This window comes from Salmo salar, chromosome ssa19 (assembly GCF_905237065.1).
Source record: "Salmo salar chromosome ssa19, Ssal_v3.1, whole genome shotgun sequence".
NCBI lineage: Eukaryota > Metazoa > Chordata > Actinopteri > Salmoniformes > Salmonidae > Salmo > Salmo salar.
The window spans coordinates 36892577-37036755 of record NC_059460.1 but is presented as its reverse complement, the minus strand read 5'-3'; the positions used below and the strand labels follow the sequence as shown (position 1 = coordinate 37036755).

General features: G+C 44.0%; 4 protein-coding genes, 3 long non-coding RNA genes and 1 other non-coding gene across 10 annotated transcripts in view; 3 read left to right on the top strand and 5 right to left on the bottom strand.

Annotated features, from left to right (window-relative positions):
* Positions 1–30390, bottom strand: part of LOC106590888 (3-oxo-5-alpha-steroid 4-dehydrogenase 2) — a 65295-nt gene extending 34905 nt beyond the window's left edge. Inside the window, exons 1-3 of the mRNA XM_045702276.1 lie at positions 30042–30390; positions 14395–14558; positions 13648–13749 (exon numbers count right to left, since the gene is read on the bottom strand). Coding sequence (XP_045558232.1) covers positions 13648–13749; positions 14395–14558; positions 30042–30334 — 559 coding nt within the window. The 5' untranslated portion in view covers positions 30335–30390. The remainder of the gene's footprint in view (positions 1–13647; positions 13750–14394; positions 14559–30041) is intronic.
* A 9426-nt stretch (positions 30391–39816) lies between these two features.
* Positions 39817–41557, bottom strand: LOC106595208 (uncharacterized). The gene is made up of 2 exons (XR_001326350.2): positions 40154–41557; positions 39817–40030 (listed from the first exon to the last, which is right to left on the bottom strand). It is a non-coding gene; the product is annotated as an uncharacterized lncRNA (long non-coding RNA).
* Positions 41558–48855: 7298 nt separating this feature from the next.
* Positions 48856–77291, bottom strand: memo1 (mediator of cell motility 1). Its single transcript, XM_014157936.2, has 9 exons — positions 76647–77291; positions 58830–58911; positions 58519–58587; positions 57967–58079; positions 55092–55203; positions 51258–51400; positions 50883–50959; positions 49976–50080; positions 48856–49445 (listed from the first exon to the last, which is right to left on the bottom strand). The coding sequence occupies exons 1-9, from the start codon at positions 76705–76707 to the stop codon at positions 49314–49316; spliced, it is 894 nt and encodes a 297-aa protein (XP_014013411.1). The 5' UTR covers positions 76708–77291; the 3' UTR covers positions 48856–49313.
* LOC106578781 (uncharacterized) lies at positions 74328–74904 on the top strand. Its single transcript, XR_001322517.2, has 2 exons — positions 74328–74454; positions 74642–74904. It is a non-coding gene; the product is annotated as an uncharacterized lncRNA (long non-coding RNA).
* Positions 77292–77462: 171 nt separating the features above from the next.
* trnah-gug (transfer RNA histidin (anticodon GUG)) lies at positions 77463–77534 on the bottom strand. Its single transcript has one exon. It is a non-coding gene; the product is annotated as a tRNA-His (tRNA).
* A 2852-nt stretch (positions 77535–80386) lies between these two features.
* On the bottom strand, positions 80387–84989 carry LOC106578780 (protein dpy-30 homolog). Of its 2 annotated transcripts, none has more exons than XM_014157938.2 (4): positions 84812–84989; positions 82955–82995; positions 81500–81642; positions 80387–80695 (listed from the first exon to the last, which is right to left on the bottom strand). In XM_014157938.2, the coding sequence occupies exons 1-4, from the start codon at positions 84819–84821 to the stop codon at positions 80623–80625; spliced, it is 267 nt and encodes an 88-aa protein (XP_014013413.1). In that variant the 5' UTR covers positions 84822–84989; the 3' UTR covers positions 80387–80622. The 2 variants fall into 2 exon arrangements, with proteins under 2 accessions (XP_014013413.1, XP_045558231.1); XM_045702275.1 differs by having other exon boundaries at positions 81500–81639; positions 84812–84943.
* A 793-nt stretch (positions 84990–85782) lies between these two features.
* On the top strand, positions 85783–107380 carry LOC106578778 (spastin). Of its 2 annotated transcripts, none has more exons than XM_045702274.1 (16): positions 85783–86156; positions 86393–86476; positions 86580–86663; positions 88749–88924; positions 89359–89495; positions 90046–90139; positions 97654–97728; positions 98186–98257; positions 99426–99501; positions 100274–100365; positions 101878–101957; positions 103664–103706; positions 103837–103916; positions 104200–104270; positions 105299–105339; positions 106451–107380. In XM_045702274.1, exons 1-16 carry the CDS (start codon positions 86039–86041, stop codon positions 106574–106576), a joined length of 1449 nt encoding a protein of 482 aa, XP_045558230.1. In that variant the 5' UTR covers positions 85783–86038; the 3' UTR covers positions 106577–107380. The 2 variants fall into 2 exon arrangements, with proteins under 2 accessions (XP_045558230.1, XP_045558229.1); XM_045702273.1 differs by having other exon boundaries at positions 90028–90139.
* LOC123729001 (uncharacterized) lies at positions 101968–102634 on the top strand. The gene is made up of 2 exons (XR_006760710.1): positions 101968–102468; positions 102511–102634. It is a non-coding gene; the product is annotated as an uncharacterized lncRNA (long non-coding RNA).
* Positions 107381–144179: the final 36799 nt, after the last annotated feature.

The following is a 144179-nucleotide window of genomic DNA, read 5'->3' as shown; positions in this document are numbered from 1 at the left end:
GTGGACACATCCTGAAACAGACCACCTGGGGGAGAGGACACATACTGAAACATACCTCCTGTGGTGGGGGAGAGAACACGTACTGAAACAGACCACCTGTGGGAGAGGACACCTACCGAAAAAGACCACCCGTTGGAGAGAACACATACTGAAACAGACACCCTGGGGGAGATGACACAAACTGAAACATACCCTTGGGGGAGAGGACACATCCTGAAACATATCCTTGGTGGAGAGGACACAAACTGAACCAGACCATCTTGGGGAGAGGACACCTACTGAAACAGACCTCCTGGGAGAGATGACACACACTGAAACAGGCTACCTGGGGGATAGCACACACTCTGAAACAGAACTCCTGTGGTGGGAGAGAGGACACATACTGAAACAGACCACCTGAGGGAGAGTTCACCTACCAAAACTGACTACCTGGGGGATAAAACACATACTGAAACAGACCCCCTGGGGGAGAGGACACAAAGAAACAGACCACCTGGGGGAGAGGACACATACTGAAACAGACCACCTGGGGAGAGGTTACATACTGAAACAGACCACCTGGGGAGGGGACACATACTGAGACAGACCTCCTGTGGTGGGGGAGAGAACACATACTGAAACAGACCACCTGTGGGAGAGGACACCTTCCGAAATAGACCACCCGTAGGAGAGAACACATACTGAAACAGACACCCTGGGGGAGAAGACACATCCTGAAACATACCCTGGTGGAGAGGACACACACTGAATAAGACCACCTGGGCGAGAGGACTCGTTCTGAAACAGACCACGTTGGCGAGAGGACACTTACTGAAACAGACCACTTGGGGGAGAGGACACCTATGAAACACAACACCTGGGGGAGAGGACACATACTGAAACATACCCCTGGTGGAGAGGACACCTATGAAACACACCACCTGGGGGAGAGGACATCTACTGAACAGACCCCCTGGGGGAGAGGACACCTACTGAAACAGACCTAATGGGAGAGATGACACACACTGAAACAGGCAACCTGGGGGAGAGGACACATTCTGAAACAGACCTCTTGTGGTGGAGGAGAGGACACACACAGAAACAGACCACCTGAGGGAGAGTTCACCTACCAAAACTGACTACCTGGGGGAGAGGACACACACTGAAACAGACCCCCTGGTGGAGAGGACACATAAAGAAACAGACCACCTGGGGTAGAGGACACATTCTGAAACAGACCACCTGGGGAGGGGACTCACACTGAAACAGACCTCCTGGGAGAGATGATACACACTGAAACAGACCCACTGGTGGAGAGGACACATAAAGAAACAGACCATCTGGGGGAGAGGACACATACTGAAACAGACCACCTGGGGAGGGGACACATACTGAATCAGACCACCTGGGGGAGAGGACACATACTGAAACAGACCACCTGGGGAGGGGAAAGATAGTGAAACAGACCACCTGGGGGAGAGTTCACCTACCAATACAGACTACCTGGGGGAGTGGACACATACTGAAACAGACCCCCTGGGAGAGAGGACAAACACTAAAACAGACCACCTGGGGGAGATGACACAAACTGAATCAGACCACACTCCCGAGAGGACACATTCTGAAACAGATCACCTGGGGAGAGGACAGCTACTGAACAGACCACCTGGGGGAGAGGACTCACACTGAAACAGACCTCCTGGGAGAGATGATACACACTGAAACAGACAACCGGTGGGAGAGGACACATACTGAAACAGACCACCTGGGTGAGAGGACACATACTGAAACAGACCACCTGGGGAGAGGACACATACTGAAACATACCCCTGGGGGAGAGGACACATATGGAAACAGACCCCCTGGGGGATAGGACACATACGGAAACAGACCCCCTGAGGGAGAGGACACATATTGAAACATACTACCTGGGGGAGAAGACACATACTGAAACAGGCCACCTGGGGGAGGACACATACTGAAACAGACAGCCTGGCGGAGAGGACACATAATGAAAAAGACCGCCTGGGGAGGGGACACATACTGAAACAGACCACTTGGGGGAGAGGACACATACTGAAATAGACCACCTGGGGAAGGGACACACACTGAAACAGACCACCTGGGGGAGAGGACACATACTGAAACAGACTACCTGGGGGAGAGGACACATACTGAAACAGACCACCTGGGGGAGAGGACACCTATGAAACACACTACCTGGGGAAGAGGACACCTACTGAAACAGACCACGTGGTAGAGAGTACACATACTGAAATATACCCATAGTGGAGAGGACACATACTGAAACAGACCACCTGGGGAGATGACACAAACTGAATCAGACCACACTCCCGAGAGGACACATTCTGAAACAGATCACCTGGGGAGAGGACAGCTACTGAACAGACCACCTAGGGAGTGGACACGTACTAAAAACAGACCACTTGGGGGAGAGGATGCCTACTGAAACAGAGGACCTGGGGTGAGAGGACATATGCTGAAGCTGACCCCTTGGGGGAGAGGACACATACTGAAACAGACCCACTGGGAGAGAGCACAGATTCTGAAACAGACCTCCTGTGGTGGGGGAGAGGACATATACTGAGAAAGACCACCTGAGGGAGAGTTCACCTACCAAAACTGACTACCTGGGGAAGAGGACACCTACTGAAACAGACCACCTGGTAGAGAGTACACATACTGAAATATACCCATGGTGGAGAGGACACATACTGAAACAGACCACCTGGGGGAGATGACACAAATTGAATCAGACCACACTCCCGAGAGGACACATTCTGAAACAGATCACCTGGGGAGAGGACAGCTACTGAACAGACCACCTAGGGAGTGGACACGTACTAAAAACAGACCACTTGGGGAAGAGGATGCCTACTGAAACAGAGGACCTGGGGTGAGAGGACACATGCTGAAGCTGACCCCTTGGGGGAGAGGACACATACTGAAACAGACCCACTGGGAGAGAGCACACATTCTGAAACAGACCTCCTGTGGTGGGGGAGAGGCCATATACTGAAAAAGACCACCTGAGGGAGAGTTCACCTACCAAAACTGACTACCTGGGGGAGAGGACACAAACTGAAACAGACCCCCTGTGGGAGAGGACAAACACTAAAACAGACCACCTGGGGGAAAGGACACCTATGAAACACACTACCTGGGGAAGAGGACACCTACTGAAACAGACCACCTGGTGGAGAGTACACATACTGAAATATACGCATGGTGGAGAGGACACATACTGAAACAGACCACCTGGGGGAGATGACACAAACTGAATCAGACCACACTCCCGAGAGGACACATTCTGAAACAGATCACCTGGGGAGAGGACAGCTACTGAACAGACCACCTGGGGGAGAGGACTCACACTGAAACAGACCTCCTGGGAGAGATGATACACACTGAAACAGACAACCGGTGGGAGAGGACATATACTGAAACAGACCACCTGGGTGAGAGGACACATACTGAAACAGACCACCTGGGGTAGAGGACACATACTGAAACAGACCACCTGGGGAGAGGACACATACTGAAAGAGACCCCATGGGGAGAGGACACATACTGAAACAGACCACCTGGGGAGAGGACACATACTGAAACATACCCCTGGGGGAGAGGACACATATGGAAACAGACCCCCTGAGGGAGAGGACACATATTGAAACATACTACCTGGGGGAGAAGACACATACTGAAACAGGCCACCTGGGGGAGGACACATACTGAAACAGACAGCCTGGTGGAGAGGACACATAATGAAAAAGACCGCCTGGGGAGGGGACACATACTGGAACAGACCACTTGGGGGAGAGGACACATACTGAAAAAGACCGCCTGGGGAGGGGACACATACTGAAACAGACAGCCTGGCGGAGAGGACACATACTGAAACAGACTACCTGGAGGACAGGACAACAACTAAAACAGACCACCTGGGGTAGAGGACACATACTGAAACAGACCACCTGGGGGAGAGGACACATACTGAAACAGACTACCTGAGGGAGAGGACACATACTGAAACAGACCACCTGGGGAGAGAATACACATACTGAAACAGACCACCTGGGGAGAGGACACATTCTGAAACAGACCACCTGGGGAGAGAATACACATACTGAAACAGTCAACCTGGGGGAGAGGACACATATTGAAACAGGTCACCTGGGGGAGAGGACACATACTGAAACAGACCACCTGGTGGAGAGGACACAAACTGAAACAGACCCCCTTAGGGAGAGGACAGCTACTGAACAGACCCCCTGGGGGAGAGGACACATACTGAAACAGACCTCCTGGTGGAGAGGACACGTACTGAAACAGACCTATTGGGGGAGAGGACACATACTGAAACAGACCACCTGGGGTAGAGGACACATACTGAAACAGACCACCTGGGGAGAGGACACATACTGAAAGAGACCCCATGGGGAGAGGACACATACTGAAACAGACCACCTGGGGAGAGGACACATACTGAAACATACCCCTGGGGGAGAGGACACATATGGAAACAGACCCCCTGAGGGAGAGGACACATATTGAAACATACTACCTGGGGGAGAAGACACATACTGAAACAGGCCACCTGGGGGAGGACACATACTGAAACAGACAGCCTGGCGGAGAGGACACATAATGAAAAAGACCGCCTGGGGAGGGGACACATACTGGAACAGACCACTTGGGGGAGAGGACACATACTGAAAAAGACCGCCTGGAGAGGGGACACATACTGAAACAGACAGCCTGGCGGAGAGGACACATACTGAAACAGACTACCTGGAGGACAGGACAACAACTAAAACAGACCACCTGGGGTAGAGGACACATACTGAAACAGACCACCTGGGGGAGAGGACACATACTGAAACAGACTACCTGAGGGAGAGGACACATACTGAAACAGACCACCTGGGGAGAGAATACACATACTGAAACAGACCACCTGGGGAGAGGACACATTCTGAAACAGACCACCTGGGGAGAGAATACACATACTGAAACAGTCAACCTGGGGGAGAGGACACATATTGAAACAGGTCACCTGGGGGAGAGGACACATACTGAAACAGACCACCTGGTGGAGAGGACACAAACTGAAACAGACCCCCTTAGGGAGAGGACAGCTACTGAACAGACCCCCTGGGGGAGAGGACACATACTGAAACAGACCTCCTGGTGGAGAGGACACGTACTGAAACAGACCTATTGGGGGAGAGGACACATACTGAAACAGACCACCTGGGGTAGAGGACACATACTGAAACAGACCACCTGGGGAGAGGACACATACTGAAAGAGATCCCATGGGGAGAGGACACATACTGAAACAGACCACCTGGGGAGAGGACACATACTGAAACATACCCCTGGGGGAGAGGACACATATGGAAACAGACCCCCTGAGGGAGAGGACACATACTGAAACAGGCCACCTGGGGGAGGACACATACTGAAACAGACCACTTGGAGGAGAGGACACTTACTGAAACAAACCACCTGGGGGAGACGACACATACTGAAACAAACCATCTTGGAGAGAGGACTCTTACTGAAACAGAGCACTTGGGGGAGAGGACATCTATGAAACAGACCACCTGGGGGAGAGGACACATACTGAAACAGACCTCCTGGGGGAGAGGACACATACTGAAACAGACCTATTGGGGGAGAGGACAAATGCTGAAACAGTCCACCTGGTGGAGAGGACACATACTGAAACAGACCTCCTGTGGTGGTGGAAAGGACACATACTGAAACAGATGCCCTTTGGGAGAGGACTCCTACCGAAACAGACCACCCGTAGGAGAGAACACATACTGAAACAGACACCCTGGGGGAGATGACACAAATTGAAACATACCCCTGGTGGAGAGGACACAAACTGAACCACACCATCTTGGGGAGAGGACACGTTCTGAAACAGACCTCGTTGGCGAGAGGACACTTACTGAAACAGACCACTTGGGGGAGAGGACACCTATGAAACACACCACCTGGGGGAGTGGACACATCCTGAAACATACCCCTGGAGGAGAGGACACCTATGAAACACACCACTTGGGGGAGAGGACAGCTACTGAACAGACCCCCTGGGGGAGAGGACACCTACTGAAACAGACCTCCTGGGAGAGTTGACACACACTGAAACAGGCAACCTGGGGGATAGCACACATTCTGAATCAGAACTCTTGTGGTGGAGAGGACACATACTGAAACAGACCACCTGAGGGAGAGGACACAAAGAAACAGACCACCTGGGGGAGAGGACACATACTGAAACAGACCACCTGGGGAGAGGGCACATACTGAAACAGAACACCTGGGGGAGAGGACACATACTGAAACAGACTACCTGGGGGAGAGGACACCTACTGAAACAGACCCCGTGAGGGAGAGCACACATTCTGAAACAGACCAAATGGGGAGAGGAAATCTACTGAAACAGACCCCCTGGGGAGAAGACACATACTGAAACCGACCACCTGGGGGAGAGGACACATACTGAAACAGACCACCTGGGGTAGAGGACACATACTGAAACAGACCACCTGGGGAGAGGACACATACTGAAACAGACCATCTTGGAGAGAGGACTCTTACTGAAACAGAGCACTTGGGGGAGAGGACATCTATGAAACAGACCACCTGGGGGAGAGGACACATACTGAAACAGACCTCCTGGGGGAGAGGACACATACTGAAACAGACCTATTGGGGGAGAGGACAAATGCTGAAACAGTCCACCTGGTGGAGAGGACACATACTGAAACAGACCTCCTGTGGTGGTGGAAAGGACACATACTGAAACAGATGCCCTGTGGGAGAGGACTCCTACCGAAACAGACCACCCGTAGGAGAGAACACATACTGAAACAGACACCCTGGGGGAGATGACACAAATTGAAACATACCCCTGGTGGAGAGGACACAAACTGAACCACACCATCTTGGGGAGAGGACACGTTCTGAAACAGACCTCGTTGGCGAGAGGACACTTACTGAAACAGACCACTTGGGGGAGAGGACACCTATGAAACACACCACCTGGGGGAGTGGACACATCCTGAAACATACCCCTGGAGGAGAGGACACCTATGAAACACACCACTTGGGGGAGAGGACAGCTACTGAACAGACCCCCTGGGGGAGAGGACACCTACTGAAACAGACCTCCTGGGAGAGTTGACACACACTGAAACAGGCAACCTGGGGGATAGCACACATTCTGAATCAGAACTCTTGTGGTGGAGAGGACACATACTGAAACAGACCACCTGAGGGAGAGGACACAAAGAAACAGACCACCTGGGGGAGAGGACACATACTGAAACAGACCACCTGGGGAGAGGGCACATACTGAATCAGACCACCCTCGCGAGAGGACAAATTCTGAAACAGAACACCTGGGGGAGAGGACACATACTGAAACAGACTACCTGGGGGAGAGGACACCTACTGAAACAGACCCCGTGACGGAGAGCACACATTCTGAAACAGACCAAATGGGGAGAGGAAATCTACTGAAACAGACCCCCTGGGGAGAGGACACATACTGAAACCGACCACCTGGGGGAGAGAACACATACTGAAACAGACCACCTGGGGTAGAGGACACATACTGAAACAGACCACCTGGGGAGAGGACACATACTGAAACAGACCCCCTGTTGTAGGGGAGAGGACACCTACTGAAACAGACCCCCTGGGGGAGAGGACACATACTGAAACAGACCCCTGGTGGAGAGGACACAAACTGAACCACACCATCTTGGGGAGAGGACACGTTCTGAAACAGACCTCGTTGGCGAGAGGACACTTACTGAAACAGACCACTTGGGGGAGAGGACACCTATGAAACACACCACCTGGGGGAGTGGACACATCCTGAAACATACCCCTGGAGGAGAGGACACCTATGAAACACACCACTTGGGGGAGAGGACAGCTACTGAACAGACCCCCTGGGGGAGAGGACACCTACTGAAACAGACCTCCTGGGAGAGTTGACACACACTGAAACAGGCAACCTGGGGGATAGCACACATTCTGAATCAGAACTCTTGTGGTGGAGAGGACACATACTGAAACAGACCACCTGAGGGAGAGGACACAAAGAAACAGACCACCTGGGGGAGAGGACACATACTGAAACAGACCACCTGGGGAGAGGGCACATACTGAATCAGACCACCCTCGCGAGAGGACAAATTCTGAAACAGAACACCTGGGGGAGAGGACACATACTGAAACAGACTACCTGGGGGAGAGGACACCTACTGAAACAGACCCCGTGACGGAGAGCACACATTCTGAAACAGACCAAATGGGGAGAGGAAATCTACTGAAACAGACCCCCTGGGGAGAGGACACATACTGAAACCGACCACCTGGGGGAGAGAACACATACTGAAACAGACCACCTGGGGTAGAGGACACATACTGAAACAGACCACCTGGGGAGAGGACACATACTGAAACAGACCCCCTGTTGTAGGGGAGAGGACACCTACTGAAACAGACCCCCTGGGGGAGAGGACACATACTGAAACAGACCCCCTGTGGTAGGAGAGAGGACACATACTGAAACAGACCCCTGGGGGAGAGGACACCTACTGAAGCAGACCCTCTGGGGGAGAGGACACCTACTGAAGAAGACCCCCTGGGGGAGAGGATACATACTGAAACAGACCCCCTGTGGTAGGGGAGAGGACACCTACTGAAACAGACCACCTGGGGGAGAGGACACATACTGAAACAGACCCCCTGTGGTTCGTTTTCAGACGGGATTTACTTGTTTTTGTTTAGTTTCAGTTAGTTTTCAGACTTTATTTAATCGTTTTAATTTCGTTTTAGTGTTAGGGACAATAAGTAGCCTTATGCATGGGAGGTTAGGATACAGCTGGTGTGCATTCGGAAAGTATTCAGACCCCTTGACTTTTTCCACATTTTGTTACGTTTCAGCTTTTTTCCCCTCATCAATCTTCACACAATACCCCATGGTGACAAAGAAAAACAGATTTTTAGGAAATGTTGCAAATTGATAAATAAATAAAAAACAGATATCATATTGTATTCAGACCATTTACTCAGTACTTTGTTCAAGCAACTAATGGCAGAGATTGTAGCTTTGAGTATTCTTGGGTGTGACGCTATAAGCTCGGCACACCTGTATTTGGGGAGTTTCTCCAAGTCTTCCTTGCAGATCCTCTCAAGCTCTGTCAGGTTTAATGAGGAGCGTCGCTGCACAGCTATTTTCAGGTCTCTCTAGAGATGTTCGATCGGCTTCAAGTCCGGTCTCTGGCCGGGCCAATCAAGGACATTCAGAGACTTGTCCCGAAGCCACACCTGCGTTGTCTTGGCTGCGTTGTCCTGTTGGAAGGTGAACATTCGCCCCAGTCTGAGGTCCTGAGCACTCTGGAGCAGGTTTTCATCAAGGATCTCTCTGTACTTTGCTCTGTTCACCTTCCCTCGATCCTGACTAGTCTCCCAGTCCCTGCAACTGAGAAACCTCCCCACAGCATGATGCTGCCACCATTATGCTTCACTGTAGGGATGGTGCAAGGTTTCCTCCAGATGTAACGCATGGCATTCAGGCCAAATGGTGCCATCTTGGTTTCATCAGAGTGAGAATCTTGTTTCTCATGGTCTCGCTCTTTGGAGCTCTGTCAGAGTGACCATCGGAGTCTTGGTCCCCTCCCTGATCAAGGCCCTTCTCCTCCAATTGCTCAGTTTGGCCAGGCGGCCAGCTCTAGGAAGAGTATTGGTGGTTCCAAACTTCTTCCATCTAAGAATGATGGAGGCCACTGTTTTCTTGGGGACCTTCAATGCTGCAGACATTTTTGTATCCTTGCCTCGATCTGTGCCTCGACACAATCCTGTCTCGGAGCTCTACGGAAAATTCCTTCGACCTCATGGCTTAGTTTTTGCTCAGACATGCACTGTCAACTGTGGGATCTTATATAAACAGCTGTGTGCCTTTCCAAATCATGTCCAATGAATTGAATTTACCACAGGTGGACTCCAATCAAGTTGTAGAAACATCTCAAGGATGATCAATGGAAACAGGATGCACCTGAGCTTAATTTCGAGTCTCATAGCAAAGGGTCTGAATACTTATGTAAATAAAGTATTTTCGTTTTTTATTTCTAATAAATTTGAAAAATTTCTCAACCTGTTTTTTCTTTGTCATTATATGGTATTGTGTGTAGATTAATTAGGAAAAAATGTAATTTGATCAGGCTGTAACGCAACAAAATGTGGAAAAAGTAAAGTGGTCTGATGCTTTCCCAATGCACTATATTCCAGTACTGTTTATTAATGTGTTGTAGACCTATAGCAGGGGTACAGCAGTACTATTTATTAATGTGTTGTAGTCCTATAGCAGGGGTACAGCAGTATTATTTATTAATGTGTTGTAGACCTATAGATGGGGTATTCCAGTACTATTTATTAATGTGTTGTAGACCTATAGCAGGGGTACAGCAGTACTATTTATTAATGTGTTGTAGACCTATAGCAGGGGTATTCCAGTACTATTTATGAATGTGTTGTAGACCTATAGCAGGGGTATTCCAGTACTATTTATTAATGTGTTGTAGACCTATAGCAGGGGTTTTCCAGTACTATTTATTAATGTGTTGTAGACCTATAGCAGGGGTATTCCAGTACTATTTATTAATGTGTTGTAGTCCTATAGCAGGGGTACTAGAGTACTATTTATTAATGTGTTGTAGACCTATAGCAGGGGTATTCCAGTGCTATTTATTAATGTGTTGTAGTCCTATAGCAGGGGTATTCCAGTACTATTTATTAATGTGTTGTAGACCTATAGCAGGGGTATTCCAGTACTATTTATTAATGTGTTGTAGTCCTATAGCAGGGGTATTCCAGTACTATTTATTAATGTGTTGTAGACCTATAGCAGGGGTATTCCAGTACTATTTATTAATGTGTTGTAGTCCTATAGCAGGTGTACTAGAGTACTATTTATTAATGTGTTGTAGTCCTATAGCAGGGGTATTCCAGTACTATTTATTAATGTGTTGTAGACCTATAGCAGGGGTACTGCAGTACTATTTATTAATGTGTTGTAGTCCTATAGCAGGGGTACTAGAGTACTATTTATTAATGTGTTGTAGTCCTATAGCAGGGGTATTCCAGTACTATTTATTAATGTGTTGTAGACCTATAGCAGGGGTACTGCAGTATTATTTGAGATGGTGTGGTCACACACATTTCCGAGGTGGCAAAGGTCTGGATGGATGTTGTCATTTATCGCCGTAGTAACAAACCCCCCACCTCGCAACCCATGCAGCCCCAAACTGTTCACACCCTTCTTGTTTGCAATGAGAAACATTTGCAGGTTTAAAGCTCATTTTCTGCAATTCTAAACATTTTCCACATCTTATGTGTGTTCATATGATACCAGGAGTCAAATCCTGACAAAATTCCCCAAAATAAAATGTCTCACCATCACTTTATTCTGAAATTGTTTGTGGGTTCTGTTCAGATTAACGTTGAGGTTGGTTGGGTTTTTCCCCCTTTTATCTCTGTTCCACACATTCTGCCATCTTCTGACACTAAAATACATTTGCTTTTGTCCTTTCCAGCAATGTACTCAAAATAATCCCAAATTGTTTTTTGCCTTTTGTGGTGTTTTTTTTTTACTCCTATGGTCTGTGCTGATGTCTTCCCTGTTAGCTAGTGTTAGCTAGTGTTAGCTAGTGTTAGCTAGTGTTAGCTAGTGTTAGCTAGTGTTAGCTAGTGTTAGCTAGTGTTAGCTAGTGTTAGCTAGTGTTAGCTAGTGTTAGTGATGCACCGACCAGGCCTATTTGAAACTATCTACTAGCAGCATTTACCCGCAAGATTCAGACACATCTGTCAGGTGGATGGATTATCTTGGCAAAGGAGAAATGCTCACTAACAGGGATTTAAACAAATTTGTGTGCGTATGGAACTTTCCTGGGATCTTTTATTTCAGCTTATTAAACATGGGACCAACACTTTACATGTTGCGTTTATATTTTTGTTCAGTGTATAATAACTTTAGTGGGAAGACATGACACTTTGTCATTATAGTGTAAACAAGTAGTAGTTTGGGTTTTAGATATTACAATAGGGTTAAAAGTCACTAGATGTCACGCCCTGACCTGAGAGAGCTGTTTTTCTCTGTTTAGTTGGGTCAGGGTGTGATATGGGGTGGGCATTCTATGTATTTTATTTCTATGTTTTGGCCGGGTATGGTTTCCAATCAGAGGCAGCTGTCTATCGTTGTCTCTGATTGGGAGCCATACTTAGGCAGCCTTTTCCCACCTGGGGTTTTGTGGGTAGTTATTTTCTGTTTTGTTATTCTGTGACCTGACGGAACTGTTTGGCTGTTTTCGGTTTGTTTCTTTGTTAGTGTTTTCATTGTCTAAATAAATAGAATGAACACTCACCACGCTGCGCTTTGGTCCCCTCCTTTTGACAGCCGTAACAGAACTACCCACTAGAGGTACAAAGCTAGTAGCCTGGATCCATTCCCTTTTGTACTGTCTTGCTATGGCAATTATCAGAATCTAAACGTCCACACAGCCACATTCTAGATTATTGGACCATTGGTTTTTATAGTTTTTGAATTCTTGCCAAGTGAGAATAACTTGAAAAAAAGGAGTTGGCAAGACAGTACACAACCAATTACCTTCAGAAGTCACATAATTAGTTAAATAAAGTCCACCTGTATGCAATCTAAGTGTCACATGATCTGTCACATGATCTCAGTATATATACACCTGTTCTGAAAGGCCCCAGAGTCTGCAACACCACTAAGCAAGGGGCCCCACCATGAAGACCAAGGAGCTCTCCAAACAGGTCAGGGACAGAGTTGTGGAGAAGTACAGATCAGGGTTGGGTTATAAAAAAATATATCCGAAACTTTGAACATCCCACAGAGCACCATTAAATCCATTATAAAAAAATGGAAAGAATATGGCACCACAACAAACCTAGCAGGAGAGGGCTGCCCACCAAAACTCATGGACCAGGCAAGGAGGGCATTAATCAGAGAGGCAATAAAGAGACCAAAGATAACCCTGAAGGAGCTGCAAAGCTGCACAACAGAGATTGGAGTATCTGTCCATAGGACCACTTTAAGCCGTACATTCCACAGATCTGGGCTTTACGGAAGAGTGCCCAGAAAAAACCCATTGCTTAAAGAAAAAAAGAAGCAAACACATTTGGTGTTCACCAAAAGGCATGGGAGGAGACTCCCCAAACATATGGAAGAAGGTACTCTGGTCAGATGAGACTAAAATTGAAGGACTTGAAGGAGCTGGATCAGTTTTGCCTTGAAGAATGGGCAACAATCCAGTGGCTAGATGTGCCAAACTTATAGATACATACCCCAAGAGACTTGCAGCTGTAATTGCTGTAAAAGGTGGCTCTACAAAGTATTGACATTGGGGGGTGAATAGTTATGCGCGCTCAAGTTTTCCGTTTTTTGTCTTATTTCTTGTTTGCATCTTCATAGTGGTAGGTATGTTGTCTAAATCAAATGATACAACCCCCCCAAAATCCATTTTAATTCCAGGTTGTAAGGCAACAAAATAGGAAAAATGCCAAGGGGGATGAATACTTTCGCAAGCCACTGTATACCTTTAGGGATCTTGTAGATGACTTCTCCAGGCTGTCTCAGGTTTCGTAGAAGATAGTCACTGTGGACGTTGATAGCCATGCCCAGGAGAAACAGGGTTGAACCTGGTAAAATAAACACTTGGTTTTTATTTGAATCAATGGTAGAAAGCTGCGGTGAAGAATTTGTCAACTATCTGCAAGTCCATCGATTTAAGGGATGCGCTCACCAAAATGACATAATGGTTTCCTTACCCTGTAAGCAGTCTATGGCCAAGGTATGACTGCAAATCCATGCTTGGTTTAGTTTGCCTGGCACTGTTTCGACATGCTAACGTTTTACCATTCGTGACACAAATCCCATTCATGTCATGGGACCGATATTAGCATTGTTGATGCATCATATTCAAATCATCTATAAGTGACTTTGTTAAACTTCTCAATCAATTTTAGATACTTTTGGATGATTTGGACATGATGCCCCCCAAAAAAAGGTCATATCGGTCCCATGACCTGAATGGGATTTGTGTCACAAATGGTAAAACATTAGCATGTGAATGCAGCGCCAGGCAAACTAAACCAAAGCATGTAATTTGGGTGAACTATCTATTTAAGTTCTAATCACTTTTTGAGGAGAATCATTGTAGTGTGAAAACATTGTTTGCTATAACAACAACTACAACACCAAGACTTTTAAGTGTTGATTAAAAGAAACATCTTGATCAATTAGTAAACTCAGGTTTATCTCTTGACCCTCAGAAATGTTTGTACCAATGAGGAAGCGTGTGTCAGAGGTCCATGTGGGGTGGTAGTGGGCACAGTGGACCAGGTAGTGACTCTGTGTGAACCCGTTCAGACTGCAGAACACCCCCGCCTCTATCATGACATGGAGGGGAAACGGTCGTCCTCGCATCAGCACCGAGTACACAAACGTCCTGGCAGCATGGGAGGGAAAAAGAAGAAGGAGTGAAAATAAGTACATGACAGGGTAGAAACTACACTGAGTGACAGGTTAGGAACTACACTGAATGACAGGGTAGAAACTACACTGAGTGACAGGTTAGGAACTACACTGAATGACAGGGTAGAAACTTCACTGAGTGACAGGTTAGGAACTACACTGAATGACAGGGTAGAAACAACACTGAGTGACAGGGTAGAAACTACACTAAGTGACAGGTAAGGAACTACACTGAGTGACAGGGTAGGAACTACACTGAGTGACAGGTTAGGAACTACACTGAGTGACAGGTTAGGAACTACACTGAATGACAGTGTAGAAACTACACTGAGTGACAGGTTAGGAACTACACTGAATGACAGCGTAGAAACTACACTGAGTGACAGGGTAGACTCTACACTGAGTGACAGGGTACAAACTACACTGAATGACAAGGGTAGAAACTACACTGAGTGACAGGGTAGAAACTACACTGAATGACAGGGTAGAAACTTCACTGAGTGACAGGGTAGAACTACACAGAGTGTACAAACATTAGGAACACATGTTCTTTCCATATCATAGACTGACCAGGTGAATCCAGGTGTAAGCTATGATCCCTTTTTCATGTCACATGTTAAATCAACTTCAATCAGTGTAGATGAAGGGAAGGAGACAGGTTAAAGAAGTATTTTTAGGTCTTGAGACAACTGAGACATAGATTGTGTATTTGTGTCATTCCGTGGATGAATGGGCAAGACAATAGTGCCTTTGAATGTGGTATGGTAGTAGGTGCCAGGCGTAACGGTTAGAGTGTGTCAAGAACTGCAACGCTGCTGGGTTTTTTCACGTTGGACAGTTTAGCCTGTGTGTATCAAGAAGGGTCCACCACCCAAAGGATATTCAGCCATCTTGACAGAACTGTGGGAAGCATTGGACTCAACATGGACAAGCATCCCTGTGAAACTCTTTCCACACCTTGTGGAGTCCATTCCCTGACCCATACATAATGCATTCATAAGCAGTACATAATGCATTCATAACCTATACATAATGGATTCATAACCCATACATAATGCATTCATAACCTATATATAATGCATTCATAACCTATACATAATGCATTCATAATCCATACATAATGCATTCATAAACCATACATAATGCATTCATAAGCAGTACATAATGCATTCATAACATATACATAATGAATTCATAACCCATACATAATGCATTCATAACCCATACATAATGCATTCATAACCCATACATAATGCATTCATAAGCAGTACATAATGCATTCCACAAGTTTACATTTTTTGTTGTCACAGTGATGTCATGTGTTTAAGGTCCTAGCTCAGTCGATAGAGCATGACGCTTGAAACGGCAGGATAGTGAGTTTGATTCCTGGGAAATGAATGCACGTGTGACCATGTTGATTTGGATAAAATCGTATACTAAATGGCATGTAATATTGTTAAAGTCACTTGTACTTAAATGATCAATGTGCAGTTGTTGATACTGTTGTGTCACCACATGGATAGAATAGAATGGAAACAGTTCATCTGTTTCTTGTATGTGTTGGGGGCAGTGCTTGACCTGAGTTTATTCCATGTATACCAAATCAAATTGTATTTGTCTCATGCGCCGAATACAACAGGTGTTGACCGTGAAATGCTGACTTACGAGCCCTTAACCCATCTTCCTCGACTTTCTTCACTGCCTCAACGTATGACAACTTCTACACTACTCTGACCCTGGAAACCTCAACCTGCCTCTCTCGCACGGGACATTTCTGATCCCCAGCCCCATGGGCACCCCTACAATTAATACATACCACTACTTTCCCCAATACTACACATTTCTTTGTCTCATGCCCTTCTGCACACTTCTAAAAACCTTGGACCATCCCTCCTACACACTGCTGCCACATGCCCATAAGCTTGACACCTGTAACATCTTAATTTTATTCGGGAACATACGCTTGTAGAGTATAACTTATATAGCCTAACTTCACTTTGACGGGTAAAGACTCAACATCAAAACTCAAAAGAACAGACAACGACTCTTCTGTTTCACCACCCTGTGTGCGTCGCATCAAACGACGAGCATCATATACACCGGGAATTGTTCCTCTCAGCTGGTCAACTTTAAAATTTACTGCCCTTTTCTTGAGAGGGAAACAATTCACTTCTCTTGCCCCCATTTGTTTTACTCCGAGCGCATTCTCCCTCTGACCAATAGAAAAACAAACAATTATCACTAGACCACTTCTAGTTACCCTCACCGATTCCACATGACTCAACTCTTTTTTTCAACCACCATGAAACCACAAAAGGATCAGCCAACAGGCAAGAGTCCACTTTTTCCAAAACCTTCACTTCTACTGTCACAGACTCATCTTTTTCCTGATCCTTGGTGCATACCTCTGTCTCCGATAACTTCACCACACCTACCACCTCCGATATTTCACCCTCATTCACTTCCATTTCTCCTCCTCTGTCTTCAGCTCCCTCTGTTTACATTTTCTACCGTTCTTCTTTAACAAACCATCTCCCTTTTGTCCACCATTTTTATCCGACTCAAGCTCACCCTCTTCTTCCCTCTCTCGCTCTTAGACCTCCTCTCTCTCTCTTTTTCCCTCTATTCCTCCTCCGTTTCCAAGTATTCGTCTCCTTATGATAATACTGCACTACTCCTGCCAACCATCTTGTTCTTGCTTTCTCTCGGGACTCCATTTTCCGCCGAGGCGCCTGCCCTCCTCCCTCTCCTTGTCTCTCTCCCCCAACCCTCGATATTTCAACCTGCGTGTCCTGATCGCTTATGGTGTGGGTGAACAAAATCAACGTGCGCTCGATGGCGTGCACTCGATGGCGTGCGGAAGCGTGCGTCCGGTTTGGTCAGCATGTTATAAAAATATGACCCAGGATGACAGCCTCACCCAAACCTCCTCGCCCTCCTGACCGACGTGTTCAATGCTTCCTTCAGTACTCCCCACTTGGTAAACAGTTTGACCACATCATTAAAAAACAAGTACATCTTGATCACTGATTCACAATTGGAAAAGACGTTTAAAGTACTCCCACGGGTAGTCTTCAGACCCGCCCCCAACATCAGTCACATGGTGGTGAGGTCTGATCTTCCACCAGTGCCACGTAGAAGCTTTCTAGACAAAGTGCAGGATGGTAACTATAGATGTGGCCGATGTACCCAGTGTAACTTCACTAACAAATGCACAATGTTCAATCAACCGATTACGGGCCAGACCATTAAGATCAAGGGCATCATTACATGTTCCACAAAAAAATTGATTTAAACTCAGCAAAAAAAGAAACGTCCCTTATTCAGGACCCTGTCTTTCAAAGATAATTTGTAAAACTCCAAATAACTAAACAGATCTTCATTGTAAAGGGTTTAAGCACTGTTTCCCATGTTTGTTCAACGAACCATTAACAATTAATGAACATGCACCTGTGGAACGGTCGTTAAGGCAATAACAGCTTACATACGGTAGGCAACTAAAGTCACAGTTATGAAAACTTAGGACACTAAAGAGGCCTTTCTACTGACTCTGAAAAACACCAAAAGAACGATGCCCAGGGTCCCTGCTCATCTGCATGAACGTGGCTTAGGCATGCTGCAAGGAGGCATGAGGATTGCAGATGTGGCCAGGGCAATAAATTGCAATGTCCATGCTGTGAGATATCTAAGACAGCGCTACAGGGAGACAGGACGGACAGCTGACCGTCCTCGCAGTGGCAGACCACGTGTAACAACACCGGCACAGGATCGGTACATCTGAACATCACACAAGAGCCCGGGTCTCAATCCCATTGAGCACATCTGGGACCTGTTGGATCGGAGGGTGAGGGCTAGGGCCATTCCCCCCAGAAATGGCCGGGAACATGCATGTGCCTTGGTGGAAGAGTGGGGTAACATCTCACAGCAAGAACTGGAAAAGCTGGTGCAGTCCATGAGGAGGAGATGCACTGCAGTACTTAATGCAGTTGGTGGCCACACCAGATACTGACTGTTACTTTTGATTTTGACCCCCACCTTTGTTCAGGGACACGTTATTCCATTTCTGTTAGTCACATGTCTGTGGAACTTGTTCAGTTTATGTCTCAGTTGTTGAATCTTGTTATGTTGATACAAATATTTACACATGTTCATTTTGCTGAAAATAAACGCAGTTGACAGTGAGGACTTTTTTTTTTTGCTGAGCTTGCCTGATCAAATGTATTTGTGATCTATGCTATGTAGGAAAAACAAAACGAGCTCTGTAAACAAGGATAGCAGAACACAGGAGTAAGAATATTAAGTCTCTACCTTTATCCAATGTAAATAACAGAAATTCACATTTTACTACATAAGTCCGAATCCAGGTGGTGAGTCACATATCAGGACCCTGTGGCTGCGCATGTCATGGAGGCTCGTCACAATATTAGCTCTTTGAGATACGTTGGTATCGAACATGTTAAGGCTCCTAGGAGGGGGGGAGATACTGATAATCTATTATTGAGAAGAGAATTGTATTGGATTCCCTGTTTGTGTACCATGTCTCCTAGAGGTCTGAACCATGAGTTTGATATCAGACCATTTCTAACCTGAAAATGTTACTTTACTTTGATTTCCCTTGCCTTCCAGGTTACCCACTTGGTCATTTTGTAGATATATATTATTTTCTGGAACCATTACATGTACCCATCTCATTGTTATTTAATTATTAGAGATATACAAATGTTTTTTACACCCACATGCGTCATGTCCGTAATGGTTATGTGAGGTGAAATGAGTATATTTGGGGATGTGAACACACAGTGTGGTTGACCAGAGTGTGTTTCACCCACTGTGAAACCACAAATGGATCAGCCAACAGGCAAGAGTCCACTTTTTCCATAACCTTCACTCCTACTGTCACAGACTCATCTTTTTCCTGATCCTCGGTGCATACCTCGGTCTCCGATAACCACCACACCTACCACCTCCGATATTTCACCCTCATTCACTTCCATTTCTCCTCCTCTGTCTTCAGCTCCCTCTGTTTACATTTTCTACCGTTCTTCTTTAACAAACCATCTCCCTTTTGTCCACCATTTTTATCCGACTCAAGCTCACCCTCTTTTTCCCTCTCTCGCTCTTAGACCTCCTCTCCCTCTCTATTCCCTCCATTCCTCCTCCGTTTTCCAAGTATTCGTCTCCTTATGATAATACTGCACTACTCCTGCCAACCATCTTGTTCTTGCTTTCTCTCGGGACTCCATATTCCGCCAAAGCGCCTGCCCTCCTCCCTCTCCTTGTCTCTCTCCCCCAACCCTCGATATTTCAACCTGCGTGTCCTGATCGCTTATGGTGTGGGTGAACAAAATCAATGTGTGCTCGATGGCGTGTGCTCGATGGCGTGCGCAAGCGTGCGTCCGGTTTGGTCAGCATGTTATAAAAATATGACCCAGGATGACAGCCTCACCCAAACCTCCTCGCCCTCCTGACCGACGCGTTCAATGCTTCCTTCAGTACTCCCCACTTGGTAAACAGTTTGACCACATCATTAAAAAACAAGTACATCTTCATCACTGATTCACAATTGGAAAAGACGTTTAAAGTACTCCCACGGGTAGTCTTCAGACCCGCCCCCAACATCAGTCACATGGTGGTGAGGTCTGATCTTCCACCAGTGCCACGTGGAAGCTTTCTAGACAAAGTGCAGGATGGTAACTATAGATGTGGCCGATGTACCCAGTGTAACTTCACTAACAAATGCACAATGTTCAGTCACCCGATTACGGGCCAGACCATTAAGATCAAGGGCATCATTACATGTTCCACAAATTTTTTTATTTAAACTCAGCAAAAAAAGAAACGTCCCTTATTCAGGACCCTGTCTTTCAAAGATAATTTGTAAAAATCCAAATAACTTCACAGATCTTCATTGTAAAGGGTTTAAGCACTGTTTCCCATGCTTGTTCAATGAACCATTAACAATTAATGAACATGCACCTGTGGAACGGTCGTTAAGACACTAACAGCTTACATACGGTAGGCAACTAAGGTCACAGTTATGAAAACTTAGGACACTAAAGAGGCCTTTCTACTGACTCTGAAAAACACCAAAAGAACGATGCCCAGGGTCCCTGCTCATCTGCATGAACGTGGCTTAGGCATGCTGCAAGGAGGCATGAGGATTGCAGATGTGGCCAGGGCAATAAATTGCAATGTCCATGCTGTGAGATATCTAAGACAGCTCTACAGGGAGACAGGACGGACAGCTGACCATCCTCGCAGTGGCAGACCACGTGTAACAACACCGGCACAGGATCGGTACATCTGAACATCACACAAGAGCCCGGGTCTCAATCCCATTGAGCACATCTGGGACCTGTTGGATCGGAGGGTGAGGGCTAGGGCCATTCCCCCCAGAAATGGCCGGGAACATGCATGTGCCTTGGTGGAAGAGTGGGGTAACATCTCACAGCAAGAACTGGAAAAGCTGGTGCAGTCCATGAGGAGGAGATGCACTGCAGTACTTAATGCAGCTGGTGGCCACACCAGATACTGACTGTTACTTTTGATTTTGACCCCCACCTTTGTTCAGGGACACGTTATTCCATTTCTGTTAGTCACATGTCTGTGGAACTTGTTCAGTTTATGTCTCAGTTGTTGAATCTTGTTATGTTCATACAAATATTTACACATGTTCATTTTGCTGAAAATAAACGCAGTTGACAGTGAGAATACTTTTTTTTTTTTGCTGAGCTTGCCTGATCAAATGTATTTGTGATCTATGCTATGTAGGAAAAACAAAACGAGCTCTGAAAACAAGGATAGCAGAACACAGGAGTAACAATATTAAGTCTCTACTTTTATCCTTTTATCCATAACAGAAATTCACATTTTACTACATAAGTCCGAATCCAGGTGGTGAGTCACATATATGGACCCTGTGGCTGCGCATGTCATGGAGGCTCGTCACAATATTAGCTCTTTGAGATACGTTGGTATCGAACATGTTAAGGCTCCTAGGAGGGGGGGAGATACTGATAATCTATCATTGAGAAGAGAATTGCATTGGATTCCCTGTTTGTGTATCATGTCTCCTAGAGGTCTGAACCAAGAGTTTGATATCAGACCATTTCTAACCTGAAAATGTTACTTTACTTTGATTTCCCTTGCCTTCCAGGTGACCCACTTGGTCATTTTGTAGATATATATTATTTTCTGGAACCATTACATGTACCCATCTCATTGTTATTTAATTATTAGAGATATACAAATGTTTTTTACACCCGCATGCGTCATGTCCGTAATGGTCATGTGAGGTGAAATGAGTATATTTGGGGATGTGAACACTCAGTGTGGTTGACCTGTGTGTTTCACCCACTGTGAAACCACAAATGGATCAGCCAAAAGGCAAGAGTCCACTTTTTCCAAAAACTTCATTGCTAATGTCACAGACTCATCTTTTTCCTGATCCTCGGTGCATACCTCGGTCTCCGATAACTTCACCACACCTACCACCTCCGATATTTCACCCTCATTCACTTCCATTTCTCCTCCTCTGTCTTCAGCTCCCTCTGTTACATTTTCTACCGTTCTTCTTTAACAAACCATCTCCCTTTTGTCCACCATTTTTATCCGACTCAAGCTCACCCTCTTCTTCCCTCTCTCTCTCTTAGACCTCCTCCTCCCTCTATTTTTCCCTCCATTCCTCCTCCGTTTTCCAAGTATTCGTCTCCTTATGATAATACTGCACTACTCCTGCCAACCATCTTGCTCTTGCTTTCTCTCGGGACTCCATACTCCGCTGAGGCGCCTGCCCTCCTCCCTCTCCTTGTCTCTCTCCCCCAACCCTCGATATTTCAACCTGCGTGTCCTGATCGCTTATGGTGTAGGTGAACAAAATCAACGTGCGCTCGATGGCGTGCCCTCGATGGTGTGCGCTCGATGGCGTGCGCAAGCGTGCGTCCGGTTTGGTCAACATGTTATAAAAATATGACCCAGGATGACAGCCTCACCCAAACCTCCTCGCCCTCCTGACCGACGCGTTCAATGCTTCCTTCAGTACTCCCCACTTGGTAAACAGTTTGTTCACATCATTACAAAAACACTGGTACATCTTGATCACTGATTCACAATTGGAAAAGACGTTTAAAGTACTCCCACGGGTAGTCTTCAGACCCGCCCCCAACATCAGTCACATGGTGATGAGGTCTGATCTTCCACCAGTGCCACGTAGAAGCTTTCTAGACAAAGTGCAGGATGGTAACTATTGATGTGGCCGATGTACCCAGTGTAACTTCACTAACAAATGCACAATGTTCAATCAACCGATTACGGGCCAGACCATTAAGATCAAGGGCATCATTACATGTTCCACAAAAAAATTGATTTAAACTCAGCAAAAAAAGAAACGTCCCTTATTCAGGACCCTGTCTTTCAAAGATAATTTGTAAAAATCCAAATAACTTCACAGATCTTCATTGTAAAGGGTTTAAGCACTGTTTCCCATGCTTGTTCAATGAACCATTAACAATTAATGAACATGCACCTGTGGAACGGTCGTTAAGACACTAACAGCTTACATACGGTAGGCAATTAAGGTCGCAGTTATGAAAACTTAGGACACTAAAGAGGCCTTTCTACTGACTCTGAAAAACACCAAAAGAAAGATGCCCAGGGTCCCTGCTCATCTGCATGAACATGCCTTAGGCATGCTGCAAGGAGGCATGTGGACTGCAGATGTGGCCAGGGCAATAAATTGCAATGTCCATGCTGTGAGATATCTAAGACAGCGCTACAGGGAGACTGGACGGACAGCTGACCGTCCTCACAGTGGCAGACCACGTGTAACAACACCTGCACAGGATCGGTACATCCGAACATCACACAAGAGCCCAGATCTCAATCCCATTGAGCACGTCTGGGACCTGTTGGATCGGAGGGTGAGGGCTAGGGCCATTCCCCCCAGAAATGTCTGGGAACATGCATGTGCCTTGGTGGAAGAGTGGGGTAACATCTCACAGCAAGAACTGGCAAATCTGGTGCAGTCCATGAGGAGGAGATGCACTGCAGTACTTAATGCAGTTGGTGGCCACACCAGATACTGAATGTTACTTTTGATTTTGACCCCCACCTTTGTTCAGGGACACATTATTCAATTTCTGTTAGTCACATGTCTGTGGAACTTGTTCAGTTTATGTCTCAGTTGTTGAATCTTGTTATGTTCATACAAATATTTACACATATTAAGTTTGCTGAAAATAAACAAAGTTGACAGTGAGAGGACGTTTCTGTTTTTGCTGAGTTTACCTGATCAAATGTATTTGTGATCTATGCTATGTAGGAAAAACAAAACGCGCTCTGAAAACAAGGATAGCAGAACACAGGAGTAACAATATTAAATCTCTACTTTTATCCAATGTAAATAACAGAAATTCACATTTTGCTACATACAGGTTGATGGAGCATCAACATCAACCCGTACCTGATCCACTAGAGTCTCTTTTGTAGTGATTCTGTTGTTTCAACTGGATGAACATGATTGTCAAACAAATAGTCTCTTGGCATAATACGGGAATAAGGATTTCATTATCAAATAAATGCCTAGCTTTAGCAAAATCCTCATTAAACATGTCAAGTAGTTTATTCTTGTTAGTCACATCCATTGAATTTGAGGTCAATTTCAGCAGAAGACCAAAGGAGTTTGTGTTAGCATTCATGGATTTAATGGTTTTCCATCATTTCGTGGGGTTATTGAGGTTTGCCTTGGTAGATTCATAATAGAAACTAGATTTGCATTTTTGTATTAACAAAGTGCACTTATTTCTCAGTGCCCTGAATAACTGCCATTCAGCCCGAGAATGACCCTTTCCGGCTTTGGCCCATTGTGTACTTCGTTTATGGATCCAATCAGATAATTCCCCTGTAAACCAGGGATTGTCTCTACCTTTTACCTGGTACTTTTTGAGAGGGGCGTGTTTATCACAGATAGTAGAAATAATAGAATGAAAATAGAAGAATGCCTCTTCGATATCTGGAATAAGCACAATCCTATCCCAGTTGCATGCATAAAGTTCATGCAGGAATGTCTGCACACAGAACTGCCTAAAATTTCATTTGACTATGAACCGACAGGGCACTTTGGGGATGTTGGTGTCTCTAATACAAGCAACTGCACAATGATCACTTAAATCATTAGCGAAAATACCAACAGGCCGAGTATTTATGCCGGATTGATTTGATTGTTTGTTAGAGTAACACCAATAAGTGTTGACTTGGAGATGTCTTTTGGATTGATTGAGTCTTGTGACTTGCATTTATAATTTGAGTAAAATGTAGTATATTGCACAGTCCTCTTCTGGCCTCGGAGTTTGGAGATAACCAATCCCAGTTTAAATCGCCCATAAGAACCATTTCACCCCCCCCAACCACGCGTCAGTTCAGCCAGAGAATCCAGGGATTCTACTTTTGCAGATGGAAATCTAAGTTCACAGCTTTGAATAATTGCAGCTTCAATGCTAAAAACTCAAACTGTTTTGGTTTAGATAAAAACCTCAGTAATCACATATCTGTCTTTAATATAGATGGCTATACCTCCCCCCTTACTTTGTCTGTCACATCTATAAACATTATAACCATCCCAAGCCTACAGACTGATTTAGAACAGATTTCTTAAGCCAGGTCTCGGACAGCACTAAGACATCTGGGTCAGCAGTGTGTACCCAGACTTGTATCATGTCCAATTTTGGCATTAAACTCTTCACATTAATATGCATCAGTCCCAACCCTGATCTAGTTTTTAAATCATTTGGAGTGGGAAGTTCATCCATAGCCAATGGGTCTGGGTTTGGGTGAATGTTTCCTGATCCATAGCCAATGGGTCTGGGTTTGGGTGAATGTTTCCTGATCCATAGCCAATGGGCCTGGGTTTGGGTGAATGTTTCCTGATCCGTAGCCAATGGGCCTGGGTTTGGGTGAATGTTTCCTGATCCATAGCCAATGGGCCTAGGTTTAGGTGAATGTTTCCTGATCCATAGCCAATGGGTCTGGGTTTGGGTGAATGTTTCCTGATCCATAGCCAATGGGCCTGGGTTTGGGTGAATGTTTCCTGATCCGTAGCCAATGGGCCTGGGTTTGGGTGAACGTTTCCTAATCTGTAGCCAATTGGCCTGGGTTTGGGTGAATGTTTCCTGATCCATAGCCAATGGGCCTGGGTTTGGGTGAATGTTTCCTGACACCAAAAAGCAGCAGAATAATAAAACACCTCGATTTGTTTCTTCCTAAAAATCTTTCTGCACTTAGATGATTTAAAATAAATCAAAACTACAGTCATCTGATACAACAAACACAGTTTTTAGCCAGACCAAACCCTGTTGATGAGAAAGTTTTATGACCATGTCACAGTAGGAGTCAAATGGTAACACAATCAGATCCCTCTGAAAGATGATAATTACTATACCATCAGTCAAAGTAGGGTTTAGCGGTATCTCTGGTGTAAGGAGATGAGATTGTTTTTTTATTGTTTAGACTACACAATGAGCCATAACCCATGTAGGCAGCAATTAAAACCATTTGTACAAAAACACCAATTTTAACCACTGAATCTCTAACAATTCACTAAAACAAAAATAAAACAATATTAAAATATACTGAGTCACTCTTTCGAAACCTTAAATTCCCTAAAAGCATTTCAGCTGTAGCCTACAGGTCTAGTAGACTTAGAAACCAAGTGAGTGCCCAAGTATTGTTGTGACAGGGATTTCACCAAGTGTGTGGTTCTGGTCAATGCACCCAGTCGCCTTGCAGTAGGCTGCCGCACAGTGAGGCAGCAGCGGGCCCAGTAGACTGGCCAATCACCGGTGGCGAGTCCACACAGCAGGGGTATCCTGGGCTAGTTAGCCCAGCGCATCTAGACGTTATGTCACAGCGCAGATACCGACCTCCGGCTTCCACCACACAGCACAACAAGGCAGCAGAGGAGGCAGAAGTCTACAGTAGAATGGCGAAACACAGTTGAAAAACCTGACCGGTGAGGATTATCCAAAGCTAGTCGGCCCAACGTGTCTAGACCGTCAGTCACAGCGCAAATGTATCATCTCTTGGCTTTCAGGGAGGGCACCACACCGGCTGTATCTCCTCCTGTAGAAACCAGCAGATGTCACTGCTTGGTTTACTAGCGAATTTAACCCTTTGATCCTGTAGGATTTTAGATTTTACCTGATATTTAATGACAACTTTCGCAGCCTATAACGGTTTTGCTAAGTAATAAATTATTTGAACATTTAACCAAACAAACAGTTTGACACAACATGCTCAGCGAAACTGCCCTGCCGCCATCTTGATCTGTCATGAATAGATTAGAGACCAGTCTATCATCACCATGATGAATAGATTAGAGACCAGTCTATCATCAACATGATGAATAGATTAGAGCCCAGTCTATCATCAACATGAATAGATTAGAGACCAGTCTATCATCAACATTAATAGATTAGAGTTCAGTCTATCATCAACATGATGAATAGATTAGAGGCCAGTCTATCAACAACATGAATAGATTAGAGGCCAGTCTATCATCAACATGAATAGATTAGAGACCAGTCTATCATCAACATGATGAATAGATTAGAGGCCAGTCTATCAACAACATGAATAGATTAGAGACCAGTCTATCATCAACATAATGAATAGATTAGAGACCAGTCTATCATCAACATGAATAGATTAGAGACCAGTCTATCATCAACATAATGAATAGATTAGAGACCAGTCTATCATCAACATAATGAATAGATTAGAGGCCAGTCTATCATCAACATAATGAATAGATTAGAGACCAGTCTATCATTAACATGAATAGATTAGAGTCCAGTCTATCATCAACATGAATAGATTAGAGACCAGTCAAACATCATCATGATGAATAGATTAGAGGCCAGTCTATCATCAACATGATGAATAGATTAGAGACCAGTCTATCATCAACATGAATAGATTAGAGGACAGTCTATCAACATAATGAATAGATTAGAGTCCAGTCTATCATCAACATGAATAGATTAGAGGCCAGTCTATCATCAACATGAATAGATTAGAGGCCAGTCTATCATCAACATGAATAGATTAGAGACCAGTCTATCATTAACATGAATAGATTAGAGACCAGTCTATCATTAACATGAATAGATTAGAGCCCAGTCTATCATCAACATGAATAGATTAGAGACCAGTCTATCATCAACATGAATAGATTAGAGCCCAGTCTATCATCAACATGAATAGATTAGAGACCAGTCTATCATCAACATGAATAGATTAGAGGCCAGTCTATCATCAACATGAATAGATTAGAGGCCAGTCTATCATCAACATGATGAATAGATTAGAGGCCAGTCTATCATCAACATGATGAATAGATTAGAGGCCAGTCTATCATCAACATGAATAGATTAGAGACCAGTCTATCATCAACATTAATAGATTAGAGACCAGTCTATCATTAACATGAATAGATTAGAGCCCAGTCTATCATCAACATAATGAATAGATTAGAGGCCAGTCTATCATCAACATGAATAGATTAGAGACCAGTCTATCATCAACATGAATAGATTAGAGATCAGTCTATCATTAACATGAATAGATTAGAGCCCAGTCTATCATCAACATAATGAATAGATTAGAGGCCAGTCTATCAACAACATGAATAGATTAGAGGCCAGTCTATCATCAACATGAATAGATTAGAGACCAGTCTATCATCAACATGAATAGATTAGAGCCCAGTCTATCATCAACATGAATAGATTAGAGACCAGTCTATCATCAACATGAATAGATTAGAGGCCAGTCTATCATCAACATGAATAGATTAGAGGCCAGTCTATCATCAACATGATGAATAGATTAGAGGCCAGTCTATCATCAACATGATGAATAGATTAGAGGCCAGTCTATCATCAATATAATGAATAGATTAGAGGCCAGTCTATCAACATAATGAATAGATTAGAGTCCAGTCTATCATTAACATGAATAGATTAGAGACCAGTCTATCATCAACATGAATAGATTAGAGACCAGTCTATCATTAACATGAATAGATTAGAGCCCAGTCTATCATCAACATAATGAATAGATTAGAGGCCAGTCTATCATCAACATGAATAGATTAGAGACCAGTCTATCATCAACATGAATAGATTAGAGATCAGTCTATCATTAACATGAATAGATTAGAGCCCAGTCTATCATCAACATAATGAATAGATTAGAGGCCAGTCTATCAACAACATGAATAGATTAGAGGCCAGTCTATCATCAACATAATGAATAGATTAGAGACCAGTCTATCATCAACATGAATAGATTAGAGACCAGTCTATCATCAACATGATGAATAGATTAGAGACGAGTCTATCATCAACATGAATAGATTAGAGACCAGTCTATCAACAACATGAATAGATTAGAGCCAGTGTAACATATCACCATGATGCGTACAGACATGTTTCACAGGTTAATTTGAAAATAATGTTTTTTTATACTGTTATAGCATCACATTTTGACCCCACAGTTTATTGTTCATCTCTGACTATGTTGAAGAACTGTGCACACAAAAATGTGTGTGTGTGTGTGTGTGTGTGTGTGTGTGTGTAGCTGAAGTCATACTGCACTGAGCTAACATTTGATCTGTCCTTCTTCCAAGCTCCTTTAAACAGTACGGAGCAGGAATACTATATCTCACACACACACACGCACACACACACCTGCACACACACACACACACACACGCCTGCACACACACACACACACACACACACACACACACACACACACACACACACACACACACACACACACACACACACACACACACACACACACACACAGGTTGATGTTAATTATCATGAGTCTTCCCCTTAACCAGGCCAGCTGTAAAGTCAACATTTTCTATATTGTAAAAATTAATGAATAGAAAAAAAGTGCTTTTTGGTCTTAATTTAAAGTTAGGGTTAGGATTAGGGGTTAGGGTTAGGATTCGGCATTAGGGTTAGTGTTAGGGTTAGGATTAGACGTTAGGGTTAGGCATTAGGGTTAGGCGTTAGGGTTAGGCATTAGGGTTAGTGTTAGGGTTAGGATTAGGCGTTAGGGTTAGGCATCAGGGTTAGGGTTAGGGTTAGGCGTTAGGCGTTAGGGTTAGGCATTAGAGTTAGGGTTAGGGTTAGGCATTAGGGTTAGGCGTTAGGGTTAGGGGTTAGGGGTTAGGGTTAGTGTTAGGGGTTAGGCGTTAGGGTTAGTTATTAGAGTTAGGGTTAGGCATTAGGGTTATGCTTTAGGGTTAGGGGTTAGGAGTTAGGGTTAGGGTTAGGGGTTAGGAGTTAGGGTTAGGGTTAGGGGTTAGGGTTAATTTGCCACAGTCAGTCAGTAACACTCTTTCTCTCTTTACTGCACAGACAGTACAGGGCTGGCAGTACAGTACCTCTGAAAGTAGTGCAGACAAAAGGTCCCCAGTAGCAGGCTGGTCCCCAGGCTGGACTCCGTGTGGTTGGCTGTGGTAGTCATCATCATCAGTGGCACCAGGAGAGAGGGGAGCTCCTGGAGGAACCAGGCCAGTCTAGCAGGCACCATCCTGGGCATGGAGGAGTAGGAGGAGGACAGCCCCAAGTCCAGGTAGCGTCCGTAGGGGGCCTGGGTCAGACGCACCAGGTGGCTCACTCCCACCAGGAATAGCACACAGCTCAGGGTGTTGATTAGGTTGTCCCAACACTGCATCGTCAGGGTCAGAGCTCTGCCTTTCGTCTCAGTGCCGACAAGGTCCTAAAAATGACGAGTGGTTCGCACACAAAATGTTTTTTGTTTTTTTTGTATATTCTTTCTTGCTTTTTACAGCAGGAAAATAACACAGATGTGTCGGTGTGTTTGTCACCTCCTTCGGTGTGTCAGGGTTAACGAGGATCACAGGCAGTGAGGCAGATCAATCTCCCTCTCTCAGGGTTAACCAGTCTGCCCAACTCCTCCCCAGAGGAAGCAGCACCACACCAGTCCTCTTTCTGCTGAACTGAAACACCACAATATTTCCAGATCCTTCCTCTGTGTGTGTCTGTTGACTCATGTCATGTTGAGGTCTTGTGAAGGTGTTCATTGTGGGGGGGGGGGTCATAGAGTCATAGAGTACCAGTCAAAAGCTTGGACACACCTACTCATTCAAGGGTTTTTCTTTATTTTTACTATTTTCTACATTGTAGAATAATAGTGAAGACATCAAAACTAGGAAATAACACATATTGAATCATGTAGTAAGCAAAAAAGTTTTAAACAAATACAAATATATTTTAAACTTAAGATTCTTCAAATAGCCTTGATGACAGCTTTGCACACTCTTGGCATTCTCTCAACCAGCTTCATGAGGTAGTCACGTGGAATGCATTTCAATTAACAGGTGTGCATTCTTAAAAGTTAATTTGTGGAATTTCTTTCCTTCTTAATGCGTTTGAGTCAGTCAGTTGTGTTGTAAGAAGGTAAGGGGGTATACAGAAGATAGCCCTATTTGGTAAAATACCAAGTCCATATTATGACAAGAACAGCTCAAATAAGCAAAGATAATTGACAGTCCATCATTACTTTAAGACATGAAGGTCAGTCAATCCATACAATTTTAAGAACTTTGAAAGTTTCTTCAAGTGCAGTCGCAAAAACCATCAAACGCTATGATGAAACTGGCTCTCATGAGAACCGCAGCACGAAAGGAAGACCCAGAGTTACCTCTGCTGCAGAGGATAAGTTCATTACAGTTAACTGCACCTCAGAAATTGCAGCCCAAATAAATGCTTCACAGAGGTCAAGTAACAGACACATCTCAACATCATCTGTTCAGAGGAGACTGTGTGAATCAGGTCTTCATGGTCGAATTGCTGCAAAGAAACCACTATTAATGGACACCAATAAGAAGAAGAGACTTGCTTGGGACAAGAAACCCGAGAAATGGACATTAGACCGGTGGAAATTTGTCCAAATTGGAGATTTTTGGTGTCTTTGTGAGACGCGGTGTGGGTGAACGGATGATCTCTGCATGTGTATTTCCCACTGTAAAGCATGGAGGAGGAGGTGTTATGGTGTGTGGGTGCTTTGCTGGTGACACTGTCTGTGATTTATTTAGAAGGCAAGGCACACTTAACCAGCATGGCTACCATAGCATTCTGCAGCGATATGCCATCCCATCTGGTTTTGGCTTAGTGAGCCACAGGGAAGACAATGTCTTCCCTGTGGCTGTGGCTGTGGCTCTGTGGCTCAGTTGGTAGAGCATGGTGTTTGCAACGCCAGCATGGTGTGTGCAATGCCAGGGTTGTGGGTTCGATTCCCACAGGGGGCCAGTACAAAAACAAAATGCATTAAATGAAATGTATGTATTCACTACTGTAAGTCGCTCTGGATAAGAGCGTCTGCTAAATGACTAAAATGTAAAATGACTCAACACACCTCCAGGATGTGTAAGGGCTATTTTACCAAGAAGGAGTGTTATGGAGTGCTGCATCAGATGACCTGGCCTCCACAATCCCCCGACCTCAAAAATGTTTAGATGATTTGGGATGAGTCGGACTGCAGAGTGAAGGAAAATCAGCCAACAAGTGCTGACACATATGTGGGAACTCCTTCAAGACAGTTGGAAAAGCATTCCAGGTAAAGCTGGTTGAGAGAATGCCAATATTGTGCAAAGCTGTCATCAAGGCAAAGGGTGGCTACTTTGAAGAAACTCAAATATAAAATACATTTTGATTTGTTTAACCATTTTTGGTTACTGCATGATTCCATATGTGCTATTTCAAAGTTTTGATGTCTTCACTATTATTCTACAATGTAAAACATAGTAAAAATAAAGAAAAAGCCTTGAATGAGTAGGTGTTCTAAAACGTTTGGTAGTGTATAGATCAGTTTGGAGTACAGTCATATGAAAAAGTTTGGGCACCCCTCTGAGGCTGCATAATAATTTACTCTGTCGTCACAGAAAATGATCACAGTGGCATGCCATTCATTTTCTAATAAAAGCTGAGTACTGGGGTATTGTCCAGACAAAGATGTTTAGTGTAGCAATATTAAGTTGTATGAAATTAAATCAGATGTGAAAAATAGGCTATGCAAAAATGTGGGCACCCTTGTCATTCTGTTGATTTGAATACCTGTAACTACTTAGCACTGATTAATTGGAACACACAATTGGTTTGGTGAGCTCATTAAGCCTTGGACTTCATAGACAAGTGCATCCAATCATGAGAAAAGGTATTTAAGTTGGCCAATTGCATGTTGTTGTTCTCTTTGACTCTCCTCTGAAGAGTGGCAACATCGGGGCCTCAAAACAACTCTCAAATGACCTGAAAACAAAGATTGTTCAACATTATGGTTTAGAGGAAGGCTACAAAAAGCTATCGCAGAGATGTAAGCTGTCAGTGTCCACTGTGAGGAACATAGTGAGGAAATGGAAGACCACAGGCACAGTTCTTGTTAAGGCCAGAAGTGGCAGGCCAAGTAAAATATCGGTGAGGCAAAGACGAAGGATGGTGAGAACGGTCAAAACAGCCCACAGACCACCTCCAAAGACCTACAACATCATCTTGCTGCAGATGGTGTCACTGTGCATCGTTCAACAATTCAGCGCACATTGCACAAGGAGAAGCTGTATGGGAGAGTGATGCGGAAGAAGCCTTTTCTGCACACACGCCACAAACAGAGTCGCTTGAGGTATGCAAACGCACATTTGGACAAGCCAGCTTCATTTTGGAATAAGGTGCTGTGGATTGATGAAACAAAGATTGAGTTATTTGGTCATAACACGGGACGTTATGCATGGCGGCAAAAGAACACAGCGTTCCAAGAAAAACACTTGCTACCCACAGTATAATTTGGTGGGGGTTCCATCATGCTGTGGGGCTGTGTGGTCAGTGCCGGTACTGGGAATCTTGTTCAAGTTGAGGGTCGCATGGATTCCACTCAATATCAGCAGATTCTTGGGAATAATGTTGAAGAATCAGTCACAAAGTTGAAGTTACGCTGGGGCTGGATATTTCAACAAGACAACGACCCAAAACACTGCTCAAAATCTACCCAGGCATTTATGCAGAGGAACAAGTACAATGTTCTGGAATGGCCATCCCAGTCCCCAGACCTGAATATCATTGAGAATCTGTGGGATGATTTGAAGCGGGCTGTCCATGCTCGGCAACCATCAAACCTAACTGAACTGGAGATGTTTTGTTAGGAGGAATGGTCCAAAATACCTTCATCCAGAATCCACACACTCATTAGAGGCTATAGGAAGCGTCTAGAGGCTGTTATTTTAGCAAAAGGAGGCTCTACTAAATATTGATGTGATTTTTCTATTGGGGTGCCCAAATTTATGCACCTGTCTAATTTTGTTTTGATGCATATTGCACATTTTCTGTTAAATCAATAAACCTCATTTCACTAGTGAAATATTACTGTGTCCATCAGTTATTTTATAGATCAAAATGAAATTGCTGATCCAAACACCCAATTATTTATAAATGGAAATCATGGAAATTGTCAGGGGTGCCCAAACTTTTTCATACGACTGTATATGCTATAAATGTGAATGTGTACCTTGTGAAAGTGTAGCTTTATTAAAAGGGCAGTCTGCACTTTCTACATTCATTTTTGGGAATAGGGTGCCATTTGGGACTCACACAGAGTGATTGTAGTACAGAGCCCCTAATAAAACTAAATGATCCTTCCCCAATGGAGTTCCATATTGACTGGGACTTGTTAATGGCAGGTGTCCCTTTCCATCCAGAAAGCTTTATGTATGTCGTGAAAACAGTGCTAATGTAGCTGACATCCAGAAAGCTTTATGTATGTCGTGAAAACAATGCTAATGTTGCTGACATCCAGAAAGCTTTATGTATGTCGTGAAAACAATGCTAATGTTGCTGACATCCAGAAAGCTTTATGTATGTCCTGAAAACAATGCTAATGTTGCTGACATCCAGAACGCTTTATGTATGTCCTGAAAACAGTACTAATGTAGCTGACATCCAGAAAGCTTTATGTATGTCGTGAAAACAGTGCTAATGTTGCTGACATCCAGAAAGCTTTATGTATGTCCTGAAAACAGTACTAATGTTGCTGACATCCAGAAAGCTTTATGTATGTCGTGAAAACAATGCTAATGTAGCTGACATCCAGAAAGCTTTATGTATGTCGTGAAAACAATGCTAATGTAGCTGACATCCAGAAAGCTTTATGTATGTCGTGAAAACAATGCTAATGTTGCTGACATCCAGAAAGCTTTATGTATGTCCTGAAAACAGTACTAATGTAGCTGACATCCAGAAAGCTTTATGTATGTCGTGAAAACAGTGCTAATGTTGCTGACATCCAGAAAGCTTTATGTATGTCCTGAAAAAAGAGCTAATGTAGCTGACGTCACAGTGCTTGCTTAGCCGTTCCACTTCCTTCCTCTCCAGCTCACAGTAAGACTAGATCCCGGGACCTCTGCCTCACAAACACAGGGGACCGTCCTTACTAAAACGTTCTAACCAGTTGCGGTACCGAAGAGGATTGGACTCGGCAGCCTAAGTGGAGACATTTCAGGCTGAGGAGTGAGTTTCACAAAGTCCCATCTGCTATATTAACATCATTCTCTGTCTGGATATGTAGAATGGATGGAATATGTAAGAGTTTCAACAGTCTGCCAAACAGAATTCACATCCCAAATGGCACCCTATTCCCTATAGGGGTAAAATATAGGGATAGTGTAGTGCACTATATAGGGTGCCATTTGGGATGCATGCACAGGACAAAATGACAGGAACCGTCCTCTATCTCTACCAGCATCTCTAAATGGGGTCATTATCTCTCTCACTCTACCAGATTTTTTAAATGGGGTCAGTCTCTCTATAAATATACAAGCTTCTCTAAATGGGGTCAGTCTCTCTATAAATATACAAGCTTCTCTAAATGGGGTCAGTCTCTCTATAAATATACAAGCTTCTCTAAATGGGGTCAGTCTCTCTATAAATATACAAGCTTCTCTAAATGGGGTCAGTCTCTCTCTAAATGTACCAGCTTCTCTAAATGGGGCCAGCCTCTCTCTAACCATACCAGCTTCTCTAAATGGGGCCAGCCTCTCTCTAACAATACCAGCTTTTCTAAATGGGGTCAGTCTCTCTCTATAACTCTACCAGCTTCTCTAAATGGGGTCAGTCTCTCTATAACTCTACCAGCTTCTCTAAATGGGGTCAGTCTCTCTCTAACTCTACCAGCTTCTCTAAATGGGGTCAGTCTCTCTCTAAATGTACCAGCTTCTCTAAATGGGGCCAGCCTCTCTCTAACCATACCAGCTTCTCTAAATGGGGCCAGCCTCTCTCTAACCATACCAGCTTCTCTAAATGGGGTCAGTCTCTCTCTAACTCTACCAGCTTCTCTAAATGGGGTCAGTCTCTCTATAACTCTACCAGCTTCTCTAAATGGGGTCAGTCTCTCTCTAACTCTACCAGCTTCTCTTAATGGGGTCAGTCTCTCTCTAAATATACCATCTTCTCTAAATGGGGTCAGTCTCTCTCTAACTCTACCAGCTTTTCTAAATGGGGTCAGTCTCTCTCTAACTCTACCAGCTTCTCTAAATGGGGTCAGTCTCTCTCTAACCATACCAGCTTCTCTAAATGGGGTCAGTCTCCCTCTAACTCTACCAGCTTCTCTAAATGGGATCAGTCTCTCTCTAAATATACCAGCTTCTCTAAAAGGGGTCAGTCTCTCTCTAACCCTACCAGCTTCTCTAAATGGGGTCAGTCTCCCTCTAACTCTACCAGCTTCTCTAAATGGGTCAGTCTCTCTCTAAATATACCAGCTTTTCTAAATGGGTCAGTCTCTATACAACTATACCAACTTCTCTAAAAGTAGTCAGTCTCTCTCTAACTCTACCAGCTTCTCTAAATGGGTCAGTCTCTCTCTAAATATACCAGCTTTTCTAAATGGGTCAGTCTCTATACAACTATACCAAGTTCTCTAAAAGTAGTCAGTCTCTCTCTAACCATACCAGCTTGACCCATTACTATCCAGACGAGCCCAAAGGCTAGCCAATACCATTGACCCATTACTATCCAGACTAGCCCAAAGGCTAGCCAATACCAATGACCCATTACAATCCAGACGAGCCCAAAGGCTAGCCAATACCATTGACCCATTACTATCCAGACAAGCCACAAAGGCTAGCCAATACCATTGACCCATTACTATCCAGACTAGCCCAAAGGCTAGCCAATACCATTGACCCATTACTATCCAGACTAGCCCAAAGGCTAACCAATACCATTGACCCATTACAATCCAGACTAGCCCAAAGGCTAGCCAATACCACTGACCCATTATAATCCAGAGTTGCCCAACTAGCCAATACCACTGACCTATTAGGCCTACAATCCAGAATACTTAGCGCTGTGAGGATGTTGATTAAATAAACTCTAAACATATTCTCCTTATTGATTACATAAAAAATTCACTATATACCGCTGTTATAGCATGTTACCATCTCTCCCATCCATATACCACTGTTATAGCATGTTACCATCTCTCCCATCCATATACCACTGTTATACCATGTTACCATCTCTCCCATCCATATACCACTGTTATACCATGTTACCATCTCTCCCATCCATATACCACTGTTATAGCATGTTACAATCTCTCCCATCCATATACCACTGTTATAGCATGTTACCATCTCTCCCATCCATATACCACTGTTATACCATGTTACCATCTCTCCCATCCATATACCACTGTTATACCATGTTACCATCTCTCCCATCCATATACCACTGTTATACCATGTTACCATCTCTCCCATCCATATACCAGTGTTATACCATGTTACCATCTCTCCCATCCATATACCACTGTCATACCATGTTACCATCGCATAGCATGGTATAGTGGGAAAATAACAGTGTGTTAGCTGTGACATAATACATCTAATTCATATTCTCCAGGCGAGTGAGTAGCTGCAGACAGAAAGGCAGACAGGCAAATGGGCAGTCAGAGAGGCAAACGGGCAGGCAGACAGGCAAACGGGCAGGCAGACAGGCAAACGGGCAGGCAGACAGGCTTAGGGCACACAGGCAAACGGTCAGGCAGACAAAAAAGGCAGACAGACAGGCAGGCAAGCAGATGTGTTTTCCTCTAAACGACAACCATCCTGTCTCTCTGCTTACAACTCACTTTATTCCTGAGCAGCTGTGCTGTTCTGATAGAGTCCAGGCTGTGCTGTTCTGATGGAGTCCAGGCTGTGCTGTTCTGATGGAGTCCAGGTCCAGCGTTTTGAATCAATCCTTTAGTTTCCCACCCCTAGGTCCCCCTGGACTGGTCCCCATAATCCCCTTCATAGAATCCCATTCAGGGAAAGTAACCCAGAAACCAACCCTCCAGCCTTCCTGACCTAACCTGCCCTCTGCAGTCCACACTGTCAAGCTGCTATGATTAAAACATTACATTACAGAGGAGTGCACTAGTCTGGTCCCCTTGATTCCATACAGAGAGCCTCAAATAAGTTGTCTTCAAGGGATCAACAATAAAATTACATTCTATTCTATTCCAAGTCCAGCCTGACTTTCCTAACATGTGCTCTATCCTCCAGTCCTCAATCTCTTTCATTATATTACATCAAATGAAATCCAATTTTATTTATCACATACACGTGTTTATCAGATGTTATTGTGGGTGTAGAGAAACGCTTATGTTTCTAGCTCTAACAGTACAGTAATATCTAACAATGCACACAAATCTAAAGTAAAGGAATGGAATATATAAATATTGGGCGAGCAATGTCAGAGCAGCATAGACTAAGATACAGTAGAATAGGATAGAATACAGTATATACATGTGAGATGAGTAATGCAAAATATGTAAACGTTATTAAAGTGACTAGTGTTCCATTATTAAAGTGACCAGTGATTTAAAGTCTATGTATGTAGGGCAGCAGCCTCTAATGTGCTAGTGATGGCTATTTAACAGTCTGATGGCCTTGAGAAAGAAGCTGTTTTTCAGTCTCTCAGTCCCAGCTTTGAAGAACCTGTACTGACCTCACCTTCTGGATGATAGTGGGGTGAACAGGCAGGTGGCTCGGGTGGTTGTTATCCTTGATGATCTTGTTGGCCTTCCTGTGATATTGGGTGCTGTAGGTGTCCTGGAGGGCTGGTAGTTTTCCCCCGGTGATGTGTTGGGCAGACCGCACCACCCTCTGGAGAGCCCTGCGGTTGTGGGCGGTGCAGTTGCCGTACCAGGCGTTGATACAGCTCAACAGGATGCTCTCAATTGTGCATCTATAAAAGTTTGTCAGGGTTTTAGGTACCAAGTGAAATTACTTCAGCCTCCTGAGGTTGAAGAGGCGCTGTTGCGCCTTCTTCACCACACTGTCGGTGTGGGTGGACCATTTTAGTTTGTCGTAGATATGTACGCCGAGGAACTTGAAGCTTTCCACCGACTCCACTGCGGTCCCGTCAATGTGGATAGGACTATTTGGGAGGTATCCAGGGTTTTCACTTTTGTTTTTGTGGCTAATCCTGACTTTGAGAAGTAAACATGAATAGAACTGGGACAGAACATCCTGTCTTACCGATGTTTGGCCCATAGGAAGTAGCTGCTCTTTCTTACCGATGTTTGGCCCATAGGAAGTAGCTGCTCTTTCTTACCGATGTTTGGCCCATAGGAAGTAGCTGCTCTTTCTTACCGATGTTTGGCCCACAGGAAGTAGCTGCTCTTTCTTAACGATGTTTGGCCCACAGGAAGTAGCTGCTCTTTCTTACCGATGTTTGGCCCACAGGAAGTAGCTGCTCTTGTTGACTTTGATGTGCTTATCAATGCTCAAACATATTTTTCCCCACCTATCAATAAAATAATTTTAGAAAGTAATTTGAAAGTTTTACTGTGTGTGAACTTTCAAATGCATCCTGTTATTATTTAATGTATAATGTGATAGGTATTTTATGACCGGTTATCCTGATTTGAACTCAGAGTTGGCAAAAGTTACCTCGCTAACCATACGTTTGCAATATAATTTAGTCAGCGTTTCAAATGATGCCCTATATAGTGCATTACTTATGAGCCCTGGTCAATAGTGCACTATATAGGGAATAGGGTGCCGTTTGGAATGCACCCTTAAAGAAGAGAGGAGGGCCAGGGAATGCTCATGTCATGTGGAGTGGAACAGGTGAACCCAACAGCAGACTCAGACGAGGACACTGGGATGAAGTAACCAAGGTATTTATTAAAACACGAGGGGAAGGTTGAATGCAGGTCAGGGGAAGCTCGGGCGGGTTGCTGGAAACCAGGTGCGGAGGCTGAGGCTGGAGCGAGAGGTGTGTGGGCGCAGGGTAAGCAGGTCCGGAGGGGAATCCAGGACAGAGTAGCAGGATGATGAGACGTGGAACTGGAGACGGACCAGAGTCAGAGCGGGCAGAACTGTAGCGGACAGGAGAGGAAAACAGTGTCAGGCAAGGTAAAACTGGCACCAAAGGCACACCCGGCTAGAACCATGGACTGACTGGGCAGAGATTATCATCTGGCAGTGTGGAAGTGGTAGACCTGAGTATATGTAGAAGTCTTGATTAAGGAACAGGTTGCAGCTGGTGGGGATCTGCTCTGACTCCAGCATACCTGGCAGGAGCAGATGTGACAGCTCAGATGAAAACAAAAACACACAAGCAGTGTTGAGAGAAGTTACTCTGAACATATAGTTGACCAAAGCTACCAATTTACTTCACACTGGTGGAAGTTAAGCTACACTAAAGCCGTCCTTAAGAATATATCTAACTGAAGTTACTTTGAAAAAAAAAAACAGTTCACCTCATCAAACTACTTTGTAATGAATCTGAAATGTCATAGACTCTCTTCACTTTGGAGTCAGATGTTAAAAGAATGTGCAATGTAGCCTATTAGACAAAAAATGGGAATGAACTACTGAAAACACTACAAAGATTTGAGTTTAGTTCAACTACTGCCAAGCTACTGTAGTTAAATTACTAGTTGAACTACAGCGTAGTTCACTACTCCATAACACTGCATACAAATGAACAAATAGTCGAGAGGGAGAGAAACAGAACACATCATCTGGTAAAGGACAGCCTTTGGGTGGTGGAATGTATCACCATGGCACAGATTGTTTCCCTTCACGCCAGAAAAACAGTTTTCCCAGCCCTGCACAGCCTTTAGGTGGTGGAATGTCTCACCATGGTACAGATTGTTTCCCTTCACGCCAGAGAAACAGTTTTCCCAGCCCTGCACAGCCTTTAGGTGGTGGAATGTCTCACCATGGCACAGATTGTTTCTCTTCACACTAGAGAAACAGTTTTCCCAGCCCTGCACAGCCTTTAGGTGGTGGAATGTCTCACCATGGCACAGATTGTTTCCCTTCACTCCAGAGCACCAGTTTTCCCAGCCCTGCACAGCCTTTAGGTGGTGGAATGTCTCACCATGGCACAGATTGTTTCCCTTCACTCCAGAGCACCAGTTTTCCCAGCCCTGCATGATCCTTCATACTCCCATCAGAGTACCAAGACAGAGACTATTTTCCAGGCAGTACTGGTCCCAGGAAGACCAAGAACCAGCACAGAATGCTACTCTATCAACAAGCCTGCGTACTGAATAGCACCCTATATAGTGTCCTATTGGCCCTTATACTGCACTAAATAGGAAATAGGTTGCCGTTTCAGACACTACAGGAGAGTGATCTTCAGCCACCCCTACATTTGACCTGACTGTACTTTTTAGCGAGGTAACTTTGGCCAACTCTTGAGTTCAAATCAGGATAACCGGCCATACGAAAGTGTCTCACCTTTCAGCCAGGTACGTTTCTATGGCAACAAATCGTTCAGAACTAACCTGCTCCGTGGCAGACTGACTCAGGGCTAACTCCACTTACCCTGACTGAAATGACTCAGCTGCGAGTTGAGGACCAATGAAAAATCAGATTCCCTCCATCTCGCAATGATTGCATCATCGTCCCTTTCATTTGAGGAAGTTAACTAATAATATTTTATTAATCAAATGTTTTTAAAATAATGTTTTTAAAAATAGTCATATTAAAATACCCATCACATTATACATTAAGTAATAACAGAATGCATTTGAAAGTTCACACACAGTAAAACTTTTTAATTACTTTATAAAATGATTTTATTGATAGGTGGGGGAAAAAGGTGTTTGTGCATTGATAAGCGCATCAAAGACGTCATTCACGATACGTAATAAAAGAAAAACGCCACTTCTAACAGCCTGTTTCACAGCATAGCCTGCTGAATTTTTTATTTATTTAGCCTTTATTTAACCAGGTAAAACCCATTGAAGTTAAAAAACCTTTTTTTTTGCGAGGGCGACCTGGCAAAAAGGCAAAACAGGGGAATAGAAGCCGTGTCCATAAAACATTACAGAAAAATACCAAATAAACACAAAAGACAAAGTGGCACAAGTTAAAGATACAATAGAAGATTAGAAAAAACTGTAGTTATCACAAACAGTGTTGTAGGTCAGAGTGTTACAAACAGACAAGGACACTAACTCCCCTAACTTTATAATCTTCTGAAGCATGTTCGAGGATGAGGGGGCATTATGGGAAAAAATGTTTTCCCCCCCATCTCAGTTCTAACCTTAGGAACAGAGATACAAAGGGAGTTGTCTCATCAATGCTTTGTACACCAAAGTGTACCAGTGCTTTAACCTCCTGGTGGAGAGAGAGGTCCGTTGTACCATAGCATACAAATCACAGTGATCAAATCAAATCAAATGTTATTACTCCCATGCGCCGAATACAACAGGTGTAGACAGACCTGACAGTGAAATGCCGAATACAACAGGTGTAGACAGACCTGACAGTGAAATGCCGAATACAACAGGTGTAGACAGACCTGACAGTGAAATGCCGAATACAACAGGTGTAGACAGACCTTACAGTGAAATGCCGAATACAACAGGTGTAGACAGACCTGACAGTGAAATGCCGAATACAACAGGTGTAGACAGACCTTACAGTGAAATGCCGAATACAACAGGTGTAGGTAGACCTTACAGTGAAACGCTTACTTACGAGCCCCTAACTAACAATGCAGTTTAAAACAAATATGGATAAGAATAAGAAATAACAAGTAATTAAAGAGCAGCAGTAAAATAACAATAGCGAGACTATAAACAGGGGAGTAACGGTACAGAGTCAATGTGCGGGGGCACCAGTTAGTTGAGGTGTGACTATGCATAGATGATAACAACAGAGTGTAGCAGCGGTGTAAGAAAATGTGAGGGGGGCAATGCAAATAGTCTGGGTAGCCATTTGATTATCTGTTCGGGAGTCTTATGGCTTGGGGGTAGAAGTTGTTTAGAAGCCTCTTGGACCTAGACTTTGCGCTCCGGTACCACTTGCCATGCGATAGCAGAGAGAACAGTCTATGACTAGGATGGCTGGAGTCTTTGACAGTTTTTAGGTACTTCCTCTGACAGCGCCTGTTATAGAGGTCCTGGATGGCAGGAAGCTTGGCCCCAGTAATGTACTGGGCCGTTCGCACTGCCCTCTGTAGTGCCTTGCGGTCAGAGGCAGAGCAGTTGCCATACCAGGCAGTGATGCAACCAGTCAGGATGCTCTCGATGGTGCAGCTGTAAAACCTTTTGAGGATCTGAGGACCCATGCCAAATCTTTTCAGTCTCGAGAGGGAATAGGTTTTGTCGTGCCCTCTTCACGACTGTCTTGGTGTGCTTGGACCATGTTAGTTTGTTGGTGATGTGGACACCAAGGAACTTGAAGCTCTCAACCTGCTCCACTGCAGCCCCGTCGATGAGAATGGGGGCTGTGGGTAAGTGGTCTAGCATTGGTAATAGATCTTAAAGCACCATGATACACTGCATCCAGAGTTTAAGGTACTTGCTGAGGCCTGCATATAGACAATATCACCATAATCCAGCACTGATTAAAAAGTGCTTTGAACAAGATCCTTTCTGACTAACATTGAAAAGCAGGATTTGTTCCTGAAATAGAAACCCAATTTCAACTTCAGTTTCTTGGTCAAGTTATCAATGTGAGTTTAAATTTAAACTTTTCATCTAACCAAATCCCAAGATACTTATAGGAGGTGAACCTATCAATTTGCTGGCCTGTTATAGTTAAAATCTACAAGTGACTCCATCTGTTTACTTTCAGGGAAGCACAAGCACAAGTTTCAATTGCAAAAGCTGCCTTTGAGTAACATCAAAGGCCAACAGTAAGTCCTGAAAAGCCTTCTCAATATTAGACGCGCTAGAATAAATAATTGTGTCACCAGCATACAGCATACTTTTCTTTCATGTTGATTTCGGGCAAAAAAATGAAATTGTAGGACTGACTCGCCCATGTATTGATGTTTCAGCATTGTCTCAATAAAGTTCGGCATTCGACTAGCCTTGTTCGATATGCACTTGCAGTTACAAGCCTGCTAGAGTTAGCAGCAGGTGGAAGAGCAATATCCACCATTGTAGTACGGATGGAATGTGAAGCTAACTGAAGCTGGCTAACTTTAGCAAAGCCCGACTAGATCTAGCTTGCTTCGTAGTATACCGTTCTGGCACCTACTAGATTAATTTGAACTCCCCATCTTTTGGTCTTGGTCTCTCATGACAGACTGTTAAAGTATGAAGCACCTGCGTCAACATAGCATGGACTTTCCTATTTTTTGCAGCCGTGTAAAATTACATGTAATCCTGCATGAATACCGATTCTGTTAATCTGATTGACATACCCTTTGTAAACAATAAAGGGGTAAAGGTTGGCCAAACAGAAGGATTAAAAACACTATGAGGGAGAAAGCTGGTCTCCCATGGTGAAAATATGTTTTTGGATTTAATTCAACCAACACGTTCTGTTCCACACAACGTGATCCAGTTTCCCAGATCAGACCATCAGATATCCTATAGTATAGGATATCTATATATAGCTATAGTAACCTGGGCCAAAAACAAGCTTCCTTTTGCCTGGATCCTAAACCAATAACACCGAACAACAACATAAACGCAACATGTAAAGTGTTGGTCCCATGTATCATGTGCTGAAATAAAAGAGCCCAGAAATGTTCCATACACACAAAAAGCTTATTTCTCTCAAATTTTGTGCACAAATTTGTTTACATCCCTGTTAGTGATCATTTCTCCTTTGCCAAGATAATCCATCCACCTGACAGTTGTGGCATATCAAGAAGCTGATTAAACAGCATGATCATTACACAGGTGGACCTTGTACTGGTGACAATTAAAGGCCACTCTAAAATGTGCAGTTCTGTCACACAACACAATGCTACAGATGTCTCAAGTTTTGATGAAGCGTGCAATTGGCATGCAGGAATGTCCACCAGAGCTGTTGCCAAAGAATGCAACGTTCATTTCTCTACCATAAGGCGCCTCCAACGTCATTTTAGAGAAATTGGCAGTAAGTCCAACCGGCCTCACAACCATATGTAACCACACCAGCCCAGGACCTCCACACCCGGCTTCTTCACCTGTGGGATTGTCTGAGACCAGCCACCTGGACAGCTGTTGAAACTGAGGAGTATTTCTGTCTGTAATAAAGCTATTTTGTTGGGGGGGAAACTAATTATGATTGTCTGGTCCTGGCTCCACAGTGGGTGGGCCTATGCCCGCCCATGGCTGCGCCCCTGGCTAGTCATGTGAAATCCATAAATTAGGGCCTAACGAATAAAAAAAAATAATAATAATAATAATAATAATAAAAAAAACCAAAAAAAAAATTAAAAAATATAAATAAAAAAAAAAATCGGCTGATTTACTTATATGAATTGTAACTCGGTAAAACTTGCGTTTTATATTTTTTGTTCAGTATAGTTCAGTTTCACGTCATTATTTCAGAACAAGTTGGGATCCATGCTAGCTAGGCTTCCTTATATGTAGCCAACTTTCCAGAACTTCATCACACTGTATCATCAATTTGAATGTTTCACAAATATAATCCAACATTAGAAAATGTACTTTTCTATTATTTTCTGTTCTAATCTACTACACACACAAAAAAGTGATCCTGTCCTGGGAGCTTTGTGTCAGGACATCCACTCCTGTCCATTGACCATCTTCCATCCCCAGACTCCCTCAGCTGGCAACATATAGAAGTTCATCTAATATTTACAATTAAGCAATAAGGCACGGGGGGGTGTATATGGCCAATATATCACAGCTTAGCACTGTTCTTATGCCCAACGCCGACTGCCTGGACACAGCCCTTAGCCGTGGTATAGTGGCCATATACCACAATCCCCTGCGGTGCCTTATTGCTATTATAAACTGGTTACCAACGTAATTAAAAGCAATAAAAATAAATGTTTTGTCATACAGTAGTATACAGTCTGATATACCACAGCTGACATATGCAATGTTTACCGTAAATGCGGTCTCTGCCCGACGCTGAGACATTGCCTTTAAAAGGCAAATTGCTGACAGTGTGATGGGATTGAATCCTGGCCTTAATAATGTTGAATTACTCTAATTTAGAGAAAACATTTTCTAAAGTTGACAATGAACAAGTATGATAAATGCTTTAAGAAACAGACAAAACATTTGATTTTCAATCAATTTTACTGTTTTTTTTTTGGTAACATGAATCCTACCTACATATTGTCTTAGAGATGCTTTAAATCAGTTTAACCTGAGATTAAAAAACTCCTTCTGAGGAGATATACTTCAATATATTTATTAATGGAGGTTTAATGTGAATCTGTGGAGTAACTTTCATTCTCTCTACGCAACAGAATACAAAAAGAAAAAACAATAACAATTAAACATAAGGGGAAAAAAAGATGAATCCTCCTGAACAGGAACAATAAATTGAGTATCCTTCTGAACAGGGACAGTAAGATAAAGATCCTCCTGAACAGGGACAGTAAATTGAGTGGACAGTAAATTGAGAATCCCCCTGAACAGGGACAGTAAATTGAGGATCCCCCTGAACAGGGACAGTAAATTGAGGATCCCCCTGAACAGGGACAGTAAATTGAGGATCCCCCTGAACAGGGACAGTAAATTGAGGATCCCCCTGAACAGGGACAGTAAATTGAGGATCCCCCTGAACAGGGACAGTAAATTGAGGATCCCCCTGAACAGGGACAGTAAATTGAGGATCCCCCTGAACAAGGACAGTAAATTGAGAATCCCCCTGAACAGGGACAGTATATTGAGGATCCCCCTGAACAGGGACAGTAAATTGAGTATCCCCCTGAACAGGGACAGTAAATTGAGTATCCCCCTGAACAGGGACAGTAAATTGAGTATCCCCCTGAACAGGGACAGCAAATTGAGGGCCAGTTCCAATTCACTCCCTAGCATTTCCATTTGGCCATATACATTCAATGTTGGTAGATCTGCAAGGTGTTAGCAAAGTGTTAGCCAAGGGGAAGGGGTGGGGAGAGAATTGGTACTGACTGATTGAATACACTTCTCCCCTGCTGAAGTAAGGATAACGGGCGATACCATCTCAGAAAAAGGTAGAGGGGGACAACAGGCGATACCATCTCCAGAAAAAGGTAGAGGGGGACAACAGGCGATACCATCTCAGACAAGCGATCAGAACAGGTCATATACTCTACAGTGGACTGTAGGGCATATTAGGAGATATTTCTGGCCACTAGGTGAGAGCAGACCTACATGAGTAGAATTACATGTCAGGAGGTAAACAGTCTCAAATTAAAAAGCAAACATACTATATGTCTAATAAAAAAATAATAAAACATTTTTGTTAGTATTTTACAGCAGGGGTTAGTTAGTGAACTGGTTGTCTATATCCCACATGGCACCCTAATCCCTTTTATACGGCACTACTTCAGACCAGGACCCTATAGGGCAGTAACCTGATCCTCCATCCTGATCGCTGCCCTCTCGTTTCACTTCGACTTCAATCCTTCAGAAGTCCGTATATAGCAGAATGTAAGCTTACGAGATCCGGATGGCCGAACGACGCCAATAGGAAAGTGCACTAGATAAGCTATAGGGTGCGATTTGGGACACAAATATTGTGTGCAGCCCTTTGTTAGCAACTACAATGGTAGAACTTAATATGTTAAACAACGGTGGTAGGTAGTAGCTACCTAGGATGCTATTCTCAGTATGTCCCAAATTTCACCCTAAGGAGGCTGGTCAAAAGTAGTGCACTACATAGGGAATAGGGTGCCATTTGTGACTATGACAGGGTATTACTGCAGAGACATTATAATAGCTTGTTAAGCAGTCAGTCAAAATGTATTTCCTTCTTATCATCAGGGATCACTTTTCCATTTCCATTTGCAGTCAGATTACATGAGTACAGGTGTGTAAATCAGATTACATGAGTACAGGTTTGCAAAGAGTGCAAATGTAAAGATTCATGAATGATTATACATTATTTAAAATTGTAATATTCATTTTACTTTTCTCATTCAGGAAAATAGGGTCATATGGAACAAGTCGAGTCCCCTACAAGACCCCCAAATACACCTCCCCTTAACCCCCTACAAGACCCCCAAATACACCTCCCCTTAACACCCTACAAGACCCCCAAATACACCATCCCCTTAACCCCCTACAAGACCCCCAAATACACCAACCCTTAACCCCCTACAAGACCACCAAATACACCTCCCCTTAACCCCCTACAAGACTCCCAAATACACCCCCCCTTAACCCCCTACAAGACTCCCAAATACACCCTCCCCTTAACCCCCTACAAGACCCCCAAATACACCCTCCCCTTAACCCCCTACAAGACCCCCAAATACACCCTCCCCTTAACCCCCTACAAGACCCCCAAATACACCCTCCTTAACCCCCTACAAGACCCCCAAATACACCTCCCCTTAACCCCCTACAAGACCCCCAAATACACCCTCCTTAACCCCCTACAAGACCCCCCAAATACACCTCCCCTTAACCCCCTACAAGACCTCCAAATACACCTCCCCTATACCCCCAAATACACCTCCCTTAACCCCCTACAAGACCCCCAAATACACCCTCCCCTATAACCCCTAAAAGACCCCCAAATACACCCTCCCCTTAACCCCCTACAAGACCCCCAAATACACCCTCCTTAACCCCCTACAAGACCCTAAATACACCCTCCCCTTAACCCCCTACAAGACCCTAAATACACCCTCCCCTTAACCCCAAATACACCTCCCTTAACCCCCTACAAGACCCCCAAACACATCCTCAATAACCCCCTACAAGACCCCCAAATACAACCCCCCTTTACCCCCTACAAGAGCCCCAAATACACCCCCTTACAAGCCCCCCCCCCCCACCATCCCTGCTCCATGCCAACACAACACTCCATCCCTCCCCACCAATCTCAAAAACTCCAACTGCACTTCAAGCAAAAGTTTTAAGACAGAAAGAAAAACTCTCCGACTCACAACTGGGGAGAGGGGGAGGCAGGAAGGGGTGCTGTGGATATAATATCTCTTCTCATTGGCTAGTCCAGGTCGTCGTTATGGCGATAGAAGTTCAGGTGGTTCCGAACTGCAGTGGCACCCTATTCCCTATATAGTGCACTACTTTTGACCCGAGTCCTATGGACCCTGCGATAGACTAGCGTCCTGTCCAGGGGTTGTACTTGTATATCAAGCTGCCTCACGCTACAGAAACAGGAGATACGCTCCTGATCTACGGGCCATTCCGGCTCGGACAAGGCTACCATGAGCCCTGGTCAAAAGTAGTGCACTATATAGGTAATAGGGTGCCATTTGGGACCACATCAATGTACAATGAGGGCCCCGGCTGCGTAGCTAACAGAGCTGTCTTGCCAGTTCCTGCACTGGGACGACTGGGCATAGTTTAGGAAGGAGAAGTTCATCTCTGTTCCACTCTTCCTCAGCTCAGACACAGCCTGGAAAACACAATCAATCAAGTAAGAAGACAGACACCACATGACACGGGAGCAGTCCAGACAGACACCACATGACACGGGAGCAGTCCAGACAGACACCACATGACACGGGAGCAGTCCAGACAGACACCACATGACACGGGAGCAGTCCAGACAGACACCACATGACACGGGAGCAGTCAGACAGACATCACATGACACGGGAGCAGTCAGACAGACATCCCGACACAGCCCTTTGTGCAAGAGGACCTGTTTAACTAACAAAAGGTGTACTGTAGATGTCAGATTATCGTATGACTGATGCTAAGCCGATATGCTCGCTGTTGTACCCGTATGCTCGCTGTTGTACCCCGGTGAGGCGGGGAGGCGAGCCCCGAGCGGGCTCTCGCTTCAAGCACCCGGCTCGCGTCGGGTGTAACCCGCTCCGGGGACAGTGGCAGGTGGGGAGTTTGACTGGGGCGGTACACCTGTCAAACGGTAACGCAGGTGTCCTAAGGCGAGCTCAGGGAGGACAGAAACCTAAGACTCACGTTTAGCAGCACTCCAATAGGATGACGTCCACAGATGGTGTTGTGGTATTTCTTCAAGTAGTTGGTGAAGGACATGGGGTCCAGTGTTTCTATAATGCCCATACCCTGGAGAGACAAGAGAGAGGGGTTTTACAACCCAGTCCTAACCCTGGAGAGACAAGAGAGAGGGGCTTAGAACCCAGTCTGATACAGTTAACTATATAACCCTAACCCTGGAGAGACAAGAGAAAGAGGGGTTTAGAACCTAGTCTGATACCCCTAACAGTTAACTATATAACCCTAACCCTGGAGAGACAAGAGAAAGAGGGGTTTAGAACCTAGTCTGATACCCCTAACAGTTAACTATATAACCCTAACCCTGGAGAGACAAGAGAGAGGGGCTTAGAACCCAGTCTGATACAGACTATATAACCCTAACCCTTGAGAGGCAAGAGAGAGGGGTTTAGAACCCAGTCCTAACCCTGGAGAGACAAGAGAGAGGGGTTTAGAACCCAGTCCTAACCCTGGAGAGACAAGAGAGAGAGGTGTTTAGAACCCAGTCTGATACCCCTAACAGTTAACTATATAATCCTAACCCTGGAGAAACATGAGAGAGAGGGGCTTAGAACCCAGTCCAAACCCCGGAGAGACAAGAGAGAGAGGGGCTTAGAACCCAGTCTGATACAGTTAACTATATAACCCTAACCCTGGAGAGACAAGAGAGAGGGGTTTAGAACCCAGTCCTAACCCTGGAGAGACAAGAGAGAGAGGGGCTTAGAACCCAGACTGATACCCCTAACAGTTAACTATATAACCCTAACCTTGGAGAGACAAGAGAGAGGTGGTGATGTCTCAATTATATACATGGAAGGAGATGAGGGGTGTCATGTTACAACTTGGTAGGAACTGAATATCAAAATGTGTTAACCATTTTATCAAGGTGTTCAATGGATCTGTGGATCTCTCCTTGAGCCTCGTCATAGTACGTGTAGCGGAACCGTTGACCTGTGGGAAGGAGGTAAAGACATTAAGTCAGGACCAATCCGTGAAGGAGAGGGTTTTTCAAGGAGACAGAACCATTGTTTCTATATTTACAACCCCTTTCACACGATTGTCCCGAACTAAAATGTGCTGGCTGTTCTTTTCACTTGTCCTGAAAAACTGTGCTGGCTTTTCTTTCACATGGTCTTTCCAGCACTGTTCCAGCAACTACTGTGGATGGATGTATAACCAGGCTGGCTCAACTCAGTAGTGTGAACAGGGTATAATTTATTGATCTCTACCAGTCCTGTTCTGTACGTACCCCAGTGGCAGAAGTCAGAGGAGATGATGAACAAGTTGGAGGGATCAGCCAGATACCTGCTGAGCAGTTTCCCATAATCCTGTTCTTTAGACTCACTGAGGGCTCCCACCAGCACCGGGACAATGCTGAGCTCATCTTTATGACTGTAGTAGGAAAGGGAGACAATACATGACAAGTCTGTATGGGTGTGGTGCTCTGTGGACAGTTACCTGACCAAGATGGTAGAAGCTGTTACAGGGACTGAACACGTGTAAACCAACAAAAGGTATCTGTATTAAACTGACCTAATAAAACGCTACTCACAAACACTCAAACAGGAAACAGAGGCAGGATCTGTCTTATTTCTGTAGATATACACTACATGATCAAAAGTATGTGGACACCTGCTCATTGAACATCTCATTCTAAAATAATATGGGGTCTAGAGTGTCTCCCCCTTTGAAGAGGGGGATGATCGCGGCAGCTTTCCAATCTTTGGGAATCTCAGACGATACGAAAGAGAGGTTGAACAGGCTAGTAATAGGGGTTGCAACAATTTCGGCAGATAATTTGAGAAAGAGAGGGTCCAGATTGTCTAGCCCAGCTGATTTGTAGGGGTCCAGATTTTGCAGCTCTTTAAGAACATCAGCTATCTGGATTTGGGTGAAGGAGAAATGGGGGAGGCTTGGGCAAGTTGCTGTCGGGGGTGCAGGGCTGTTGACCGGGGTAGGGGTAGCCAGGTGGAAAGCACGGCCAGCCGTAGAAAAATGTTTATTGAAATTCTCAATTATAGTGGATTTATTGGTGGTGACAGTGTTTCCTAGCCTCAGTGCAGTGGGCAGCTGGGAGGAGGTGCTCTTATTCTCCATGGACTTTACAGTGTCCCAGAAATTTTTTGGAGTTTGTGCTACAGGATGAACATTTCTGTTTGATAAAGCTAGCCTTTGCTTTCCTAACTGCCTGTGTATATTGGTTCCTAACTTCCCTGAAAAGTTGCATATCGTGGGGGCTGTTCGATGCTAGTGCAGTAGGCCACAGGATGTTTTTGTGCTGGTTAAGGGCAGTCAGGTCTGGAGTGAACCAAGGGCTATATCTGTTCCTGGTTCTACATTTTTTTGACTGGGGCATGCTTATCTAAGATGGTGAGGAAAGCACTTTTAAAGAATAACCAGGCATCCTCTACTGACGGGATGAGGTCAAAATCCTTCCAGGACACCCGGGCCAGGTCGATAAGAAAGGCCTGCTCGCTGAAGTGTTTTACGGAGCGTTTGACAGTGATGAGGGGTGGTCGTTTGACCGCAGACCCATAGCGGATGCAGGTAAAGAGGCAGTGATCGCTGAGATTTTGGTTGAAAACAGCAGAGGTGTATTTGGAGGGCAGGTTGGTTAGGATGATATCTATGAGGGTGCCCGTGTTTACGGATTTGGGGTTGTACCTGGTAGGTTCGTTGATAATTTGTGTGAGATTGGGGACATCAAGCTTAGATTGTAGGATGGCCGGGGTATTAAGCATGTCACAGTTTAGGTCACCTAGCAGCACGAGCTCTGATAGATGGGGGGCAATCAATTCACATATGGTGTCCAGGGCACAGCTGGGGGCAGAGGGTGGTCTATAGCAAGCGGCAACGATGAGACTTGTTTCTGGAAAGGTGGATTTTTAAAAGTAGAAGCTCAAATTGTTTTAGTACAGACCTGGATAGTAAGACAGAACTCTGCAGGCTATCTCTGCAGTAGATTGTAACTCCGCCCCCTTTGGCAGTTCTATCTTGTCAGAAAATGTTATAGTTAGGAATGGAAGTTTCATGGTTTTTGGTGGTTTTCCTAAGCCAGGATTCAGACACGGCTAGGACATCAGGGTTGGCAGAGTGTGCTAAAGCAGTGAATAAAACAAACTTAGGGAGGAGGCTTCTAATGTTAACAAGCATAACGCCAAGGCTTTTACGGTTACAGAAGTCAACAAATGAGAGCGCCTGGGGAATAGGAGTGGAGCTAGGCACTGCAGGGCCTGGATTAACCTCCACATCACCAGAGGAGAAGTAGGATAAGGGTACGGCTAAAGGCTATAAGAACTGGTCATCTAGTACGTTCGGAACAGAGAGTAAAAGGAGCAGGTTTCTGGGCACGATAGAATAGATTCAAGGCATAATGTACAGACAAAAGGTATGGTAGGATGTGAGTACATTGGAGGTAAACCTAGGCATTGAGTGATGAGAGAGATATTAATATGGAGTTGGTTAAGAACGTGAGGTCTGATGTTGGGCGATTAGGCCTGGCTCACAGTCGGAGGTTCCAATTCATCCCAAAGGTGTTCGATGGGGTTCAGGTCAGAGCTCTGTGCAGGCCAATCAAGTTCTTCCACACCGAAACCCGTCAAACCATTTCTGCATGGACCTCGCTTTGTGCACGTTGGGCATTGTCATGCTGAAACAGGGAATGGCCTTCCCCAAAATGCTGCCTCAAAGTTAGAAGCACAGAATCATCTAGAAAGTCATTTTATGCCATAGTGTTAAGATTTCCCTTCACTGAAACTAAGGGGCCTAGCCCGAACCATGAAAAACAGACCATTATTCATCCTCCACCAAACTTTACAGTTGGCACTATGCATTGGGGCAGGTAGCGTTCTCCTGGCATCCGCCAAACCCAGATTAATCCGTTGGACTGCCAGATGCCGAAGAGTCATTCATCACGCCAGAGAACGCGTTTCCACTACTCCAGAGTCCAATGGCGGTGAGCTTTACACCACTCCAGCCGACGCTTGGCATTGTGATCTTAGGCTTGTGTGCTGCTGCTCGGCCATGGAAACCCATTTCATGAAACTCCCAACGAACAGTTCTTGTGCTGACGTTCCAGAGGCAGTTTGGAACTCGGTAGTGAGTGTTACAACCAAGGACAGACGATTTCGACGCGCTATGCGCTTCAGCGGTCCGGTTCTGTGAGCTTGTGTGGCCTACCACTTCGCGGCTGAGCCGTCGTTGCTCCTTGAAGTTTCCCCTTCACAATAACAGCACTTACAGTTGACCAGGGCAGCTCGAGCAGGGCAGAAATTTGACGAACTCACTTGTTGGGAAGGTGGCATCCCATGACGGTGCCAAGTTGAAAGTCACTGAGCTCTTCAGCAAGGCCATTCTACTGCCAATGTTTGTCTATGGAGATTGCATGGCTGTGTGCCCGATTTTATTCACCTGTCAGCAACGGTTGTGGCTGAAATAGCCGAATCCACTAATTTGAAGGCGTGTCCACATACTTTTGGCCATGTTGTGTATACGTGTCTATTAAGCCAACCTGATAAAAAGGCGTGTCTATTAAGCCAACCTGATAAAAAGGTGTGTCTATAAAGCCAACCTGATAAAAAGGTGTGTCTATAAAGCCAACCTGATAAAAAGGTGTGTCTATAAAGCCAACCTGATAAAAAGGTGTGTCTATAAAGCCAACCTGATAAAAAGGTGTGTCTATAAAGCCAACCTGATAAAAAGGTGTGTCTATAAAGCCAACCTGATAAAAAGGTGTGTCTATAAAGCCAACCTGATAAAAGGTGTGTGTGTTCATATAGTGGGTCTATTAATTGAGCATGCAGGCCTTACTTCATTAGTAAACAACCAATCATACACCATAGTAATGACTCAAACCATCCTGGAACTGGGGGAGAGAGAACGCTTAACAAAATGTCAAGGCAAACCAGTCATGAATCCCTGCTGGCTCCCACCACCACCACTACCACTACCAGGCAGACAGGCCAGGTCTGTGTAGAGCCTCTCAGTCCTATGTTACTGTACTCTCTACTGATGGATGTCTAGTGATTATTGAAGCAGACATTTGACAGGTTCTTTTAGTTTGCAGTGTGTTACGCTGTCTTACCTCTCCATGGCTTTAGCAGTGTAAGGCAGATGCATTTCAATGCTGTGCTCATCCTCGTCTGTCTGAAGACTCATCCTCTCAAACATCCCAGTCTTCCAGAGGTCAGCATAGACTAGAGGTAGGTGAGGATTCAATATACACATTCATTATTACAGGCCAAGTGAGGTTTGAATTAGCATATTACAACGAGTCATTAGTTTAGACACTAGGGGTGTAACGGTACATTCATTTGTACTGAACCATTCTGTACAGGGACCTGGGTTCAGTCCGCACTGTGAACACAAATGAATACATAAAAAGAAGAACACTAGGCCTGTGGGCTATGGCTACGCTGCCTTGTATGCCACGTCTACACTACCGTTCAAAAGTTTGGGGTCACTTAGAAATGTCTTTGTATTTTTTAAAGAAAAGCACATTTTTTGTCCATTAAAAAAACCATCAAATTGGTCAGAAATACAGTGTAGACATTGTTAATGTTGTAAATGACTATTGAAGCTGGAAACGGACGATTTTCTATGGAGTATCTACATAGGCGTACAGAGGCCCATTTTCAGCAACCATCACTCCTGTGTTCCAATGGCACGTTGTGTTAGCTAATCCAAGTTTATAATTTTAAAAGGCTAATTGATCATTACAAAACCTTTTTGCAAGTATGTTAGCACAGCTGAAAACTGTGGTTCTGATTAAAGAAGCAATAAAACTGGCCTTCTTTAGACTAGTTGAGTATCTGGAGCATCAGCATTTGTGGGTTCAATTACAGGCTCAAAATGGCCAGAAACAAAGACCTTTCTTCTGAAACTCAGTCTATTCTTGTTCTGAGAAATGAAGGCTATTCCATGAGAGAAATTGCCAAGAAACTGAAGATCTCATACAACACTGTGTACTACTCCCTTCACAGAAAAGCGCACACTGGCTCTAACCAGAACAGAAAGAGGAGTGGGAGGCCCCGGTGCACAACTGAGCAAGAGGACAAGTACATTAGAGTGTCTAGTTTGAGAAACAGACGCCTCACAAGTCCTCAACTGGCAGCGTCATTAAATAGTACTCGCAAATCACCAGTCTCAACGTCAACTGTGAAGAGACAACTCCGGGATGCTGGCCTGGTCAATTTGATGTTATTTAAAAAATGGTGCTTTTCTTTCAAAAAACAAGGACATTTCTCAGTGACCCCAAACTTTTGAACGGTAGTGTATATCTAAACTGAGAAAACATTTCAGGCTATTATGTTAAAACAACTAGAGCTTACGCAGTCGTTGCAATCAAATCTTAACTGGCACATTTCAAATGGTCCTTTTGTGAGGCGTAGAGAGGGATCTAGTTCTGTACCATGGCGAGTGGTAGGGTTTATAAACCAGGAGGATTCTCCATCTTTTAAAATCTCCAGTTTGGGAACATTTTGGGTTCCCAGTAGATTACAACGGCGATGGACAGAGTTGTGGATAAAAAGTTAACAGTATGTCGCCACGCTCGACCAGAGTAGCCTGTGCAGCTGTCGACACCTCAAACACGTCGACACATTTGGGCCGACATCACCCCCAATATCCTTCCACCGGAGCAAGACTGAAACACAAAAACGACACACCATCTCCCCTCTGCAGTCAAGCAGCACTTCACAGCTGATTCTGACCAGGCCAAAAAAATTACAAGATCGATAGCTATGTTTATAGCCGCAGATATGCGGCCATTCTCAGTGGGTGAGAAGAATAGGAGTTTCGGGTACCTCGTTAAAGTGCTCGAGCCACATTACGAACTTCCCTCTCCCATCCATTTCAGCAAACAGGTAGTACCTGCTCTATATAAGAAAGCTAAAGTCTAAGTTGTCATGGAATTGGCCAATTCACTCTGTGTTGGGCTGACTACAGATGGATGGACCTCCAGGGCTACAGAGAGATACTTCACATTACCCCGGAGAGTGGGATATGAGAAGTAGCATGGTACAGACACGCCCTCTTTATGAGAGTCACAAGTATACATATTTTTGTCTTTGTAAGAAAAACATTCCAACCTATACGCACGCATATGGCAATTTATTTTAGTGTTGTTGATGAGTAATCGTGTTCACACAATCAGGAATACCAACACTTTGTATTTTCTTAACCTGAAATGAACTACAGTAACTTTCGCAATTTCATTTTCCCGCTGTACAGACCCGGACCGTGATCCCAAAACCGGGAATACAGACCCGGACCGTGATCCCAAAACCGGGAATACAGACCCGGACCGTGATCCCAAAACCGGCAATACAGACCCGGACCGTGATCCCAAAACCGGCAATACAGACCCGGACCGTGATCCCAAAACCGGGAATACAGACCCGGACCGTGATCCCAAAACCGCAATACATACCCGGACCGTGATCCCAAAACCGGGAATACAGACCCGGACCGTGATCCCAAAACCGGGAATACAGACCCGGACCGTGATCCCAAAACCGCAATACATACCCGGACCGTGATCCCAAAACCGCAATACATACCCGGACCGTGATCCCAAAACCGCAATACATACCCGGACCGTGATCCCAAAACCGGGAATACAGACCCGGGCCGTGTGTTTGATGAACCGTTCCACCCCTACTAGACACACTGCAGCTTGTTTGGCAGCATCAGTGAGAATGACTCTTTTCCAGTGTCAGTCAGATGGTTGGGTCCACTGAGGACATTTAGGTTCCCCCCACACACACACACACACACACACACACACACACGTGTCAAGCTTCACAGTTTAAAGCAAAATACACAGAAACATCAAAACAAGGTTCTTATGAAAATGTGAAAATTACCATTCTGGTCAATCCGGAGATTGCCGAGCGGTGTTTTTAAACCTCAGCAGAGGACAGGGCACAGAATGAATGAATGAATGAATGTGTACCTACCATTCTGGTCAATCCTGAGATCGTAGAGAGGTGTTTTATAAACCTCAGCAGAGGACAGGGCACAGCGGGACAGAGGAACATGGTGAGACGGGCCCAGGATGAACACCCTGCGACTACAGGGGGAAGAGAGGAGTCCGTCACCTCACTCTGTCACCTTTACCTCCCTGACTCACATTAGCATAGCAGCTCAGTGGACCCAGTCATCAGGCCATTAGTAGCCTCGGCCCAGCAGGCTTCGCTTACGTAGTTCCAAGGTGAGGCTGTGACAGAGGCTAGGCCAATACTGCTAACTACTCTCTGTCTGAGGTAACTAAGGGGCAGATAGTTCCTTCTGGTTGAAACAGGGCAGGCAGATCTAAGGTTTGATAAGGAAGGAAAATGTGGAAACGAAGAAAAAAAAAAAAATAGATTTACATTTTAAAACATCTAAATTTCGATATAATATTATGATACTTTACATGGAAATTAATTTGGTAACTGACAAAAGTTGTTTATTTAGAAAAATCCCTGAATCCCTTAATGTAACTAAACGAGACATGGTAAATGACTTACGTGACAGAAGGGTCTATTTGTTTGTATGCGTGTGCAGCACAAGCACCACAGTAGGAATATCCAGCATGCCTGAAAACACAGATGTCTGTTAGGAGGAAATGACATCATGGCAGGCCAGACACCATTTACAACTGGAATAATACACAAAACATGACATCCTTTGAGGATGTTTGACCTCCACTGCCCCCAACAATACAAATACATTTTAGTCATTCATACACCGTTATCAAATCATATTTACAGTGACTCTTGATGACCAAGATGAGGCCTTTTCACATGACTGAGATAGTTATACTATCAGTGGTGCTTACGGTGCTATGATGGCTCTAGCAGGGCTGATAGTGGATTGTGCTTGAGACAACCATCCTTCTAGTTGTGTATTTAGCTGGGAGCCTGCAGAAAGGGAAGAAGGGGAAACAATTTTAAGAAAGAAACACTTCATACGAAACAGAAATGCTGTCTTCTGCTGTACCCAACCACTCTTAGTGCATTCAGAAAGTATTCACACATTTTGTTGTATTACAGCCTGAATTTAAAATGGATTAAATTGAGATTGTGTCGATGGCTTAAACATAATACCCCATAATGTCATTCATTCATATATATACACACACACACACACACACACACATATACATACACATACACATATACACACATATATACATACATACACATATAAATACATATACATATATATACACACACACACACACACACACACATATATATGTATATACATATACTGCTAAAAAAATAAAGGGAACACTTGAACAACACAATGTAACTCCAAGTCAATCACACTTCTGTGAAATCAAACTGTCCACTTAGGAAGCAACACTGATTGACAATAAATTTAACATGCTGTTGTGCAAATGGAATAGACAACAGGTGGAAATTATAGGCAATAAGCAAGACACCCCCAATAAAGGAGTGGTTGTGCAGGTGGAGACCACAGACCACTTCTCAGTTCCTATGCTTCCTGGCTGATGTTTTGGTCACTTTTGAATGCTGGCGGTGCTTTCACTCTAGTGGTAGCATGAGACGGAGTCTACAACCCACACAAGTGGCTCAGGTAGTGCAGCTCATCCAGGATGGCACATCAATGCGAGCTGTGGCAAGAAGGTTTGCTGTGTCTGTCAGCGTAGTGTCCAGAGCATGGAGGCGCTACCAGGAGACAGGCCAGTACATCAGGAGACGTGGAAGAGGCCGTAGGAGGGCAACAACCCAGCAGCAGGACCGCTACCTCCGCCTTTGTGCAAGGAGGAGCAGGAGGAGCACTGCCAGAGCCCTGCAAAATGACCTCCAGCAGGCCACAAATGTGCATGTGTCTGCTCAAACGGTCAGAAACAGACTCCATGAGGGTGGTATGAGGGCCCGACGTCCACAGGTGGGGGTTGTGCTTACAGCCCAACACCGTGCAGGCTGTTTGGCATTTGCCAGAGAACACCAAGATTGGCAAATTCGCCACTGGCGCCCTGTGCTCTTCACAGATGAAAGCAGGTTCACACTGAGCACGTGACAGACGTGACAGAGTCTGGAGACGCCGTGGAGAATGTTCTGCTGCCTGCAACATCCTCCAGCATGACCGGTTTGGCGGTGGGTCAGTCATGGTGTGGGGTGGCATTTCTTTGGGGGGCCGCACAGCCCTCCATGTGCTCGCCAGAGGTAGCCTGACTGCCATTTGGTACCGAGATGAGATCCTCAGACCCCTTGTGAGACCATATGCTGGTGCGGTTGGCCCTCGGTTCCTCCTAATGCAAGACAATGCTAGACCTCATGTGGCTGGAGTGTGTCAGCAGTTCCTGCAAGAGGAAGGCATTGATGCTATGGACTGGCCCGCCCATTCCCCAGACCTGAATCCAATTGAGCACATCTGGGACATCATGTCTCGCTCCATCCACCAACGCCACGTTGCACCACAGACTGTCCAGGAGTTGGCGGATGCTTTAGTCCAGGTCTGGAAGGAGATCCCTCAGGAGACCATCCGCCACCTCATGAGCATGCCCAGGCGTTGTAGGGAGGTCATACAGGCACATGGAGGCCACACACACTACTGAGCCTCATTTTGACTTGTTTTAAGGACATTACATCGAAGTTGGATCAGCCTGTAGTGTGGTTTTCCACTTTAATTTTGAGTGTGACTCCAAATCCAGACCTCCATGGGTTGATAGATTGGATTTCCATTGATTATTTTTGTGTGATTTTGTTGTCAGCACATTCAACTATGTAAAGAAAAAAGTATTTAATAAGATTATTTCTTTCATTCAGATCTAGGATGTGTTGTTTAAGTGTTCCCTTTATTTTTTTGAGCAGTATATATATATATATATATATATACATACACACACACACACACACACACACACACACACATACATATGTATACATATACACACACACACACACACGGGGTAAAAAGTATTTGATCCCCTGCTGATTTTGTACGTTTGCCCACTTACAAAGAAAATATCAGTCTATAATTTTAATAGTAGGTTTATTTGAACAGCGAGAAACAGAATAACAACAAAACAATCCAGAAAAACGCATGTCAAAAATGTTATAAAATGATTTGCATTTTAATGAGGGAAATAAGTATTTGACCCCTCTGCAAAACATGACTTAGAACTTGGTGGCAAAACCCTTGTTGGCAATCACAGAGGTCAGACGTTTCTTGTAGTTGGCCACCAGGTTTGCACACATCTCAGGAGGAATTTTGTCCCACTCCTCTTTGCAGATCTTCTCCACGTCATTAAGGTTTCAAGGCTGACGTTTGGCAACTCAAACCTTCAGCTCCCTCCACAGATTTTCTATGGGATAAGGTCTGGAGACTGGCTAGGCCACTCCAGGACCTTATGCTTCTTCTTGAGCCACTCCTTTGTTGCCTTGGCCGTGTGTTTTGGGTCATTGTCATGCTGGAATACCCATCCACGACCCCTTTTCAATGCCCTGGCTGAGGGAAGGAGGTTCTCACCCAAGATTTGACGGTACATGGCCCCGTCCATCGTCCCTTTGATGAGGTGAAGTTGTCCTGTCCCCTTAGCAGAAAAACACCCTCATCTGCGTGAACGTGCCGTAGGCAAGTTGCAAGGAGGCATGAGGACTGCAGATGTGGCCAGGGCAATAAATTGCAATGTCCGTACTGTGAGACCCCTAAGACAGTGCAACAGGGAGACAGGACGGACAGCTGATCGTCCTCGCAGTGTCAGACCACATGTAACAACACCTGCACAGGATCGGTACATCCGAACATCACACCTGCGGGACAGGTACAGGATGCAACAACAACTGCCCGAGTTACACCAGGAAAGCACAATCCCTCCATCAGTGCACAGACTGTCCGCAATAGGCTGAGAGAGGCTCGACTGGGCTTGTAGCCCTCTTTTAAGACAGGTCCTCACCAGACATCACCGGCAACAACGTTGCCTATGGGCACAAACCCACCGTCGCTGGACCAGACAGGACTGGCAAAAAGTGCTCTTTACTGACGAGTCACGGTTGTCTCACCAGGGGTGATGGTCGATTCGCGTTTATCGTCGAAGGAATGAGCTTTACACCGGGGCTTGTACTCTGGAGCGGGATCAATTTGGAGGTGGAGGGTCCGTTATGGTCTGGGGCGGTGTGTCAGCATCATCAGACTGAGTTTGTTGTCATTGCAGGCAATCTCAACGCTGTGCGTTACAGGGAAGACATGGTACCCTTCCTGCAGGCTCTTCCTGACATGACGCTCCAGCATGACAATGCCACCAGCCATACTGCTCGTTCTGTGTGTGATTTCCTGCAAGACAGGAATGTCAGTGTTCTGCCATGGCCAGCGAAGAGCCCAGATCTCAATCCCACTGAGCACGTCTGGGACCAGTTGGATCGGAGGGTGAGGGCTATGGCCATTCCCCCCAGAAATGTCCGGGAACTTGCAGGTGCCTTGCTGGAAGAGTGGGGTAACATCTCACAGCAAGAACTGGCAAATCTGGTGCCGTCCATGAGGAGGAGATGCACTGCTGTACTTAATGCAGCTGGTGGCCACACCAGATACTGACTGTTACTTTTTATTTTGACCCCCCCCCCTTTGTTCAGGGACACATTATTCCATTGCTGTTAGTCACGTCTGTGGAACTTGTTCAGTTGTCGTCTCAGTTGTTGAATCTTGCTATGTTCATAGAGATATTTACACATGTTAAGAATTTTTGGGAATATCTGCAAGTTCTACATAGGCATACAGAGGCCCATTATCAGCAACCATCACTCCTGTGTTCCAACTGCACGTTAAATTAGCAAAAAAAAGATTTGTTTTCCTTTATTTAACCAGGTAGGCCAGTTGAGAACAAGTTCTCATTTACAACTGCGACCTGGACAAGATAAAGCAAAGCAGTGCGACACAAACAACAAGTTAGACATTGAATAAACAAACGTAAAGTCAATAACACAAAATAAAAACATCTATATACAGTGTGTGCAAATGAAGTAAGATTAGGGAGGTAAGGCAATGAATAGGCCATAGTGGCGAAGTAATTACAATTTAGCAATTAAACACTGGAGTGATAGATGTGCAGAAGATGAGTGTGCAAGTAGAGATACTGCGGTGCAAAGGAGCAAAAAAAAATATATATAATAATAATTATAATTAGAATTAGAATAATAATAATAGGGATGAAGTAGTTGGATGGACTATTTACAGATGGGCTATGTACAGGTGCAGTGATCTGTGAGCTGCTCTGACAGCTGGTGCTTAAAGCTAGTGAGGGAGATATGGGTCTCCAGCTTCAGTGATTTTTGCAATTCGTTCCAGTCAATGGCAGCAGAGAACTGGAAGGAAAGGCGGCCAAAGGAGGAATTGGCTTTGGGAGTGACCAGCGAAATATACCTGCTGGTGCGCATGCTACGAGTGGGTGCTGTTATGGTGACTAGTGAGCTGAGATAAGGCAGGGCTTTACCTAGCAAAGACTTATAGATGACCTGGAGCCAGTGGGTTTGGCGACAAATATGAAGCAAGGGCCAGCCAATGAGAGCATACAGGTCGCAGTGGTGGGTAGTGTATGGGGCTTTGTTGACAAAACGGATGGCACTGTGATAGACTGCATCCAATTTGCTGAGTAGAGTGTTGGAGACTATTTTTGAAATTATATCGCCGAAGTCAAGGATCAGTAGGATAGTCAGTTTAATGAGGGTATGTTTGGCAGCATGAGTGAAGGATGCTTTGTTGAAAAATAGGAAACCAATTCTAGACTTAAATTTGGATTGGAGATGCTTAATGTGAGTCTGGAAGGAGTCTCTGTCCAGACACCTAGGTATTTGTAATTGTCCACATATTCTAAGTCAGAACCGTGTAGAGTAGTGATGCTGGACGGGCGGGCAGGTGCAGGCAGCGACCGGTTGAAGAGCATGCATTTAGTTTTACTTGCATTTAAGAGCAGTTGGAGGCCACGGAAGGAGTGTTGAATGGCATTGATGCTCGTCTGGAGGTTAGTTAACACAGTGTCCAAAGAGGGGCCAGATGTATACAGAATGGTGTCGTCTGCGTAGAGGTGGATCAGAGAATCACCAGCAGCAAGAGCGACACTGGTGTATACAGAGAAAAGAGTCGGCCCGAGGATTGAACCCTGTGGCACACCCATAGAGACTGCCAGAGGTCTGGACAACAGGCCCTCCGATTTGACACACTGAACTCTATCTGAGAAGTAGCTGCTGAACCAGGCGAGGCAGTCATTTGAGAAACCAAGGCTGTCGAGTCTGCCGATATGCATGTGGTGATTGACAAAGTCGAAAGCCTTGGCCAGGTCGATGAATACAGCTGCACAGTATTGTCTTTTATTGATTGGGCCTAATCCAAGTTTATAATTTTGAAAGGCTAACTGATCATTTGAAAACCCTTTTGCAATTATGTTAGCACAGGTGAAAAAAGTTGGTCTGATTAAAGAAGCAATAAAACTGGACTTCTTTAGACTAGTTGAGTATCTGGAGCATCAGCATTTGTGGGTTCGAATACAGGCTCAAAATGGCCAGAAACTCGTCAGTCTATTCTTGTTCTGAGATATGAAGGCTATTCCATGTGAGAAATTGCCAATAAACTGAAGATCTCGTACAACGCTGTGTATTACTCCCTTTACAGAACAGCGCAAACTGGCTCTAACCAGAATAGAAAGAGTGGGAGGCCCCGGTGCACAACTGAGCAAGAGGACAAGTAGATTAGAGTGTCTAGTTTGAGAAACAGATGCCTCACAAGTCCTCAACTGACAGCTTCATTAAATAGTACCCGCAAAACACCAGTCTCAACGTCAACAGTGAAAAGGCGACTCCGGGATGCTGGCCTTCTGGGCAGAGTTGCAAAGAAAAAGCTTATCTCAGACTGGACAATAAAAATAAAAGATTAAGATGAACAAAAGAACACAGACACTTGACAGAGGAACTCTGCCTGTAATAATACCTGCAATAATAACACTGTAATTACGTGTTTAATAAGATTTTTAATTACCATGCCATCTCTGTACCCCACACATCCAATTAAGGTCCCTCGGTCGAGCAGTGAATTTCAAAAACAGACAACCACAAAGACCAGGGAAGTTTTCCAATTCCTAACAAAGGGCACCTATTGGTAGATGGGTAAAAATAAAAAAAAGTTGACATTGAATACCCCATTGAGCATGGTGAAGTTTTTAATTACACTTTGGATGGTGTATCAATACACCCAGTCACTAACAAAGATAAAGGTGTCCTTCCTAACTGAGTTGCCAGAGAGGAAGGAAACTGCTCAGGGATTTCACCATGAGGCAAAAGGTGACTTTAAAACAGTTATAGAGTTTAATGGTTGTGATAGGAGAAAACTGAGGATGGATCAACAACATTATAGTTACTCCACAAACCGAACCTTATTGACAGAGTGAAAAGGAAGCCTGTATCCAATAAAAATATTCCAAAACATGGAACCTTTAGCAACTAGGAACTAAAGTAATACTGCAAAAAAAGTGGTATGTTTGGGGCAAATCGAATATAACACATTACTGAGTACCACGCTCCATATTTTCAAGCATAGTGGTGGCTGCGCCATGTTATGGGTATGCTTGTAATCATTAAGGACTGGGGAGTTTTTCCAGGATTAAAAGAAATGGAATGAAGCTAAGCACAGGCAAAATCCTAGAGGAAAACCTGGTTCAGTCTGCTTTCCACCAGTCGCTGGGAGATTAATTCACCTTTCAGCAAAACAATAACCTAAACATAAGGCCAAATCTACACTGGAGTTGCTTAGCATGAAGACAGTGAATGTTCCTGAGTGGCAGAGTTACAGTTGACTTAAATCTACTTGAAAATCTATGGCAAGACTTGAAAATGACTGTCTATCAATGATCAACAACCAATTTGACAGAGCTTGAAGAATTTTGAAAATATAAATGGGCAAATGTTGCACAATCCAGGTGTGGAAAGCTCTTACAGACTTACCCAGAAAGACTCACAGCTGTAAATGGCTGCCAAAAGTTATTTTACAAAGTATTGACCCAGGGGTGTGAATACTTATCACTATCATTGTGGGGTATTGTTTGTAGATGGTTGAGAAAAAAATATATAAAAATGTCATTTTAAAAAATTCAGGCTGTAAACACATTTACAGTAAGTCAAGGGGTATGAATACTTTCTTTAGGCACTGTAACCGTTAGCTAACTACCTACCAGTACCGCAGAGGCTAACACGACTGTTTTCTATTTAGAGTCCGCTCCCATCAATATCCGCAGCGGCATCAACATCAAGCTCAGCACCAGGAAGTAATGCAAGTCACTTTTGCCAAATCTTCCAATGACGAGCAAATAAATATACTGGAGCTATGCATAGCGAGTGTTCTGTTGGGTGTGTCTACAATTCACATACAACTTCTGCTGTAGTTGTTTTTGTATTATTTCTGAGCATGGAATCGCTTAGGTGATTGGTTCATGTAAGGCTTGAACTGGAGAAAAGGAGGTATTAGTAAAGAGGGGATGTGTGGGTGACTGACTGGTGTCTGTCAGATGTGGGTATTGTGTGTGAAGGTCAGTCAGTATGCATGATATATTGACACGGGGGGGATGGGGGGATATAGTGCCTTGTTTGAGTGTGTATTGATAGGGACAAAGTAGTAAAATGTTGGCTAATGTGTAGAGACTAACCCTACTGCTGATAACACCAGCTTTAGTATCTTCATGGTCTATTGTATGGTCACACATCCTCATAATCAGTCTTCGTGGTCTTTCCAGGACAATTGCAGTACAAACAAATCTGCAAAAGGTCGACTATAGAATGCCTAGTATACTCACCACTGTATTTTGCTATAGATATTGCTAGCTGTTGTGTACAGCGCATTCGGAAAGTATTCAGACCCCTTCACATTTTGTTACGTTACAGCCTTATTCTAAAATGGATTACATAGATTTCCCCCCATCAATCTGAACACAATACAACATAACAAAGCAAAAACTGTTTGAGATTTTTTGCAAAAGTATAAAAAATTAAAATGACATTTCCATAAGTATTCAGACCCTTTACTCAGTACTTTGTTGAAGCACCTTTGGCAGCATTGAGTATTTTTGGGTATGATGCTACAAGCTTGGCACACCTGATTATTCATAGTGTTCTATTGTTTTCCAGTACTTGTCATATATTATCTACAATGTCTACTCCATGTAAATTAAAACCTGTCTGATTAGGATGAATAATATCTGACCATTTTAATTCTAGAATTTTTTGCATCACAACACTGAAGTGTAAAGGGCCTCCAATTTTGTAAATGGACTGGTTATTTATATTTACTTCTTGGATCCTGTTTCAGTAATAATTAAAATCAGGCCTTCTTGCTAAGTAGCTGATAATCTACCATTTACATAGGAGTGGTTAACATGTTAATAACAGCCCTCTGAGTACATCAAAAAAAACTTTGGTATACTTTCACTGGTATGCCATCCAGGCCTGGAGTTTTCCCAGCCTTAAAAGGCTTTAATAGCATCAAGAAGTTCCTCCTCTGTAATTTGGCCTTCACATGAGTCTTTCTGTACAGATGTTAATTGTACATTATTAAATTCGAAAACAAATCCTTACAATTAACTTTGGTTAGTGGAGATGGAGGAGACTGAAATGAAAACATATGCTTAAAGTACTTTGCTTCCTCTTTCAAAATATTGTTTGGTGAATCATGGATGACTCATTCTATCCAGTTCGCTTTATTATTGTTTATAATATATTACACATGATCTTTCTTGAATAAGTTCCTTCATTCCTTTTTGTTTCTCCTCTAACTTATTCTCTGCCTCTAAAGTGCTCTGGTACCGTTTTTATTGCCATCTGTACTGTTGGTCCCTCTATTTCCTTTGTTAACATGAACTCTTGACCTAAATTGCTTTTGTTTTAAAGACGAGTACGGAATTGCATGGCCTCTAAAAGCACATTTAATAGTGTCCCATACACTTTTTTTTTGGTCAGAAAAAGTTAAACGATTCTGTCCTGGTTAAAAACAAGCTGGGAGAAATATATTTCACCACCCCAGTCCTTTATCCACACAACTTAATCTAAACAATAGATATGATATCTCTTTTAGCCAGATAAATACTAATAGTATTTTCTTATTATCTGCAAAGCCATTACAATTATAACTGGCTATACTTATTTCACCATAATGAGATATCAAAGTTTCAATTATATTTATCATAATATGAGTGTCCATTTTGCTCTACCATGATATTTGCACTGCTAATAAGTAAACCTCCAATTGTTCTCCACTATTCCACCCGCTAATCCCCCCCCCCCCCCCATGTTGGGTTGTCGTCCCAGTGATTGGCAGACCACCCATCCACCTGGATCCTACAATCTTACTGCTAAAACAAAATGATGCAGGCAGTTGGTGTATCATTTAAATTTGTATTTCTTGGCAAGTCAACATGTTTTAATAAAACAGTAGATTAGTTTGTCAATATAGCAAATAAGTAGACATGGTTTTGTATTCAAGACAGAGTTTATTTACTCTGGAGACCCAAGGTGAGTTTACACAGCAGTATGCAGGAACAGTTATGACACACATATACAAACGATTTTTCTTCTTGTAATATACATATATATTTATTAGTAGAAGAAAAATCGTATATATATATATAATATACGATTTATGTGTTGTTTAAGTGTTCCCTTTATTTTTTTGAAAAAATAAAGGGAACACTTTAACAACACATCCTAGATCTGAATGAAAGAAATAATCTTATTAAATACTTTTTTCTTTACATAGTTGAATGTGCTGACAACAAAATCACACAAAAATAAATCAATGGAAATCCAATTTATCAACCCATGGAGGTCTGGATTTGGAGTCACACTCAAAATTAAAGTGGAAAACCACACTACAGGCTGATCCAACTTTGATGTAATGTCCTTAAAACAAGTCAAAATGAGGCTCAGTAGTGTGTGTGGCCTCCACGTGCCTGTATGACCTCCCTACAACGCCTGGGCATGCTCCTGATGAGGTGGCGGATGGTCTCCTGAGGGATCTCCTCCCAGACCTGGACTAAAGCATCCGCCAACTCCTGGACAGTCTGTGGTGCAACGTGGCGTTGGTGGATGGAGCGAGACATGATGTCCCAGATGTGCTCAATTGGATTCAGGCCTGGGGAACGGGCGGGCCAGTCCATAGCATCAATGCCTTCCTCTTGCAGGAACTGCTGACACACTCCAGCCACATGAGGTCTAGCATTGTCTTGCATTAGGAGGAACCCAGGGCCAACCGCACCAGCATATGGTCTCACAAGGAGTCTGAGGATCTCATCTCGGTACCTAATGGCAGTCAGGCTATCTCTGGCGAGCACATGGAGGGCTGTGCGGCCCACCAAAGAAATGCCACCCCACACCATGACTGACCCACCGCCAAACCAGTCATGCTGGAGGATGTTGCAGGCAGCAGAACGTTCTCCACGGCGTCTCCAGACTCTGTCACGTCTGTCACGTGCTCAGTGTGAACCTGCTTTCATCTGTGAAGAGCACAGGGCGCCAGTGGCGAATTTGCCAATCTTGGTGTTCTCTGGCAAATGCCAAACGTCCTGCACGGTGTTGGGCTGTAAGCACAAACCCCACCTGTGGACGTCGGGCCCTCATGGAGTCTTTTTCCGACCGTTTGAGCAGACACATGCACATTTGTGGCCTGCTGGAAGTCATTTTGCAGGGCTCTGGCAGTGCTCCTCCTGCTCCTCCTTGCACAAAGGCGGAGGTAGCGGTCCTGCTGCTGGGTTGTTGCCCTCCTACGGCCTCCTCCACGTCTCCTGATGTACTGGCCTGTCTCCTGGTAGCGCCTCCATGCTCTGGACACTACGCTGACAGACACAGCAAACCTTCATGCCCCAGCTCGCATTGATGTGCCATCCTGGATGAGCTGCACTACCTGAGCCACTTGTGTGGGTTGTAGACTCCGTCTCATGCTACCACAAGAGTGAAAGCACCGGCAGCATTCAAAAGTGACCAAAACATCAGCCAGGAAGCATAGGAACTGAGAAGTGGTCTGTGGTCACCACCTGCAGAACCATTCCTTTATTGGGGGTGTCTTGCTAATTGCCTATAATTTCCACCTGTTGTCTATTCCATTTGCACAACAGCATGTGGAATTTATTGTCAATCAGTGTTGCTTCCTAAGTGGACAGTTTGATTTCACAGAAGTGTGATTGACTTGGAGTTATATTGTGTTGTTTAAAAGTGTTCCCTTAATTTTTTTGAGCAGTATATATATATATATATATATATATATATATATATATATATATATATACACACATACATACACACATATATCTTCTACTATATATATATAGTAGAAGAAAAATATACTACTAACACCTATAATAAATACTACAGTTCCAAAGGGAATACTGGAATGTACGCAGGCAGTCAGGAAGCAAGTTCAGGAAGTGAATAATTTAATAAATAAATGAAATCATAATACAAAAAACAAGAAACACAAACAACGCACAGACATGAAACAGAAACAATGACGCTTGGGGAAGGAACCAAAGGGAGTGACATATACAGGGCAGGTAATCAAGGAGGTGATGAGTCCAGGTGAGTGTCATTATTTATGCGCTGATACACGTAACGATGGAGACACGTGTGCACCATAACGAGCAGCCGGGTGACCTAGAGGCCGGAGATAAATATGCAATGATCAGATTAACAATGTGTGTGGACGCGTTGACCAAATTAATGCACGCCAGTAGACCTTTCCCGACTGCAATCAAAAGTTACAACTGACCACGGAATAAAGACCAACTGACCACGGAATAAAGACCAACTGACCACGGAATAAAGACCCACTGACCACGGAATAAAGACCATGGAATAAAGACCAACTGACCACGGAATAAAGACCAACTGACCACGGAATAAAGACCAACTGACCACGGAATAAAGACCATGGAATAAAGACCAACTGACCATTGAATAAAGACCTACTGACCACGGAATAAAGACCAAGGAATAAAGACCAACTGACCACGGAATAAAGACCCACTGACCATGGAATAAAGACCAACTGACCATGGAATAAAGACCAACTGACCACGGAATAAAGACCAACTGACCACGGAATAAAGACCTACTGACCACGGAATAAAGACCAGACTTCAGTCTGTATGCAACAGTGCACTGGTTTACTGGGAGAAGAGAATTCCTCTACCCAAGAATGGTAAAGCACTGGTTCTAACAGCCGACCAACCAGCTTGCTGCCGACTCTTAGCGAACTTCTTGAAAAAAAAAAAAATGAAGAAAAAAAAAATGGTGTTCAACCAGATGCAATGCCATTTCTCTGTAAACAAATTGACAACAGACTTACAGCATGCACTGCACTGACAAAAACAACTGATGATTGGGTGAAATACAATGATAATAAAATTGTGTGAGCAGTACTGTTAGATTTACAGCCAATTTCTCCTTTGGCCGTCTCTCCTTCCAGTTCTCTGCTGGCAATGACTGGAACGAACTACAAAAATCTCTGAAACTGGAATCACTTATGTCCCTCACTAGCTTTAAGCACCAACTGTCAGAGCAACTCACAGATCACTGCACCTGTACATACAGTGAGGGAAAAAAGTATTTGATCCCCTGCTGATTTTGTACGTTTGCCCACTGACAAAGAAAGGATCAGTCTATAATTTAATGGTAGGTTTGTTTGAACAGTGAGAGACAGAATAACAACAAAAATATCTAGGAAAACACATGTAGGAAATGTTATAAATTGATTTGCATTTTAATGAGGGAAATAAGTATTTGACCCCCTCTCAATCAGAAAGATTTCTGGCTCCCAGGTGTCTTTTATACAGGTAATGAGCTGAGATTAGGAGCACACTCTTAAAGGGAGTGCTCTTAACCACAGCTTGCTACCTGTAAAAAAGACACCTGTCCACAGAAGCAATCAATCAATCAGATTCCAAACTCTCCACCATGGCCTAGACCAAAGAGCTCTCCAAGGATGGTTTTTCTGCTAAGGAGACAGGACAACTTCACCGCATCAAAGGGACGATGGACGGGGCCATGTAGCGTCAAATCTTGGGTGAAAACCTCCTTCCCTCAGCCAGGGCATTGAAAATGGGTCGTGGATGGGTATTTCAGCATGACAATGACCCAAAACACACGGCCAAGGCAACAAAGGAGTGGCTCAAGAAGAAGCACATTAAGGTCCTGGAGTGGCCTAGCCAGTCTCCAGACCTTAATCCCATAGAAAATCTGTGGAGAGAGCTGAAGGTTCGAGTTGCCAAACGTCAGCCTCAAAACCGTAATGACTTGGAGAAGATCTGCAAAGAGGAGTGGGACAAAAATCGCTCCTGAGATGTGTGCAAACCTGGTGGCCAACTACAAGAAACGTCTGACGTCTGTGATTGCCAACAAGGGTTTTGCCACCAAGTACTAAGTCATGTTTTGCAGAGGGGTCAAATACTTATTTCCCTCATTAAAATGCAAATCATTTTATAACGTTTTTAACATGCGTTTTTCTGGATTTTTTTGTTGTTATTCTGTCTCTCACTGTTCAAATAAACCTACTATTAAAATTATAGACTGATCATTTCTTTGTAAGTGGGCAAACGTACAAAATCAGCAGGGGATCAAGTACTCCCCCCCCCCCCCACTGTAGCCCATCTATAATTTAGCCCAAACAACTACCCCTTCCCCTACTGTATTTATTTATTTTGCTCCTTTGCACCCCATTATTTATATTTCTTCTTTGCACTTTCTTCCACTACAAATCTACCATTCCAGTGTTTGCTTGCTATATTATATTTACTTTGCCACCATGGCCTTTTTTGCCTTTACCTCCCTTATCTCACCTCATTTGCTCACATTGTATATAGACTTATTTTTCAACTGTATTATAGACTGTACGTTTGTTTATTCCATGTGTAACTCTGTGTTGTTGTATGTGTCGAACTGCTTTGCTTTATCTTGGCCAGGTCGCAATTGTAAATGAGAACTTGTTCTCAACTTGCCTACCTGGTTAAATAAAAGTGAAATAAAATTACAAAAATGTTAGATTTCAGTGCAGCCTTTGATATTATTGAACATAACCTGTAGGGATGAGATCTGGAAGTTAAAGGACGACATGTTGCTTACTTAGCGAGTAGCACTGCTCACTGATTCAGCTCATACGGAGAGTGAAACTCAGGACCTCTGCCTTGAAAACACCCCCTGGTCGCACTATTAAAAAAGGCCTTCCTCAATTGCGGAAGGGGCGAAACTTCAGGCCTGAGAGTGAGTTTCACAGATCTCATCTGCTACACTAATCCCTTCAAGATCTAGCAATGTTAGTCATCAAAACAGAAAATAGCGCAGTTTGGTGACCCACGCTTGTGTGATGAGATACTTGGCGGAGACCTGAAGATGTCTAATTAACACAAGTCTCTTGCAAGAGTACTCATTATAAAGGGGTAACGTGACTGACTGGGTTAAGACTGTTAGCCTACTGAGCTAAAGCCTAGACATTGGTTCTGTCTCTTTCGAGGAGGTCAAAGGGTACCCGGTTCGCACCCAGTCAGTCAGTCAGTCACAAGATCCAAATTAATTAGGGAGTGTTATGGGGCTATGACAGGGCTATTCACACTCCCTTATAACGTGACTATAGAGGGGAACAGAAGGCTAAGAGATTCTTAGCTTTCAGGAATGGGGTCATAACAGCATATAGCCAAAACGGTTAAAACGCTAGAGCCAAATTCATTGGAAGAAAATATATGAAACTTTGAGAAACTTGAAATGATTGCTTGGAAACTCGATACAAACAGTTAATGCAAAATTGACCATATTGAAACTGAATAAATAATGATTATCAAAATGTAATTAGACATTTAAAATGGAATGCAGTATTAATTCAATTTCAAACCATGAAATACAAGTTAAATGTATGATTTAAAATTACAAAATTTGTGCATTTCCAAAATATTAAATTCAATATCCAAATTCAAAAATATTGAAATTGCTCCATAGGGGGCTCTGTGTTTAAGCCACTGTGCCTCCATCTTGGTACTCCCTCAACATTGTGTTGAAGCCACTGTGCCTCCATCTTGGAACTCCCTAACCACTGTGTTGAAGCCAGAGTGCCTCCATCTTGGAACTCCCTCACCATTGTGTTGAAGCCACAGTGCCTCCATTTTGGTACTCCCTCACCATTGTGTTGAAGCCACTGTGCCTCCATCTTGGTACTCCCTCTGTTGCGTCAAAAGACAGGTATTGATATTCAAGGCATTCACATTTTCAACTGATTTCAAAGATAAAACACCAGCAGGGGGCGAAAGAGTGTATGCATTGTGGAACCCATCATTAGCTTGTGTTTCCCTGGGGAACATATATACTGGTGCACCTTTGTGATAGCAGGTGGTGAAATGTTTGGTAAAAAAGCATTTCACTGGAAGTCCTTCATGGAAGAGGAGACTCTCATTCAGCTCATTTAGGATTCTGGAGACTCACCCGGTAGGCACATGGTCATTGTTGTGTAAAATTGTTGCCAGTTAGGTGTTTATTTGTGTTGAGAATTGAGACCAATTGTCTAATTTAGTATATAGTATAATTTAGATAATGACTACATTGAGATTATATATTTAATTTGAAATGACCTTACTTGAAGTAATGTATATTTTTTTGTGTTTTGCCTTTAAAGGTTATCAACCTAACTAACTGACTAAAGAAATAAAAGAAGTCAGAAGAAAATGTAGTTGTCCCTTGCGTCCTTCAGTCCTTAGAGGCCTTTTTCAAGTTTGGGCAAAGAGCTGCAGTGTGAACCATACACAACCTGACACTCACCATTGTGTTGAAGCCACAGTGCCTCCATTTTGGAACTCATTTTTAATTGTAAAAAATATTTTGGAAGCTATAGAAATGCATTCATTAAATGCCTACATTTGTTTTGACAAATGCATTATATTACAGACACATCATTGCATACTTGTAACTTACATGTGGGCTAAAACAAAAATTATGCTACTGGTCCCCACTACAACAAAATGACTTAACAATATGAGATTTTGTCCTGGAAACCTTTAATTGAAATACTGTATAATTCCATTCATTCCAATGGAGGACTGCTCCTACTGGGGAGTACCAATATGGCTGACTGGTGGCCTCAAAGCCTCTCACTGGCCAATACATAGCATCAGCAATCTAAGGTTTATATGACCAGGCCATTCCGTCTGGCCAGGACAGGGGTAAAAAAAGAAAAACATTGCAGGTTTTGCTGCTCTCAGCCAACTGATAGAGAGCACGGCCTGTTCTTTCCTCACTGCTATCCTACTCAATTGGCCAACTAACCAGCAACCCATCTATACTGAACAAAATTATAAATGCAACATATAAAGTGTTGGTTTAATGAGCTGAAATAAAGGATCTCAAATGTTCCATATGCACAAAAAGCTTACTTAGCTCAAATTGTGCACATTTTTGTTTACATCCCTGTTAGTGAGCATTTCTCCTTTGCCAAGATAATCAATCCACTTGACAGGTGTGGCATATCAAGAAGTTGAATAAATAATGATCATTACACAGGTGCACCTTGTGCTGGGGATGATAAAAGGCCATTAAAATGTGCAGTTATGTCAGTGCCACAGATGTCTCCAGTTGAGGGAGCATGTAATTGACATGCTGACAGAAAGAATGTCCGCCAGAGAATGTAATTTTCATTTCTCTACCATAAGCCACTTCTGTGATTTTAGAGAATTTGGCTGTACATCCAACCTGCCTCATAACCGCAGACCACGTGTAACCACGCCAGCCAGCGTCTGAGACCAGTCACCCGGACAGCTGATGAAACAGTATTTCTGTGTCTGTAATAAAGCCCTTTTGTGGGGTAAAACTAATTTAGATTGGCTGGGCCTGGCTCCCCAGTGGGTGGGCCTGGCTCCCCAGTGGGTGGGCCTATGGCTCCCCAGTGGGTGGGCCTATGGCTCCCCAGTGGGTGGGCCTATGGCTCCCCAGTGGGTGGGCCTATGCCCACCCATGGCTGTGCCCCTTCCCAGTCATGTGAAATCCACAGATTAGGATTTAATGAATTTCAGTTACTACCTGCCATCCCTTATGAAGTGTAACTCTGTAAAATCATTTAAATTGTTTATTTTGTTCAGTATAGCTACTTTCCAGGATACCAGCCCAGAGAGACTAGTCTGCAGCTAGGTAGGCTTACTATAGTAACTAGGTATTACCCCTCACAACAGCCCCAGAAAGACAGGTCTGTAGCTAGTTAGCTAGCGATGTTAGCTAACCCAGCTAGCAACTTCCCTGAACAACAACCCAAACACTACAGAGACCAGTCTACAGCTAGCTAGCTTGGTTAGATAACCTTAGCTAGCTAGCTGCAAACTGGTGTCTGTAGTGTTTGGGTCGTTGTCCAGGGAAGTTGCTAGCTTGGTTAGATAACCCTAGCTAACAACCCAAACACTACAGTGACCAGTCTACAGCTAGCTAGCTTGGTTAGATAACCCTAGCTAGCAAGCAATGTTAGCTAACCCAGCTAGTAACTTCACTGGACAACAACCCAAACACTACAGAGACCAGTCTACAGCTAGCTAGCTTGGTTAGATAACCCTAGCTAACAACCCAAACACCACAGAGACCAGTCTACAGCTAGCTAGCTACCCCTGGTCTGTGGCCCATTCCCCGGTTCAGTTCTATACCTGAGGCGGCGTACCAACTGCCAGCGTGACTTGCTTCTCTGCACACTGTTCGGTTGGACATCTTAACTCCCGAGCTGCCTATCTTGGTAAACCGGGACCTTGTCAGATAGAAAAAGAAAAACTCGGGTGTGGGTGGTGGGTAAAACAACTGTCCAGAAAGAAACCACTAACAAAAACGTCGACTAAGACAAAGAAGGAATGCAAAAAAATAGAAAGTTAGCCAGCTAACGTTAGATTAAAAAAAAAAAAATGCTGAGGAAAAAGTGAGTCTGTTTGATAGTTATCCAGCAGGGCTACTTTAAAATACAATATATTTTTTAAAAGCGATAATTACGGATGAACAAAAGCTCAATGTAATGTGTCTGTTGGTTGCCCCCCCAAAAAAGAACACCATTGACTTGAGTTAAAACCGGTGTGACATAAATCGGGATAGCTAGTGTGCATCGGGAATCGAAGTAACTAACAACCAGCCATTGGCCGGCGGTAAATTTTACTGTACACGGATTCGTAGTTTCTTAACGGCAGGTAAAAGACGGTGTTAAATCCGTTTTCTAAAAATGACATAAGGCTGCGTGGATTGGCTGCTCGAAGAGCATACAGAGAAACGATTCGTTATTAAAGAAATACAATGATTGTTAGGCGTGGCTATGACCCCAGCTGCAGAAAGAAGTCGGTTCACCTGCACGCAAATATTATTTTTAATTTCCTCCCAATTAAAATATGTAAAATGTAAAATAAATATTGTAACAAAGTATCGTTATTACGTTTTGAAGCTATTCAAAAAGAGCCCTTTTGCCGTAATATTGTGTACCGCAATGCCGTGACCCGGATTCGAACCGGGGTTGCTGCGGCCACAACGCAGAGTACTAACCACTATACGATCACGGCGAGCTACCAGGGCTTATAGATACATGGGATATATTCCCCTCATAGAACGCGCATTCACCGTATTTCGTTGAAGGTGTTGCTTATCCTGTAATTCTCATTTAATTGAAATCATGGTACGAGGTTGATTTTTCTCAATGCAAACCGTGCACTTTCGGGACTTCTTTGGGACGGCATAGCCCGGTTCCCCGGTTGAGTGGAGATTTTACTTAAGGACCAATGGAATGGTCTAAAATGTACAAACTCTGGGCACTGGGCCATGCAAAACGAACTTGCCCATTGTTGTGTATAAATGGGCGGATTCGATTATGCTGAGCGGCGAGCACCGGCAGCGGCCCGTTACATCATCGGGCATCTGTGCCACTCGGTCATTTGGTCAACAAAACCAGAAACATAAAATAAATGTTTTAATTGTCTAACTCGTCTTCATTCGGAAAGGCAGATAAAGCCCAAAAGCAATCACTTTTACATGTGAAAACAACGAATGCTACTCATTACTCCACATCACTTTGTTTTGAGCCGATTTTGCAGTGGGCTTTGAATCAATAGGAATAAATAATAAATACATCAGGATGTTGCCTTGTAGACTGTTTCATAGGTAAGGCTCCTTGCAGACAGCCTACTAGGCAGCGTCCTGATTTATCAGCCTCTGAGGCTGCTATTGAATCTGATAAACCTGCCAGGAATAGAGCCCACCCAGTCTTGATCATATACATAATGCACTGACTGCTAATCTGCCTGCAAGGAGCTTTACCTATGAAACAGCCTACAAGGTAGAATCCTGATTTATCAGCCACTGAGACTGCTATTGAATTTGATCAAGCTCTGAGGCTGAAGTTGAATCTGATCAACCTTTCAGGACTGGAGCTCACCCACTGTAAATGTAAATATTATCCATAAAACGTGAAGTGTCCCTTACAATTATACACATATCAGTTATGCATGCTAACAACTAGCACGTATAATTAGATAGCTAGCTAGCTAACTAACTAACAAGACTAGCCAAGTTAGCTGCTTGCATGCGATTGGCTTTGGTCTTGGGGGTGGCATACAGCCTGGGAGACATTGTTGCCTGTCAGGCATTGTTTAGGGCTTAGATGCCCCAAGAGCTCTTAGCTCATGGTAAGGAACATTTATCCTGCTAAGATTCTAATTTATAAACTGATAATGAGCACCAAACACAAATGAAAGTATGACATGTCTAGTGTAGCAATCAATAAAAACACGTCCTGATCCACAGTGGGCTCTGCCGGCTCAACCATACTGTCAATCTATCATAAATTATTATATTCCTATTTATAGAGTTAATCTCGAAAAAAATAAATAAATTGTAATGTCATGATCATGAGAAAATTATCTCGTGACATTGACAAAACAATTTTGTTATGTCGTGATCAATAGATAAATACATTGTGATCTCGACATAACGAGGGAATTATTTTTGTATCCATATGATCCTCTGTGGACTTCTGTAGTACTTGCATACGTCTCTTCTATAAAACAAAGTAGCCTATCGCAGGCCCAGATTCACAACCAAGGCAATAAAGGCGGGATCTGCATTGAATAGTAATGCAGAGTGGGGATTCATTTCCTGATTCTGATTTGTTCATGTTTATTGGCCGCTAGTGTGTCAATCTGTGCATGACAGTAGGCTGTTCCAGATTGCGAGAATTGAAAATGCGCCAACCTAACGCACATGATCTTCTAAATTGTCAAATCAGGGTTTGTACGGTCATGAAAAGTCATGGAAATATGTTTAAAAAAAAAAAGTTATTCACAAAGGCACACTTTTAAATATTATTTATTACTTTAAAAAAATCTACATATCAGCCATCATTGGAATTACCTTTTAGTTCATGTCTGTGTGCTGGATGTGAACCAGTGTGAGTGGGCCGTTGCCCGACGACAGAACAAGCAATATTTCAGTAGCAGGTATAAAATTATGACAGACAACAGACTAACTAGATAACCAATTAAAAACATAACTTGTATCAGTTCTCGCTAGGTAACTATAGCTAACAAAGCATTCATTTTGACCCCTTCCGCCAGCACTGTAGATAGCCTAAATAAATCCGTACCCGTTGGAAAGCTGGGCTTCACCTCAATTAAATAGTAGCCATGTAAATTCTACAAGGTTAAAAATATAAGAATAGCCTAATTGACAATTTTTTTTGCTGTGCATAGATCTCCCCTGAAACATGCATATTAGTGCCTTTATACTGTATGTGACCATGTCTAGTTAGATACAGCTCCTTGCTTTGAAGTAGCCAACCTTATCCATTTAATCCCTGATTGATTGAATGAGGGAATAATATGGTTGTAATATTTTATATGAAAAGGGTGGTAACCATCCTCCAGGATAGCTACTGGGTGTGCAGGCTTTTGTTCAAGCCCTGCTCTTACCACATTGTTGCCTTAACATCAGTCGCTCAACAGGACCTTGGGCAGACTTGGGTATTTCCGGGGGGGGATTAAAAGCCAAGCATGCACAAAACAGGAGCTCTCCAGATGGAGGGTTGACCACATGTTGACAAGGGCACAACGGTAGATGGTAGGCCTACATGGGATCAGACACAGCAGCCTTCAAATGTCAATAATGCTTATTTTTCCAGGCTATAATGAAAATGTGGTTAAAAGTCATGGAGAAGTAAAGGAAAATGTGTACGAACCCTTTTAACAGTGAATAATCAGAGGTCTCCTATATAGCATAATGTCATTTCAAGCACTGCTTACGAGCAATGATTTAGCTTATCATTACTTTACTGGAGGAAAGTTTTACTTACCATGACATTTGGTTCTCTTATGAATGAAGAATGTTCTGAATCAGAATATCGCTCAGAATATCAGACATTTGATATCAGTCATGGATGTTTAATGGGTATACGTGGGGACGTAACACACTCTTAACATGTACAGTCAATTACAGAAACAAACAAAAAAAACTGTGTTTGTTCAACAAACATGTACGATAGAAAATAATAAGAAATCAGTATACTCCAGCCGGTACATACAGTATAGAAACTCAGATGCAAAATTAAACACACAGCTTGTCTCTGATGATAAGTCGACCAGTGTAGTTTCTTCAGAGGTGTTAGATGCGGTCTTCATATTGAGACTTGTTCTGGAGGAGATGTGCAGCTAGAAATTCAATGGGATTATGAGGCCTGGAAGAGAAGAAGAGCTAGGATTAATACAAAAATCAGTCATCAAATAAAACATATAACATGATACAACATCTTTATTGGTCCATTATACAGAAACTGAAATGTGTTGTTTTATTTGGCACAGCGTCCAATAAAAACAACGAGGGCATTATTCAGTGTGCGAGTATTTCAGTGCCCAGCCTAACCACACAACACAGGCTGATGTTGTGAGACTGGGGTTATACAGCATAAGAGACAGGGAAAGGACATGTAGCCCATCCAATCTACCTCATCCCCATACTGTATTTATTTATTCATCTTGCTCCTTTGCACCCCAGTATCTAAACTTGCACATTCATCTTCTGCACATCCTACCATTCCTGTGTTTAATTGCTATATTGTAATTAATTTGCCACCATGGCCTATTTATTGCCTTACCTCTCTTATCCTACCTCATTTGCACATGCTGTATATAGATTTTTGTACTGTATTATTGATTGTATATTTGTTTATTCCATGTGTAACTCTGTGTTGTTGTACGTGTCGAACTGCTTTGCTTTATCTTGGCCAGGTCGCAGTTGCAAATGAGAACTTGTTCTCAACTAGCCTACCTGGTTAAATAAAGGTTAAATAAAAAAATAAAATGAAGCCTGGTTCATCCATGTTTCTTCCTAGGTTCCTGCCTTCTAGGGACTTTTTCCCCCCTTGCCAATGTTCTTCTGCCTCCGCATTGCTTGCTCTTTCAGGTTTTAGGCTGGGTATCTGTAAAGCACTGACGTAATTTTTTTTTTTTTTTTTTATAAAATTCGATTTATTTAAGCCCACCGTTCTTTGGCTAGCACAGAGAGTCCCTGTAGAAGGACTGGCACCACAGTCTGGTCCAGATATGCCCGTGTTGGGAGAGACTGAAGATCCACTTTCTGTTTAGATATCTTCTCTGTGTTGGACCTTTCGGTATCCTCGATCTTCTGGAGGGGAGGAGTAATGTAGAGGCATGTCAGCCTTTATTTCCCTAAGCCTCACAAGTTAACCATCATGCAGACAGTAAACAGTAACATTGATGTCTAATAACATGGGTTAATATTTCCCTAACCTCACAAGTTCACCATCATGTAGACAGTAGTTATCATTAAACAGTAACATTGATGTCTAATAACATGGGTTAATATTTCCTAACCTCAGCTCAAGGCTTCATTCACTTTGAGGTGAAACCATGTAGCAGAGGCTAATATTTCCCTAAAACAGTCTCTCTCACACACACACAAGAATCTGGGTTTACAGGAGACGTTGAATATGGCGATTCTCCTTTAAACCCAGGAAGCATCCATCCAACTTGCCATTCACCAGCGTTTCAAGCTTAATAATGTCAAAATATGTTCAAAGAATGGAGTTTCGCTGAGCAACTATCGTCATTAGTGCCAGTATGTACATCCAAAATAGGTTTAAATAAAAATGTACATGCAACTGGAAAAATGCCTTGTCTGGAAAGAATATAAATATTGTATTTGACCATCCGCCAAATCCACCTCTTCTGCACCTCCTGCAATACAAGTAATGCAATTACAATACACTGAATAAAGCCCATCTAGAAATATACAATCAATGTAAAAATGTAGCCTAGTGTCTACTGAATAAATCCCATCTAGAAATATATAATCCCTGTAAACATGTAACCTAGTGTCTACTGAATAAGGCCCATCTAGAAATATATAATCCCTGTAAAAATGTAGCCTGGTGTCTACTGAATAAATCACATCTAGAAATATATAAATCACTGTAAAAATGTGTCTAGTATATCTACTTACATGAAATATTATTACATGTAGCACGGCTGAAACAGATTGTTATGACGTTAACACACTGTTGTTGTAGGTGATAACTATCAATGACCTTTCCTGCTGCTGGATCAGTCGACCTGTGGGTGGCAGTAATGAGTGATTTTTATTGGAGGTGCAGAAGAGGTGGATTTGGCACATGTACACTTGGTCAAAAATAATACTTCGAATTTTTCCAGACAAGGTATTTTTCCCAGGTGCATGTAACTTTTTATTTAAACCTTTTGTGGAAGTACATACCGGCCGTAACGGCAGCAATGACGTTAATTGTTCAGCGAAACTCCATTCTTTGGTAAGTACCAAAACGTATTTTGACATTTATTAAGCTTGAAAAGCTGGTGAATGGCAAGTTGAATGGCTGCTTCCTGGGCTTAAAGGAGAATCGCCATATTCAACGTCTCCTGTAAGCCCAGACTCTGATTCAACACACAGTACAGTAACTTACAGCTGTATGACTCTCCATGCTCTGATCCATGCCCGTGTGATCTGAATGTCAACAAAACACAATGTGAGTAAAAAGGCAAAGGTGTTGATCAGGTATCCAAGTGAGGGCTTGAAACAAAGTGATTTAGCTATTCTATTTCTATGATAGCATGGCATTGGTCTCTGTTCTGATCTAGGATGTCAAAGCAACCAACCATCTGCAGCAAACAGATGGAATTGATTCTAGTAGCTAGTCTCTGTCAACTGTACATGACGAGGACAGCAGGGATGGGGAAGCCACTCTGAACATGACGGCGGGATTGGGGAAGCCACTCTGAACATGACGGCGGGGTTGGGGAAGCCACTCTGAACATGACGGCGGGGTTGGGGAAGCCACTCTGAACATGACGGCGGGGTTGGGGAAGCCACTCTGAACATGACGGCGGGGTTGGGGAAGCCACTCTGAACATGACGGCGGGGTTGGGGAAGCCACTCTGAACATGACGGCGGGGTTGGGGAAGGAAATTACTTCACACTGGAGGAAGTTAAGCTACACTAAAGCTATCCTCAAGAAAAAGATAGTTTACTCTACTAAAAGTTAAAACAGGAGAAAAAAAAAAAAAACTGAAATATTTACTACACAACAAACTTAAAGAGGATAAATAACAAAAGAAAAACTATTTAAAATAATAATTTAAAAGCAAATCTAAAAAGGTGTGATTTAAGATCTATTTTAAATATGTCCACAGTTTCAGTCCCCCTCAGGTTCTCTGACAGGCTATTCCAGAGGCTGGGGGCATAGTAACTAAAGGCTTCCTCTCCATGCCTCTTGGTCCCTCTCAGGTTCTCTGGCTGGCTATTCCAGAGGCTGGGAGCATAGTAAGTAAAGACTGCCACTCCATGCCTCTTGGTCCTAGGCTTTGGGATAATGTAAAGGTCAGTGCTGACAGAGCTACTGGGTACATAACTTAAAAGCATGTCTGACATGTATTGAGGTGCACAATCGTGGATTGATTTAAAAACCAATAGAAGAATCTTCAAATATATTCTAAAACTCACAGGCAGCCAGAGACCTTAAACCTGGTGTAATGTGTGCTCTCTGTCTGGCCTTGGTCAGTACCTGTGCTGTAACATACTGTATGTTTTGCAGTTGACCAGTGGCTTTCATGAGTAGACCAGACAGGAGAGAATTACAGTAATCAAGCCTGCTTGTAATAAAAGCATGGATGAGTCTCTCTGTATCAGCCTGAGAGAGAAACGGCTACACCTTGGCAATGTTCCTCAGGGGGTAAAAAGCTATTAAGGTCACATTCCTAATATGTAATTCAAAATTACAGCAACTTTACACAGACATTGAAGACGAGTGGGACAACATTCCACAGGCGCCACAATCAACAGCTTCATCAACTCTATACGAAGGAGATGTGGTGCACTGCATGAGGCAAATGGTGGTCACACCAGATACTGACTGGTTCTGATCCAAACAGCTACTTTATTTTTTGTCCTTATTTTTTTCTAAGGTAGTATCTGACCAACAGATACATATCTGTATTCCCTTTCATGTTGAAATCCATATATATTAGTGCCCAATTTATTTACATTGACTGATTTCCTTATATGAACTGTAACACAGTAAAATCTTCGAAATTGTTTAGTTTATATTTTCTTTCTGTATACATGTTACGTTAATTGTTCATTGCTCCCCAACACTGGACAAGTCACCAACTATGAGCTAGCTAATGTTAGCTTGCTAGCTACTCGACGTGGTCTCTAATCTTCGGTTTCCAAAACGCTTATAAATCTGAAAACCGCTACAAATAAATATCATGCTACATGATCTTAGGCGTTAGATATTCGTTATAATCGTATCTTTGGTTACCTTCTGCCATGGTTTATGTTGGTTCCTAAATTGATGTAGCCGCCGAAACAACAACAGCCAGAGAGAGCTAACCGAGCAACCGTCAGAAAATTAGGCGCTTTGATTGGCTATCCGTATTCCGGAAATGTGATTTTTAAAGGGCCAGTAGTGACATTTCTGAACGCAGTTGCACAGAGGATATATGATATTGACCAGATGCTCAAGTGACCGCTCTATAACAAATGAAAACAAATGTCTTCAGAAATGGTCCTGTGTGGCTCAGTTGGTAGAGCATGGTGTTTGCAACGTCAGGGTTGTGGGTTCGATTCCCACGGGGGACCAGTACGGAGAAAAAAAATGTATTAAATGTATGCATTCACTACTGTAAGTCGCTCTGGATAAGAGCGTCTGCTAAATGACTAAAATGTAAATTAAAGGCAGTCGGGAGGACGCATGATCAGGTGGGACCATTCACGCCAATGAGAGGGCAGTTATATGCTTGAAGAACTCCGATATAAAGTTTTTTTTTTTTAATCTCTCTCAATGTTGGCGGGGTGTCACTTGTCCTACTTATATCAGTACAGTCGTAAGAATCTAAACACCACGACACGTTTATTCGATTAAATAAGCCACATGTAACAAATAAACCATTACATTTAATTAACCAAACACGACACCCATTGATCTCCATACAAAAACTCGCCGCTTGTTGAGCGGGGAAAAAAAGTGAACCTGGAGAAGACACATTTTGTGCCCAGTTATTCCCTCGCTTCGCGTCTTCCCCTGTTATTTCAACAACAACAACAACAAAAAAACGAATATTACATTACTTTTGGTATGCCACGGTAAACTTCCACACTATTTATCTACTGTCAGTGCTTATCGATTTATGTGACTGTATTACATTATATTTGCTTCTATACATTTATTACCGTATTTAGCGTCTTGTTTTAAATGTTCGACAAAAGTGCGGTAGTTCCACTCATGCGTAACGCCAACTTCCTGTTCCAACAAAACACCGACGTCTTGGAACTGTGTGGACTGGGTCTCTACAATTAGTTTTGTTATTATTGTAAAATAGAACACGTTTACGATCATCTGTCGGATATGAAAATGGTTAGAGATATAATAATACATTGCTGAGGACGCTGACGGCCTTTTATGGTGTTTAGTTATCTCTGTTTGCTTATGTATTTGAGATTCTGATATAGCTAGCGACTGTAACTAGCTGTACGTTATTTCACTACCATGTCGGCCAAAGTTAGAGCGGGGGACAGCAAAGACAACGGAGAAATTATTAAAAACTACCATAAACGAGCATTTGAATACATATCCGTGGCATTAAAGATCGATGAAGATGACAAAGGTTGAATGCATCTCCTTATCTTTAAAACAAAAATATATTGTATATGTTTATCATACATTAGCTTCGATGAAACCAAGAGAGTTTTACAATGTCAAAACTCTTGGTTGCATCGAAGCCAATCATACATGTTGTGTGACTATGCAAGCATATGCAATGGCTCACTGGGAGTGTCTGTCTGTCTGTCTGTCTGTCTGTCTACTCTCTCTGTGACTGAGCCTGTGGGTTTGTTATGGCAGGTGTCAAGGAGGAGGCAGTCCAGTGGTATCAGAAAGGTATTGCAGAGCTTCAAAGGGGGATTGCTATTGAAGTCACAGGACAAGGTAAGCTAATTCCTACCTCATTATCTTTCAAGTTAATATGAGGTTGTTTGTGTTGTGGCCTTGGCCAGTTACGGTGTTTCGCTGTCTTTCACTTTCACTTTAGGAGAACATTGTGATCGTTCAAAGAGGCTTCAAACTAAGATGATCAACAATCTCACCATGGCAAAGGACCGACTCGCTCTTCTAGGTCAGCCCTCAGACGATGTTGAGAACGTTGTTTTAGATTGTATCACGTCATGATGACTTCCCATACTGGTAATATATGAGGCATGCTGCAGTCTTCATGATGACTACCCATACTGGTAATCTATGAGGCATGCTGCAGTCTTCATGATGACTACCCATACTGGTAATATATGAGGCATGCTGCAGTCTTCATGATGACTTCCCATACTGGTAATATATGAGGCATGCTGCAGTCTTCATGATGACTTCCCATACTGGTAATATATGAGGCATGCTGCAGTCTTCATGATGACTTCCCATACTGGTAATATATGAGGCATGCTGCAGTCTTCATGATGACTACCCATACTGGTAATATATGAGGCATGCTGCAGTCTTCATGATGACTACCCATACTGGTAATATATGAGGCATGCTGCAGTCTTCATGATGACTACCCATACTGGTAATATATGAGGCATGCTGCAGTCTTCATGATGACTTCCCATACTGGTAATATATGAGGCATGCTGCAGTCTTCATGATGACTTCCCATACTGGTAATATATGAGGCATGCTGCAGTCTTCATGATGACTTCCCATACTGGTAATATATGAGGCATGCTGCAGTCTTCATGATGACTACCCATACTGGTAATATATGAGGCATGCTGCAGTCTTCATGATGACTACCCATACTGGTAATATATGAGGCATGCTGCAGTCTTCATGATGACTTCCCATACTGGTAATATATGAGGCATGCTGCAGTCTTCATGATGACTTCCCATACTGGTAATATATGAGGCATGCTGCAGTCTTCATGATGACTTCCCATACTGGTAATATATGAGGCATGCTGCAGTCTTCATGATGACTACCCATACTGGTAATATATGAGGCATGCTGCAGTCTTCATGATGACTACCCATACTGGTAATATATGAGGCATGCTGCAGTCTTCATGATGACTACCCATACTGGTAATATATGAGGCATGCTGCAGTCTTCATGATGACTACCCATACTGGTAATATATGAGGCATGCTGCAGTCTTCATGATGACTTCCCATACTGGTAATATATGAGGCATGCTGCAGTCTTCATGATGACTACCCATACTGGTAATATATGAGGCATGCTGCAGTCTTCATGATGACTACCCATACTGGTAATATATAAGGCATGCTGCAGTCTTCATGATGACTTCCCATACTGGTAATATATGAGGCATGCTGCAGTCTTCATGATGACTACCCATACTGGTAATATATGAGGCATGCTGCAGTCTTCATGATGACTTCCCATACTGGTAATATATGAGGCATGCTGCAGTCTTCATGATGACTACCCATACTGGTAATATATGAGGCATGCTGCAGTCTTCATGATGACTACCCATACTGGTAATATATGAGGCATGCTGCAGTCTTCATGATGACTACCCATACTGGTAATATATAAGGCATGCTGCAGTCTTCATGATGACTTCCCATACTGGTAATATATGAGGCATGCTGCAGTCTTCATGATGACTACCCATACTGGTAATATATAAGGCATGCTGCAGTCTTCATGATGACTTCCCATACTGGTAATATATGAGGCATGCTGCAGTCTTCATGATGACTACCCATACTGGTAATATATGAGGCATGCTGCAGTCTTCATGATGACTTCCCATACTGGTAATATATGAGGCATGCTGCAGTCTTCATGATGACTTCCCATACTGGTAATATATGAGGCATGCTGAAGTCTTCTCTCATAACACTTTGAAGTGATGCCACACTTAGATTTTGAGCTATACAGATTTGTGTTGTAAATAAATCCCTGACTAAGATCAGTACTACTCACTCACTCACTCACTCACTCACTCACTCACTCACTCACTCACTCACTCACTCACTCACTCACTCACTCACTCACTCAAAAAGGTTTAAAAGAGATAGACATTTCAAGTGTTATATTACCAGCTATGTGTTTTAGCAATTTGCAAATAGTTATAGTACTGTTTTTTATTTATTTTTTATTTAACCTTGTTTCTCAATTCTCGCTTTCTCTCTCTCACCCTCTGTCTCTCTCCATCCTCTCTCTCTCACCACAGAAGGTGCATCGGCGTCTAAAACAAGAGACAGCTCTCAGAGTCCACCAGGCCATCTCCCTACCCCTCCAGTGAGGCCTTCTGGTCCAAAGAACAAGCCAGGACCAGGTCCAGGTGGTTCTATGTCCAGTCACAGCAAGCCAGCAAGCACTGGCTCAAGCAGGACCAACAATATCAAGGTATCCCTGGTACAGGTCCTGTCCCCGTCCCTGGTCCCATTAAAGTACAGGCCTTGTCCTATCCCCGTCCCTGGTCCAATTAAAGTACAGGCCTTGTCCTGCCCCCTGTCCCTGGTCCAATTAAAGTACAGGCCTTGTCCTGCCCCCTGTCCCTGGTCCAATTAAAGTACAGGCCTTGTCCTGTCTCTTGTCCCGTTAAAGTACAGACCTTGTTCTATCCCCATCCCCTATCCTCTAGTCCCATAAATGATTTAGTCCTAGTCTTATAACCTCCCCACTAACAGTTTACAGACAACAACGTTTCTGAGTCGTAATTTGTCTTAAATACTGTTTCAAATGGGATGTTGTTCCTCTTAGTGTATCCTTTTTGTTTTATGTGAAATGTATTTTTTATGGTCTATGATATTGTGCACTTATGGAGTGTTCTCTCTAAGGTTGTCCCTCGGGCTGCAGGAAGAGGACAGAATGGTAGACCAGCAGCATCAAAGGAACCACAAAAGAGGGATATGAAGAACTTTAAGAATGTGGACAGCAAGTTGGCCAGCTTCATACTGAATGAAATCGTAGACGGGTAGGATAGATAAGCTATCTGTGTAGCCTGGTCCCGGGAGCTATCTGTGTAGCCTGGTCCCGGGAGCTATCTGTGTAGCCTGGTCCCCGGGAGCTATCTGTGTAGCCTAGTCCCCGGGAGCTATCTGTGTAGCCTAGTCCCCGGGAGCTATCTGTGTAGCCTGGTCCCCGGGAGCTATCTGTGTAGCCTGGTCCCCGGGAGCTATCTGTGTAGTCTTTTGGTCATTGTCTGGGGTGTTAGTACTGTATAGCTAACAGAGGTGTGACCAGGCTATGATAGAGAAGATCCTCAGTACATTCAATTGGTGGGATTCTAGAGACGGTGATAGTGGACTGCAGTCAGGATCAAATTAAATGTTGATTCTTGGGGATGCCCTGACGTCAAAATCATAGACTTTTGAGGTGGCACACACTGATACCTTTTTGTTAAGGCGGTGCCTAGCTCTCCTGTAATTACAACCCATGACTGTAATTGAGACTGCTGTGGTTCTGGAGTCATTTTAAACATGTGTCTGTGTGTCTGTTTATTTCAGTGTGTCTGTTTATTTCAGTGGGTCATCAGTGAGCTTTGAAGACATAGCGGGCCAGGAGCTGGCTAAACAAGCTCTTCAGGAGATAGTCATCCTGCCTGCACTCAGACCTGAGGTGAGCTTGTTCGCTTTCTACTCTGTGTTATGAGCTGCTATCTGTGTTATGAGCTGCTATCTGTCAGTAATGAGCTGCTATCTGTCAGTAATGAGCTGCTATCTGTGTTATGAGCTGCTATCTGTCAGTAATGAGCTGCTATCTGTCAGTTATGAGCTGCTATCTGTCAGTTATGTGCTGCTATCTGTCAGTTATGTGCTGCTATCTGTCAGTAATGAGCTGCTATCTGTCAGTAATGAGCTGCTATCTGTCAGTAATGAGCTGCTATCTGTCAGTAATGAGCTGCTATCTGTCAGTAATGAGCTGCTATCTGTCAGTAATGAGCTGCTATCTGTCAGTAATGAGCTGCTATCTGTCAGTAATGAGCTGCTATCTGTCAGTAATGAGCTGCAATCTGTGTTATGAGCTGCTATCTGTGTTATGAGCTGCTATCTGTCAGTAATGAGCTGCTATCTGTCAGTAATGAGCTGCTATCTGTCAGTTATGAGCTGCTATCTGTCAGTAATGAGCTGCTATCTGTCAGTTATGTGCTGCTATCTGTCAGTAATGAGCTGCTATCTGTCAGTAATGAGCTGCTATCTGTCAGTAATGAGCTGCTATCTGTCAGTAATGAGCTGCAATCTGTGTTATGAGCTGCTATCTGTCAGTAATGAGCTGCTATCTGTCAGTTATGTGCTGCTATCTGTCAGTAATGAGCTGCTATCTGTCAGTAATGAGCTGCTATCTGTCAGTAATGAGCTGCTATCTGTGTTATGAGCTGCTATCTGTCAGTAATGAGCTGCTATCTGTCAGTAATGAGCTGCTATCTGTCAGTAATGAGCTGCTATCTGTCAGTAATGAGCTGCTATCTGTGTTATGAGCTGCTATCTGTCAGTAATGAGCTGCTATCTGTCAGTAATGAGCTGCTATCTGTCAGTAATGAGCTGCTATCTGTCAGTAATGAGCTGCTATCTGCCAGTAATGAGCTGCTATCTGTCAGTAATGAGCTGCTATCTGTCAGTAATGAGCTGCTATCTGTCAGTAATGAGCTGCTATCTGTCAGTAATGAGCTGCTATCTGTCAGTAATGAGCTGCTATCTGTCAGTTATGAGCTGCTATCTGTCAGTTATGCCTGATTCACATTCTAGGGTCAAACCTACCCAAGCCAAGCTGAGCTGCTTTGATCTGGTCTGTTTACACATCCGGCATATTTACTGAAAAGGACAATTTGAAATGAAAATATCCGAGCCAGCACAGTACAGTTGAGGTCGGCCCTATTGTGGGAATCAGGCTTCACAGTTGTCTTGTTGTCTCTTGTCCAGTCTGTTGTCTCTAGTCAAATCAAATCAAAGATTATTTGTCACGTGCACCGAATACAACAGGTGTAGACCTTACAGTGAAATGCTTACTTACAGGCCCTAAACAACAGTGCAATTTTTAAGTAAAAAATAGGTATTAGGTGAACAATAGATAAGTAAATAAATAAAAACCAGTAAATAACAGTGAATAATAACAGGGAGGCTGTATACAGTAGGGAGGCTGTATACAGTAGAGGCGCTATATACAGTACCAGGGCTATATACAGGCACCGGTTAGTCGGGCTGATTGAGGTAGTATGTACATGTAGGTATGGTTAAAGTGACTATGCATATATGATGAACAGAGAGTAGCAGTAGCGTAAAAGAGGGGTTGGCGGGTGGCAGGACATAATGCAGATAGTCTGGGTAGCCAATGTGCGGGGGCACCAGTTAGTCGGGCTAATTGAGGTAGTATGTACATGAATGAATAGTTAAAGTGACTATGCATATATGATAAACAGAGAGTAGCAGCAGTGTAAATGGGGGGGGGGCACACAATGCAAATAGACCGGGTAACCATTTGATTACCTGTTCAGAAGTCTTATTGCTTGGGGGTAAAAACTGTTGAGGAGCCTTTTGGTCCTAGACTTGGCGCTCCGGTACCGGTTGCCATGCGGTAGTAGAGAGAACAGTCTATGACTGGGGTGGCTGGGGTCTTTGACAATTTTTAGGGATTTCCTCTGACACTGCCTGGTGTACAGGTCCTGGATGGCAGGCAGCTTAACCCCAGTGATGTATTGGGCCGTACGCACTACCCTCTGTAGTGCCTTGTGGTCAGAGGTCGAGCAGTTGCTGTACCAGGCAGTGATGCAACCAGTCAGGATGCTCTCGATGTTGCAGCTGTAGAACCTTTTAAAGATCTGAGGACCCATGCCAAATCTTTTTTGTTTCCTGAGGGGGAATAGGCTTTGTCGTGCCCTCTTCACAACTGTCTTGGTGTGCTTGGACCATGTTAGTTTGTTGGTGATGTGGACACCAAGGAACTTGAAGCTCTCAACCTGCTCCACTACAGCCCGTCGATGAGAATGGGAGCGTGCTCTGTGCTCCTTTACCAGTAGTCCACAATCATCTCCTTAGTCTTGGTTACGTTGAGGGATAGGTTGTTATTCTGCCAACACCCGGCCAGGGCTCTGACCTCCTCCCTATCGTCGTTGTCGGTGATCAGGCCTACCAGTGTTGTGTCGTCTACAAACTTAATTATGGTGTTGGAGTCGTACCTGGCCGTGCAGTCATGAGGGGACTGAGCACGCACCCCTGAGGGGCTTCAGTGTTGAGGATCAGTGTGGAAAATGTGTTGCTACCTACCCTCACCACCTGGGGGCAGCCCGTCAGGAAGTCCAGGATCCAGTTACAGAGGGAGGTGTTTAGTCCCAGGGTCCTTAGCTTAGTGATGAGCTTTGAGGGTACTATGGTGTTGACCGCTGAGTTGTAGTCAATGAACAGCATTCTCACGTAGGTGTTCCTTTTGTCCAGGTGGGAAAGGGCAGTGTGAAGTGCAATAGAGATTGCATCATCTGTGGATCTGTTTGGACGGTATGCAAATTGGAGTGGGTCTAGGGTTTCTGGGATAATAGTATTGATGTGAGCCATTACCAGCCTTTCAAAGCACTTCATGGCTACGGATGTGAGTGCTACGGGTCTGTAGTCATTTAGGCAGGTTTCCTTAGTATTCTTGGGGACTGTGGTGGTCTACTTGAAACATGTTGGTATTACAGACTCAATCAGTGACATATTGAAAATGTCAGTGAAGACATCTGCCAGTTGGTCAGCACATGCCCGGAGCACATGTCCTGGTAATCCGTCTGGCCCCGTCGGCTACGGAGAGCGTGATCACACGGCCGTCTGGAACAGCTGATGCTCTCATGCATGCCTCAGTGTTGTTTGCCTCAAAGCGAGCGTAGAAGTGATTTTGCTCGTATGGTAGGCTCGGGTTCCTGGGCAGCTCGCGGCTCTGCTTCCATTTGTAGTCTGTAATAGTTTGCAAGCCCTGCCACATAAGACGAGCATCGGAGTCGGTGTAGTACGATTCAATCTAGTCCAGTCTGTTGTTGTCTCTAGTCCAATCTGTTGTTGTCTCTAGTCCAGTCTGTTGCTGTCTCTAGTCCAGTCTGTTGCTGTTTCTAGTCCAGTCTGTTGTTGTCTCTAGTCCAGTCTGTTGTTGTTTCTAGTCCAGTCTATAGTGTTGTCTCTAGTCCAGTCTGTAGTGTTGTCTCTAGTCCAGTTTTTTGTTGTCTGTAGTCCAGTCTGTTATTGTCTCTACTCCAGTCTGTTGGTGCTGTCTCTACTCCAGTCTATGGTGTTGTTGTCTCTTCTCCAGTCTATGGTGTTGTTGTCTCTAGTCCAGTCTATGGTGTTGTTGTCTCTTCTCCAGTCTATGGCGGTGTTGTCTCTTCTCCAGTCTATGGTGGTGTTGTCGCTAGTCCAGTCTATGGTGGTGTTGTCTCTACTCCACTCTATGGTGGTGTTGTCTCTTCTCCAGTCTATGGTGTTGTTGTCTCTAGTCCAGTCTATGGTGGTGTTGTCTCTTCTCCAGTCTATGGTGTTGTTGTCTCTAGTCCAGTCTATGGTGGTGTTGTCTCTAGTCCAGTCTATGGTGGTGTTGTCTCTAGTCCAGTCTATGGTGGTGTTGTCTCTTCTCCAGTCTATGGTGGTGTTGTCTCTACTCCAGTCTATGGTGGTGTTGTCTCCACTCCAGTCTATGGTGGTGTTGTCTCCACTCCAGTCTATGGTGTTGTTGTCTCCACTCCAGTCTATGGTGGTGTTGTCTCTACTCCAGTCTATGGTGGTGTTGTCTCCACTCCAGTCTATGGTGGTGTTGTCTCCACTCCAGTCTATGATGGTGTTGTCTCCACTCCAGTCTATGGTGGTGTTGTCTCCAGTCTATGGTGGTGTTGTCTCGTCTCCAGTCTATGGTGGTGTTGTCTCCACTCCAGTCTATGGTGGTGTTGTCTCCACTCCAGTCTATGGTGGTGTTGTCTCCACTCCAGTCTATGGTGGTGTTGTCTCCACTCCAGTCTATGGTGGTGTTGTCTCCACTCCAGTCTGTTGGTGGTGTTGTCTCCACTCCAGTCTATGGTGGTGTTGTCTCCTCTCCAGTCTGTTAGTGGTGTTGTCTCTTCTCCAGTCTGTTAGTGGTGTTGTCTCTTCTCCAGTCTATGGTGGTGTAGTCTCTTCTCCAGTCTATGGTGGTGTTGTCTAGACTCCAGTCTGTTGGTGTTGTTGTCTCTAGTCCAGTCTATGGTGTTGTTGTCTCTAGTCCAGTCTATGGTGGTGTTGTGTCTTCTCCAGTCTATGGTGGTTTTGTCTCTACTCCAGTCTATTGTGGTGTTGTCTCTACTCCAGTCTATGGTGGTGTTGTCTCTACTCCAGTCTATGGTGGTGTTGTCTCTACTCCAGTCTATGGTGGTGTTGTCTCTACTCCAGTCTATGGTGGTGTTGTCTCTACTCCAGTCTATGGTGGTGTTGTCTCTACTCCAGTCTATGGTGGTGTTGTCTCTACTCCAGTCTGTTGGTGGTGTTGTCTCTACTCCAGTCTGTTGGTGGTGTTGTCTCTACTCCAGTCTATGGTGGTGTTGTCTCTAGCCCAGTCTATGGTGGTGTTGTCTCTAGTCCAGTCTATGGTCGTGTTGTCTCTACTCCAGTCTGTTGGTGGTGTTGTCTCTACTCCAGTCTATGGTGGTGTTGTCTCTTCTCCAGTCTATGGTGTTGTTGTCTCTAGTCCAGTCTATGGTGGTGTTGTCTCTAGTCCAGTCTATGGTGGTGTTGTCTCTTCTCCAGTCTATGGTGGTGTTGTCTCTAGTCCAGTCTATGGTGGTGTTGTCTCTTCTCCAGTCTATGGTGGTGTTGTCTCTACTCCAGTCTATGGTGGTGTTGTCTCCACTCCAGTCTATGGTGGTGTTGTCTCCACTCCAGTCTATGGTGGTGTTGTCTCCACTCCAGTCTATGGTGTTGTTGTCTCTACTCCAGTCTATGGTGGTGTTGTCTCTACTCCAGTCTATGGTGGTGTTGTCTCCACTCCAGTCTATGGTGGTGTTGTCTCCACTCCAGTCTATGGTGGTGTTGTCTCCACTCCAGTCTGTTGGTGGTGTTGTCTCCAGTCTATGGTGGTGTTGTCTCCACTCCAGTCTATGGTGGTGTTGTCTCCACTCCAGTCTATGGTGGTGTTGTCTCCTCTCCAGTCTATGGTGGTGTTGTCTCTTCTCCAGTCTATGGTGGTGTTGTCTCTACTCCAGTCTATGGTGGTGTTGTCTCTACTCCAGTCTGTTGGTGGTGTTGTCTCTACTCCAGTCTGTTGGTGGTGTTGTCTCTTCTCCAGTCTATGGTGGTGTTCTCTCTACTCCAGTCTATGGTGGTGTTGTCTCTACTCCAGTCTGTTGGTGGTGTTGTCTCTACTCCAGTCTGTTGGTGGTGTTGTCTCTACTCCAGTCTGTTGGTGGTGTTGTCTCTACTCCAGTCTGTTGGTGGTGTTGTCTCTACTCCAGTCTGTTGGTGTTGTTGTCTCTTCTCCAGTCTGTTGGTGTTGTTGTCTCTTCTCCAGTCTGTTGGTGGTGTTGTCTCTTCTCCAGTCTATGGTGGTGTTGTCTCTTCTCCAGTCTGTTGGTGGTGTTGTCTCTACTCCAGTCTGTTGGTGTTGTTGTCTCTTCTCCAGTCTGTTGGTGGTGTTGTCTCTACTCCAGTCTGTTGGTGTTGTTGTCTCTTCTCCAGTCTGTTGGTGGTGTAGTCTCTTCTCCAGTCTATGGTGGTGTTGTCTCTACTCCAGTCTATGGTGGTGTTGTCTCCACTCCAGTCTATGGTGGTGTTGTCTCCACTCCAGTCTATGGTGGTGTTGTCTCCACTCCAGTCTATGGTGGTGTTGTCTCCACTCCAGTCTATGGTGTTGTTGTCTCTACTCCAGTCTATGGTGGTGTTGTCTCTACTCCAGTCTATGGTGGTGTTGTCTCCACTCCAGTCTATGGTGGTGTTGTCTCCACTCCAGTCTATGGTGGTGTTGTCTCCACTCCAGTCTGTTGGTGGTGTTGTCTCCAGTCTATGGTGGTGTTGTCTCCACTCCAGTCTATGGTGGTGTTGTCTCCACTCCAGTCTATGGTGGTGTTGTCTCCTCTCCAGTCTATGGTGGTGTTGTCTCTTCTCCAGTCTATGGTGGTGTTGTCTCTACTCCAGTCTATGGTGGTGTTGTCTCTACTCCAGTCTGTTGGTGGTGTTGTCTCTACTCCAGTCTGTTGGTGGTGTTGTCTCTTCTCCAGTCTATGGTGGTGTTCTCTCTACTCCAGTCTATGGTGGTGTTGTCTCTACTCCAGTCTGTTGGTGGTGTTGTCTCTACTCCAGTCTGTTGGTGGTGTTGTCTCTACTCCAGTCTGTTGGTGGTGTTGTCTCTACTCCAGTCTGTTGGTGGTGTTGTCTCTTCTCCAGTCTGTTGGTGGTGTTGTCTCTTCTCCAGTCTGTTGGTGGTGTTGTCTCTACTCCAGTCTGTTGGTGTTGTTGTCTCTTCTCCAGTCTGTTGGTGGTGTTGTCTCTACTCCAGTCTGTTGGTGTTGTTGTCTCTTCTCCAGTCTGTTGGTGGTGTAGTCTCTTCTCCAGTCTATGGTGGTGTTGTCTAGACTCCAGTCTGTTGGTGTTGTTGTCTCTAGTCCAGTCTATGGTGGTGTTGTCTAGACTCCAGTCTATGGTGGTGTTGTCTCTAATCCAGTCTGTTGGTGGTGTTGTCTCTAGTCCAGTCTATGGTGGTGTTGTCTAGACTCCAGTCTATGGTGGTGTTGTCTCTACTCCAGTCTATGGTGGTGTTGTCTCTACTCCAGTCTGTTGGTGGTTTTGTCTCTACTCCAGTCTATGGTGGTGTTGTCTCTACTCCAGTCTATGGTGGTGTTGTCTCTACTCCAGTCTGTTGGTGGTTTTGTCTCTACTCCAGTCTATGGTGGTGTTGTCTCTACTCCAGTCTATGGTGGTGTTGTCTAGACTCCAGTCTATGGTGGTGTTGTCTCTTCTCCAGTCTATGGTGGTGTTGTCTCTACTCCAGTCTATGGTGGTGTTGTCTAGACTCCAGTCTATGGTGGTGTTGTCTCTACTCCAGTCTATGGTGGTGTTGTCTCTACTCCAGTCTGTTGGTGGTGTTGTCTCTACTCCAGTCTATGGTGGTGTTGTCTCTTCTCCAGTCTATGGTGTTGTGTTGTTCCCCTCTAGCTGTTCACTGGTCTCAGATCCCCGGCACGAGGTCTGCTCCTCTTCGGCCCCCCAGGCAATGGAAAGACCATGCTGGTGAGTCAAACGTTTGTGACCATCAAATGCATCACATGGTGTTGACTGCATGTTGAAGACATTATGCCTCTTTCTCATGATAATGATTTATCTCTTTTGTCCCTCCAACCCAGGCCAAAGCAGTAGAAATGGAGTCCTCTTTCTCATGATAATAAATTGATCACTTTTGTCCCTCTACGCAGGCCAACGCAGTAGAAATGGAGTCTTCTTTCTCATGATAATAAATTGATATATTTTGTCCCTCTACCCAGGCCAAAGCATTAGAAATGGAGTCCTCTTTCTCATGATAATAAATTGATCACTTTTGTCCCTCTACCCAGGCCAAAGCAGTAGAAATGGAGTCTTCTTTCTCATGATAATAAATTGATCACTTTTGTCCCTCTACCCAGGCCAAAGCAGTAGAAATGGAGTCTTCTTTCTCATGATAATGATTGATCTATTTTGTCCCTCTACCCAGGCCAAGGCAGTAGCAATGGAATCCCACGCCACCTTCTTTAACATCAGTGCTTCCAGTCTGACTTCTAAATGGGTGAGGAGTCTGAAGACTGTTGTCATTTACTGTGTCCAAAATCGCACCCTGTTCTCTATGTAGTGAACTACTGTAGACCAGGGTCTATAGGCTAGTGGACTACTGTAGACCAGGGTCTATAGGGTAGTGGACTACTGTAGACCAGGGTTTATAGGGTAGTGGACTACTGTAGACCAGGGTAGTGGACTGCTGTAGACCAGGGTCTATAGGGTAGTGGACTACTGTAGACCAGGGTAGTGGACTACTGTAGACCAGGGTCTATAGGGTAGTGGACTACTGTAGACCAGGGTCTATATGGTAGTAGATGACTGTAGACCATGGTCTATAGGGTAGTGGACTACTGTAGACCAGGGTAGTGGACTACTGTAGACCAGGTAGAGATATGGTAGTAGACTACTGTTGACCAGGTAGAGGAATGGTAGTAGACTACTGTTGACCAGGGTAGTGGACTACTGTAGACCAGGTAGAGGTATGGTAGTAGATGACTATAGACCAGGGTCTATAGGGTAGTGGACTACTGTAGACCAGGGTCTATAGGGTAGTGGACTACTGTAGACCAGGTAGAGATATGGTAGTGGACTACTGTAGACCAGGGTTTATAGGGTAGTGGACTACTGTTGACCAGGGTCTGTAGGGTAGTGGACTACTGTAGACCAGGGTCTATAGGGTAGTGGACTACTGTAGACCAGGGTTTATAGGGTAGTGGACTACTGTAGACCAGGGTAGTGGACTACTGTAGACCAGGGTAGTGGACTACTGTAGACCAGGGTCTATAGGGTAGTGGACTACTGTTGACCAGGGTAGTGGACTACTGTAGACCAGGGTTTATAGGGTAGTGGACTACTGTTGACCAGGGTAGTGGACAACTGTAGACCAGGGTCTATAGGGTAGTGGACTACTGTTGACCAGGGTAGTGGACTACTGTAGACCAGGGTCTATAGGGTAGTGGACTACTGTAGACCAGGTAGAGGTTTGTCCCACTTAGTGGATTAATAGATGTAGCTTAGTGATCAGTTAAACTATCAGTAAGCAAATGGTTATAAGTCTTTAAACTGCTTATACACTCTTTTAAAACCACTTTATAAAGTTGACCTTTATGTTCCAGTGTAAAGTGTTAGTACCAGTAGTTCTACTTGAGTGACCTTTGACCTGTATCTCTCCTTTCCAGGTGGGAGAGGGAGAGAAGCTGGTCAGAGCTCTGTTTGCTGTTGCCAGAGAACTACAGCCTGCCATCATCTTCATTGGTTGGTTTGATTGATTGTATTGAATGTCCTTTTTACCCATACAGTATACTCAACATCGTCCAACAGTGATCTGACATCTAACATTGATATTTGAACCTGACATTTTTCCATTCAGTATTTTTTTAGTCTAGGACTCGGCTTTTAGTCTGTCCAAAAAAACGACCATTCATTACATTAGTTTAATAATGGATTGGATTTTTATAGCGACTTTCTACATAATGAGGTACTCGAAGCGCTTTGCATAGTAAGGGGGTGAATTGGACTAGTTTAAAGATCCAGAAATCACTCCTCCATTTCCTGGTTGCTAATATTCTAATAGTGTCGCCTAATTTCAGTTTATGTGACTAAACAACTAAGTAAAGTGTAGACAGTCATTGTACCATTTAAAATGCTTTCCTTTAACCAGAGAATCATTGTACCATCGAAAGCGCTTTTCTATAACGAAAAATATTGCATTTTCAGCTGTTTGAAGCTGGTGTACAAAACCAAAAGTAATATGCAAAAACTAAACTTGAGAACGGGAAGCATAGAAATAGCGTACGTAGATCAGATGTACAGCTTCTTAGACTGGCTGTCAATGAGAATGACAGATCTACAACTCACATTTCTATGTGAATTTGGTCAGGTCGTCCAAAAAGTGACATTTTTAACAGCTTTAATAAAAATGTTTTACCCTAGTTGTTTTGTTTCTGAGAGACTGAACAGACAGTAGCTGTTCATTGACGTTATGGTGACGTTCACTGTGGTTCCTGTCTGTTTGCCATTCTCCCAGATGAGATCGACAGCCTGCTCTGTGAGAGGAGGGAAGGAGAACACGATGCCAGCCGCCGGTTAAAAACTGAGTTTCTCATACAGTTTGACGGGGTAAGACCAACGACCATTTTAATTATGTCACGGTAATGTTACTCACGCTGCAATTATCACCGGCAGTTGAAATTCCTATGTACTGTTTTATGGATGTTTCGTGTATGGGTTTTTAATGAGCTACAAAAGACCTTATGCACACTACATGACCAACAGGATGTGGACACCTGCTCATCGAACATCTCATTCCAAAATCATGGGCATTAATATGGAGTTGTCCCCCCCTTTGCTGCTGTAACAGCCTCCACTCTTCTGAGAAGGCTTTCCACTAGATGTTGGAACATTGCTGCTATAACAGCCTCCACTCTTCTGGGAAGGCTTTCCACTAGATGTTGGAACATTGTTGCTCTAACAGCCTCCATTCTTCTGGGAAGGCTTTCTACTAGATGTTGGAACATTGCTGCTGGGACTTGCTTCCATTCAGCCACAAGAGCATTAGTGAGGTTGGTACTGATGTCGAGCGATTAGGCCTGACTCGCAGTCGGCGTTCTGATTCAACGAAAAAGGGGATTGATGGTGTTGAGTTCAGGGCTCTGTGCAGGCCAGTCAAGTTCTTCCACACCGATCGCGACAAACCATCTGTATGTATCTCACTTTGTGGATGGGGGCATTATCATTCTGAAACAGGAAAGGGCCTTCCCCAAACTGTTGCCACAAAATTGGATGCACAGAATTGTCTAGAATGTCACTGAATGCTGTAGTGTTTAGATTTCCATTCACAGGAACTAAGGGGCCCGAACCATGGAAAAACAGTCCCAGACCATTATTCCTCCTCCACCAAACTTTACAGTTGGCACTATACATTGGGGCAGGTAGCGGTCTCCTGGCATCCGCCAAACCCAAATTCGTCTGTCGGACTGCCAGATGGTGAAGTGTGATTTATCACTCCAGAGAACGCATTTCCACTGCTCCAGAGTCCAATGGCGGCAGGCGTTACACCACTCCAGCCAACTCTTGGCATTGCTCATGGTGATCTTAGGCTCGTGTGCGGCTGCTCGGCCATGGAAACCCATTTCATGAAGCTCCCGACCAACAGTTCTTGTGCTGACGTTGCTTCCAGAGGCAGTTTGGGACTCGGTAGTGAGTGATGCAACCGAGGACACACAATTTTTATACGCTTCAGTACTCGGCAGTCCTGTTCTGTGAGCTTGTGTGTCCTACCACTTCACGGCTGAGGCGTTGTTGATCCTAGACATTTCCACTTCACAATGTTTCCACTTCAGAGTTGACCGGGGAAGCTCTAGCAAGGCATAAATTTAACGGACTGACTTGTTGGAAAGGTGGCATCCTATGATGGTGCCACGTTGAAAGTCACTGAGATCTTCAGTAAGGCCATTCTACTGCCAAGGTTTGTCTATGGTGATCGCATGGCAGTGTGCACAATTTTATACACCTGTTAGCAACGTGTGTGGCTGAAATAGCTGAATCCACTCATTTGAAGTGGTGTCCATATACTTTTGTATATATGGTGTAGGTATTCTTCAACAACACTAGTCTCCTGGATGGTTGCAGGTGCAGTCAGATGGGGCAGAGAGGGTTCTGGTGATGGGAGCTACAAACAGACCACAGGAGCTGGACGAAGCTGTGCTCAGGTACTGAACACACCACAACACACACAGGAAGACGAAGCTGTGCTCAGGTACTGGACACAACACAACACAACACACACAGGAAGCTGTGCTCAGGTACTGGACACACCACAACACACACAGGAAGACAAAGCTGTGCTCAGGTACTGGACACAACACACACAGGAAGACAAAGCTGTGCTCAGGTACTGGACACAACACAACACACACAGGAAGACAAAGCTGTGCTCAGGTACTGGACACACCACAACACACACAGGAAGACAAAGCTGTGCTCAGGTACTGGACACAACACAACACACACAGGAAGACAAAGCTGTGCTCAGGTACTGGACACAACACAACACACACAGGAAGACAAAGCTGTGCTCAGGTACTGGACACAACACAACACACACAGGAAGACAAAGCTGTGCTCAGGTACTGGACACACCACAACACACACAGGAAGACAAAGCTGTGCTCAGGTACTGGACACACCACAACACACACAGGAAGACAAAGCTGTGCTCAGGTACTGGACACAACACACACAGGAAGACAAAGCTGTGCTCAGGTACTGGACACAACACAACACACACAGGAAGACAAAGCTGTGCTCAGGTACTGGACACAACACAACACACACAGGAAGACAAAGCTGTGCTCAGGTACTGGACACAACACAACACACACAGGAAGACAAAGCTGTGCTCAGGTACTGGACACAACACAACACACACAGGAAGACAAAGCTGTGCTCAGGTACTGGACACAACACAACACACACAGGAAGACAAAGCTGTGCTCAGGTACTGGACACAACACAACACACACAGGAAGACAAAGCTGTGCTCAGGTACTGGACATGAGACACACACATAAAGCGTGGGAACCGGTTAATAACGCTCTGCACACAAAATAAAGTTCTGAACCGGTTCAAACTAAAAATAAGTAACATTTTATATCGTTCCTTTCTGTTCTTTTTTCAAACCTCTGAAATCGTTTATTTTATTTACATTTAGCTCAACATTAAATGACCACTCAGTGCGGATAGAGCAGCTTGCTATGGAGCGGGCTAACTATGTACAGTATATGCATTGGACAGACCAGTGTAGGGCGTGAGATGTGACCCAAAAAAATTGGGAGGGTTTGGCTTGTAGCACTGGGCATGTTGTTATGACATGCATTATCTGAAATTAGGCCCACATAATTATACATGTGATATAGCAGCTTCTATGAAGGAAGGAACTTTGAAGGTTTTTGAACTTCCTGGAGTTGGTTGAACTTCCTGGATTTGGTCCAATGTTAAGCCAGAGCTAGCTAGCTAATAAGCTTGTGTGTGCAGAGCGGCACCGGAATTAAAATCAAAACACGTCTTATCTTTTTTTGTAGTTAATAAATCCAACGCGAAACGTGATAAATATAGTATCCTTAATTAGCATTGAAAAAGTTTATCCATTATTTTCTAATAAAAAAATCTCTGAATTTCTGAATCACCCTTGTAACGTCAGTAGGCTACTCTAGCCTATGCTTCGGAGGGGGAGAGGCAGGTCGCCTAAAACGGCTGGGGAAAATAATGGTTCTGTTCCGGAACAGTATAGATCACTTTCATTCCCAGTTCTGATTCTTTTCATGTCATTCTTTTCCTGTTTTCGGTTCTGTTCCCTGAACCGGTTCTAACCCCTGCTGACAATACTTAATTTGTTATTTTGTTTTTCCTTTTACAGGCGATTTGCCAAAAGGGTTCATGTAGCCTTACCAACAGAGGAGGTAAACCCATGTTGCATGTTTTCCCTTGTGTAGGACCATCACTGAACTTTGTTATGGCTTGAGTGGTTTACTGGGTAGATTTTTAGATATGTTTTTTTTAACCAATGTTATGTGTTTGCAAACATCACAGACGCGTTTCAAGTTGCTGAAGAATCTATTGGGAAAGCATGGACACCCACTCAACCAGAAGGAATTAGCCCATCTAGCGAAGTAAGTTTTCAGCATGGACACCCACTCAACCAGAAGGAATTAGCCCATCTACCAAAGTAAGTTTTCAGCATGGACACCCACTCAACCAGAAGGAATTAGCCCATCTGCCAAAGTAAGTTTTCAACATGGACACCCACTCAACCAGAAGGAATTAGCCCATCTGCCAAAGTAAGTTCTCACACTACACTACACTAGGCCACATCCATCCCCCCCCCAAGCATAAACTGTAGAGATAAAACTATCCAACCTAAACATGCTCTAACCAAAATATAAACCTTCTCAGAATGACGGGGGGCTATTCAGGAAGTGATCTTACGTCGTTGGCTAAGGATGCTGCTCTTGGACCAATCAGGGGTGAGTAAAGGCCTATCTTTCAGCCTGTCCCAATGCCCAGAAGTTATGGCTATATGCATTAGTAATAGACAATGTACCTATTATACCTATATACACTAACTGGACAGTTTATTAGGTACACCTCGGATCACTCGTACTATATAAAGCAGGCAGACGGGCATCGAGGCATTCAGTTACTGTTCCACTGAATGTTAGAATGGGCAAAACTAGTGATTTTGAGCGTGGTATGATCGTCGGTGCCAAGCAGAACGGATCCATTATAACTGAAACAGCCGCCCTCCTGGGCTTTTCACACAGGACAGTGTCTAGGGTTTCCTGAGAATGGTGTCGACAAACCCCCAAAAAAACATCCAGTCAGCGGCAGTCCAGTGGGGGAAAACAGCTTGTTGATAAAAGAGGTGAAAGGAGAATGGCAAGAATCTTGCAAGCTAACAGGCGCGCCACAAACAGGCTAATAACGGTGCAGTACAACAGTGGTGTGCAGAACGGCATCTCGGAACGCATAACTCGGCGATTCTTGTCATGGATGGGCAAATGCAGCTGACGACCACACGGGGTTACACTCCTATCAGCTAAAAACAAGAAGCAGCAGCTCCAAGGGGCACCCGATCACCAACACTGAACAATTGAAGAGGGGAAAAACATTTCCTGGAACATGACGGTGAGTTCAGTGTACTTGAGTGTCCTGGTCAGTCCAACACCTCAACCTAATAAGAGTATAATGGGATGAGATGGAACAAGCTGTTCGCAGCATGAATGTACTGCCATCCAATCTGCAGCAACTGCATGATGCCATCGCGTCAGCATGGACCGTCATCCTTATGGAATGTTTACGACAACTTGTAGAATGCCCCGAAGAATTCAGGCCGTTCTGGAGGCAAAGTGGGGTCTGACCCCCATACTAGTTGGGTGTACCTAATAAACTGGTTGGGGTGGTATATTTGGGGTGTATATTATAATACTGTAGCAAACTTGAGGGGGGTTAAGGTCGCTATGCCTGATCATGCTTGTTTTGTCTGTTTACACAGAACTTGGACCAGAGCAAGTGAAAAACATGGCTGCTAGTGATGTAAGTTATAACAGCTCAAAGCTATAATAGTCTGTGTCTGACATGAATAGAGAATATATTTCTGTGTATGAATGGAGAGTATACACTACATATACAAAAGTATGTGGACACCACTTCGAATGAGTAGATTCAGCTATTTCAGCCACACCCGTTGCTGACAGCTGTATAAAATCAAGCACACAGCCATGCAATCTCCATAGACAAACATTGGCAGAAGAATGGCCTTATTGAAGAGCTCAGTGACTTTTAATGTGGCACCGTCATAGGATGCCACCTTTCCAACAAGTCAGTTCGTCACACAAGCTCACAGAACGGGACCGCCGAGGGCTGAAGCGCATTAAATTGGTCTATCCTCGGTTGCAACACTCACTAGCGAGTTCCAAACTGCCTCTGGAAGCAACGTCAGCACAAGAACTGTTCGTTGGGAGCTTAATAGAATGGGTTTCCATGGCCGAGCAGCAGCACACAAGCCTAAGATCACCATGAGCAATGTCAAGCGTCGGTTGGAGTGGTGTAAAGATCACCGCCATTGGACACTGGAGCAGTGGAAATGTGTTCTCTGGAGTGATAAATCACACTTCACCATCTGGCAGTCTGACAGACGACTCTGGCTACCTACCCCAATCCATAGTGCCAACTGTAAAGTTTGGTGGAGGAGGAATAATGGTCTGGGGCTGTTCATGGTTCAGGCCAATTAGTTCCAGTGAATGGAAATCTTAACGCTACAGCATACAGTGACTTTCTAGACGATCCTTCCCTGAAGAGTGGAAGCTGTTATAGCAGCAAAGGGGGGACCAAATCCATATTAATGCTTATAGTTTTGGAATGAGATGTTCAAAGAGAAGGTGTCCACATACTTTTGGTTATGTAGTGTATTTCTGTGTATGAAATAGAGAATATATTTCCGTGTATGAAATAGAGAATATATTTCCGTGTATGAAATAGAGAATATATTTCCGTGTATGAAATAGAGAATATATTTCCGTGTATGAAAGAGAGAATATATTTCTGTGTATGAACTAGAGAATATATTTCTGTGTATGAAGTAGAGAATATATTTCTGTGTATGAAATAGAGAATATATTTCTGTGTATGCTGATGCTTGTTACAGATGCGTAACATCCGCTGCAAGGACTTTGAGGATTCTCTGAAGCGAATTAAACCCAGTGTCAGTCCCACAACCCTGGACCTCTATGTACGATGGAACACTGACTATGGAGACACGACGGCCTTCTAGAACCATGGAACTTAACTAATTTCCCAGCTAGCACATAACGTTCTGAGAACCATATGTTTCTTAGAGCGTGGTTGTCCTATGGTTATTTTGCATAAAATCTATTCACAACTTTCTGGGAATGGTACAGGGAGTCGCTTGGCTTTGGAACATTCTCAGCACATTTAAGGAACTTGACAAACCATTTTTTTGGGAGGGTATTTCAATGCTTTAACCAGAATGTTTCCTAAAAGTTCAAACATGGTTACATGTTCTGGGAACGTTCTCCAGCTGGTTGACGTTGGGAATGTTCTCAAATAGTTCAGAGAATGCTAAGAAACAATGTTCTTTTGTGGGAATTTCAGTACTTTAACATAATGTTTCCTACAGATTGCCTCATAGTTCTATTTAAATTCATGTAAAAAAAATACAAATAATAATTTGAGAGCGTTAAAACGTTCCATAAAAACCACAAGACAACTTTAACGTTCACAGAACGTTCTAAGAATGTTATTTAAAAACATACATTCCGTTCTCAGCGTCAACAAAACTCTCTCTATCCTCTATCTTGTTAATAAGTGTGATCAGGTGTGTTGGCCGCACCCACTAATTGACCATAGCTGATCTTAATGAGTCCTTGTTTCCTTTTGAAGCGGGGTCTGTTTAAATAGACTAAAATTAACAGCTTCGTATGAGTTATAAAACATAGCATGCTAGCTCCATCCTCATGGTGCAGTGGACTCATTTCATGGATATAGAACACAAGATTCTAGGTTTGAATCTCACTGATGCCGTGTTACAATAAATAAAAAAAAATGTTTTGCATGATTTAATGCCTAAGCAAATTCATTTCCATGTGTCTTACCTGTGCTGGGAGTTCCAAACAGTTAACCTAAGCTAGTAGTGTTATTAAAAGTGAATGTGAATGTTTTAAGAAAGTTTTTCAGAAACCTCCAAATAACCTAGAATTTCCATTTTCACAGCACGAATAAAAACCTCCGGGAAAGATGTGCAGAATACAACAAGTATAGACTTTACCATTAAATTCTTACTTACGAGCCCTTTCCCAACAATGCAGTTAAAAAGTTGTACAACTAACAAATAGAAGAAAAAAAATATAGTGAAAATATATATATTTTTTTAAATATGTTAAAAAAAAACTATCAAGGAATCTGAGTAAACTGTTCTCAGAACCTCCCTGCAACCTAAAAATAAACCCAGAACAGTCAACGTTTTCACTTCCATTCTCAGAACGTTTAAAATGCTCGGAAGCATATGGATTCGTTCCCACAACCAATGTGAAACCAAAAGCGTATGTTCCCATAACTTCCAACGAACCAAATTTGCTAGCTGGGTTAGTTCCATCTAAGACGTGATGGAACAAGGGATGTGTTCATTAGTGCACACCATAGCAAACAGTCTCTCCCAGTTTCAGCGTTTGCTTCAGTTTTGTGAGAGGGAAATAGAGATACATAGAGTAGACCATTACTGTAGAATTTGGGTGATTGCAAATTGCATAGAGACAGGAATGGCATTCTGATTAGTTGATATTGTTGTATTGACAGCTTTGAGAGTTGAAATTCTACTACTGTGAATATAGCTACTGCATAAAGACAGGACATTAGCCCCTCCACACTCCCATATTGCCTCCTCAAGGTGTCGAAAGCGTTCCACAGAGAAGCTGGCCCATGTTGACTCCAATGCTTCCCACAGTTGTGTCAAGTTGGCTGGATGGGTGGTGGACTGTTCTTGATACACACGGGGAAACTGTTGAGTGTGATGAAAACCCACCAGCGTTGCAGTTGTTGTCACAAACCGGTGCACCTGGGGCCTACTACCATACCCTGTTCAAAGCAATTAAATCTTCTGTCTTGCCCATTCACCCTCTGAATGGCATACATACCCAATCCATGTCTCAAGGCTTAAAAATCATTAAAAAAAAAATGTTTTAATCAGATTTGAAGTGGATTTAGCAAGTGACATCAATACGGGATCACCCGGTCAGCCTGTCATGGAAAGAGCAGTTGTTCCTAATGTTTTGTCCATTCAGTGTACACGTCAGCAACCACACCTATTGAAATCACTGCATCTCTAAACAAAGACTTTTAGAATGGATGGATAGTAATAAACTAGTCCTGAACAAAAACAAAAACTAAAGAGTATTGTATTTGGTACAAATAATTATTCGCAAGTTCTAGACCTCTGCTGAATCTGGCAATGAATGGTGTGGTTGTTGAGCAAGTTTGAGGAGACTTCTTGCGATTGCCTTTTTAAACCAGGGATCATCAACTAGATTTAACCGCGGGCCAACACAACGCCTCTCCCTATCTGACCTAGTAATCTAGTTAAGTAATATGTTCAGTACATGTATTAATGTAAGTCTGTCTATGTTAATGTGTTTACAGACTAAAATACTTTACAATTTTAATGTATTGTTTTGTTATTTGTCGAACCCCAGGAAGACTAGCTGTCGCTATTAACGGGGATCCCAATAAATCTATTATCAAGTTGTATTCTACAGCTCCAGATTTCTGATCGATATAATCGGATTGATGGTACGATATATGAATAACTTACTTTGTAAAGTAACCGATAAACTAAAACTGATCAACTCCCATCATCCTCTGATTGGCTGTCTACATCTTACAAACTTCATCTGAGGCTGAGGGGTGTCCCAACTCATTCCATGGAGGGCTGAGAGACTGCTGGTTTTAGTTGTTTCCTTTCAGTTCAATTAAAACCTAAACAACCTGGGCCACGTTCAGTTTCCCCCTGAAACGTTGTCGAACGTTGCAGATAGAAATTCCGTGAATAGAGCCAACGTGATTCCTTGGTCTACATGCTGTTGTTTGTTCTGTTACATATTTCTATCTGAACATTCCAAAATGTTATGTCCTGCGTGTTAACTAGTCAAAGGCTTTTCTAACTAACAAGTGACAGTTTGTTAATTTGCTCAATCAAGTACAAGGGAGGAGTCAAAACTGGCAGACACGCTGCCCTCCGTGGAATGATGAGTTTCACACCTGTCACCTAAAGGATGATTTCACTGAGAATGATTAGATCAGCCGGTCACTCAGCTGCTGTAGCTGCCACTGGAGGAGGTTGGAATGACCTGTCTTCCAAACGGAGGGGTTGGAATGACCTGTCTTCCAAACTGAAGGGGGTTGGAATGGCCTGTCTTCCAAACTGGAGGGGGTTGGAATGACCTGTCTTCCAAACTGAAGGGGGTTGGAATGACTTGTCTTCCAAACTGGAAGGGGTTGGAATGACCTGTCTTCCAAACTGGAGGGGGTTGGAATGACCTGTCTTCCAAACTGGAGGGGGTTGGAATGACCTGTCTTCCAAACTGAAGGGGGTTGGAATGACCTGTCTTCCAAACTGAAGGGGGTTGGAATGACCTGTCTTCCAAACTGAAGGGGGTTGGAATGACCTGTCTTCCAAACTGAAGGAGGTTGGAATGACCTGTCTTCCAAACGGAGGGGTTGGAATGACCTGTCTTCCAAACTGAAGGGGGTTGGAATGGCCTGTCTTCCAAACTGGAGGGGGTTGGAATGACCTGTCTTCCAAACTGAAGGGGGTTGGAATGACCTGTCTTCCAAACTGAAGGGGGTTGGAATGACCTGTCTTCCAAACTGGAGGTGGTTAAAATGACCTGTCTTCCAAACTGAAGGGGGTTGGAATGACCTGTCTTCCAAACTGGAGGGGGTTGGAATGACCTGTCTTCCAAACTGGAGGTGGTTGGAATGACCTGTCTTCCAAACTGGAGGGGGTTGGAATGACCTGTCTTCCAAACTGGAGGTGGTTAAAATGACCTGTCTTCCAAACTGGAGGGGGTTGGAATGACCTGTCTTCCAAACTGGAGGTGGTTAAAATGACCTGTCTTCCAAACTGGAGGGGGTTGGAATGTCTTCCAAACTGGAGGGGGTTGGAATGTCTTCCAAGCTGGAGGGGGTTGGAATGACCTGTCTTAACTTGTGTGAAAATAAACAAATGTTTTGTTTTTAATCGTGTGTTTTTTGTTGTTGTTTTGACACAGACCTGTCTAAAGAAGAATCCACTCTGAAAGTGTTTTGTGTATCTCGAAAATTGAATCCACTGTTCCTCTGCAATAACCTATCCTGAAACACTATACCATGGGTAATTCAACGTTACCTTACGAGGTCCGGACTACTGCTAGTTTTCTGTTATATCTGATAATGAATTGGTGTCGTAGCTCTAAATCAATCCCTGATTGGAGGGGAACAATGAAAAAGGTAAGTGGAACTGGCTTCTAGGTCCAGATTTGAATTTGAGGGTACTGATACCGCATGCTTGGACTCACACTGAGAACATGTCCCTGTTCTTGTCGGTAGATGGCGCCACAGTGCTAGTTATCTCAACTTCTCAATAACTGCACTTGCCCCATCTCAAAGCACACAGTCAAACCACAACACAAACAGTTTCATATCATAATATATAGGTCAGAGATTCCTATATGTCCTCTTTTGTATAAGGTTGTATTTCTGTTGTACATTTCTGTCCCAACTTTGCTGAGCACAGTACATCATGAAGGACATTTTCCGGTTGGTTGGGCTTCATAGGTTGAGTGAGGAGGCTGGATGAGGTGTGCAGGTGTGAGTATAAATCACAAGTGGGGTGGGTACGGTTATGGGGAGTGTTTGTGTGTACGTGTGTGTATCAGGTAGTCATAAATCACATATGAGAACAGAGCCACGTACTCAACTCAGCCTCCTACCTGTCCCTGTGTAGTCCTCCACCCAGCCTTCTACCTGTCCCCCTGTAGTCCTCAACCCAGCCCTCCTACCTGTCCCTGTGTAGCCCTCCTACCCCTCCCTGTGTAGCCCTTCTACCTGTCCCTGAAGAGGACATGCACAAACATGAAGACACCTGTACATAATGCATATCCCACAGAAACAGGTAGGAAGGCTGAGGGCTACACAGGGACAGGTAGAAGGACTACACAGGGACAGGTGGGAGGGCTGAGGGCTATACAGGGACTGGTAGAAGGACTACACAGGGACAGGTAGTAAGGCTGAGGGCTACACAGGGACAGGTAGTAAGGCTGAGGGCTACACAGGGACAGGTAAGAGGGCTACACAGGGACAGGTAGTAAGGCTGAGGGCTACACAGGGACAGGTAAGAGGGCTACACAGGGACAGGTAGTAAGGCTGAGGGCTACACAGGGACAGGTAGGAAGGCTGAGGGCTACACAGGGACAGGTAGGAAGGATGAGGATTACACAGGGGCAGGTAGGAAGGCTGAGGACTACACAGGGAGAGGTCACTGCCAGCACTGATGATGACTTCAGTTATGATAAGCAGCTGGATCTTGATCTCACTAACTCTCCAAGTCCCATACGTCAATAAAGAGATGTATACTGACTGGGTCAGCTGCTGTGACAATAAAGAGATGTATACTGACTGCGGTCAGCTGCTGTGACAATAAAGAGATGTATTCTGACTGGGGTCAGCTGCTGTGACAATAAAGAGATGTATACTGACTGGGGTCAGCTGCTGTGACAATAAAGAGATGTATACTGACAGGGGTCAGCTGCTGTGACAATAAAGAGATGTATACTGACTGGGGTCAGCTGCTGTGACAATAAAGAGATGTATGCTGACTGGGGTCAGCTGCTGTCATACAGGTCGGAGTCTGTTACAGAACGTCAACGTCTTAAACCTTCTGCTTTGAATATAGAGCCATCCTCGTCAAATCAATCTCACTCAAACTACTCTCTTTTCCCCCATGTCAGTCAGTTAGAGGTGAGGCCTGAAGTTTGACATAAAGTTTATTTTGGGCTGTTTGTTTTTTGTGACCTCATGACCTCTGACACAGAGACACATACAAAGCTCTCCCTCCTCCTCCATTTGGCAAATCTGACCATAACTCTATCCTCCTGATTCCTGCTTACAAGCAACAACTCAGACAGGATGTATCAGTGACGTGCTAAATCTGTAGCGGATGCTAAGCTACAGGACTGTTTGGCTAGTACAGACTGGAATATGTTCCAGGATTCATCCAATGAAATAGAGGAGTTTACCACATCAGTCAACGGCTTCAGTAATAAGTGCATCAATGACATGTCACAAGAGGCTGCTGAGGGAATGGCTGGAAGGGAGTGAATGGAATGTCATCAAACACATGGAAACTACATGTTTGATTGATGTATTTGATACCATTCCACTAATTCAGTCTCTAGCCATTACCACAAGCTCGTCCTCCCCAGTTAAGGTGCCACCAACCTCCTGTGTCGTATGTACATATCCCAACCAGAAGCCATGGGTTACAGGCAACATCCACATCGAACTAAAGGCTAGAGCTGCCGCTTTCAGGAAGCGGGACACTAATCCGGACAGTTATAACAAATCTTGCTACACCCTCCGACGAACCATCAAACAGGCAAAGCATCAATACATGACCAAGATTAAATCCTACTACACTGGCTTGCAAACTATCATGGATTACATAAGGAAACCCAACCACGAGCTGTCCAGTGATGTGAGCCTACCAGGGGTACTAACTACTGTACTTTCTTTGCTCGTTTCGAGGCTAGCAGCACTGAACCATGCATGAGAGTTTAGTCACTTTATCCCTAACTATATGTGCATACACTGCATGGCCGAAGGTATGTGGACACTCCTTCAAATGAGTTGATTCGGCTATTTCAGCTACACCCGTTGCTGACAGGTGTATTAAGTTGAGCACACAGCCATGCAATTTCCATAGACAAACATCGGCAATAGAATGGCCCGTACTAAAGAGTTAAGTAACTTTCAACGTGGCACTGTCATAGGGACGGCAGGGTAGCCTAGTTAGGGCGTTGGGCTAGTAACCGCAAGGTTGCAAGTTCAAATCCCTGAGCTGACAAGGTACAAAACTGTCGTTCTGCCCCTGAACAAGGCAGTTAACCCACTGTTCCTAGGCTGTCGTTGAAAATAAGAATTTGTTCTTAACTGACTTGCCTAGTTAAATAAAGGTTCAAATAAAATAATAGGCTGCCACCTTTCCAACAAGTCAGTTACTCAAATTTCTGCCCTGCTAGAGCCACCCCGGTCAACTGTAAGTGCTGTTATTGTGAAATGGAAATGTCTAGGAGCAACAATGGCTCAGTTGTGGAGTGGTAGGCCACACAAACTTGTGTGTCCTCAGTTGCAACACTCACTTCTGAGTCCCAAACTGCCTCTGGAAGCAACGTCAGCACAACAACTGTTTGTCGGTAGCTTCATGAAATGGGTTTCCATGGCCGAGCAGCCGCTCACAAGCCTAAGATCTACGTTAATATGGATGCTACCTGAATGAATTGTGAATAATGATGAGTGAGAAAGTTACATAAATATTATATATCCAAGAAAATGTTAAAGGTTAGAGTTCATTAAGGTAAAGGTTAGAGTTAGAGTTCGGTGAAGGTTAGTGAAGGTGAAGGTTAGTTTTGCCTGAGGGTGTTCGTTTCAACATGGCCACTATGACTGATGCAAAATTATCAGGTTTGCCACCTTTCTGACTGGGAACAGAAAAATAGTTTTTACAAGGGAGTCATTAAAGTGTTTAGAAGGAAGTCATTAAAGTGTTTAGAAGGAAGAATGTTAAAGGACTAGTGCGTAATTGACAGGCTGTTTAGCTACAGGCAGTGCGGGGATCAATGACAGAAAGCCATGTAAATACATGCATATTCATCTCCCTTTCAGCACCTTTCAGCACCAGATAAACAAATACCCAATATCTTGTATATTATTTATGATTAGGAAAGTAAAAACACGTTTGGAGAGCCTTTATACACTAAATATATTGGTGAATAAAAAATACAGTGGTTTGATTCATCCTGAAAGTTACCATATTCAATTATTCAATCCATTAAATATTGGATGGTGAGAAAAGTATACAGTAGGGGTTGACCAGTTGTTCTATAAATCTACCCGAATAATCCTCACTAATCATGGAACTGTGAAGACAACGTCCAGTCGTCGTGAACCGTGCACCAGGGTCCATGTTTAACCTGCTAGTTGTGGTTTGAGTTCCATACTGATTCAATAGGCTACATATCTCAAATTATTACACAGCGTCAGCCTAATATAATCCAGTAATGCTAGCGACCCTCAGGAACAACGTAAACGGAGGAAAGAAAGGTAAACCAACTAACTCTTCACTGTGGAAGAGGTGATATTTTGATATGCTTCAGTTCGCTGCCGTATGACTGGTTTCACATTTGTCTCCAGTGATCATAAGGTAAAATAGATCAAACAACTGTCATTTATATTTACAATCCCCTTCTCCAAATAGATTTCTCATTTACCTAGCACTTATCAATAGGTCTTATCAAGTTATAAATTACAGTGTGTGGAGAATGGTGTTATTTCTATAGCAAAAAAAAAGTAAGTAGATGTTGTTCCAGATGGAACTGACAGGTTGATCGACTTTATTCATCGTAAAAAGCCTCAAAATGGTGGAATTATGTGGGAATGAAGTCAAGGCCAGAATATAGCGGATCTGTAGACACACCTCCGCCACACCTGTTTAGGTCTCCACCCCAAAAGAATAGTGGGTGAATGCCCTGATATTCTCATGCTTAAAGTTCAAGGTCAGAATACGCTTAGAGACAAAAGGAAAGTACTTTCCATTTGCTCTCGCTTAACTCGGACCGGGATACACCCCTTAGTAACCCCCTCTTGGCAGTGGATTATCTTTTTTGCAGTGTTAAAGTGAATTTCCTGAAATTCTACACATTTTGCCATTGGGTGTAGAGAAACTGTTCCAGTTTAAAAGCACTTTTTTTTTTACAATTATCACATTTTTCATGGAGCAGAGAACATTTTGTTCTTTTAAAACAAATTTTATGCAATTCTTCGCATTTTGCCATGGGCAGGTGAAACGTTTTTGCAGTTTTAAAGCATATTTCGGTCAATTCTACACATTTTTGCCATGACTTATGCATGTTCAAATTATATCTGAGTGAGAGGGCCTAACAAAATCAATGGGGGCCCCCTGGAGGTCAGGGCCCCTGACCACATGCCCTGTGTGCCAGGCTAGTAATTTGGTGCTGGCTAGATTACCTTAATTAGCAATAAAAAAAAAATTGCTGACATGGGCCTACTGAGTGACTGAGACATGAGTGACTGTCAGTGACTGACATAGCAAGAGAAAAACTACTGATGCACTACTAAAATGTGGATATTGCACCTTGTGGATTCTACTATTCTAACTCTTAACAGGAGAGAGTGGGGTCAAGGGAAATATAGTATTCTTTCTAACAAAGATATCTACATATACTTCAGGATGTGTTTCCCTGGAAATAATCAAAACTCATGTTAATATAGCAGTTTTGAAAACATAGCTTGTCCAGAACTAGTGGTTTATTTACACAACTTAGCCTGGTAAGTTAAGCCGGGCTATACATTTCTGTACTGAATTAAATATTACCGGTACCTTTTTAAAACCATGTCTATCCTTATTTCCTTAACAATCACAATCACTTTGTTGTCTTAATTTTTTGTTGTTGCATCTTTTAAAGGTGCAATATGCAGAAATCGCTCAGCAATTTCCTGGTTGCTAAAATTACAATTGTTCGGCTAATTTCAGTTTATGTGACAAATCAAGCAATGTATTGTCACGTCCTGACCATGGTAAGCTGTTATTTTCTATGGAAGAGTAGGTCAGGGCAGGACAGGGGGGTTTATTCTATGTGTTATATTTCTATGTTTTTAGGTTCTAGCTTTTGTATTTCTATGTTGGTTTGTTTGGGATGATCTCTAATTAGAGGCAGCTGGTCCTCGTTGTCTCTAATTGGAGATCATTCTTAAGTAGGGGTTTTTCTTCCTGGGTTTTGTGGGTGATTATTTTTGAGTAGTGTATGTTTCTCCTCTGCGGCACGGTTTGTTGTTTTGTCTATTCAGTTATTTGATGTATTGCATAGTTTCACAGAGTAAATAAAATGTGGAGCTACACACACGCTGCACCTTGGTCCTCTCCTTTTGACAGTTGTGACATGTATAGTATAGACAGTCATTGTACCATCTAAACCACTGTAAAACACTGACCAGTTATTACACTATTTTGACCAATGCGATATAACCGTTTATTAATGGTTTAAAATGCAGTTATAAAATAATTTAATAATCGTTAATAACGTAATTATAATGCCTTTATAAACCGTTTACAAATGGAACCTTATTGTAAACTAAAGTGTTACCAATATCTTTTCAATTAACACAAAATATTTTATTTTCAGATGTTTGAAGGTGGTGTAAAAACCAAAAGTAAAAGATGCAAAAACAAAATTTGAGAACGGGAAGCATAGAAATAGCGCACCTAGAACAGATATACAGCTAGTTAGACTTGCTGTCAATAAGAATGATATATTTATAACTCAGATTCTATGAGTTATGCCTGGGAAGAAAATGCTTGAATTTGCTCAACTTGCCTTTGGCTCAACCATTGGCTCAACTTACCCCATGGCCATTGGCTCAACTTACCCCAAGGCCATTGGCTCAACTTACCCCATGGCCATCGGCTCAACTTACCCCAAGGCAAACATTTTGACTATATTAGCCCACCCAGCTACAGTACAAATATGCACTTTCATGCTAGGTTTAGGACTTCATAGGACTGCACCACTTGGGGGCTCCCAAGTGGCACTGCATCTCAGTGCTGGAGGTGTCACTACAGACACCCTGGTTCGAATCCAGGCTGTATCACAACCAGCCGTGATTGGGAGTCCCATAGGGCAGCGCACAATTGGCCCAGCTCCATTCGGGTTTTGGTCCGGTGTAGGCTGTCATTGTAAATAAGAATTTGTTCTTAACCGACTTGCGTAGTTAAATAAAGGTTACATTTAAAAACAAATATTGAAGCTTATAGAGATCCCAACTGATGTATAGAACAATCTTAAAATGATCTACTTTGGTTTAGATACAAGCAACATGAAACACAATTAATTAATTTGACCTGGTGAAAATCTTTTTACATTTTTTTTTACCTAATTTACATACCCGTTCTTCCTTCACAGACTCCATTAAATGAGGACCTCTTGCTAAATATTTGGTCAAATTAATCATTTTGTGTATGGTTTCCTAGAAACAGGGGTGGCTCAATTTATCTCTTTGGCTCAACTTACTGTCCCAGATTGAGTTTCCTTTTAATGGTCGGAATCCCCCTAACGGCTGCACAGCCCTCTGTGAATAGGCACTGGCTCCAGGCTTGGGAGACTCCACCACAACAGTGACGCTGTGGCCTCAATTAAATAAATTGCAGAAGAAAAAAAACACACTCGAGAAAGTTAACGCAAAATGAAAACCTGTTATCCATGTTCATATAACAGGTGTCAGTGTTAGCATAAAGCACCATCTCCCTGAACTTGCCTCTGACTGGGCTTGAATCGTGGTCCTCTACCTCACCAACACACGTGACTGCCAGCTTCTTATTAACAACATACAAACCGATTGAGCTATAGAAGAGGATCCAATTTGTTGGCACCATTGACGACATTTTAAGTTATCTTTATTACATTCAAACTGAGTGAACATTCTGAGTGAACCTGCCGCAGTATTTATGATTGAATTGGGACTCTTGATGGTTTTGTCAGATATATACTATCACTGGGGAGAACAGGATAAATACAGTACCTTCAGAAGGTGCCCAGCTAGCGCAGTGGATCTGGGCCGATTCCGGTGTGAGTTATCTGACCCAAATGTATTACTTGGGGCTCGGGCCGATTGGGGCTACTCTCTGGCAGATGATTACACGGGCTGCTTCCCTGTGGCTCAGTTGGTAGAGCATGGTGTGTGCAACACCAGGGTTGTGGGTTTGATTCCCATGGGGGGCCAGTACAAAAAAATGCATGGTATGAAATGTATGCATTCACTACTATAAGTTGCTCTGGATAAGAGCGTCTGCTAAATGACTAAAATGTAAAAATGTAAATGTAATGCTTTATATAATTAACATTTTGTTATTTAATTTTCCATATTTTCTCATTGTTTCTGTGATCCAAAAAACACAAATAACAATTCAATTAAATTATTTAAGAGTCCTGTGTAATATTTTAGTATTTTTGATACTATGACGCAAGGCAATTGATAAGCATTAAAAACTTTGTGGATAGAACCACCTGAGTGGCGTAGCGGTCTAACCTGTTTGAGACCCGTGCCGGCTGCACCCGGGAGACCCATGACGTTCCACCAGGACAACGCCAGGACAGCGGAGTCAATCACCACCGTCCGTAGACACCTGAAACCCCACCTCTTTAAGGAATACCTGGGATAGGATATAGTAATCCCTCTAACCCCCCCCCCAAAAAAAAAAAGATATAGATGTATTATTGTCAAGTGGTTGTTCCACTGGATATCATAAGGTGAATGCACCAATTTGTAAGTCGCTCTGGATAAGAGCGTCTGCTAAATTACGTAAATGTGACGCACAATTGTCCCAGAGTCGTCTGAGTTTGGGGAGGGTTTGGCCCGGCCGGGATGTCCTTGTCCCATCGCGCTGTAGCGACTCCTATGGAGGGCCAGGGGCATGCCCGCTGACACGGTCACCAGGTGTACGGTGTTTCCTCCAGCACACATTTTTTTTCTATGTGGATGGGTATGATTTGCATGTATAAAATGTATAATAGTAATATTTACAATTACTAAATTGGGTAATTCTGTATACATTTATTTAAATTTGCATCGGGCTGCTTCTAGGAGGATTCTGGGCAGTCATTCATTTTGATTACGGGCCAATTCTGGGCCTATTCAATCAGTTCCGGCCCCCCAAATTCTGGCCCGATTTCTCATTGCTGGCTGAGTATTCATACCACTTGACTTATTCCAAATTTTATGGTGTTACAGCCTGAATTCAATATTGATTCAAAAGATTTTTTCTCTCACTCATCTTTCACACAATACCCTATAATGACAAAGTGAAAACATGTATTGAAAATCAAATACAGAAATATCAAATTTACATAGGTTTTCACATCACTGAGTCAATACTTTGTAGAACTACCTTTGGGGGATATTACAGCTGTGAGTCTTTCTGGGTAAGTCTCAAAGAGCTTTCCACACCTCGATTGTGCAACATTTACCCATTACTCTTTTCAAAATTCTTCAAGTTCTGTCGAATTAGTTGTTGATCATTGCTAGACAATCATTTTCAGGTCTTGCCATAGATTGTCAAGTAGATTTAAGTCCTGTAACTCGGCCACTCAGGAACATTCACTGTCTTCATGCTAAGCATCTCCAGTGTAGATTTGGCCTTGTGCTTAGGGTTATTGTTCTGCTGAAAGGTGAATTTATCTCCCAGTGTCTGGTGGAAGGCAGACTGAACCAGGTTTTCATCTGTGCGGAGTTCCATTCAGTTTCTTTTTATCCTGAAAAAACTCCCCAGTCCTTAACGATTACAAGCATACCAATAACATGGTGCAGCCACCACTATGCTTGAAAATATGGAAAGTGGTACTCAGTAATGTGTTCAGAACAAAAAGTGAATTGCTTTTCCACATTTTTTTGCAGTATTACTTTAGTGCCTTGTTGCAAAGAGGATACATGTTTTGGAATATTTTTATTCTGTACAGGCTTCCTTCTTTTCACTCTGTCCTCTAGGTTAGTATTGTGAAGTGACTACAATTTAGTTGATCCATCCTCAGTTCTCTTATCACAGCCATTCAACTCTGTAACTGTTTTAAAGCCACCATTGGCCTCATGGTGAAATCCCTGAGCGTTTTCCTTCCTCTCTGTCTACTGAGTTAGGAAGAACCCCTTTATCTTTGTAGTGAATGGGTTTGTTGATAGACCATCTAAAGTGTAACTAATAACTTTACCATGCTCAAAGGGATATTCAATGTCTGTTTTTTGTTTTTTTTACCTATCTACTAATAGGTGCCCTTCTTTGTGAGGCATTGGAAAACCTCCCTGGTCTTTGTGGTTGAATCTGTGTTTGAAATTCACTGCTTGCCTTTACAGATAATTTTATGTGTGGGGTATAGAGATGAGGTAGTCATTCAAATCCATGTTAAACACTACTATTGCACACAGAGTCCATGCAACGTATGTGACATTTTTACCCCTGAACTTATTTAGACTTGCCATGACAAAGGGGTTTGAATACTTATTGACTCATGACATTTCAGCTTTTCATTGTTAAATCATTTGTAAAATTCTTGAAAAAAAACAATTCCACTTTGATATTATGGGGTATTGTGTGTAGGCCAATGACAAGAAATCTCAATTTAATCTATTTTAAATTCAGGCTGTAACACAACAAAATATGGAAAAAGTCAAGGGGTGTGAATACTTTCTGAAGGGACTGAAACAGACCACCCTGCAGACACACTGTGTGGAATAATAGTCTATCTGTCTCTCCTTCTCTCTCTCTCTCTACCTCTCTCTTTCTCTCTCTTCTTGCCCCTACTGTGGAAGACACATTTCAGTTGAAGGCATTCAGTTGTACAACTGACTAGGTATCGCCCTTTCCTTTCCTTTCTTTTGCTATCCTCTCTCTCTCTCTCTCTCTCTCTCTCACAGACAGACAGACAGACAGACAGACAGACAGACAGACAGACAGACAGACATACAGACAGACAGACAGACAGACAGACAGACAGACAGACCGACCGAGCAACCGCGTTTGGACCATTTTAAGTTGTTAGTGATTTGGACACTGAAGAACTTGATGCTCTCGACCTGCTCCACTACAGCCCCGTCGATGTGGATGGGGCCATGTTCACCCCCCCGTTTGCTGTAGTCCACGATCAGCTCCTTGGTCTTACTGGCGTTGAAGGAGAGGTTGTTGTTGATGATAGTGTTGGAGTCGTGTTTGGCCTATCGTCACCACCTGGGGTTTGTTGCCTATCGTCACCACCTGGGGTCAGCCCATCAGAAAGTCCAGGATCCAGTTGCAAAGGGAGGTATTCAGTCCCAGGGTCCTTGGTGAAGAGCTTGGAGGGCACTGTGGTGAGATATGGTCAATGCAGAGGTGTTCCTCTTATCTAGGTGGGTGAGGGCAATTGTGGAGAGCAATTGAGATGCGTCGTCTATGGATCTGTTGGGGCGGTATGCAAATTGGAGTGGGTCTAACTCCAGGGGTGGTTAACTGCAGGGGTGGTTAACTGCAGTCCTTGAGGGCCTGATTAGTGTCACACTGTTTCTCCATCCCCTAGCAAACACAGCGGATTTAATCACATTGCATTATAATCTAAAGATCATGATTAGGTGATTATTGGAGTCAGGTGTGTTAGCTGGGGCTCTGGGGGCAAAACTGTGACACCAAATCAGGCCCTTCGAGGACTGGAGTTGCCCACCCCTGGTATAGGGTGTCTGGGATGATGGAGTTGATGTGTGCCATAACAAGCCTTTCAAAGCACTTCATGATTACAGATGTGAGTGCTACAGGGTGGTAATCATTGTGGCATGAAGCCTTAGAGTACTTGGGAACAGGAATGATGGTGGTCAGCTTGAAACGTGGGGATTACAGACTGGGACAAAGAGAGGTTGAAAATGACCGTGAATATGCCTGCCAGCTGTTCTGCGCGTGCTCTTAGAACGCGCCCTGTAATAGCGTTGGGTCCCTTGGCCTTGCGGATAATTGACCTGATTAAAGACCTTATTGACGTCGGCCATGGAGAGCGAGATCACCCAGTCCTCTAGGTTGGTGGCAGCCCTCACACACGTCACGATGTTGTTATTGTCGAAGCGTGCATAAAATGCATTGAGTTCGTCTGGAAGAGAGGCATTTTTGGGCAGATCTGGGTCTTCCTTGGTAAACCTGTGTAATATGATTACACTTTATTCCTATATTGTCCATTTGCTCGTTTGATGACTCTGCAGAAGTCATAGAGGGACTTATTGTACTTGTTCCTGTCCTCAGCCGTAACCTTAGGGTTGTTTGAGATAGCTCTCTCCTTTAGTTTAACACCAACCTCGATGTTAATCCAGGGCTTTGATTGGGGAAGCAGTGAACCTTCACTGTGGGGACAACGTCACCGATGAACTTCCTAATGAAGCCAGTGAAGGAGGTGGTTAGCTTGTCGATGTTATCATCAGAGACTCTAAACATATTCCAATCAGCGCTAGCCAAGTAGTCCTGTAGCATAATCTCTAATTCTGGTGACCATTTCTTAACGGAGCGAGTTACAGGTACTTCCTGTTTGAGCTTCTGCTTGTAAACAGGAAGCATAAGTATGGAGTCATGATATGATTTGCTGAATGGCGGAAGAGGGAGGACATTGTATGCTTGCTTGTGGGTAGGATGACAGTGGTCAAGGACTTTATCACCCCTAGTGGCGAAGGAGACGTGTTGATGGAAGTTGGTCCCCATGTGTCTTAATGACGTGGAATTAAAATGGCCGACAACCAGAAAAGCAGCCTCCAGGTGTAAGTTTTCCTACTTCTTTATAGCCTCGTACAGTTTGTTAAGTGCCATCTTGTTCTTTTTCTTGTCCTGAGGTGAAATGTACTGTGTACAACAGTCACGATAACAGCTGAAAATTCCCTCGGGTGGTAGAAGGGTCAGCATTTGACCATCAGGTATTCCAAGACAGGTGAACAATGGGCCGACACATCCGCCGCACTCGAGTCAGCAGACCAGTTGCTGTCTCCCCTTCTCGATTTCCCTTACTCCACTGTCCTGTCCGCACGGTGAATCCATCCAGTTGGATAGCCATGGGGATTATCTTGTCCGAGAGCCATGTTTCAGAAAAGCAGAGAATATTGCAGTCCCGAGAGTCCCGTTGACAGCAAATCCGCGATCAGAGGTCCTCCATCTTATTATCAAGTGACTGTATAGTGGCCAGTAGAATGGAGGAAAGAGGTGGCCGGTTTTCCCTTCACCTTAATCTCGCCAGGATCCCCCATCTCTTAGCTGTCAGAGAGTACGCAATGTGTGATCTGTGATAGTCTTAAGTCTAGTTTCCTGGATATTACAAAAGATGTACCGCAGGGATTGGTACTGGGACCTGTTCTCTTTGCTATATATATATGGGACAATGGCATATTACAAGTTTTAACAGGTAACTTCAACAGGTATATATATATATATATGGCATATTACAAGTTTTAACAGGTAACTTCAACAGGTATATATATATATATATATATACCTGTTGAAGTTACCTGTTAAAACTTGTAATATGCCATTGTCCCAAATGTTGACCAGGCTGTGTTAACTGTTGGTGATCTTCCCTCTGCCAGCGTCTTGTTGACTTGACGGTCTTCCCTCTGCCAGCATCTTGCTGACTTGACGGTCTTCCCTCTGCCAGCATCTTGCTGACTTGACGGTCTTCCCTCTGCCAGCGTCTTGCTGACTTGACGGTCTTCCCTCTGCCAGCATCTTGCTGACTTGACGGTCTTCCCTCTGCCAGCGTCTTGCTGACTTGACGGTCTTCCCTCTGCCAGCGTCTTGCTGACTTGACGGTCTTCCCTCTGCCAGCGTCTTGCTGACTTGACGGTCTTCCCTCTGCCAGCGTCTTGCTGACTTGACGGTCTCCCTCTGCCAGAGTCTAGCTGACTTGACGGTCTTCCCTCTGCCAGCGTGTAGCTGACTTGACGGTCTTCCCTCTGCCAGCGTCTTGCTGACTTGACGGTCTTCCCTCTGCCAGCGTCTTGCTGACTTGACGGTCTTCCCTCTGCCAGCGTCTTGCTGACTTGACGGTTAACCCGTCAACTTCTAGTGAAACTTTGTTTTCATTTCAACAATTTACTATCTGAGGTGTTAGAGGCCTTGCTTAAGATTGATGGTTAAAAAACAAGTCTCCACTGGAGCTGATATGCTTGATCCATTTCTGCTGCAGCTCTCTGCCCCCCTGATTGCTGAATCATTAATTAACCCATATTTTTAACCTGATGATTATACCTGATACTATCCCCAAGGTTTGGAAGGAGACCCATGTACTCCCCCTAACCTGATGATTATACCTGGTTCTATCCCCAAGGTTTGGAAGGAGGCCCATGTACTCCCGTTTCACGAAGGCAGTGACCCTTGAGACCTAAATAATTATCACCCTATTTATAAACTTTGTTGCCTAGCCAAAACAAACACTTGTCTTTGAAATGTATTCTAAATGTCCACCAGTTGGGTTTTAGACCAAATCTCTGCTGCATCCCTAGTTAAAGACATTTTTGGTTTTAGACCAAGTCACAGTACTATCTCTGCTGCATCCCTAGTTAAAGAAATGTTGGGTTTTAGACCAGATCATAGTACACTCTCTGCTGCAGAAATGTAACTGCACCTGTATGCAGATGATAATGTTGTGTCTGCTATTGCCCCCATGGTTGACCAGGCTCTATCTGAAATACAGCCTGTCTTCATTGTATTATGATACTGTTGTCTGCTATTGCCCCCATGGTTGACCAGGCTCTATCTGAACTACAGTCTGCCTTCATTAAATTACAGAAAAACTTTATTGACCTGAAATCGTTACGGAATGCAGGTAAAACCACAAGTATATGATGTTCTCTAGAGCACATAAAAACAACTTTGATGATTTAATCATATGTACTGTTGATGGTGTCCATATTGATGGTGACCCTGCTTACAAATACCTGGGCAAGCATATTGATTAGTTAGTTAAGAAGCTGAGAATAAAAATGGGTTTCTTCAATAGAAATAGGTCCTGCCTCTCGCTACAGATTATTCAGTCTACGTTCCTATCGGTGCTAGACTTTGGCGACATCGTCTATGCTAGATACCGTTTATCAAAGAACACTGCTCTTTATTACAGGTAACAGATTTAGCACTCATCACTGCATTCCTCTGTGATGTCATCACTGCATTCTCTACCAGACAGTTGGTTGGCTCTCTGTGATGTCATCACTGCATTCTCAACCAGACAGTTGGTTGGCCCTCTGTGATGTCATCACTACATTCTATACCAGACAGTTGGTTGGCCCTCTGTGATGTCATCACTGCATTCTCTACCAGACAGTTGGTTGGCCCTCTGTGATGTCATCACTGCATTCTCAACCACACAGTTGGTTGGCCCTCTGTGATGTCATCACTGCATTCTCTACCAGACAGTTGGTTGGCCCTCTGTGATGTCATCACTGCATTCTCTACCACACAGTTGGTTGGCCCTCTGTGATGTCATCACTGCATTCTCTACCAGACAGTTGGTTGGCCCTTTGTGATGTCATCGCTGCATTTCTCTACCAGACAGTTGGCTGGCCCTCTGTGATGTCATCACTGTATTTCTCTACCAGACAGTTGGTTGGCCCTCTGTGATGTCATCACTGTATTTCTCTACCAGACAGTTGGCTGGCCCTCTGTGATGTCATCACTGCATTCTCTACCAGACAGTTGGTTGGCCCTCTGTGATGTCATCACTGCATTCTCTACCAGACAGTTGGCTGGCCCTCTGTGATGTCATCACTGCATTCTCTACCAGACAGTTGGTTGGCCCTCTGTGATGTCATCACTGCATTCTCTACCAGACAGTTGGCTGGCCCTCTGTGATGTCATCACTGCATTCTCTACCAGACAGTTGGTTGGCCCTCTGTGATGTCATCACTGCATTCTCTACCAGACAGTTGGCTGGCCCTCTGTGATGTCATCACTGCATTCTCTACCAGACAGTTGGTTGGCCCTCTGTGATGTCATCACTGCATTCTCTACCAGACAGTTGGCTGGCCCTCTGTGATGTCATCACTGCATTCTCTACCAGACAGTTGGTTGGCCCTCTGTGATGTCATCACTGCATTCTCTACCAGACAGTTGGTTGGCCCTCTGTGATGTCATCACTGCATTCTCTACCAGACAGTTGGCTGGCCCTCTGTGATGTCATCACTGCATTCTCTACCAGACAGTTGGTTGGTCCTCTGTGATGTCACGTAGGTTGATACGTTGCTGTGTTTTCTTTTGGCTAGCCCGAAAATTGGGTCTGAATTCCAGAAAGAGCCCAGGGCAGATGAGTCGAAGTTCAAGCCTGAATTGAGGTAACTGCTGATCTGATGTTGAAAATAAATGATTGTGGATACATTTAGAGAAAATAAAGTAAAAACAAACTCTCTGTCTCCCCCATCCCCTCTCTATCTCCCCCATCCCCTCTCTGTCTCCCCCTTCCCCTCTCTGTCTCCCCCATCCCCTCTCTGTCTCCCCCTTCCCCTCTCTGTCTCCCCCATCCCCTCTCTGTCTCCCCCATCCCCTCTCTGTCTCCCCCACCCCCTCTCTGTCTCCCCCAGCCCCTCTCTGTCTCCCCATCCTCTCTCTGTCTCCCCCTTCCCCTCTCTGTCTCCCCTGTTTATTAATGCAGAAGCACCTTCAGAATGAATAGACACTCATTGATGCTTTTCAGATCGATATCACCATAAGAAGCAGTTGGTTGTTTGAAAGTTGATCCAACACTTAATGCACAAAACCCATATTTTCCTGCAGCCACCATTCCAAGACAAATGCTATACGCTACGTAGATTTCATATTTAATATGTAACAGAATCATGCTTTAGGGTGAAACCTGACTACACGTATTTGTTGGAATTGGTTTCTGTTACTGCATTTGACATGAAGTTGTTAGTGAAGTCATCTGATAGGGATTCAGCCCGTCAGAGACAGAGGTATCGCTTTATATTCAGGGCCCTGAATGAAACATTTATACACCGTTTGTAAACAGTTTACATTTCATTTATTAATCATTTGTAAATGTCAATAAGCAATCTCTAAATAGTCATTTAAGCATTTATAAACACTATTTTAAATGATTTATTCATGATTCTTAAGATAATTAATAATGAGTTTGATCATAGTATGTTTACAATTTGTAAATGATTAACAATCTACTACTAACGTACTATAAACCAGATATAAAGGAGATATTGTCAACTCAACAGACTGTTTATGAGGTATTGGTTAAAGGTTGATTAATACTTTGACTCACCATTTATAAACATATTTATAAATGCATTTATAAATGACATGAATGGGATATGTATTAATTGTTAATAAGTGCATTTATAAACAAGAGTCGACATCCACTTACTAATCCCTCCGTTGATGAATAACACAGATCCTGATGAATTATGAATAAACTATTTTACAGCCCCCTAATCTAAAGTGTGGACTATATGTACTTTATAAACATTTATATGTGATATGTTACTCTCCAGAAGTGTTACCGAAACAAAACGGTGATAATGCTATGATCATAAACATACTGAATTATGAAACCACCTCAGTAATCACCTCAAGGTTCCTCTATAGCAGCCTCTTGCCCAGGAGCAGAACAGACAGATTTAGGAAAACAAGGTTCAGGAGGGAAACAGCAGCTGGTGGTGGAGTTACCTTGTCTTCTCTAGTATGTTTGTAGGTCCTTGATTCTGGAGGATGAGGAGGAGGAGGAGAAAGAGGAGGAGAAAGAGGAGGAGAAAGAGGAGGAGGAGCAAGGCTATTACAAATCTCTGCTGTTCAAAACTAAATATTAGTCGATAAGAAATGTGAGATAACGTCTAGATGCTTTTTATAGTTTATAAATTGCCTGGCTGGGCTGACGAGACAGTGGATTGCGCAGTCAGATGGAACAGAGTAAATAGGCATTTTAACGTCATAGATTTAGCAGGTGGTAACTTGTGGAATAGACACCGGCTGGAATGCGGTTTTAACCAATCAGTATCCAGATTAGACCCACCCTTTCCATAAATGCCATTTAGGTAGCAGTTTATGTGCTCAAGAGCCCTAGGACTAGCTTTATGTGATCTGTTTTCCATAGGGCTAGCTTACACATTCCCCATTTATAAAAAAGGGTTCCAAAAGGGTTCCTGCAGCTGTCCCCATAGGAGAACCATTTTTGGTTCCAGGTAAAACCCTTTTTGGTTGCAGGTAGAATCATTTTGGTTCCATGTAGAACCCTCTGGGGAAAGGGTTATACATGGAAGCCAAAACGATTCTACTTGGAACCAAAAGGGTTCTACCTGGAACCAATAAGGGCTCTTCAAACGGTTCTCTTATTGGGACAGCCGAAGAACCCTTTTAGGTTCTAGATAGATCCTTTTATCCTAAGAGCGTATCGCTAACATCTTTAAAAGAATGTGTGTGTGTGTGTGTGTGTGTGAGAGAGAGAGAGAGAGAGAGAGAATGTACCCCACAGCCATACCATGTTTCCATACCGTAGAGTTAACTCACCACTAACACCCCAACAGCCACAAAGCTATAAAAGACAGTAGTGGATGGGGTTGGGAGGATTAATCAGTCTGTCACATCCACACATTTCTTGCTAAAACATGTCTCCGTAAACTGAGAGGCTGACCGTGACCATGACTCCAACCTCAGCTGACTGGACATCTGGATGTAGCCTGACTAAACAGAATAGGGGTTTCCATTGTCGATCATTGGCTGTCACTTAATGCATGGGTCTGAATATTATGTTGAGAGGTGTGTTAAATCAGACTTTTACCTAAAACATCCATTGATATCAATGGAAATCTTTTGATCGCAAGTAAAGATTTCACTCTGGCTTGAAATACAAAGCAACAATCTGTAACGCCCCCCAACAGGACTTCACAGCTAGGGAGCATCTTAATGCTAAAACCAGGTTATCTGTCCATCTATCCAGGATAGTCTCCATAATAAACCAGGATATCTGTCCATCTATCCAGGATAATCTCCATATACAGAGAGACAGCAGATGTTGTCACGCCCTGATCTTTTTCTCATGTCTTTGTGATTGTCTCTACCCACCTCCAGGTGTCACCCGTTTTCCCCATTAGTCCCTGGGTATTTATTCCTGTGTTCCCCGCTTGTCTGCTGCCAGTTCGTCTTGTCATGTCAAGGTAACCAGCGTGTTTTTTTCCGTGCTCCTGCTTTTTCATAGTCTCTGTTCTTCTAGTCCTCCCGGTTCTGACCATTCTGCCTGCCCTGACCTCGAGCCTGCCTGCCACTCTGTACCTCCTGGACTCTGATCTGGTTTATGATATTTTGCCTGTCCACGACCTGTCTCTTGCCTGCCCCTTGTTTTATAATAAATATCAGAGACTCAAACCATCTGCCCTGTATAAGTTATTGATGTGTTATGTGTTATACTAGATTCCCTCCCAGAGAGAGAGAGAGAGAGACAGCAGGTTTCCTCTCTACACAGTGATGTGTTATGTGTTATACTAGATTCGCTCCCAGAGAGAGAGAGAGACAGCAGGTTTCCTCTCTACACAGTGATATGTTATGTGTTTTACTAGATTCCCTCCCAGAGAGAGAGAGACAACAGGTTTCCTTTCGTTCCTCTCAGGTGATATTTGCAATGCGTATCGGACCCAGATGGACATGTCGAGGCGAAAGGTGGGGAGTGGAGCGGGGAGAGGAGGGGAGGAGCCCTATATCAGAGTTAGGGGGGTTGGTGTCTGGGTGAGCTGAAGGTTACCCTGCTGTGCATTCCTTCAGTGCTCTCAACAGCCAGGAAGTGCTGATGGAAAGTTCAAGTGCAGTGAACAGTGTGTTTTTATAGGAGTAACGCTCTCTCTGTTCTGTCCTCTCTCTCTCTCTCCCTGCATCTCCCTCTCCCTCTCCTTCAGTCACTCTCCCCTCCCTTTCTCCCTCTCTCTCTCCCTCTCTCTCTATCTCACAGGTGTTTTCCCTGTGGCTCAGTTGGTAGAGCACGGTGTTTGCAACGCCACATGGTGTGTGGGTTCGATTCCCACAGGGGGCCAGTACAAAAAAAAAAAATGCATGAAATGAAATGTATGCATGCACTACTGTAAGTTGCTCTGGATAAGAGTGTCTGCTAAATGACAATTATTTTTTATTTTTTTAAATGTATCTCTCTCTCATTCTGTCTCTTTCTCAGTTCTATTTCAATTTAAGGGGCTTTATTGGCATGGGAAACATACGTTTACATTGAAAAAGCAAGTGAAATAGTTAATAAAGAAACGTGAAATTAATAATAAAAATTAAGAGTAAACATTACACTCACAAAAGTTCCAAAAGAATGGAGACATTTCAAATGTCATATTATGTATATATAGTTGAATTCGGAAGTCAACATACACTTTGCTTGGAGTCATTAAAAATCGTTTTTCAACCACTCCACAAATTTCTTGTTAACAAACTACAGTTTTGGCAAGTCAGTTAGGACATCTACGTTGTGCATGACACAAGTAATTTTTCCAACTATTGTTTGCATACAGATTATTTCACTTATAATTCATTGTATCACAATTCCAGTGGGTCAGAAGTTTACTTATGTCATGACGTTGGCCTGTGGGTAAGGTTTATGACCCCCCCCCCCCCCATAAATACCTTTCTCCCTTCCCCTCTCTGACCCTACTGAAGGACTGCTGTCCTGAAGGACTGCTGTCCTGTTAAATATAGAGTCTGGGAACATCAAACAAATGGGGAAAGGAACCATATTTTGGTAATAAAACCAGTTGGAAATATGCTTTGGAACGGAATGAGTATGGATGTCAGTTCGGTTGTCATCTGAGACATTATGACTGATGACAGGACGACATAAACTGTACCTGGGAAAGTATACACCCTCTAGTTATCAGAGTCACATGGAATTGTTATGCAATTGAAATGTTTGATATTGAAATTGTTTGTTAGGAGATTAAATGTAATTTTAGCTTCCAAATGAGAGAATTGGGTTTTCATAAGGAAAGTGCCCTGCTTGATCAGTGGCCCACCCCTGTGAAGAGACAGGGGTTATAAACGATGAAACACATCCTTCCCCCTCTCCACTATATAAGCCTTTGATGAAAAGATAACCACAGGTTCCAGTACGTGAGGTCTGCAGCCTCTACGTTAGAAGGACACACGTCAAGTACAGAACTAAGCCAACCTCGGCGTGAGCTTTGGTGGCGAATGGTATGAACATTGAGCTTATTCACTACAGAAGTGATACTTCCTAGCCGTTGAGTTAGCAGCGGCCGCTGTAGACGGGGGCTAGGAAAGGACGGACGACGGATCCAGTCTAACAGACAGACGAAGATACCACCACGTATCCAATTTACCACCAGAGACATTCTTCCGAGGACAGGAAGATCTGTTGGCCAACCCGGCCAGCATCTACGACCAATCTACCGAAGCGCAGCTCAGAGTAAATATTTATTGCATTTTCCTTTTCCAAATGGGCGGTAATTTAGAATGCATAAGATAATGTATTTACGATAGCATAGCTGCTGTTTCTTTGTTCCTAAATCTTCCCGCTCTTTCATTCAAGCCCAACCCCCTTTCCTTTGTGTAACCAGCCATCATGTATGACATCATTTGTATTCGGTGTATTTGTAATTCTGTGTGATAAGTTTAGGTATTTAGTAAATAAATAATTAAACCCAATTTTGTATTGCTGATTCAACTTGTTAGCCCAGAGTATACTCTGCTTCCTAAGAATTTAACATTGTTCAATGATCCGAAAAGGGTCTGAACAGACATATTTGGCGCACCCTGTGTGGACTCTAAAACTAGGACGCACGTTTGGGTCATTTTGATAAAAAACATTTGGAGCCCCCGTGCGAGGAATCTAAAATAGGATGACGCTTTCATTTTGATTCAGCCTATATAAAATTGAAAAGCAGATTACATAATATACCAAGTTTATTATATACATTATGGGAATTGTAGACCGGATTTATTGGTGCGTGTGTGCTCTGGAGAATCGCCTCCGTGTTGTGCTCTGAAGCATAAGCTATACAGTTCTGTATGAGGGCTGATAAAGCTATCTGAGAAATAGCGTGTTTGGCCAAACGCAGTGCTATTTCTGCCTCGAGCATTTCAGACGCGTGTTGGCTAGGTCATTATACATTTCTCGAGCGAGGACAAAGAGCCAGCCGATTGAAATTTAGGAGAGATTAGCTTGACCAGCGATAAGTATCTCTCTGTCTCTCTCGCGTTTCGATGCGAGTAGACCACGGTGCATTTCGTTGTTTGCCGCGAGTTTCGGTTAAAACATCGTCAAATATCGCCAAAAAGGGTTTGAACATAATACGTTATGAGTAAAACCTTTCCCTTGCCAAGGGAATCCTATGTTATGCTGAAATATGCAAAAAGTAGGATTAGCTTGCTTGAGATGCTAAGCTAACAAAAGGGAAAACAGCCATTTTATTTTGTGCCACATTGTAATTCATCCGACTTGTGGAACGGAAGTCCCGCCCTGGGTACTTCCGTTTGATTTCAGCGTGTGCCAGCAGGGACCTCTGAAGAGTCACCAGTACTTTCCTTCAAGAAGAATTTGTCAGGTGACACTCAAGTCGTTACTCGTGATATCCAGACGGATATCGATGTCTTATTCAATTGAACTAATAAGTGAAATTGCCAGATTTACATTCTCAAGTGGATCTTTTAAATAATATCCAAATTGATGAGTTTTCTAAATGAGACATTGTAATCTTTTTTCCACATTAACCTAGATGAATAAACCACTCAGGTTAATTAAAGTTTAAATCCCAAATAGCCTATACAGGTTTGATTTATCATTAAAATTGATCAATCAGTAAAATTTGGTTTTTGCAAAACCCATTCAGTAATCCAGTACTGACAGAAGTCCCGCCCCGCGGAATCCCATGTGGCTTCGGCCCAAGGAAGAAGTGTACCATAGTGGGGAGTGTTCCCAACATTTGAACTACTGTTTACACTTATGATATCTAATCAATGGAGATTGTATGGATTATCATCTCATTCAATTTAATAAGTTAAATTGTTGAACATACCTTAATGTTCTTGCAATCAAATGAGACACTTTTAAACTTCCCATATTAACCTGGATGAAGCAACCTCTCAGGTTAATTCAAGTTTAATACCCAGATAGCCTACCCAGGTAGGATTAATCATTGGCATTGATTAATTAATTCAATTTGCTTTTGCAAATTCATTCACGTCCAACTTCCACATTACTTGTACAGTACTGATGGTTCGTCAACATCTATGAATAGATTAAACTTGTCTTTGCAGCTTCCAATGAATTCCAAACCCAAACATTGAAAAAAAATAGGAACATTTTTCCTCTAAATTTTTCTAATAATGTGCAAGCTACCAAAGGAGGTGGTCACCACTCCTCCGCTAATTAGTGAACCTCAACCCATAAAAGGATCGATCTCTGACCTCAGCAGGGATACCAACCCTAATTATGACATTAGCGAAAACACAGCCGAAATTGCGAACGCTCTCCAAAATCAACCATCAAACACAGGCTTTGTGAAGGTTCTCTCCATTTTAGCACTTATGTATCGCCATCAAGGGTTGGCATCGATCCAATACCACAGTGCACAGCTGAAGCACATGCAAGACATGGCTAACATGAGGGCAAAGGTGAAGAGAACTGAGCAACTATTGACAAAAGCAGGAAATGAAAACATTCTGCTAGCCGAGGAACTGCGTTTGAAATCGGAAGAATTAAAAGTAATTGCAAATACTTATGACGATGAACGAGCACAAACTCTCCAACAAAATCGTCATCTGCAGGAACAACTCGATTTAGCCAAAACTAAATACGATGTAGTCCAATCCAAATTAGATAAATCTGTCGAGTTATCTACAAACAGGAGCGCACAATTAGATAACATGCAGGCAGTTTTGTTGAACGTTACTCAAGGTAACAATGTTCTACTCCAAATTCTGCAGACCAAAGACGATCAGTTGATGAACACAATGACAAAGTTGGATGACAAATCAGCAGAACTTATTGAAGTCGCTGACCAAATGAATGATGAGAGAACTCAGGTGATGAGGAGGGAAATATTGATTTCTAAGCAAGCAGAGGAAATCTCATCACTGAATCTCTCGCTCCGTACTCGAGACCTCTATCTGCAAACCATGACAGATAAGTTTGAGACCGAAAGGAGCAGAGGTGACACTCACGTGTCCAAAATCGGTACTCTAAGCGCTCAAGTGGACTCTGCAATGCAGCAGACGACCACCCTTAGGTACCATCTGGAGGAAGTCCAGAATGGTCACGCTCTACAGCATGACTACCCATCCAAGCAACCGGAGTCCGGTACTCAAAGGAGTGAAGACGATAGGTTTTAGACATTGCCTCCATCATGTGTCCCTCAGTCTTCTCCTCTTGGCCATTCGGCACTGAGTAATATGGAGCCTCTTGGCCAACAAAGCCAAAGTTTGGCTTCTCCTCTTGGCCTGTCGGCCCCAATTTCTCCACAGGATGAAGCCAACCATCTCCGCCCGCTTGGCGCAGAATACCTTGACAAACTCGTCAAGAATTTCCCCACCTTTGACCCCGTTCCAGGTCAGCCAAACGATACTGAGACATTCCTAGCTGACATAGAGGACGCGTTGGGTGGCTACCCGAACGCTACGGGTTCTGACAGGGTTTACCTGTTGAAGCGAACGTCGAATAGACACGTGACAAGGTTCATTCGTCTACTACAGCAACACGTGCTAAATGACTATGCTAAACTTGTGTCACGCCCTGACCAGGTGAACTCGGGTATTTTGGTCAAGGTGTGTCATGTTGGGTATTTTTCCTTGGTTTATTTTCTATGTTTGCGTTATAGCCTTGTGTTAGCTCTATGTGGGTTATTTCTATGTTGGGTTCTGTCGATTCCCAATCAGAGACAGCTGTCGCTAGTTGTCTCTGATTGGGATCACATTTAAGTTCCTTTTTCCCCCACGCTGTTTGTGGGGTGTTGTCTCTTTGTGTTTGAGCAAGTAACGTATCGGCCTTGTCTTGGTTTTGTGTACATGTTTATTTTCAGTGTAAAGAATAAACATGTGTTCGCTCCCAGCTGCGTTTTGGTCCGCTTCCTCATCACCCGACGACGATTGTTACAGAACACCCCACCAAACCAGGACCAAGCAGCGGGAGGATAAGGAGCGCGAGAGATGGGCTCGCGATGGGGAAGGAGTTCTGGACCTGGGAGGAGATCATGTCGGGGAAAGGACCCTGGCGAAAGGATTCCCAGGTCGAGGAGGTAATGCCAGCCGGTGGACGGAGTCACATGCGGCGGTCGAGGAGGCCCGGAAGACACCCCCAATAATTTTTTTGGGGGGGGCTAATGGGGTGGTCCGGAAGGGCAGAGGAAGAGCCCAGACCACTGCTCTCGTGGGGGATGACGGCGGAGGAGGAGACGGAGATGAGGCGGTTGATTGAGGACCTGCTGAGGGAAGATCTGGAGGAGGAGCCATGGGATGCGGAGTTGCGCGCTGTGTCGCCAGTGCGCCCGCACAGCCCGGTGCGTCCGGTGGACATGCCCAGCACATGCCGTGCTAGGATGGGCATCCAGCCAGGACGAGTGGCTAAACCGGCTCCACGCTTCAGTTCACCAGTGCGTGTTCACAGTCCTGTCTGGCCCATTCCTCTTCCCCGCACCAAGCCCGCGGTGTGTGTCCCCAGTCCGGACCGGCCCGTTCCTGCTCCCCGCACCAAGCCAGTGGTGCGTGTTCCCAGTCCGGCCCGGCCCGTCCCTGCTCCCCACACCAGGTCAGTGGTGCGTGTCCCCAGTCCTGTCCGGCCCATCCCTGTTCCCCGCACCAAGCCCACGGTGCGTGTCCATAGTCCTGTCCGGCCCGCTCCTGTTCCCCGCACCAAGCCCACGGTGCATGTCCACAGTCCTGTCTGGCCCGTCACTGCTCCCCGCACCAAGCCCACGGTGCGTGTCCACAGTCCTGTCCGGCCCGTCCCTGCTCCCCGCACCAAGCCCACGGTGCGTGTCCACAGTCCTGTCCGGCCCGTCCCTGCTCCCCACACCAAGTCAGTGGTGCGTGTCCCCAGTCCGGCCCGGCCCGTTCCTGCTCCCCGCACCAAGCCAGTGGTGCGTGTCCCCAGTCCTGTCCAGCCTGTTCCTGTTCCCCGCACCAAGCCCACGGTGCATGTCCACAGTCCTGTCCGGCCCGTTCCTGTTCCCCGCACCAAGCCCACGGTGCGTGTCCACAGTCCTGTCCGGCCCGTCCCTGCTCCCCGCACCAAGCCCACGGTGCGTGTCCACAGTCCTGTCCGGCCCGTTCCTGCTCCCCGCACCAAGCCAGTGGTGCGTGTTCCCAGTCCGGCCCGGCCCGTTCCTGCTGCCCGCACCAAGCCAGTGGTGCGTGTTCCCAGTCCGGCCCGGCCCGTTCCTGCTGCCCGCACCAAGCCAGTGGTGCGTGTTCCCAGTCCGGCACGGCCCGTGTCCGGTCCACCGGTGCCCAATCCTGTTCCGGTCGACGGCTCCGCTCCGGAGCCTGAGCATGCCGCTCCACAGTGGTCCAGTCCGGGCCAGAGGGGTAGGGCTAAGGTGGAGGCGGAGGCGGGGAAAAGAACACGCCCGGGGCCAGAGCCTCCACCGAGGGTGAGGCGCCCACCCGGGTCCCCCCCCTAATAGACTTAAGTTTGGTGCGCCGGAGTACGCACTGTTGGGGGGGGGGGGGGGGGGGGGGGGGGTACTGTCACGCCCTGACCAGGTGAACTCAGGTATTTTGGTCAAGGTGTGTCATGTTGGGTATTTTTCCTTGGTTTATTTTCTATGTTTGCGTTATAGCCTTGTGTTAGCTCTATGTGGGTTATTTCTATGTTGGGTTCTGTCGATTCCCAATCAGAGACAGCTGTCGCTAGTTGTCTCTGATTGGGATCACATTTAAGTTCCTTTTTCCCCCACGCTGTTTGTGGGGTGTTGTCTCTTTGTGTTTGAGCAAGTAACGTATCGGCCTTGTCTTGGTTTTGTGTACATGTTTATTTTCAGTGTAAAGAATAAACATGTGTTCGCTCCCAGCTGCGTTTTGGTCCGCTTCCTCATCACCCGACGACGATCGTTACAACTTGCCACAGCTTTGAAATTAGAATTCAGTGGTTCTGCGACTCGCAAACACGATAGCTCACTGGCTAACACGGTCAAACAAGCTTGGAACGAACACCCACAAGCTTTCTATCATAGGCTTCGTTCAGCTTACTTTGGCCTACTCACGGAAACAGGAATGGAAGAGCTGTTACCATTCAAACAAATGTTTCTGTCGAACATGTATCCCACCTTCATTACCTACTTGGGCCCTGCAGCCCATGTTGGCTTGCCTATCTTACAACTCAGAGAGCTTGAAAGCACAGCTTTTGAGGCATCAAAAGCTCACAACTCTAAGAGCCCTGACCACTCGGTTTTGAAGTTTGACCAGGAGCACTCACTCCAGCTAGAGGGTGCATTATCAGGTATTGGAGCGTCGAGAGATGACGCACCACAACAGTTTCTACCACGAAACCATGATTCCAATAACCGCCGCGGTCGAAATAACTGTAAAGCACATCGCCTTCAAAATGACTACCGCTTCAATCGACCTGTTCGCTACGTTCCTGCACCCAACCCACACAAAGTGTCAGAGCACAAGGGTAACAAAGGGTTGAAGGACGATCAAAACGTAGACCAATGTTCTCCAGAAGTCCCACTACGGGAAGAACTAAAGCGAGAACAATTTGAGAAAAGGGTAAAAGATATGTCACAAGGACTAGACGGGGAATTACCGGACACCAGGTCCGCAGAAATGAACACCCATAGCAAGGACGTTAAAGTTCAAATTTCTCCCGCTCTCATTCAAGACCCTATCCAGGGCCCGCTTGATCAAGAAACAAGCCCCCGGGCTTTGTCTGTAGACTCTGATACAAAAGTTGCGAAGAAAAAGGTCAAACGCTTCGTTAAAGCCAAGCCCACTCAAAATCGGAAAAGTCAATCTGCTTCCACCTTGAACAGAAAGGGCACATCACGTCGTTGCGAACGACCACTCCACTTTGTGGGGAATATGTCCACTAACCACGAATCTAAACGGCCATACCTGGAAACAGTCCTGGAGGATTGCTTAACTTGTCATGCGCTAATTGATTTGGGTGCCACAATATCACTCATCTCTCAAAAATTGTTTGATGATCTCAAAAGGGCTTTGAAGCCAACTAAACGTTGGTTAAAAGTGGAGCGATGCGAAACTACACTTCGAGGGGTCACTCAGACTACCTCGCCTCTCACGTTGAGAGTCATGCTGAAACTACACTTCAAGGACGTATCGCTCGTTCACCCTGTGTATGTTACCAACCTCGAAACTGTACCCCTGCTACTTGGAGCAGACTTGATGGATCGGTTACTCCCATTGATGGATTGGAAAACCAACCAGGTATGGTCACAGGCCACAGTGCCTTCTCCACTGACCACACTGTCTTCCCCTAACGCTAGCTGCAACGCAGTCATTCACGAGGGGTATCTGTCGAAAGCACCCCTTGGGAAAAAGACGTTTAGAAACCTCTTGGTGCAGAATCCGATCCAAGGAGATATTACGATATCTCGACACATTCCATCAGCCAATCTGATTGACCATTCTTTTCATGATTTCGAGCCAGCTGTCCCTGTGAATGAGCAACTTCCCTCCTCCTTGCAGTCGTGCAATACGGTAGTTGAGATGAACTTCTCTTGCCCTTCGGACACTTCCGCAAGCACTGCGGCCGTCTCAGCAAGAAAAATATTGATGCGCAGAGTACACTCTGCTTCCGATGATACACCTTCTGCTTTGTTGGGGACTGTCACCCCTTACAATGACACTAATGGCGTCAGTCCAGCAACTGACCCGATGACTCCCACTGGTGAAACACTTTGCGATATCACAGACCGATATCCTCGTCTCAGTTTGCAGGTACTGAAGAAGTTTCCACACGCGGACGCGGTGGTGACTGACAGACCTCGACAGCCACTGAGGGTGTTGAAGCACAAACACCAGGAGATTTGGTTGAAAGTTTACAGCCATTCTCATAATAACGCGGCCACTGACAACTCGTACATAGGGTCCGACCTTTTCGTTTGCGCCTCGGACACCAACACCACCCGCTGGTGGGGGGGTCCCGAGACACAAAGGGGGGGAATAGTAGCCCAGACCCATGATGAGCCTCATCGAGGCCGGTGGGGGGGTCGAGACTATGGACAACACCGTACGAGGCCGCCAGAGCATAAATCAAATCTAGTTGTAAACTCCCCTATGAGAACAGTGAGGAGCAGACAGGCCTCTAGACGGGGATTATCTTAGAACACACCTAAGATAGTACTGAGGTGTACCACACTGGTCGTAAAGGAAGTCCAATGGACTTGTCCACCTCCAAAACAAATGTCAACAATAATCATTCCTTGCCATGTGTAGGTTCAACTACAATACAACTAGTAATATGCGCCAATCATGTGTTCCGGTAGATAATATTTCAGAATAAATCGGTAGGACAACTGGACCCCTTGAATACCAGTACCAATACCACAGTCAGTCCAGCAACACTCAGTAAGATGATTAGTAACCTCACAAGTTAAATTGCTATTGATAATAGCGACATAGGAGTCACTCAGAGTGCAACACGGGGAAGGGAATCTCCATTGCACTCTTCCAATGGTTAACACATGCCACTAATAAATAGAACCCTCCGTTCAGGAGAAAATTATTAGAAGTCATGAACCATGATCACACCACGTATGACTGGTTTAATACTTAGAGTACTTCCGTCGTGAGGTTAGCTCCTCCGTGGATAACATAGCTATGAAATAAACTTCATACCTACTGCCACTACAATAGTGGAAGACACAGTGACTTGTAGAAAAACTACTACAGACTCCCTTGACACCAATTCTGACTGACCTCCAGGCATTGACCTGAAAATTACCGGACTACGTCCCACTCATTCTGAACAAGTTGTAATCTGCCAGGATACTTGGTTTTCTTCCCTTGACATGCACGATTGTGTAAGCATAAACGCACATGCACAACGGAACATCCAATTAGGATTTATGCTAGGATCACTTAAGGGTCCAAGCAAAATACCAGCCTTAGTAAAGTTGAACATTTACTTCTAGGCCTTTGACTCTACAGCACTCACCAGTTTTCTAACCAGAAGTCCATAGGTCATCCCTGTAGACTGCCCAAAACTAGTGCCTTACAGCTGTAGACTTATCATATAGTTGTCAACTTAGGATAGTACCCTAAGCGCCACCCCGCAAATTAGGAAAGCCCTAGATATGACATTAGACAATGCCATGATAGGGTCATTTTGCCAAGACCATGGACGTAGATAGAATACAGTCCAATTAGATGATTAAGGTGGCATAACTATATTTTGTTTTGTTTATGCTTTCATTCATTTTGTTTCATTTTCTTCGGCACATAGAAAGTTATAGAGCCATAAACAACTCCCCCATACAACCATCAGTTAGTGCCACAACCCCGCTCATTTGGGAGGAAATGTAATGATATATTTCATGAGTGTGTGTGCGTTGTTAACATCTGCCTAAGTTACTGCCCAGATATTCCAGTCTGGACGACCAGACGACGGGTCCGGAACGGCGATCCCAATCCGGACATCCGCTGCCGAGCCATGGAACGGACATCTTCATTTGCAGAGACCCTACCCGGGTCGACCACCAGAGGGGGGACTGCAATAGCAACCACCAACTGGACATCTGCTGCACAGCCTTGGAGCGGACTTCTTCATTTGCAGACACCCTATCCGGGTCGACCGCCAGATGGGGACCACAACGATGATCCACAACCAGGACAACCCACGTTCATTTTATGTTGGTTTACAACATGCAGGTTAATCGCAAGATTGAACCCAACATGGGGGGACTGTCATGACGTTGGCCTGTGGGTAAGGTTTATGACCCCCCCCCATAAATACCTTTCTCCCTTCCCCTCTCTGACCCTACTGAAGGACTGCTGTCCTGAAGGACTGCTGTCCTGTTAAATATAGAGAGTCTGGGAACATCAAACAAATGGGGAAAGGAACCATATTTTGGTAATAAAACCAGTTGGAAATATGCTTTGGAACGGAATGAGTATGGATGTCAGTTCGGTTGTCATCTGAGACATTATGACTGATGACAGGACGACATAAACTGTACCTGGGAAAGTATACACCCTCTAGTTATCAGAGTCACATGGAATTGTTATGCAATTGAAATGTTTGATATTGAAATTGTTTGTTAGGAGATTAAATGTAATTTTAGCTTCCAAATGAGAGAATTGGGTTTTCATAAGGAAAGTGCCCTGCTTGATCAGTGGCCCACCCCTGTGAAGAGACAGGGGTTATAAACGATGAAACACATCCTTCCCCCTCTCCACTATATAAGCCTTTGATGAAAAGATAACCACAGGTTCCAGTACGTGAGGTCTGCAGCCTCTACGTTAGAAGGACACACGTCAAGTACAGAACTAAGCCAACCTCAGCGTGAGCTTTGGTGGCGAATGGTATGAACTTTGAGCTTATTCACTACAGAAGTGATACTTCCTAGCCGTTGAGTTAGCAGCAGCCGCTGTAGATGGGGGCTAGGAAAGGACGGACGACGGATCCAGTCTAACAGAGAGACGAAGATACCACCACGTATCCAATTTACCACCAGAGACATTCTTCCGAGGACAGGAAGATCTGTTGGCCAACCCGGCCAGCATCTACGACCAATCTACCGAAGCGCAGCTCAGAGTAAATATTTATTGCATTTTCCTTTTCCAAATGGGCGGTAATTTAGAATGCATAAGATAATGTATTTACGATAGCATAGCTGCTGTTTCTTTGTTCCTAAATCTTCCCGCTCTTTCATTCAAGCCCAACCCCCTTTCCTTTGTGTAACCAGCCATCATGTATGACATCATTTGTATTCTGTGTATTTGTAATTCTGTGTGATTAGTTTAGGTATTTAGTAAATAAATAATTAAACCCAATTTTGTATTGCTGATTCAACTTCTTAGCCAGGGTTCGTGAAGATAGCCAAGAATTTACAACTTTCATTAAGAGACTGAAAATAAGATAAGGGTTAATATTGACTGCTATCGATGTAAAATATGACTAAGTATTTTAAGAGTTTATTCGGAAGATAACGGCTCTATAAACGTTCTTCCGTGGTGCCCCGACTTTCTAGTTAATTACATTTACATGATTAGCTTAATCAGGTAATATTAATTACAGAGAAAGGATTTTATAGGTTAGCATGTCATATCACTTAATCCGGCATAGCCAAAGACACAACACTTACATTAAGTTGACAGTGCCTTTAAACAGCTTGGAAAATTCCAGAAAATGATGTCATGGCTTTAGAAGCTTCTAATAGGCTAATTGACATAATTTGAGTCCATTGGAGGTGTACCTGTGGATGTATTTCAAGGCTTACCTTCAAACTCAGTGCCTCTAAAGAAATCAGCCAAGACCTCAGAAAAACATTGTGGACCTCCACAAGTCTGGTTCATCCTTGGGAGCAATTTCCAAAAGCCTGAAGTTACCACGTTCATCTGTACAAACAATAGTACGCAAATGTAAACACCATGGGACCAAGTTGTCGTCATACTGCTCAGGGAGGAGACACGTTCTGTCTCCTAGAGATGAACGTACTTTGGTGCGAAAAGTGCAAATCAATACTAGAACAACAGTAAAGGACCTCGTGAAGATGCTGGAGGAAACAGGTACAAAAGTATCTATATCCACAGTAAAACGAGACCTATATTGACATAACCTGAAAGGCCGCTCAGCAAGGAGGAAGCCACTGCTCCAAAACTGCCATAAAAAAAAGCCAGACGGTTTGCAACTGCACATGGGGGGTGGCAGCATCATGTTGTGGGGGTGCTTTGCTGCAGGAGGGACTGGTGCACTTCACAAAATAGATGGCAACATGAGGAAGGAAAATGCTGTAGATGTAGTGAAGCAACATGTCAAGACAGTCAGGAAGTTAAAGCTTGGTCGCAAATGGGTCTTCCAAATGGACAATGACCCCAAGCATACTTCCAAAGTTGTGGAAAAATGGCTTAAGCACAACAAAGTCAAGGTATTGGCCATCACAAAGCCCTGACCTCAATCCTATAGAAACTTTGTGGGCAGAACTGAAAAAGCGTGTGCGAGCAAGGAGGCCTGCAAACCTGACTCAGTTACACCAGCTCTGTCAGGAGGAATGGGCCAAAATTCACCCAACTTATTGTGGGGAAGCTTGTGGAAGGCTACCCGAAACGTTTGACCCAAGTTAAACAATTTAAAGGCAACGCTACCAAATACTAATTGGGTGTATGTAAACTTCTGACCCACTGGGAATGTGATGAAAGAAATAAAAGCTGAAATAAATCATTATCTCTACTATTATTCTGACATTTCACATTCTTAAAATAAAGTGGTAATCCTAACTGACCTAAGACAGGGAATTTTTACTAGGTTTGAATGTCAGGAATTGTGAAAAACTTATTTTAAATGTATTCGGCTAAGGTGTATGTAAACTTCCGACTTCAACTGTATACAGTGTTGTAAAGATATGCAAATAGATCAAGTACGAAAGGGAAAATAAATAAACATAAATATGTTTTGTATTTACGATGGTGTTTGTTCTTCACTAGTTGCCCTTTTCTTGTGGCAACAAGTCACAATTATTGCTGCTGTGATGGCTCACTGTGGTGTTTCACCCAGTAGATATGGGAGTTTATCAAAATTGGGTTTGTTTTCTAATTCTTTGTGGGTCTGTGTAATCTGAGGGAAATATGTGTCTCTAATATGGCCATACATTTGGCAGGAGGTTAGGAAGTGCAGCTCAGTTTCCACCTCATTTTGTGGGCAATGTGCACATAGCCTGTGTTCTCTTGAGAGCCAGGTCTGCCTACAGCGGCCTTTCTCAATAGCAAGGCTATGCTCACTGAGTCTGTACATAGTCAAAGGTTTCTTTAACTTTGGGTCAGTCACAGTGGTCAGGTATTCTGCCACTGTGCACTCTCTGTTTAGGGCCAAATAGCATTCTAGTTTACTCTGTTTTTTAGTTAATTATTTCCAATGTGTCAAAAAATGATATTT

Excerpts from the sequence above, each read along its gene's own strand:
- memo1 (XM_014157936.2), bottom strand. The coding sequence starts at position 76,707 with ATGTCCAACCGAACAGTGTGCAGAGAAGCAAGTCACGCTGGCAGTTGG. Across the intron at positions 58,080-58,518 it reads CAAATAGACCCTTCTGTCAC|TCGCAGGGTGTTCATCCTGG; the intron begins GTAAGTCATTTA and ends TTCCCCCTGTAG. Across the intron at positions 50,081-50,882 it reads TTGAACACCTTGATAAAATG|GGTATGGGCATTATAGAAAC; the intron begins GTTAACACATTT and ends TTGTCTCTCCAG.
- LOC106578780 (XM_014157938.2), bottom strand. Across the intron at positions 81,643-82,954 it reads GCATGGAGAGTCATACAGCT|AAGATCGAGGATACCGAAAG; the intron begins GTAAGTTACTGT and ends CCTCCCCTCCAG. Across the intron at positions 80,696-81,499 it reads TCTGTGCTAGCCAAAGAACG|GCCTCATAATCCCATTGAAT; the intron begins GTGGGCTTAAAT and ends CTTCTCTTCCAG.
- LOC106578778 (XM_045702273.1), top strand. The coding sequence starts at position 86,039 with ATGTCGGCCAAAGTTAGAGCGGGGGACAGCAAAGACAACGGAGAAATT. Across the intron at positions 100,366-101,877 it reads TTCTCATACAGTTTGACGGG|GTGCAGTCAGATGGGGCAGA; the intron begins GTAAGACCAACG and ends GGATGGTTGCAG. Across the intron at positions 105,340-106,450 it reads AAAACATGGCTGCTAGTGAT|ATGCGTAACATCCGCTGCAA; the intron begins GTAAGTTATAAC and ends TGCTTGTTACAG.